The sequence below is a fragment of the Nuphar pumila genome, chromosome 3 (genome assembly GCF_984573655.1).
Source record: "Nuphar pumila chromosome 3, dmNupPumi1.hap1.1, whole genome shotgun sequence".
Lineage (NCBI taxonomy): Eukaryota > Viridiplantae > Streptophyta > Magnoliopsida > Nymphaeales > Nymphaeaceae > Nuphar > Nuphar pumila.
Window position 1 is genome coordinate 23,423,645 of NC_143251.1, and position 144,179 is coordinate 23,567,823.

Sequence of the window (144,179 nt, forward strand, 5' to 3'; positions counted from 1 at the left end):
ATGCTTTCATAATACAAGGCCATTCATTAACCCATTCAAATAGCTCATAATGCATATCACACTTGTGGGTAACTTTGAACTTGACCGCCTTGAGGCTTACGTGATTATTGTATGTTTACTATACTTTTTTTTTGCTTAGTGTTCAATGAGCACTTATGGGTTTCGTTGATCTAGGGCTCACTAATGAGTCATGCATATACAACATACCACATACTTGATGCATAATGTTATAAAATCACAACTTAGATAACAACACATAACAATGCATTTCATATGTAATTTCTACCTCGTTAGGCTCATTGTTCATGCTACACTTTTCAAGTCGTGCAAACCACATTAAATTATCATCAAGCATACCCTAATTTACATGCTCACATATTACACTCGCATATTGACATCATATATTATGTCATTCACTACCATGCTTAATCATCATGATCACATATGCTTCCATCATATTTTAATATCATGCTTAATGATACACAATGTAAATTCTCATACAACATGACACATGGTTTCTTAGTATATATAGTTCAACATGATAAACATTCACTACATGCATAAAACATCATAGAATAAGTTTTACCCATTAATGATCATGATTAACAAAATGGCAAATTGATTAAGAATTACCATAAGCATTTAGGAAAATTTAGATATTTGTTTACCTAATTTTGGAAAAATTACATAGAGTAGTTTTGACCCTCAAACTTTAATTGGAACTGCACTAACAAGTCATAAAAAAAAATCAAAATCTCAGCCCTAAATTCGTTATCAATAAATCTATGAAAATTTTGAAATAGACCCTTGTCTAGATAAATTACATGAGAGATTATGTAACTACAGAAAAATTTTCCAACTTGGGGAATTTCTTGGGATTTACTATGAATTCTTTTTACAAAATCTTATTCTATGTATTCGTTTTCACTCAAATTTTTCACAATTTGTTTTATGTCATTTTATATAAGTTTCTAGATTTTTCAAAATAACAGGTCGAAAAAGTCCAGCAAACAGGACAGAAAAATAGTGCTATGTTGCGACAGTCATTTTTTCCTCAATACTTTAACTGAGACCAAATAAGATTTTAAAATGAAGACCTTTATGTGTAAAATATCCTACTGTTTTTGTTTTTGTTTTTATTTATTAGATTTGTATTCTAACAGATAATTTTTTTTCTGAAACTGGTCGGATAAAAATGAGGACACCATAATAGTGTTGCAATATTCATGATCCATCTAATTATTAAGATCAATAAAGACATAAATACATGATCAATATTACATTCAGATGTTTAAACACATTTACAACAATTATTGGAGCTTTGTTATAAAATCAACAATTGAAATAACTATATTTAGCATTCTGAATTCACGTTTCTTTCATATTTTTATTCTAAAACATAAACTTATCTAATAAACTATTTAGAAATAAATCAATGCATAATTATCATAATTTTACAGCGATATTATCATGCTAATTGGCATAACTAATATGAACTTAATTTACTAACATGTTAATTATAATCTATTATAACTATAAAACATGAATCTCCAAATAGATTCTGCCTAAATCCCTCGATTAAACAATTTTGCTTGATTTAAACTTAGATCTAAGGCCAAATCAATTTTAGAACTTATAGATAATGCTTGCAACATATAAACCCATCATGCATACATTAAATATGCTGGAAATAATTAAGATCTAACACTCAAACATAGATCTAATCATCCCTAAACCAGTTTCTTTTTACGGCTTCAAATATTATTTTTTGTCAAACCGGTTTTCAAAAATCAAATATGGTGACATGGATTCACCAAAACCGATTTAAAAAACCAAAACCAAATGCATATTTTGTTGTTCAAAGGTTTGATTCACCCTTGGTTCAGATCTTGGAATAACCCCTATGCATAACTCATGTGTTTAGATCAACCCATGCCTACGTGTACGTGTTTGATGCACCTACCTTGTAAACTGTTTCGAACCAGTGAAATCCTTCATCTCCCTGCTTCAAAGTTGAGTAAGGTACTTCAAAGCTTTAACAATAATAGTTGTTGAACCAGCCCCTTGTTGGAGAAGGAAGGAGATAAGAAGGGATTTGAGATTGGAGAGAGAGAGAGAATGAAAATACCTTGTGGGATGCCCCTCTTGGGGATCCCTACTTAAGGCCAAGTGGGTCCAGCTAAGGCAAGGATAATGGCTTGCCTTGGCTAACCACACGTATAGAAAGAGGGTGGGTCGCCCTCCTCTTCTTGATCTTTCTTATATTTTTTTCCAAAAACACCACTCAAAACTTGCAATTTCTTTTTTTTCTTTCTTACTTCTTGTTTTCTTTTTTTATGTAACTTACCTATATTACTCAAGTAGGTAGGGACATCTCATGTGGGTCCGCTTACTTGCCTTGAATGCTAAATGGGTCCAACTTGGATTTAAGACTTCCTTACCAATGCCTTGTCTCCATTTTGGTAAGTTTAAAATTTTCTTTCTTTCTTTTCCTAATGGGATTTCAAATGAGTTCAAAGTTTTCGAAAGTAATTTTCAGCCAAGAGGTGTGGGCCCATATGTGGGCGTCCCACCCTCTTGGATTGTCTTACTCATTAAAATAATTTAATAAACTATATATAATTTAATAATTACCCAAAATGTCCAATTTAGATTTTAGATCCAATTTAAACCTAGTTGTGTATCCAACTCCACATATCATATCCAAATTCATACTAAATTTTATTTAAATTACAATTTGCATGAATTTAACCTTGAATTAAATTAGAATTTCAATATTACTCTAATTAAAAATCCAATTAACTGAGGATTCAATTTCAATTTATTATACACAATTAACTATACTCAAACACATTTTGAAATAAATTGAAATCCATGATTAAGACATAAAATTTTCTTTATTTATTTAAATACTCATCAAAAAATTACGAGTATTACAATCTCAGAATCTTTACCGTGAGATAATGCAACATATAATTGACCATGAGCAAAAACATACTCTAACAAAAGAAGTTTTACTAGCTCTATTGTTGTGCCAATATATGGTGTTGTCGTTAAAGCCTTTAATGGTGCACATTTGTAGCACTAGAAAAAGTTTTTTTTTTCAACACCAAGTTAGCGTTAGAAAAAAGTTCTTATTTGACACTAAAATAGAGCTAGAATAGGTGTTTTTTTCTGGTGCTAATTTAACTCTAGAGAAGGCCTTTTCTGATTTTTTCCAATGTGAGAAAAAGGCCTTTTTGTGTTATTTTAGTGCCAAAAAGGTGTTTATTTATTTAGTTTTTTCGCATGCAATTTGCACATACATCCATTCAATAATGAACCTGCTTAGATATTCATTCATTTGAAGTGAACCTGCACATTTATTTCATTCATTCTAAAATAAAGTTGTTCATACATATATTCATGTTTTGCATTCAATGTGAACAAGCTTTTACATCCATTAATTCGACACTAAATGGATATGCTTATACATACATTGAATAAAAAAAAGAGCATGCTCATACATACATTTATGTTTTATATTTAATATAAACCAACTCTTACAATCATTCATTCATATATACATTCATTAAAGAATGAACTTGCTCATACTTGCATTTATTCATTTATTAAAAAATGAACCTTCTTATACATGCATTCAATCATTAATTAAAAAATGAATAAGTTATATGCATATTCATTCATTTGTTAATCATATTTTGGAATTTATTTATTCAAAATGAACATGCTTATATATATATATATAAGAAAATTTGCATTCAATATAAACCAACTCTGACAATCATTCATTCATTTATCACCAAATAAACAAGCTTATACATTCATTCATTAAAAAATAAACCTGATAATACATATAATCATTCATTTATTAAAAAATAAAATAGTTCATACATTCATTCATGTCATTTGTTCTAAATCATACTTGTCATTCATTTCACTCGTTATAAACTATAATTCGCATTCATTTCATTCATTCAATAATAAACTTTCATAACTCTAACCTCCATAACTCCAACATTCACATTTGAAACCCTTTAAAAAACACAACATTTAAATTATATATACACATACAACTATAAATATTTCTTTATTTAACCCTCCACAACTCCAACCTTCATAATTGTAATGCCTTAAAATCTAAACCCAAAAATTTAGCAAAAAATTTGATTTTTTTTTAACTTTAATTAGCGAAAATGATATTTATCATACAAGGGTTTAAACAATTTTTGAGCTGGTTACAAGTGTGAATCAACATAAGATCAAAGTATTCATTTACAAAACTCATAACTATTCATATTATTTACAAAATTCTTTTCACAAAATGACAGATGAAAAGTTTAACAAGTGCTTAAGATCAAAATACACAAAATCCTAAGTTTGGCCTTGTATTCTCAAAAGTGTTGATCCTCAATGTTGTCACTACATCTTGCTATCCACTGTCCATTGTGTTAGTCACTTGAAATCTCTTTAAAGGGTCAGACTCATAAAAGCCTAATAGGTACATATGACTTTACGAGAATAATAACATTAAAACTATCATGATAGCATACCATTTTTCAAAAATAGTAAAACATGTTATATAGTTAATGCAACATATAGATATTTTGAAGTAATATTTACATCATATTCATTAATTATTTTAAATTAATAAGACATATCTTCAGTACCAAAACTATGAGAGTCAAGAGAGAATCCACCTAGGCACGTGGGGGGAAATCTGATGCAACAATCTATACTACTTTGGGACTATTTTATTCAGAAATTATATTTTTACTCGGGTGACTAACTGAAGTCGACCTAGAGCAACCGGTCAGTGATCGAGAAAAAAAATCTTACTAAGGCATATAGTAAAATATAGGATGCATCAATGACTAGCTGCAATAGTTGATGATCTATCACTTATGATACATTTGATAGCCCGAGTCTCCTAACCTATGAGTGACTGAAGACCAATGAGATGTCATTGCTCCCGAACAAGTAACAATAGAAGGTCACTCAAGATTGTACCATTTACCCTCTCTAAGGTAAGTAAAGCACTGAATGAGTTATCAGGTTTTGTTAAATTAAGGCTTGTTCATTCATTTATTGCATGGCATAACTAAGCATCCTAGGGCTCATTAACCCAAGTACCTCTTTGGGGTAGGAACAAGTCCCAAGTTTCTATAAATATTTGTTATGCTCAGGTTTAAACTAAACAAATATCTTACCTATGAAGGTGATCCTAGGATTAATTTAGTGTGTATATTTTCATTCCATAAATGAGAGTGCATTGTGCCTTCCACTGGGTTAACAACAACCCCTTACTCTGAAAGGTGATACTCGTACATGCATGTTAGTGCATGCCTTATAATACAAAAACACACACATTTCAATGAATAATTCATTGTTGATTCCTTGAACCATAGGCTCTAATATGAGCCATAAACATTTCATGCATATTATCTATCTTTTCAGCAAATAACATAATTCATTGTTTTATGCATGAAAAATTTACAAGTAAACCCACGTTTACGATCATACTGATACATTTCCCAATTACAGTTCCTCGAACTATTATGCATGCAAACTATCTCACGTAAAGACATCATAGACAAGAATGCATGCGAATTATTTTACGTAAAAACCTCATAGACAAGCACACATGCAAACTATTTATGTAAAAATATCTTGTACAAGCATGTAGGCAAACTTTCATATATAAATTATCCTTAAAAAGCATGCATGTGATCTTTTATACGTAAAATGACATTGATCAGTATGCATGTGAACTATCATATATAAAATATTATGAAAAAAATATATATGTGAACTTTTTACGTAAAATTTTATAAGAAAGTATGCATGCAAGCTATTATATGTTAAATTTTATGGAAAAGCCTACATGCAAACTATATTTCATGTGTTTTGATAAATATGTATATTATAACATGAAAATATACAAGAAGACAACTTCGACGAAAATGGCATGCATGCAAACTATATAAAGTGTGCATATGAAACTTTGATGAATTTGGCATGCATGGAAAAGCGCACATGCAAACTATATAAAGTGTGCATAAGAAACTCTGGCAAAAATGGTGGTGGGGCGAGTTGTGGGTTCGATCTAAAACCACCAACGAAGGAGACAACTCCTCTGACACTAGGTTGAGCCAAGCACAACTTGGTTGGGCTGAGTGAGGCTTGTCTGGGCCGAGCCTTGCTCAGTTCAGTTGAGGAGGAAGGAAGGTTGCCAGAGTGGCGATTGTGGTCGGCGACAAAAATCAAGAAGAGGAAGTGGTGGTTGGTGTTCGCGAGTGATGGTGTCGGTGGCAAGGTAGGTAACCGAGAAGAAAAAGGAAGAGCAGTAGTGGGGCTGCCTGCTCCTTTTGACCAGCCAAAAAACAAAAGACGAGTAGGAAGGTGGAATCACCCATGCTCGAGGTCATGTGAAGTGGTGCTATATAGGGACACTGAGGAGAGTGGAAGGCTTACAAGGTGGTGGCGCGACAGGTGTTGGTCTGTCTACCCGTCAGAAACAGCAGAGGGGAGAGGGAGGTGGGTGATGACCTTCCTCCCTTCGAATGGCTCTGTAGAAAATAGGAGTAGGGAGGTCGGGTCACCGACAAGCAGGAAGGTGGTGGTGGTCTTGGGTTGACAAAAAAAAGAGAGAGAGAGGTGGTGGCTGTCATGAACAACCACACAAGAGAGTGAGAGTTGTGGGGTGGCTGCTGTGAACCACCACACCATTGAGAAAGAGAGACTCATGAATTAAGAGAAAAAAAACAAGAGAGGGGGAGTTTGTAGGCTTAGAGGGGGTACTTTTTTTTTTTGGCGGGGAGGGGGGGAGCTTTTTTTTTTGGTTAGGGGGTGTTATTTATTTTGAATTTCATTTATTATGAAATTTTAAGGGGAGAATTCAAGTTTTTGAAATTCATTAGAATTTGAGAGGGAAAGTTGGGTTTTGGTTTTGGATTTGGTGAGACACATTTGGATATCATCAAATCAAATCCATTATATAATATTTAATTTAATATATTTATTGAATATAATACATTCAGATCCTGAATGAACCCAAATTATTTCTACTCTAGTGAGATCCATTTAGGTTTCAAATGGATCCAATTCTTTATTTTGTTTTAGTGAGATCCATTTGGGTTTTAAATGGATCCAAATCTCTTTTTAGTGTTAGTGAGATCCATTTGTATCTCAAATGGATTCAAATATCTATTTAGTGTTAGTAAGATCCATTTGGGTATCAAATGAATCCAAATATTCATTTAGTATCAGTGAGATGAGATCCATTTGGGTCTTAAATGGATCCAAAAATTATTTTTACTTAAGTGAGATCTTGAGTCTTTAAATGGATCCAAAATTCTATTTTCTTTAGGAAGATCCATTTGGGTATCTAATAGATCCAAATCCTTAGTAAGACCCATTGAGATCTCGGATGCATCCAGTATTCTTCTATATATGGTTTAAACCCCAATATGGGTCTAAATCTTACACAAACTCATTTGGGTCGTTATAAATCATTCAGAGATCCAAACTTGGACAACTCAAGTTCGAGTGGATCCAATGTGCTTATTCGAATAGTTTAAACTAGCTTTTGTATGGGTCAGTCATCCTGGATCTTTATTTCTAAATTAGTAATTAAAATACAAATTCCTTAAAATCTAAATCATACATGAGAAAAAATCAGATTTAGCATGCATTCATTAAATAAATTACAAAATTAACATTTAAAATGCAAAACCCTTAAAATATAATTCATACTTGAAAAAAAAATCAGGTTAAGCATGCATTAACCAAATAAAATTTTAAATTAGTAATTAAAATATAAAACCCCTAAAATCTAAAAAATAAATAAGATTTTTTTTTTATTTAGCATGCATTCACTAAATAAATTATAAAAGTAGCAATTAAAATACAAAACCCCTAAAATCTAAATCATACTTGAAAAAACATTGGATTAATCATGGATTCATTAAATAAAATTTTAAATTAGAAATTAAAATGCAAAAACCTTAAATTTTAAATCATACTTAAAAAAATTAGATTTAGCATAAATTCACTAAATAAATTACAAAATTAGTAATTAAAATACAAAACCCTTAAAATCTAAATCATACTTAGAAAAAAAATCAAATTAAGCATACATTCACTAAATTAATTCTTAAATTAGCAATTAAAATACAAAACCCATAAAATCTAAATCATACTTGAAAAAAATCTAATTTAACATGCATTCACTAAATAAATTATAAAAATCCCTAAAATCTAAATCATAATTTAAAAAAAATCATATTAAGCATGCATTCTCTAAATAAATTTCCAAATTAACAATTAAAACACAAAATCTCTAAAATTAAAAAATGAAAAATAAGTGTATTGTATGGGTAATTTGACATGATTTCCTAAAAACCCTATGTTTTTTTATATTTTTTCGATGTTCAAAATTGCAAATATCAGACATCGTTAGGATACTTTTACCATTCACAACTGCGAATTGAGGCCTTTTTGCGATAAAGTTGTATCACTCATCGAATATGTCTAACACCCCACTTAAATCCAGAATCACAAGTTTGTATGCAAATTTCAACCTCATGAACTCACATAATTTTTTTGTGAAATCTCGGTGAAACTGAAACAACCAAAACCACAAATATCCTAATTTTTTGCATATATTTCATAAAATCACAAAAATATATGAGTGAAACTCCACTTACCACTAAATTCAGAAATATCATACTTTTTCATATACTTTATGAAATCACATAAATTTATGTATTAAACTACACTTACCGCTTACACCAAATTCGCAAATATCTTACTTATTCACATATATAATGTGATATCACATAAATTTATAATGCTATTTCATTTTGCAAAACCCCACTAAATTCACAAATATCTTACTTATTCGCATATACTACATGTTCTCTTATAACATAATTTGTGAATCACTTAACAACATAAATATCATACTTAACTATTTGTGAAAGCTTGACACATACGTGATATATCTTATTTGTTGCAAAATATTTTCTAGAATCATATATAAACCCACTATGGTCCCCAATTTGATTATTTTCGCATAATCTACTATTTTTCTTTGTCTTTTGTCCATAACTAGTAGTCCTCAACCTACTTCCGTTCTAGCAACTATTTTCATCAAATATTTTCGGTAAATATTTTTTATAACTATTTATGACAACTATTCATCGGAGGCATTTCATCGCTATTGAACCATCGATGGTGTATTTTTTTTATTAGCACAATGTGCCCTTTTGTTTAACGGTTGAATCAAACACTGTTTCATTTTGTTTAACAGTTGAATCAAACATTGTTCTATTTTGTTTAACGACTGAATGAAATAATATTCACTTCTTTTTTTGAAATGCTTCTTAAAACACAAATATATTGTTTGTATTTTGCAATGCTTGTTCAATATTCCCTGTATTGTTATTATAGAAAAAATTGGATTTGTTTTGCTAATACAATATGCCCAATAAGAAAGTGACATCACCCACATATGCACAACAAAATCTAACGAAGGACTATGAATGAGGTTATCCTGGTAATTTGAAAGCACGACTTAGTGTGCATAAGTAGGTAGAGAGGGAGCCACATTCATTGCCAAAAATGTGTGTCCGATATTTTTCACAAAAAATGCACCATCAATAGTCACAGACAATTGCTTTTAAACAGTAAGCTGAATGGAAAACATGAATTGTCGTACATTGAACAACTACAAGTTTAGAAGCGGTTCGTATCTAAAGCAGAATGTATAAAAAAAGTTGAGCAATTTGTATGCACGATCTTTTCTCTCATCCTGGAAGCATGTAAGAAGGAGGAGGGTAACCCATTGGCTGACTATGAGGTTGTTGCTAACCTCAATACCCGGATAAATGAAGTTGGATATGCAGTCATCTATAGTGGCAGTAGTCAAAGGGCGGTGGAAGTACCTGACCAAGGGGATGAGGTTAATATAGACCCTTCTCAGGAAATAGATGTAATTGAGGGTTGGATGCGAACAACGCTCAAGAGTTTCGTACTACTCTCTATACTTATGAGTAATTGCATGATCCGACGAAGATGTCACAACAGAAAAGAAGGTCTGATGCTCATGGACAGGTAAAAATGTATTGCAATTGACTAATTTTATTGATTAAATTGATATATATATAGGAATGCAATTGATTAGTTTGTCATGTATGTGTGCAACATGTAGAAATTGATTGATTTTATTGATTAAATTGATATTGCTACTATACATGAATGCAATCGATTAGTTTTTCATGTATGTGTGCAATATATAAAAATTTATTGTAATTGACTAATTTCATTGATTAAATTGATATATATATATATATTGCTACTATACATGAATTCATTGAAATTAACTAATTTGAGTAAAATTAAGTTGGATTGTAGGATTCTCATCTAATTGATTTAAAGGAGCCAACATCTTGCATGCACCGGTTCTACTGCCAAGCATACCAAATGTTTTTAATACTAATGGAGAAAGTGAATGAGTTGTTGAATCAAATGCATTTTTGCAAATTCTTGGAGATCATACCATGAAACATTAGTCACCCCTTCTTAGGGGTCATTGTGGAGTTTTGAAATTCGGCAACTAACACATTCCAATTTAGAGATCTTGAGATGACCATCACGTTGGAGGACGTGACATGAATAACCAGACTAAAGTGCCATGGAGAGATAGTTAGACAATAGTGAAAACATTTTAAGCAGTTGTGTGATATTTATTAGCAAGCAGATGATGATGCATTCAAATCTATTAAGATTAAGTTTTCATGACTTATGAGCAATTATGATTCCTGTAAGATGAGGAGGAGGATAGTAGGGTGGTCAAGATGCTGAGAGCATTATTGTTATACTTCTTTGGCTCATGCTTATTCATCAACAATGGTAGGAAGTCGGTTTATGAACCGTACATCAAGCTATTGGAAGACCTAGATCGCATCAATCAACACACATGAAGAGCAACTACACTTGCACACTTGTACGCAAGTTTGAGTAGCACGAGGAGCAAAAGAAAAAACCATGTCAAGATGTTGGTGTTGTTGGAGGTATTTATTCCTTCATTATATCTAAACTTTTGATTTATAGTTATTCCTATACTTATATATTGTATTTTGATACATATTGTATATTAATCATTGTTAATCACTATTATGCAGGTTTGGAAATGAAAGTACATATTCATTGAAAGGCCCATATGCATGATGTTGCCTATGAATTTTCTTGTGCCATAATATGAAGTCAGTCATGCAATGAAGAGGGCTATAATCGAAGATTGGTGGGTTCTCGCATGTCACGTGCCAACTACACTGCATCATTTTGGAGGCTGACTAGGGCAAACATAAGCATTGTTGTTGATATTTCATATATTTTTTAAAAATAAATGCATATTTGTAGGCATAACCATAAAGGAAATATAGGTAAATTGGTTCTTCTGTGAAGGTGTGTTAGAGGAAGAGCAAAATGATGATATGGTTGTGGGGGCGAATGACATCGCTAGGAAGGATATTTGGATGCACAACATAAATGAAGTTGAGCGCCAAATGGGCAGCTGAAGCATCCGACAAATTGAGTTTGTTTAGCAACTAGCCAGTTGCCTTCGTGTAGTTAGTAAATTTCTATCGCATGCCACAAAGGATTACCTTGCAATATTCTTCTCTGAACTTCAAGACTAGCGTGAGGGCGACGAAGACATCGGCCCTTTGTTCATGAAACATGCCACCAATGACAATTTTGTAGCTGCTTAGCTTGTTGCATGTTCTTCAACAACAAAGAGGGCCTTTTAGGAGTGAAAAAAGTTAGAGAAAATCACATAAATACCGTAAGTGGATCGGAGGGAGAGTTGGCTCTTGCACTTAGCGATTTTTGTATGTTGAAGAATATGGTACGTACTTAAGAGGATATGATACATACTCAAGTTGACCTAGAAAATGCAAATAAAGTCATTAGGAATTACGAACACGACAATCATAGCATCCTCAAAGGTAGAAATTCATTTGACTTTTTTTTTACTTGTATATATTCAAATATCAACATTGTAACTCATTAATTACTCATTGATTTGTATATAATGTCATTTGAATGTTTATATGAATGAATTTTTATATAAAGTCGTATGTTTATCATTCATTTGTACATAATGTCATTGATTGAATGTTTAAATGATTTGAATGTAAAACTTAAACCATTATTGAATGTTTAAATGATTTGAATATAAAATTGAAACCACTATTGAATGCTTAAATGATTTGAATGTTCAAATTGAAAGCATTGTTGAATGATTTTTATATATGTAATTGTCTATATGTTTATATGTTTTTAAATAATTTAAATGTTTAAATGATTTGAATGTCTATTTGCTTACATTCGCTATTATTTGGGTTGTTATATGCGAAAACCCACAATGGGTTTATATATGATTTGAGAAATTTACAAAAAATAAGAATTGTCACATATTTTTCATAATTTCACAAAGATTTAATTACGATATTTGTGATATCTAAAGATTCACAAATAATTTCAACATTCAATATATGTGAAAAAGTAGGATATTTGTGAAATTAGTGGTAAGTGTTTCACAAATATATTTATGCAAAATATTAACGTATATGTGAAATAGTAGGATATTTAGAAATTTGGTGGTTTCAATTTCACAAAGATTTCATAAATAATTTTATGTGAGTTCATGAGGTCTAGATTTGCAAAAAAAAACTATGATTATGGATTTAAGTGGGTGCTGAACATATTCGACTGGAGGCATAATTTTATCGCAAAAAAGCCTAAATTTGCACTTGTAAAGGGTAAAAGTGTCCTAACAATATAAGATATTTGCAATTTTTGACATTGGCAGAATATAAAAAATTGTAGGAGTTTTAGAGAATTGGGTCAAATTACCCACACAATACAGTCCCTTTTTAACTAAAAATGCAAAAAAAGGAAAAACATACCTTGTCATGGTGGTAACAGACGGTAGGGCACTACATCGACAGTGGCAGGTGGTGGGAGAGAGAGGGAGAGAGCATTGGATGGTGAACACAAAGAGAAGGAGATAGTGAGGGAGAGAGAGGGAGTGGTCGGTGCTCACCGTGCCAATGGTGGCCGCGCTGGTGGTGGTGGCCAATTTCAGAGAGAGAGAGAGAGAGACCGGTGGTCGCCACACTGGCAGAGTTGGCTGACGGTCGCCGTACCGACTGTTGTGGTCAGTTTTCAAAGAAAGAGAGAGAGGGAAAGAAGCCCGTGATGTTTTTGGGTCAGATTTATTTTAACGTGTGTTTGTTTTTACACACTTTTTTTATGCATCAGGAAAAACTTCTTTTTACCGGTGCAACTCTTTGCTGTGCCAGGAAATGTTTGTTCTTCTGGCCATTTTTTTCCTAGCATCAGAAAAAATTAGTATACTGGCATAGAATAGTTGTCGCCAATATAAGTGCCATTTTCATTGGCGCTAGAGACAATAGCGCTAGTGAAACTTAATTATCTTTTACTGGCGCGTCATGGGGTGTGCACCAGTAAAGGTGTTTTTTCTTGTAGTGAGCTGACTCTATCGTGACCCTTTATGTATATACTTGTAAAGATATTTTACAACTTTCACACTACTTCAAACTTTAACATTAATTACTATGACAATTTAAGCATGGTAGAAGCTTTCAATTGTATAGAACAACCCAACAATTATCTAACTGTTTTCCATAAACTTTAACCGTCTCATCAGTATTTCAATATCAATAAGTTAGATATGAATCATGACCATCCAAAGTTTCTGCTGGATACCTATATTTGCATTTTCCATCTTCCATACATGGACATTTCTCATATCCCTCTCCACATGGTTCATACATCATATGCTTTACCACCCTATCATATAAATAAGGATACATATCCTTATCAGGCAGTTCTGCAGACACAACTTTATCAGAATCTTTAGTTCTTAATTTACAATCTGGATGCAAAGGCAACAAAAAGTGGGCATGAGGTGAATCCTATTTGTAAAACTCTATTAAGTATGCATAAGCAATAACCTTTCCCATCAAATGTTTTTTAAACAACAATCTCTTCAACTTCTCAAACTTAGATCTAAATAAACGTACACAAATGTCTGGTTGATTAGAAGGTTGTCCAAAATACATATATTCTACTATGTCAGCCCAATTATTACTGTAGGTCATTGTGATAGATGTCTGGTTTGCCAAAATGTTGAATGATTAGCAATAACATCATGATAACGAGCAGGCAGATCTCGTGGGCAACCAATAAATGTTGGAGGTAGAACTGTACGTTTTCCAATTAAACAAGCCAAATCTTCACCCCAGACCATATAATCACGTAACCCATTATACATCTCTGCTCTTATAGCTTCTTGGTTCCTTTCCACCCAACCCAAGTGATGTGACTCAATATTGATATATATATATATATATATATATATATATATATATATATATATATATATATATATATATATATATATATATACAACAACAACTACGCCTTCATCCCAAAACAATTGGAGTCGGCGATATGAACCAAAAAAGAAAATCATTCTGGGTCTTCCACATGAATCCTTCTCCTCCAATCATTTCTATCCAATGCCATGTCCTCGGTGAGGTTCAAAGTATTCATATCCTTTCCTATCACCTTCATCCATGTCTTCCTAGGCCTACCCCAACCTCTTTTTAACTAATATATTTTCCCATTTCTCCATCCTTCTAACTAGAGCATCATTAGGCCTTCATCGAATATGTCTGAACCACCGTAAACGATTCTCTCCCATCTTATTTTCAATGGGTGCAACGCCTACCTTCTTACGTATCTTCTCGTTCTGAATCTTATCTTTTATTGTATTTTCACACATCCATCTTAGTATACGCATCTCAGCTACACTCATTTTTTGAATATGATGTCTCTTGGCAGCCCAACATTTCGTACCATATAGTAAAGCAGGCCTAATCGTTATCCTATAAAACTTTCTCTTCAACTGCAATGGCATTCTACGATCACACAACACTCCAGTTGCACTCTTCCATTTCATCCACCCAACATTTATCCTATGATTTACATCTCCATACTTTTGAATGATAGATCCTAAATATTTGAAACAATCATCCACCGGTATTTCTTGCTCACCAAGCTTCACTACACTCCCATCACTACTTCGTTGATTACTAAACCGACATTCTATATATATATATATATATATATATATATATATATATATATATATATATATATATATATATATATATATATATATATATATAAATAAATAAAAAATCATTTTGCATGCAAGAGAACATTAAACCCTCTTACGAGTATTTGTATTTTGAAAGTATAATATTTTTTGTAAATTACTTCATTTTTCTTACCATGACCACCTCTACCCTGAGCAACTTTAACTATATTGGGATGCCAACCAACTTCACCTCATGGAAATGAAAGATGGCATTTCCACACATTGATGCATCTTGTAAGATTTCTTACAATTACTGTCTCCAGAACGTGTGTGCAATATAACATGCATCTCTTGCACATCTGAATGATCATAATCTTCAACTAGGGGTATCAACTGGTCCGTTTTTATTCAGACCGATCCATACCAAACCATATAGTGTCAGGGTTTGGTGATAAATAAGAATCTCTATTGGTCGCTTTGCTCCCTCATTCCTTCACTTGCTTTGCTCTTTCTTTCCTTGCGCTGCTTGATGCTCCAAACAAAAACAAATCTGTGGAGCTATGCCGGTACAACAGAATATGCGTTAGAAAGGTCAATCCTACCCGATTAGAATCCAGGTCTGACTCGAAGGGTCCTATTAATACATGAATTTATGTATGGTTTGTGAAATTTTATACCAGACCCAGGCCCGACCCGAGTTTCGATTAAGATATACAATTTTTTGATGTAAAAATGATAAAAAATATTATTTTACCAGGTATGGTTTGGGTCTGGTTCATGTCATTCTTATAGGATTCAGGTATGATTTCTCTTATGGTGGGTCCGATTAGACCCAGGTTTGAACCCAATTCCACAATCTCAACTCTGGTTTGAGTCTGGTTTCACTTGTGTCCGAACCAAACCAACCTTCAACCCATATCCCTTCAATTTGACCTTCTCAAGGGACATTATATACTTGGGGACATTATATACTTGTTGATCTTGTGTTTCTCTTGTTTGCGGTTACAATCCAATGTTCACATCTTCTGGTACTTCTTACATTGTAATAAAGACCTTTACAATTGGACTGTATCGATACCCAATCAAAAGGAGGATACACATACAAGTTCATTTCACAGTATCATTGAGCTATATGTGGATGCAGTTGAAAATGAAAGTTCTGTAGCACTAATGATGAATTAATAATAAAGATCATGGCACTTCATCTTAAAAGAAAACTAGGCATTACTAGATTCGACCTTATCATATTCTAGCATAATCAGGTTCAAACTTGGGTTGGGAGCAGAGTGGGAACAAAGTAATTGTAATGCCCCAAAATTTAACCCAAAATTGTAGAGTTTTTTTTTATAACAGCGGAAACAACCGTTTCATTGGGTTAAGCATTCAAGCGCATTACAGGAGTGTTCAAGCAACATCGTTTATTTTATTTCAAATAGATTTATGACATCAGAGTTCCAAATAACATGAATAATAATAAATTGAAATTTAATCTGAGATATCTCGAGAACACAATAAATCAATATCTTGATCAATGCCCTATCCCGCAGCAGCTCATGACATTATATTCTTCACTTGAAAAATGATAAGTTGATTGGAATTAGACTACAACTGTCTAAGTAGAAAATACTGTAAATTTTCTTACAGGTATATCATGTGTCAAGTATGTGATATGGGTGTCGTGTGTAATTTTCAACATATATAAGAATAAGTAAATGATCTACACCGTGACAACAACAATTTATAAAAACTAACTAACTGGTCAAAGCATTAGCAGAAATTAAACATCTCATAACCACATATTCCATTGTATGTTAAAAGTAAATGCTCACATGTCAAAAGTAATTATTTACATGTACAATTATAAATCTGTCACTACCTACTCAAATGTGATACCTAAGATGATTTAATTTAAATGTTTATCTTTAATTATTTTGTGGGTACACGTGGACCAAGGCAATCGTAACAGAAGAGAACATTCAAGGGTTTATTATTCATTGGTGTTTTATTAACCTGAATATTCTAACTGAAACTGTAAATCCTAAGGGAGCGGTCAGTGATCAAGAGAACCTCCCAAAGGCCTAAAACCAAAACATGATGCATCCCTAACTTATGCAGAATAACAAAGAGCTATCACCTATGACACATTTGGTAGTTCGGGTCCTCTAACTTCGAGAACTGGGGACCAATGAGTCATTGTCGCTCAAAGCAATAAACACATGTCCCTAGAGTTTTGTACCACTTACCCTCTCCAAGATAAGCCTGAAAACTAAGTGGGTTGATCTTTTCATTTATTTAAATTTCCTGATGTACAGAGGCATTTTCCCAAAATTTACTACCATAGTAGTAGATCCCCACCCTTTCTGATCTTACAAGGGTATACAAACCAAATTTGTTCTATTTGATTGCACAAACCCACTCAAAGTGCCCTGATACCTTTAAACTGTCAAGCACACAAGCCCCGGTACCTTCAAATCAGTCATACATGAATATTAAGTTTAAGTTTTCGTATTTGTATGAGGTCTACAAACTTGAGAGATCCACTCGAGATTCTTAAGCACCAAACTTGGTATTCTCATGCCAATGTTAACCCAAAACTTTAATCATTCAATTATGGAGACCCACCCAGGGTGTTCTGGTACCTTTAAACGAGTCAGGGCCACAAAAATTTAATACCTTTAAACCAGTCAAGCACGAGTGCCTCGGTACCTTTAAGCCAGTCAGCCCACAAAAAACTAATTTAAGTTTCTCACTTGTGTTATTGATATTTTGCACAAGTTTAACAACCCAAGTATCCGCATCGGGTATCCATTTAGTTATACAAACCCAAATGATTCATTTAAGGATCACGCCATGTAATCTCAAGGGTGTTATACCTGAATCGAGAAATTGTGATTTATTAACCTCAATTATTTAGGTGAAAAATCAGAAAGCATAAACATAACTCGAGCAGGGTCTGTACCGTGAAAAAATGCATTGAATGAAAACACTGGATTTAAGCATGCATCTACATTTATCACTCCATTAACAAAATGTCACAAAGCATATACATCTGCCATTATGTCATTTCTATGTTGCCATTAAAATTTAACCAACATCTGCCATTCTAGTATGATGCACATGTCGAGATTGTTTTACAAGTGTTCTATGCATAATTCACATCTTACCCACGAAAATGGATGCAACCATGTTCATGTGTGATGCATACAAACATTATCGGTATTAGACATTTGGTGTGTGCCGTGAACTATCAACTCTTACCAAGACAAGTGAAGTCTTAATTTGTTCATTTGGAGAGCACACAGTGCAGGCTCAGAGATTCAGGATTGCAACAATATATACACTTTTCTCCAACACATTAGCATTTAACAATTAAAAAAGTATGCAGCTTAATCGACACATATTAACATTGAATTAACCCACTGTATATGTAATATAAAAAAAAAAAATTGTTTGGGCCGGATCCGGATCCGACCCGGACCCGACCCGGGCCACCGCCCCTCGCTGTCATTAAAAGACAGCGAGGCAGGCGGGAGGAGGGTTACGAAACCCCCCTCACCGCCACTCGCTCTCTGTCTCTCCGTTTCCCTCTCTCGCTCGTCCACGGTCACCGACGCCGGCGACCCCCGACAACCGCCGCCACTGACATCGGCGACCCCCCTTCCTCCCGGCGAGCTCCTCTTCGGCGAGCTTCCTCCGAAAACCCCCTGGTACGCCATCGCTTCCTCTTTCTCCCTCTATTCCCTCTCCGTCTCTTCTCTCTCTCTCCCCCTCACTTCTCTGTGTGCCCACGGGAGGGGTCAAACCCCCTCCCTGAGCCCCCTCCTTGCTTCCGTTACGGTAGGGGAGGGGCTGAGCCCCTCCTCCCTGTTCTTTGCTATGGCAGGGGAGGGGCCGAGCCCCTCCTCCCTGTCCCTTTTAGTTGCGCCAGCAGGGGCCATTGGCCCCTGCCTTTCCGTGTGCCAGCAGGGGCCGATGGGCCCCTGCCTTCCTTTTTGCGAGTCAGCAGGGGCTTATGGCCCCTGCCTTTCTTGTTGCCAGCAGGGGCCATCGGCCCCTGCCTTGTTGCCAGCAGGGGCCGATGGGCCCCTGCCTCTCTTTTTGTCAGCCAGCAGGGGCTTATGGCCCCTGCTTTTTTGTTTGCCAGCAGGGGCCATCAGCCCCTGCCTTGTTGCCAGCAGGGGCCATCGACCCCTGTCTTCTTGCCAGCAGGGGCCGATGGGCCCCTGTTTTTCTTTTGCCAGCAGAGGCCATCGGCCCCTGCCTTTCTTTTGTTGCCAGCTGGGGCCGATGGGCCCCTGTCTTTCTTTTTTTTTGCCAACAGGGGCCGATGGCCTCCTGCCCTTTGTGCGCGAGCCTATACCCTTGGCCGACAGGCCCGAGAAATCTTTGGAAGCTACATCGTGATGGGGACAGATCATTACAATTGTTGGTCTCCAACGAGGAATTCCTAGTAGCGTGAGTCATCTGCTCGCATGGGCTACATCCCTCTTTTGGCAGCTAGAGTCTTTTGATCCTGCCCCATCTTCTTTTCGAGTCAATTGGGACGGTTGGCCCCAACCTTATGTATCGGCAAAGTCGAGTCTTTGCCTTGCTTTTGCTTTTGTCAGAGTTTGCTTGTTAATATCGCATAATTGCAGCTACGACGGATCCCACTCGCGCTCCGCGACCCGAGCCGTCAATCGTGTATGTCCGCAGACGTCAGCAAGCTCGTAACCCTCCAAGGTAGGGGAAAATTGCACAGAAGACTTGGATAATTTAATTAAGTTCAATTGAACTAAAAACGACCATTGAATGAATATATATATATATATACAAATATATATATATATATATATATTTATACGAGTATCCACTTCACTCAAGGATGCGGTTTCGCAATCCTTGCCCTTTACCTTGCCGTCGCGCTCTGCGCCTAGGCTCTTGCTTTTGCATATGTGTTGGTATTGCCTTGCTATTGCAGATGACGTGCAGGTTCTTGCTCTTTGCGGATGCCTTAAGGGAATCCTTGTGGAGGATGCAAGAAGCATTTACCACTCTCCCTCTTGCGACAAGAGTTTAGTCGGGAGCGAGCGAACTTCTTAGCGGGTGTTCTGTTGAGAAACCCGTATCCCGTCTATCGAGGCCGGTATCGAGTCATGAGAGACATGTGGATACCCCGATAGCAGATGTGATTCGAGATAATCACATGCATCATGTTGGCACAAGGTACTGCAGTTTCAAAAGATAGAGTAAAGTTGATAAACTTTACATCTTTGTGAAACACTCCTGTTGAGGCTTCTATTGAGGAGCTATACCCCCTTTTATCCTAGAGTACTTGTAGTCGTGCACGACACGTCTAGTACTGCAATGATCGGATGAGACGGTCGTGCGACCTCGAACAACGCTAAATGCAAACTATTGTAATCACATAAATGACCTCACATTCGCCTTCACAGGCAAGATGCTCGAGTGGTTTAAAGACCACAGCATAGAGTGGGTCGTTAGTTAAGCAACCCCTAACGCACCCGTTCGCTTCTGGTTGTCTGTCAAGAGAGAGGACAGATCGGTACAAAAACTCCAATGGACAGGTTGTTAACAACCACCCCACGGGCAAAGATTCGGCCTCCCCAGTCATTGGAGTTAGGGGAAAGGGGCTACAATAGTTAGCTCAACACTTCTGCAGAAGTTGGATGCATCCGTGGCACTGCTTTTCAGCCTCTGGGGAATCCTCTCTTGGCTAAAGCCGTCCCCTTTGGAGCGGACTCAACTAGCTATTCGGGTTATTGAAAATACATAGAATAATAGACGCTCGAACTAGTCTCAGTTGTTTCTATGTTTTGCTTGCGCGTACCCGTAGGCCAGTAATATCGGAACATAAAGTCTGTTCACCTTGGTTGCTGAGCCGTGAGACTCGCTTGCACCACCAGCTCGCTTGCACTACTGATTCGTTGCACTACTGATTCGCTGCACTACTGATTCGTTGCACTACTGATTCGCTGCACTACTGATTCGTTGCACTACTTACGCGTTTGCACTAGTTATCTGCATGCATTGCTTACCTGTTTAACTGCATATTTGCTTTGAACTGCATAATGTACTGAATTAAATTGCATAATTCAGTTCCTTGTAGTCTCTCTTGTGCACCTACTGGTTTTTCGTGAAACTAACCCATTATATGTGTACAGGTGATGATTAGGTACACCACAGGCGATGACGCGATGTCAAGATGGCTCCAAGACGTTCTTCTTCCTGCTCTTAGCTCGCGTCCTGTTGTTTGGGGTTTTGTAACGGATTTTCCTTGGAATATCCGAATTTTGTACTATTTGGAGAACTTCTTAAATGAAAGTGGCTTTTTCAAGTGTTTGCTAGTAACATGTGTTGTGCGTTTTGGTTCTTTTAGCTAACGCGCTCAAAGTTGTCAGCTTGCCTATTTGAAATTAATAAAAGTATAGTCTTCCGCTGATTTCGTAAACCATCTCTGAGATGAAGAGATTCCTTTTTAGTCTCTTGTCTGTTTTTTTTTTGAAAGGTTTGCAAGCTTGAAATTTTGGGGTGTTACAGTATATGCTTATACCTTGACATGTGCAAACCACAAAAACAAATTTTGTATATGCTATAACCTAAGTATGAACAATTCAGAACACGTGGTAATGTAACCATAGATTCATACCCCCAACCAGGTCATAACTTGAACATTCGAATACAAAAAATCCATTATAGTTTAACAAAGAAAAATTAATCAGAACATACTTAATGCTTTATATTCAGTCAATCTGAGTATCAAAATTCTGGAACATGCGAATGGGTTATCGGACAACTGTTCACATAAATTTTTTTCTAAATTTAACATGCTAAATGTCCATATTTTAAAACAAAGGAAAACACTGAGTCGTTAAGTATATATATATATACATGGGTAGTTACATTCCCCAAACTGAGTGTACGTTGTCCTACAATATTGTGTAAGCATATACATTGCTCGAATTGTACACATATACTTAAACCATTCAATCACATAGCCAAAATTGCACATGGGTGTGGCTACAAAATAGCACATTCATGTGGCTCAAAGCAACACAGATATGTGGGTAAAAACAACACAGTGGTGTCTCAAGAACAATATGTATATGTGGTTTAAAAATGTGGTTCGAAATAACATAGCTATGGGGTTTAAAAACAACACAATTGACAATTATGTGCCTAATGAAACATGGAATCCTTCAGATGCATACTGGTACAAATATTGGAATACCATTAGGCATGATCTTGGCACAATACACACTTAGTGATGCATGTAAACAATGAACCTTATGCTTGTACAGGTTCAGTGAAGTACAAATCTATGAGAACAATGAAAATATATATTCGGTACAACATAAAGGCATGCATCATAACAAAAAGAAGAAGAAGTTGTAATCACATATAATCATAAAATCCATGCTCATCATGACTTTAGTTTTTGTTCATTGCTCACAAAAGTCAGAAATATAAGTTTAGACAAAAAAAAATAGACATGCTTCGATCCACAATATTCCATGGACCTAGACTTCCAATTCATATTAACAACATTCACAAGTATCATCAATGCATCTACATGTATGTAATCACCTACTGCGTATTCAACTATATGCAACATTCAATATATATATATATATATATATATATATATATATATATATATATATATATATATGTATATATATATATGGTTTCAATAGTTTATCTTAGCCATGATTAATAATAATGCCCTACGAAAATCTCAGCAGATCCTATATTAGAATCGAAAATCCCCAAAAAAGATTTCGAGCAACAACACAAGGCATACTTGAAATCAATACATATGCAAAATCACATAAACCCTACTATCAGCGATCCGAAATCCCCAAATCTGTCGATTTGGGGTTTCCAGCACCTCAAACTCCCAAAATCCTTTTTTCATTAAGGATTTGCGGAAACCTCACACAACATGCTCAACATGCGATACACCTGAAGAATAAAAACAATAATTTTACCTCTTCCAGCGTGATGGTGGCTGCCGCTGCGAGAGGAGAGGTCCTAGGCTTCAGTTGCTCTACTGCCAAGCAAGAGATTTGAGAGGGAGAGCGAGAAGCCAAGAGATAAAAAGAGAGAGTGAGTTCGGCTAAAAGGGAAGGGAAGGAGGCGAGACATGGAAGGGAGCCATGAAAATTGGAAGGGTTTCGTTATCCTCCCCTTCACCCGGTGGCTGCGCATCCCCCTTCCTCAACCTCCTCACCTCTATGTTGTGTTAGGGTTTAGAAACGAACCCTATCACTCATTTTTATCAGTCTGCTTGTTTCTGGTTTTTCGTTTTTAACCTGGTTCGTTACACAGGGCGTGGTCTGGGTTTGAGACCTGCGAACCTGCCGTGATCTGGATCAGCAGATCCTTTACTCATTTGAGTTTGCGGTTTGGACCCATACGAGTCCAAATACAGATCCATATTATTCATCATATATATATATATATATCTATATATATATTTTTCATTATGTATATATGGTATTCTATACACAGACCCTTTTTGAATTGCTATGGATCCTGGATCCAAAAATTTTCTCTTTATTACATGATTAAAAAAAACTATGGATCCAAATGATGTAATTTGGATCCAAACCTTCAGTAGATGAATATGACTCCAAAATAAACTATTAAAGATTCTAATTAAGTTTTTTTCTTAAGACTCCTTTTAAAATTCGTGGATCCCTACCATTCATCCATGATCCAATATCAATCCTAACCCGGATATTGAAGACCCGAAATCAAAGGCCCAAACAAGAGATTGAAATTTACTGTTAGATATCCACATAATATATTTGTGATCCAATATCTACGATTCAAATAGAATATTGAAGATCTGAACAAGATACTAAGAATCAAACATTGAAGATCCAAATAGGATATTCGAGATTCAAGTACAAATAAACAATTAAAAAAATAAACTATCCTTGTAACAACCTAAGAACGTAAATTTTAAGTTTATTTATCTGATAAAATTCATAGGTATTACAGTAATATTGTATCCGAATCCGACTAATTAATTGGATACATTTTATACGTGCTGGTAGGTTCAAATAATCCATTTGTTTCGATTTGGATGCAAACCTGCATACTAAATGTGGATCCATCAGTAAGGAAGCAGACAATGCGACAAGTTGCATATGGTTCAGGTCGACCTCAACACAACAATGGGTACGGATTTTAAAGAGTGTGTCTGAACCTGGATGGATCTGACCGGATTTTATAGTAGAGTTATGGATCCGATATGATATGCGACCCTTTTGTACTGAATTCATTATAAGCGGGTAAAATACATTGATTTCAAAAAGCAAAGCAGGGGGTGGGTTGGTAGCAGTGGATGAGCCACATTGAGGTCAGGGTCGGCACGTGACCCCAAAACTCCCTAATAGAGGGTTCAGGTCAAGGGTGGAAAGTGCCCACCCTGACCCAATGAAACAAGGATCAGGGTGAGCTGCCACCCTGATCTTTTATGTGCTCCCCTCCCTCACCTGATGACTCCCTCTCTCTCTATATATATATCTCAACCCAACAATCCCCCAAATGGAGGGGTTTGCTAGGGCCGCTAAACAAGCCAAACTTGGCCTGCTCGAGCTTGGCACGTTAAGGCTACACTCTTGCTCTTTGTGAGCCATTGGCTCGTCTTCTAAAGAAATTGTTTTTTAAAGCTTAATAATATATAAATTATATGCATAATATATATAAATATATGTTTAATTCATATACAAAACATATATAATATGCATTTTATGTATATAATATATGTATAAATATATAATATGTAAAATGGCCTATACAAGTCAAGCCAATCGAGATTGCATTTACCTAAATGAGTTAGATGATAGCTTGGCTCGCTCAATTCAATTTCTGAGTCAAGCCCAGCCAAATGGCAAGCTGTTCATCCAGTTTCCCAGCGCTAGAGTTTGTGCCCACCCAAGTTCAAGTTCCTGGCTCCGCCATTGGGTGGTAGACTAGGTTCTAGTTCAGATCCATACACAACTGTTCGTCGTATGAAACTGGCTACAATTGGGAACCGAACTGATGGGTTCAATCTGTTCTGAATGTTATTTCGATCCCAATGTGTGCTATCTGGATAGGGATATCAATGAATCGGATTTTATCCGATGTCTGATGGAATTCAGTTCTGTTTAATAGTATTTGGTAAGCCAAAACGATATCTTATAATCACATGCGGATACGGTTTGATTTGTTACAACCGAATCTGACAAATATCTAAATTTGAACTTTTTACCATCTAAATCCAAATCTGAATTCAAATCCGTTTGGCCAAGAACCGACTAGTAGAATCTGGAATTAGCCACATCCAATCCCAATCCGATTTTCATATCTATATCTGGATTCAGCGTATAGGTCGGACTCGGGTCTATGCTCCCAACCCCTCCGTATCCCCATTCACAGATAAACCGAACTGGATCCAGTTCAATTTCGGTTCAAGTTCGGATCAGGAACTGTACTCCATTGATATATTCAGGAGACCCGACCCGAGGGAACCCACCGGGCACACTAACGTCTTCTTTACCATAAACATTTTGCCGGGAACCCCGAGCGCCGCTCTCTCTCTCTCTCTCTCTGAGCCAGCGCGAAGGAAGAGAGAAGGTGCAACAACCTCTGTCGCAGAATGGACGGTACAGGTGAGTCTCGAATTCACCGATATACCACGATCCATCGTCCTTCATGGTTCTCTTTTCGTGTTTTTTTCTCAATCTCTACGGTTAGGGTTTTGGGCACGGAGTTCCTACGCTTCAACATGCGTTATCTACCCGTGTTTCTGTTTGATTCCGCGGGCAATTAGTGCAAATTCGTCACAGAGTTTTGGTAGAATATGGGAACCGCGGCAAGGAATTTGAAGGGTTTTTAGTTAGATCGATGATCAACAAGCAATTACGCGATCATCTCGCGGATTATGCATGCGATTGTTGGAAATATGTCATTGGTGATGCTTGGATGCACCCATTTGTTCTACTTGGGATCCTTCCAGCGAGCGCTCCCGGAAGCGCGTGCTCTTTTCTAGACATTTTCCTCATTGCCGAATGTAAACTTGTCCCTAAAGTATGGTAAATGCGGGGATGGGTGTAGACCTATCGAATTCGACATCGCGGCCCTAAAGTATGGTTAATGCGGAGGAGAATGATATTTCTAGATTTGGCCGTGCCGCGCTTCATTTGTAGTGACAGATTAAATTGTTGATTCCTGTGCTTTTAATAACCACTTTGTTGTTTGCTGTTGTGTGGCTCGTCTGAAACGATTATCATGGCTTAGCAATGAAAAAATCTTATTATTGAGCAGAAAAGTTATGTTATGTACGTGAGAGTTATTCGCATATGATGATAATGATGATGGTTCATCAGAGTGTCAGCTCAATCTGCAAAATGTATAGGCATTTCATCTTCCTTATACATGGACCTGACCAAAAAGTTCTGGAGCATTATGCAACGGGTTTTAAGTGGTAACCGAGTGTAATATGATTCTTAGAAAGAATAATGCTCAAATGTTTGAAAAGATAAAAAATTCTACCGTAGTGTTTATATATATTAATATATTAATGTATATATCATGTTTCCTCTGTCCATCTTTTATCTGGAACTGTTATTAGTGGCTTAAACGGTGCCTGAGTAATGATAGGTTGTCTGAGGTGAGTCGTGTAGGGTGTTGGAGAGGAAGCTGCATGCCCATGTGATACAAATTTAAGTTGCTTTTATCATGACATGCATAGCAATTTATTTGCTGAGATGGTAAGATCTGTTTTGCTTTGTTTATTCGATGACTAGATTCATTCTGCTTTATATATAGCCTGCAATTACCACAGTTAGAAATAGAAGAGACAGGCAATGTGGGAGGTGGAACTATAAAACTTGATTGCATTTAGTAGTGGGAAGTGATTTGAGGAATCATCTTTGAAATGAGGTTTCATTTGGGGAAATTATTGCAAAATAGTGGGCGGATGAAAAACAAGCACTTTTCAACGAATGGAAAGCCAAATGAACACATCAGCATGAAAAGTACATTATACCTTCATAAGAACAAAAACTCCAAAATTACACTTCTCAACTACTAAACCCTTGCTTCTATTCTTGTGAAGCATGTTTCCAACTTGTTGAGATCCAACGGCTCGCAGATGAAGGGGATCATGCTACCAGTAGAAGCTGCCAGTTTGGCCCTGAAGGCCGAATATGTTGTTGAGAAGGCTATAACAATAATAATGAGGCCTTGAGAGAACTTATAAGTATTGTTGGTGGTGTGGGAAAACATGTTGCTAGCTTCTTTTAAAGCTAGCTTCCATTTTTCTTTCTAATTGACCAACATTGATAGGCTTGGTGATGGCATGAGATGCTCAGTTAACGTGCAGGACCATATTAGGCCTGCATAGGAGCTGGCTGTTAAGTAAAAGGCTAGGTCACAGGGATGCGCAATGCACAACCTGTCTCCCCATTATATACTGGGATCAATGGAGAACACCACAATGATTGCTGCATTCTGTACCCTAGAGCTATATCCATGTGACTTGGGGAAAAGGGTTAAGGTCTTTAGAATTTTATTATAATGACTTTGATGCTCAATGATGGCCTAACATTCATTCTATTTTGGATTAGCTATTCTTGACTATTATTGATCGTGGTTTGTGCTAGTGTGTTTGGTCTGCACCACATTTTCTTTTAGCTTTCAAATGTTAAGAGAGATTTAGCTTTATGTCTTTAAAATATTACCTATAAGATATTGAACTATACAGAGACTGATTATGTTCCTGTTTCAGGTTACTCTGGTGCCAGCACCGAGAATGTTGTTGTGCCTCCTATAGAAGGTGTAGCTGGTGGAGGGACCAGTTATGGATGGAGTGATGGTTTCCAGTGTCCAAAATTGGCCAGTAGAATAGTGGATCCTACAAGGGTTCCTTCTTCTGATTTATTGCATGTTTGGTGTATGCCAAGTACTGCAAATGTTGGACAGCAAGAAACGCCTAGGCCATTGGAACCTGTAAGTTCTATGAATTATTTATGGCTGCTGTAAGGTTCAATGTTGATCTTAACAAATTTTATGGAAAGTTATAGTGCCCAGGCCACTTTTTTGGCAAGACTTTTTTTTTCTTATGTTAGGTCACACATGATGTCTATATCAATGTATAGTGAACTGTGAAATATGATAAATCAATTGTTACATGCTGTTTCTAAATTCTAAAAGTGATTAGGAAACTAATATTAGTTAAAGATCCAAAAATTTAGAAGATTATGTGTGCTGGGGCATTAACAACCAAGAAGAATAGCAGATTGTGGACAAATTTCTTACTGAACATATCTATAAATTCAGACTGCAAACAAGAGCTATGCAAATAGATCTGAATTGGGCTGTACTATAGCCAAGTAAATCCTGAGGGTGCCACATGCCGGTAAAATATGCAAAATATCCAATTATTGATCATGATATGGAGCTTCAAGTCAGACTCTAGATACATGAAGAATCAACTGTGCATCTTTCTCTTGTATTTATGTTCTTTTGTCTTTTCTAAAAATCCTTGCTGTTCAGCATTCTGAGACCCTGGGATTGGCTTTAGGTATTATATTTAGAATTCAAAACAGCTTCTGGCTTCCTTTATGCCATAATGTTCTTACAGATCTACCATGAAGCCTCCAAACTTGCAGTACTAACTTGCATAGGCCATAATCTCTGGATGAAATATTTTATTACATACCACTAGACTTAAATCAAACCCGATTAATCATGTGAACCCATGTGCATGGAATAGTGCCAAGGTTCACAAGTGGTGCCAAAGACAAGACATGATCCATAAACACTCATGTGGGTTTGAGTTTGACCAAAACACTCACCTACAAAAAGTAGGGTCAGTGCATTACTGTTATCAGTTAACTAGCATGAAACATTGAGTCCAATATGAGCTCACAAAACCAAGTTGGGACCCAGATCATCAAGAAGTGAGTGCTTACAAGTTTAATTATAGTTTATTCTTTTGTGTCCTCCATTAGACCTTAAAGATTGATAACAGGGGCATTTTATCCGAGCAATTCCATTTTTGGAGCTCTTATCTTAACTAATAAATTGGTGTTTCTCTCAAGTACATTAGTATAATTAAGGATATGGATGAAGGAGTAGTAATCAATGTCCGCACTTGTGGAGGGGTGACAACCAATTTTCCTATAACGTTTGGGTTACATCAAGGATCTGCTTTAAGCCCTTTCCTATTTGCTATAGTGATGGATGAGCTTACGAGATCAATTCAAGAAAATGTGCCATGGTGTATGTTGTTTGCTGATGATATTGTTTTGATTGATGAGTCTAGAGTTGGGGTTAATGCTAAGTTAGAATTATGGAGACATACATTGGAAGCAAGAGGTTTTAAGTTGAGTAAGAGTAAGACAGAATATATGGAATGTCGGTTTAGTAAGCAACGAAGTAGTGATGGGAGTGTAGTGAAGCTTGGTGAGCAAGAAATACCAGTGGATGATTGTTTCAAATATTTGGGATCTATCATTCAAAAGTATGGAGAAATTGATGGAGATGTAAATCATAGGATAAAGGTTGGGTGGATGAAATGGAAAAGTGCAACTGGAGTGTTGTGCGATCGTAGAATGCTATTGTGGTTGAAGGGAAAGTTTTATAGGACGACTATTAGGCCCGCTTTACTATATGGTACAAAATGTTGGGCTGCCAAGAGACATCATATTCAAAAAATGAGTGTAGCTGAGATGCGTATGCTTAGATGGATGTGTGGAAATACAATAAAAGATAAGATTCAGAACGAGGAGATACGTAAGAAGGTAGGTGTTGCACCCATTGAAAATAAGATGAGAGAGAATCGTTTACGGTGGTTTGGACATATTCGGCGAAGGCCTAATGATGCTCCAGTTAAAAGGATGAAGAAATGGGAAAATATATTAGTTAAGAGAGGTCGGGTAGGCCTAGGAAGACTTGGATGGAGATGATAGGAAAGGATATGAATGCTTTGAACCTCACCGAGGACATGGCATTGGATAGAAATGATTGGAGGAGAAGGATTCATGTGGAAGACCCAGAATGATTTTCTTTGTTGGTTCATATCGCCGACCCCAATTGTTTTGGGATGAAGGCGTAGTTGTTGTTGTTGTATTCTGTGAAATGTTAGTATTTTCAATTTATATAGACAGTAACAGGAGCTTTCAGGGGCTATTCTGAAAAACCACAAGCTAAATAAAATGGCATAATTCAGGAGAAGTTATTTACTTAGGGTGCACTGTTAATGACTGAATTGATGTTGAAGCTGCTATCTTTCTGGTTATGGAGGTTGTGCCAACAAAGAATGTATCATTGCTGTTTCTGAAATGCATCATGAGGTGTAAGCTACTTTGTGTCACTTATTTTTTTTTTGACTATTTACAAGAAGCCACCTTTTTTTATAAGTTATATTTCAAAATTTCAATTATATGTTTGGTCCTAAAATCAGTCACTTGACTTTTGTTTAGCAAAAAAGGTGACTGAAATGTCCCCATTGTTATTTTGTTTAACAAAAAAGCTCATAAGATGATGTAGGATGGGATGTTTACTAAAAGAGGACAAAAATGCCATTTTTCATACCTGAGGCAATTATTTGAAATGCATTCAAATAAAGTAGGCAGTTAAATGTAATAACTCAAATGTTGAGTAACTTTTGTAAATAGTCGATAAGTTGGTGGCTTTTTGCTTTTTGCAGATTATTTATTTTTTCTTTTTTCTTTTTTTTTTCCATCGTGAAGATATTAGGACCAAAGTGCCACAGATCCCATTTTGACCCTATTTCATATGATGTGTCCTTCTTGGACATGCGATAGTCCTTGCTTCTTAAGGGAACAATCTTAAAGGATCATGATTATGAGAACAGAGATCACCTTTGCTCTTTGTCTGATATTTTCTTTGTACTTGATCTGAATAAGGATCCTGTATTTGCTGATAACTATGATGATATATTTTTGTCTGTCCTTGTGTTGTAAGATCTAACTTCTACTTACCTCAGTATATTCCTTTAGTCATCTTAACCCTGTGGTTGCCAGAAATGCTTTCTGTGAATGTCATGCCTCACTCGGAAGCTATTTCCAGAAATTTTCAGATTCATTGAGGCTTCACATAGGATGATACATTATGTAGCTAACTCTCTTCCATTTAAGAATTGCTCTTTATTATACATACTAATATGCAGTTGAGTTCAGGTGCACTTCTAGTTGCAGTTCTTATCTGGGTCTCAGTGACAGATGCAAGTGCAGCGTCTGGCTTGCTGAGGCTCAAAAAGTTGCACACGTGGATACAGCTATACACAAGAACATACATATGCAAAATGCTAAGATGCTTCAAATTTTAACCACATACAGGGAGGATGTTAAACTGGTAATTTAATGCGTAAGAGGCTAAAGATTAACATACTTTAATCCATAATTGATTGTTTTAGGTTTCACATATGACCATTAATGTATGATTTTGAAACTAAATTACTAAGATGCTTGAACTTTTAGAAAATGTTAACAAAATTAACCACAAAAAAATATATGCTTAACCCAAAAAAATGAAAAGAAAGCTTAACGTTAAAATTGCAAAATGTGTTTGCAGATGTCTGAGAATGTTGCCAATCTGTATGGAAGCCCAAAGGTTGTGGACATTCAAGCTGGCTATTAAATAGTTTCCAAGGATTGTTGGTGTTGCCAAAGTGTTAGGCATATGCTTTCTTGGCTGGTCGAAAAGTCTAACTAACTTAGGTTCTCATGCAGAATGATGGCTTATGAATTATACTGCATAGATTGCTTGTATATGTGTTCCTGCTAATGGCCATTGACTTCTGGAAATAAACTTGGCAACAACAACAACAACAACAACTACGCCTTCATCCCAAAACAATTGGGGTCAGCGATATGAACCAAAAAAGAAATTCATTTTGGGTCTTCCACATGAATCCTTTTCCTCCAATCATTTCTATCCAACGCCATGTCCTCAGTGAGGTTCAAAGCATTCATATCCTTTCCTATCATCTCCATCCAAGTCTTCCTAGGCCTACCCCGACCTCTAAAAATGAAATGTGCTCTGTTTTAATGCTGCATTCTAGATTTCTTTTCTCCAGAAAAGAATGGAAATTTTATTGATATAGAAACTTGATGAGCTGTCAACAAAGGGCAGACAAGAAATGATGCTATGTGATTCCAATCTTAGCTGATCCTATCCATGTTAGTTCTGAAATGAAATACAAGTGCCAAAGAAAACAATGTCACAAGGTGACTACATGAAGGCACAATCAAATAAGCACAATGCCTCTAATGGACAAGATACAATATGCCACAAAGGGCAAACACCAATCATACACAAGAGAGAAGAGAGAACTTAAAAAACAATAATGGAATCTATTATTGAAATGCTTGGGAAAGCATTACAAGAGGATGGGGCCAAGCACCCATATTTATACACAAGGGACCCAAGGGGGCTCCCATAGAGTCATTGGGAGCCCCCCAACAACTCTAATGAGGGCCCCATTACATGGTTTAAATAAAAATAAAAAACAAAAATAAGAAAAATAAAAAGAAACAAAAAAAGTAACCCTAATGTACATGCGTGTTTTACATAGAAAGAAAAAAACTAAACTGCCCCTAGTGGGCACTACAAAGGACAAAGGAATATATATATATTAACACCCCCCTCAAACTAACGGTGGAATCACCGAAAGTTTGCTTAGGAGAAAGGAGAACGTAGGGGATGATAAAACTTTGGTAAAGAAATCCGCAAGCTGGTACTTCGAAGTGACATATGGAAGTTCAATAGTACCCCATAAAAACTCATCTCGAACATAATGACAATCCATCTAAATGTGCTTTGTTCATTCATAAAATGTATGATTGCCAGCAATGTAGATGACACTTTTGTTGTCGCAATATAGTTTTGAAGGAATAAAGATGATAACTCCTATATCTTTGATAAGACTTAACCAAACAAGTTCAATTGTAGTAGTGACCATTACTCTATACTCGGTTTTTGTGGAAGATAGATGAACCTTATGTTGCTTTTTACATCTCCAAGAAATTAACGATTCTTCAAGAAAACACAATAACCTATGGTAAAAATATGATCATTGGGGTTTCCACCCCAATCAAAGTCAGTATAGGCAATTAAATTTGCAGACGAAGAAGATAAAAATAGCCCTTTTGTTATAGTTTTGTTCAGATATTTGATAATTCGCATGACAGCTGCCATGTGAATTGTATTAGGAGCATTCTGGAACTGACTTGCACTATGTTCAACATAAGCAATGTCTGGCCTGGTAATAGCAAAATATGTTAGAGATTCGATTAATTGACGATAAGAAGTCTGATCTTTTAAAGTAGGTCCATCATTGACTGTCATCTTAGCATTGATTACTTTTGGAGTCTCCACTTTCTTTTCATCAGTCAAGCCAGACTTAGCAATAATATCTTATGTACGCTTTATTTGAGACAAAACATATCCTCGAGGAGAATATGCAACTTCAATTCCTAAAAAATACCTTAGAAATCCAAGGTCAGATATATCAAAATTGTTTTTAAGAACATTTTTAATAAACTCAATGCCCTTTCTATCATTCCCGGTGATGATCATATCATCAATATACAACAACAACAACAACAACAACTACGCCTTCATCCCAAAACAATTGGGGTCAGCGATATGAACCAAAAAAGAAATTCATTTTGGGTCTTCCACATGAATCCTTTTCCTCCAATCATTTCTATCCAATGCCATGTCCTCGGTGAGGTTCAAAGCATTCATATCCTTTCCTATCATCTCCATCCAAGTCTTCCTAGGCCTACCCCGACCTCTTTTAACTAATATATTTTCCCATTTCTCCAACCTTCTAACTGGAGCATCATTGGGCCTTCGCCGAATATGTCCAAACCACCGTAAACGATTCTCTCGCATCTTATTCTCAATGGGTGCAACACCTACCTTCTTACGTATCTCCTCGTTCTGAATCTTATCTTTTATTGTATTTCCACACATCCATCTAAGCATCCGCATCTCAGCTACACTCATTTTTTGAATATGATGTCTCTTGGCAGCCCAACATTCCGTACCATATAGTAAAGCAGGTCTAATAGTCGTCCTATAAAACTTTCTCTTCAATCGCAATGGCATTCTACGATCGCACAACACTCCAGTTGCACTTTTCCATTTCATCCACCCAACCTTTATCCTATGATTTACATCTCCATCAATTTCTCCATACTTTTGAATGATGGATCCCAAATATTTGAAATAATCATTCACCGGTATTTCTTGCTCACCAAGCTTCACTACACTCCCATCACTACTTCGTTGCTTACTAAACCGACATTCCATATATTCAGTCTTACTCTTACTCAACTTAAAACCTCTAGCTTCCAATGTCTGTCTCCATAATTCTAACTTAGCATTAATCCCAGCTCTAGACTCATCAATCAAAACAATATCATCAGCAAACAACATACACCACGGTACATTTTCTTGAATTGATCTCGTAAGCTCATCCATCACTATCGCAAATAGGAAAGGGCTTAAAGCAGATCCTTGATGTAACCCAACCGTTATCGGAAAATTGGTTGTCACCCCTCCACAAGTGCGGACATTGGTTACTACTCCTTCATACATATCTTTAATTATACTAACATACTTGAGAGAAACACCTTTCTTCATCATTGTCCACCAGAGAACGTCCCTAGGTACTCTATCGTATGCCTTTTCTAAATCAATAAAAACCATATGCAAATCTTTGTTCCTCTCTCTATATCTTTCAATAAGTTGTCTAAGAAGATGTATAGCTTCCATAGTTGATCTTCCAGGCATAAAACCAAATTGATTCTCCGATATCGTGACAACCTTCCTCAACCTAGACTCAATCACCCTCTCCCAAAGTTTCATAGTATGACTCATGAGTTTTATACCACGATAGTTTGTGCAGTCTTGTATATCACCCTTATTCTTACATAAAGGCACCAAAGTACTCTTCCTCCACTCATTAGGCATCTTATTTGTTCGCCAAATCAAGTTAAAAAGATTTGTCAACCATTCTAAACCTTTCTCTCCCAAGCATTTCCAAGCCTCGATAGGTATACCATCTGGGCCAACTGCCCTTCTTGATTTCATTTTCTTCAAAGCCTCTGCAATTTCTTTCTTTTGAATCTTGCGCATGAAGTCACGATTTATCTCATGAAAAGGAATAGAGAAGTCTCCAAGATCTTGAGCATGACTATCATTAAATAGCTTATCAAAATAATCTTTCCATCTCTCCTTAATCTCCTCATCTTTGACTAAAACCCTTTGCGTTTCATCTTTGATACATCTAACCATACCCAAATCCTTCGATTTCCTATCTCTCATCTTTGCAAGCTTATAAATATCCTTCTCGCCTTCTTTGGTATCCAACTTGTCATAAACCTCCTTATATACCTTAGCCCTCGCGTTTCGAACAACTTTTTTAGCTTCCTTATTTGCTATCATATACTTCTCCAAATTCTCATTATCACGACTCTTACTTAGATTTCTATAACACTCTCTTTTAACCTTAATAGCTAATTTGACATCCTCGTTCCACCACGATGTATCCTTACCTAGTGGTGCACCGCCTTTAGACTCACCCAATACCTCCTTAGCCACTTTTCTCATGCCACCCGCTATCTTATTCCACATTGATTCTGAATCCTCCTCGAGACACCAATCAGCTTCCTTAACTACTTGCTCTACAAACATTCCTTGTTTAGCTCCTTTCAGTGCCCACCACTTAATTCTAGGATCTATCCTATGTCTATCCTTTTTGCGGCATTGTCTAATTCTAAGATCTAAAATTAAGACTCTATGTTGTGTAGCTACACTTTCTCCTGGTATAACCTTACAATCGATGCAACAACCCCTATCTCTCTTTCTAAGTAGGAAAAAATCTATCTGACTCGTATTAACCCCACTTTTAAATGTTACTAGGTGAGACTCCTTCTTCCTAAACCAAGTGTTTGCTAAGATCATATCATAGGACAAACAAAAATCTAAAATACTTTCTCCACTTTCATTTCTTTCTCCTATACCATAGCCTCCATGGATATTCTCAAATCCATCCCTACTAATGCCTACATGTCCATTAAGGTCACCGTCGATGAAAAACTTTTCTCCATAAGATATCCCTTGTACTACTCCATCTAAATCTTCCCAAAATTGATGCTTAATGGAATCATCTAAACCTACTTGAGGTGCATAAACACTAATAATATTGATAATATCCGTACCTAATACTAATTTAATAAGTAAAATTCTATCACCCTTCCTACGGACCTCAACTACATTATCTATAAACTGACGACTCATAACAATCCCTACTCCATTCCTATTCCTATTTATTCCTGTATACCAAATCTTATATCCCCAAGGTTCTATCACTTTTGCTTTCTCACCTACCCATTTGGTCTCTTGAAGACATAAAATATCAATCTTTCTCCTACACATAACATCTACTAACTCTACCAACTTACCAGTTAAAGACCCTATGTTCCAAGTGGCTAACCTAATTTTATGGTCTTTGACTAACTTCTTTACCCCCACCCGTCCAACAAAGTGAGGGAACCCTTGCCTATTTGACACCACACCCGGGCGCCGGTGTGACGCGTCGCTTCTGGGCGACGACCTAGCAACCCTTGCCCATTTATCACTGCCTCCGGGCCTAGAGAGTACAACACGTCGCTCAGTAGGGAACGCCCCAACGAAATTCTCATATTGGTTCATTTTCATAGGGTATGACAAACTTTTTATGCTGGCTGTCACAGGCCTACCGCAACCCTCCTCCTTTATCCGGGCTTGGGACCGGCGGTGTATAATTAAACAGTTATACACAGGCGGAGTTATCATATCATCAATATATAATAATAAAATAGTTATGTGATAATATGCATTCTTAACAAAAAAAATAGCATCAGTATAACAAGAAGTAAAACCACTATCAAGAACAACTTTACTAAAGCGATCATACCAAGATTTTAGAGCTTGTTTAACACTATAAAGAACTTTATTAAGTTTAAGAGTTTTTTCTTTCATAATCTCAAGACCCGACGAAGGATCCATGTAGACTTCTTCACAAAGGTCTCAACTTAAAATGACATTTTTGACGTCTAATTAGTAGATATGATATTGTTTAATAGATGCTAATGCTATTAAAGTTCTTACGTTAGTAGCAACTAGAGCAAAGGTTTCTTTATAATCAATTACATATTCTTGTGCATACCCTTTAGCAACTAACCTAATTTTTTATCTTTCTAATGACCCATCACACATAGTTTTGACTTTATAAACTAGAGTTGCCAGTCGAGGAAGCGGGAGCGGGAAGCGATACGGGAAGCGGAAGCGGAAAGCGAGGCATTTCTAAAATTTAGAAAGCGGGAAGCGCGGGACGTCTTAGGAGCGAACCGAGAAGCGTCTCGGAAGCGACTTAAGAAGCGAAGAAGGAAGCGACATAGGATTTGAATGAGAAACGAATAAGAATCGAAAGGGAAGAGAAAATGTAATTATATATTTTTATTTTATCAAAAAATAAGATTTATGTCATCATTGATAAAATAAAACATGTATCTAAGACAATAAATAATATAAATTGCAATTATCTAACAAATGCATCATTTACAACTTTCAAGCATTTAAAAAATAATACATCAAAAGAAGATCATAATTGTTGCAACCATTTAACAAATGCATGTAAGAACTAAATAATGTATTAAGAAAATTAATAAATTTGATTAAAAAACGTACCTTTTTCAATCAAAGAATTAAATGACTTGATTGTTGTAAATCTTGTGATCTCTGCAACATAGAAAATGAGAAATCAATAAACTCAAAGATTACATAAAGATATGGTTAAATTTTTAAGCTATAAAGCTCTAAATTGTAAATTATAAGCTATAAAGTTTTAAACTATAAACTTAAAATTAACATAATCCACTACTTTACTTCATCATGCAAGGTTCAAAATAAAAGTACATATCAAACCAACAAAATATTACAACATCATGACAAAAAAAAGTAACATAAAAGTTTCTAAGTTGTACTCCAACTACATCATCAAAAGAATAATTAAAAATTCAAGAGTTCATTAATCTATCATCTTTCTCTTCCCCTTCAAGTCATCAATAGATTGAGAACTTTCTGCATCGTCACGTGCTTCTTGTCCTCCACGACCATGCCTTCTGCTTCTTCCTTCATTTCCTATAATGAATATGTTAAAAAATAAAAATGTTCAAAAACCTTAATTTAAAATATAAAAAATACATATATAGAAAAAAGTAAAAATAAAAAACACAAGATCAACATACCTTGCCTATGTCTTCTGCTAAAGAAACGATCAATCCGACCTTGAGGAACTGATGGTCGCTCTTGTATATCTGCAGTTCTACTAGCTCTGTTGGATTGATTTGTATCATCTTCAACTTCATTTGTACGTATGATTATTGGAGGTAATGGAGCTCTTGGCTGTGCATCTTTGGGTTTGGATTTGGAAATAGTGCTTGATTGTTGTGCACTATCATCCAAATCTCTCCATCGCATATCCTCTAATATCAACGTATTTTCTTCTACAATAGGAAGTTCTAGATTGATATCCCTGTAATAAAGTCGATTGAATCCGATACACATGCAAGAACACACTTTCAATCAAGTAAAAATACTTGATTGAATCACGAAACCACCCACACAAGGGTCTACAAACTTGTTATTGCATAGAAGCACTCGAGAATGAGTTAGGAATACAAGGCCACAAGAGACCAATTTATAATACAATGGAGCCAATGGGGTGCAGCTCAATATGGCTGTTGGGTTTGCACTCAACAGTCATAAATATAGCTGTTGGGGCAGCTCCAACAGCTATATGGAGTTGTCCCATCAAATCTGAAAAAGACAAAAAGGTAAAAGAAGAAAAAGACAAAAATAAATACATGAAATAAAATGCAGAAATGTCAGCCTCTAATGGGCTGACACCTATTATGGAGAAAAGACCGAAATACCCCTAATGGGTATTTCAGTTAACAATAAACACATATATACATATACATGTATATATACATATATATACATTATATATACATGTATATGTATATCTTAACACCCCCTCAAACTCATGGTGCAACAACCGAGAGTTTGCCAAGTAGGAAGTGAAATCTGGGTGAAGGAAGTGCTTTGGTGAAGAAGTCTGCGAGTTGATACTCTGATGGAACATAAAGCAGTGTGATAGTCTTTCGCAGAAATTCTTTCCGAACATAGTGCCAATTCATTTCAATGTATTTTGTCCTCTCATGAAACGTATGATTGCTCGCGATATATAAAACACTCTTGTTGTCACAGCATAATCTGGAAGGTTCTGTGGTGTGAATTCCCAAATCCTCTAGTAGTTGTCGCAACCATACTAGCTCAGACATAGTCGTTGCCATGGCGCGATACTCAGCTTCGGTTGAGGAGAGAGACATCTTCTGTTGCTTCTTGCATCGCTAGGAGATTAGGGAGTCACCTACAAAAACACACAAACTAGTAGTTGAGCGTCTATCATTCACACCCCCTCCTCAGTCAGAATCTGAGTATGCAATGACTTCTAATGAGGAAGAAGATGTTAAAAACAATCCATGACTTATAGAATTCTTAATATATCTAATAATTCTCATTACAACACTCATATGTACTATAGTGGGAGCATGCTGAAATTGACTGGCAGAGTGAATAGCATGAGAGATATCAGGACGAGTAATAGAAAGGTAGGACAAAGCTCCAATCATTTGTTTGTATGGGGTTGGATCTTGCAGAGGTTCTCCATCATCCTTCTTCATTTTTGCATTTATGACCTCTGGAGTGTCAACCCGTTTTTCATCTGAGAGTCCTGATCTCTCTATGATCTCTGCGACATACTTAGTCTGTGACAAAAAATAACCACGAGGTGAGTAAGCTACTTCAATTCCAAGGAAATACCGTAAAAAGCCAAGATTTGTTATATCAAAGTTGTCTTTAAGCACATCTTTGATATGGTTTACTCCCTGCTTATCACCTCCTGTGATTATCATATCATCTACGTAAAGCAACAATATAACCATCCCTGCATTGGAAGACTTAACAAACAATACAGTGTCAGTAAAACAAGATTTAAAATGCAATTGAGTCATCAGATTACTAAATCTATCATACCAAGCTTTGAGAGCTTGTTTTAACCCATACAAGGCTTTTCGTAGACGAAGAGTTTTCTCATGTGCTAAATTCAAACCTGGTGGAGGATCCATGTAGACCTCCTCATCCAGATTACCATTTAAAAAAGCATTTTTCACATCCATTTGAAAAATTAGCCATTTTTGGATTGATGGTATAAAGATGAGAGTTTTGACAATCGTCATTCGAACAACTGGGGTAAAGGTCTCATCATAGTCAATTCCATATTCTTGACTGTATCCCTTAGCTACTAGTCTAGCTTTATATCTTTCTAATGTCTCATCCCATTTGGTTTTGATTTTGTAAACCCATCTACATCCTATAGTTTTCCTTCATTTAGGTAATGTTTGAATTTCTCAAGTTTTTGCCTTTTCTAATGATTTTAATCCATCGTTCATGGCTTTAATCCATTTTTGATGATTTTTAGCTTCATAGTAGGATGATGGTTCAAAATATGAGTATATGGCCATTAAGCATGCTCGGTATCTTGGTTCAAAGTAATCATAGGATACAAATCTACTAGGGGCTTTTGAAATTCTTACCGATTTTCTAATACTAGCAGAATCAATATCTTGATTTTGAGAATATCTTTCTAAAGCACATGGTGGGTGCCCTTCGGTCCGCCTAGTATATGTTTGTATGTTACCATGGGATGAGTCAATATTGTTAAGATTGCTGTCTATATTTTCACTTGCATCATGAGAGTTAGAGTCTTCATGTTCACTTTCATGCTCATTATGAAGATTTTCATACCCTTCATGTTCATTGATGAGATAAAAAAAGAAACGAATAATCATAGTTTTCTTGGGTTTTTTCCTTGCTAAAACTATCTTCATTTTCAAGAAATATAACATTTCGTGAACATATAATTTGTCCCTTTCCCTGTCATAACATCTATATCCCTTTTGATTTTCGGCATAGCCCAAAAAAACACAAGGGATTGCTTTTGGGGAAAGTTTGTTGTTTTTATGGGTAAGAACAAAACACTTACATCCAAAGACTCTCAATCTTTTATAATCGGGGGGGATTTTAAGCAATTTTTTAATAGGGGATATATTTTCAATAGCTTTTGAGGGCATTCTATTTATCAAATAGACTGCCGTAAGAGCAGCTTCGACCCAAAACATTTTTGGAACATTTTTTGATACAAGAAGTGTTCTAGTGGTCTCAACAATATGTCTGTGCTTTCTTTCAGCTAGTCCATTTTGTTGAGGAGTGTAAGGGCAAGATTTTTGATGAATGATGTCATTTGAATCAAGAAAATTTTTAAATTCTTTTGATACAAATTCCCCCCAGAATCGGATATAAAAATTTGAATATTGGTTTTGAATTGAGTCTTTACGTAATAGAAAAATCTTTTAAAACAATCAAAGTACTTCTGACTTTTGCTTAAGAAAAAAGATCCAAGAATGTCTACTATAATCATCTACAAATATAACATAGTAAGATACCCTGTCTTTAGATATAACTGGAGCCGGTTCCCATACATCCGAACGTACTAACTCAAATGGATTTTTGGATATAAATTGTCTTTGCCCAAAGGGTAAAACTTTCATTTTGCAAAGAATGCAATCTTCACAAACCAAATTCTTTTCTTTATAATAAGTAAGAAATGGAAACAAGTGTAATTTGGTCACACTAGGATGTCCTAGTCTTTTGTGCCAATTTTCTATATCTTTCTTTTCCACAAAATTACAAAAATATTGTTTTGATAACTCAAGATTGTCCATTACATAGAGATCTCCTCTTCTATGGCCTTGCTCAATCGGTTTCCCGGACTGAAGATCCTGTATTAAACAATCATTAGAAGAAAATAAAACTTTACAACCATGAACTGTAATTTGCGAAACCGATAAAAGTTTCAAATTTAATTTTGGCACAACCCTAATATTTGGTATGTGAAAGTTTGATTGTTTTTGAAAGATTCCAAGACTTTTGATTTTTAAGGATGTTCCGTCGGCGGTTGAAACATAAGAATCATTTGAGTTAGAATGACATTCAGATAATATTGACTCATTTGGAGTCATATGAAAAGAGGCACCGGAGTCCAAGATCCAAGAAGTCTTACCAGGGTCACCACTTGTGGATACGGCCGCCCCCGAAAAGGAAGAAGCTTGAGTTTTGAATATTAGTTGTAGCGCTTCCATTAATTGAGCTAAAGATATGGAGCCAATGCATTTGGAGTTGTCAACATCATTCCTTTCCACCGAAGCAACTCTCTTATCATCTCGGTGATCTTCTTTCTTTCTTTTTGGACAAAACGGCTTGATGTGTCCCGGTTCATAACAATGATAGCATATGATTTTGCCACCTTTTTTGTCATTCCTCTCATAGTTAGGATTTCTTCCATTCTCATTTTTCACAAAGTGAGGAGGTTTATAACTCCTAGTATGATTACTGGGCTTTGACATAGCAAACACGATTTCTTCATCCTTTGAAGTGGATGACTTCTTCAATCTATTTTCTTCCATAGTCAATTCTTCAAGAGTTTCGATTATGGATGGCACACCTCCTCTATGAAGGAGAGTCGATTTAGTTCCCTCAAATTTGGGCCTAAGCCTATTCACGAAACAAGCAGATCAACATTTAAACCAACACATCTAATTTAAACAAAATTAAAATCTCAGCAAAAGTCTTTAAAAGAAATTAAATCTTTTTATGTTCATCTAAAACCCAAATCAGAAAACTGATACCCGAATCAGCAAAGACAGTCAATGTTCCGCCCGCATCACAGGGGGTGTACCCACAACTATTCCTATACAAGGCGGAGATAGCGCTCACTGATTTCACTTTTTGACAGATTGCAAAAATATGAATGGGCGACATTCAGACAGACTTAAGAAAAAAGAGGAAGAGGACATCAGAACTGGTTTAAAGAAAGAAAAATTACCGTGTGTTCACCCACATCTGGAACAACCAAGAAAAGTTGGTCGTCGGACGTCAATGGATTTCAGAAACGCAGAGTCTCAGACTCGTCCGAACATTAGTGGATGAGAGAGGAGAGCGAATCGAAAGAGAGAGGTCGCCGGACCTCAGTGGATAAGAGAGAACATACTTGAACAGAGACATTGCCAACGTCGCTCGAGGAGGTCTTCGGTCGTCGGACGTCAACAAAGGAGGAGGTCGCCGATCGTCAGAGAGAGAGAGAGAGAGAGAGAGAGAGAGAGAGAGAGAGAGAGAGAGAGAGAGAGAGAGAGAGAGGAGTCTGGTGAAAAAAAACCCTAAGCCTTCGTTATTTGTTTTCACAATTTTTTTAAAAATGTCCGTTTTGCCCTTATTCAGAAAAATATTTTCTTTTAGTTTCTTGTTTTTCACATGTTAATTTCATTTTTAAAATGGGTAAAAAAAATATTTCGTAAATGCATACCCCTTTAAAGGGGGACGCGTCCCCCTTTAAAGGGGTACGCGTCTCCCTTTAAAGGGGGTCGCGTTTTCCTTTAAAGGGGGACGTGTTTCTTCTTTTTTACGTGCGCTTCCCCATGCGTTTCGAAAGCGCCGCATTTCGCACTTTCGAAGCGCGTCTCGGGGAAGCACTTCCCCTTATACATGTGCGTTTCTGGTAACTCTGTTATAAACCCATCTACATCTAATAGCCTTTTTTCCTAAAAGGAAACATACAATTGTCCAAGTGTTAGCTTTGTTGAGTGCTTCTAATTCAAGTTTCATAACATCAATTCGATGAGGATGTTGCTTGACTTCTTTAAAGTTGAAAGGCTCATGATAGGAGTGAATCATCATTAGACACGTTCTATAATTTGGGGAAAAAAATCATATGACACAAATTTTTGAGGAGGTCTACTACTAGAAGATCGCCTGGGTAGGGATTCTTCTATTTGGTCTTCTAAGAAAATGTTTTGAGAGTACATGTCAAAAGCATTTTGATGTTCATTTCCCTCTCACCGAGTATACACGTGAATATCATTAGGATTCTCATTAGGAGAATAATCATTTTGATAATGCATATCATCATTTTGATGAAAATTGTCATCATAAACATTATCACGAATAGTATCATTAGAATATTTAGACTCATTTTTAGGTAATAAGTCAAAGAGAAAAAAATAATAATCATCTTCCTTGGGTTTTGGAGATTCAAATCCATTTTGTTCTTCAAGAAAAGTTGCATTTCTTGAAATATAAAGTTTGTTATTTTTAACATCATAACACCTATATCATTTTTTTTCACCATAGTCAATAAAAGCACATTCAAGAGCTTTTGGTGAAAGTTTATCTTGTTCTTGAAAAATAACAAAGCATTTACAAAAAAAAATTCTTAATCTTTTGAAATTCGAAAATATTTTGAACATTTTTACAAAGGAAAAAACATTTTTTAAGGACGAGGATAACATCTTATTTATAAGATAAATTGCAGAAAGATCGTCTTTGACACAAATTTTTTGAAACATTTTTAGAAATAAGAATAGTTGTTGTTTCAATAAGATGCCTATGTTTTCTTTCGCCAAGGCCACTTCATTGTGGAGTTTTAGGACAAGATCTTTGATAAATAATGTTGTTTTGTTTAAGGTAGTTTTGAATTCATTTGATATGTATTCTCCTTCGAAATCGGGTCTAAAAATTGCTATATTGTTTTGAAATTGATTTTGAATAAGGATACAAAATTCTTTAAAAATAGAAAAACATCAGATTTGTTTTTAATAAAGTAAACCTAAGTGTATCTAGTGAAATAATCAATAAAAACAACATAATATAAATATCCTTCTTTAGATATAAGTGATGTCGGTCCCCATGCATCCGAATACACTAATTCAAATGATTTCTTAGAATTAAAGTTGCTAAGTAGATAAGGAAGAAAATGCATTTTTTTCAAGAATACAATAATTGCATATAAATTCTTTTTTATTATAAAATTTTTTCAAAAAAGAAAAAAATTACAACTTAGAGACACTAGGATGACAAAGCCTTTTGTGCCAAGTGACATCTTTAGATTGAACATGATTACAAAATGATTTTGGATGGCAATGACAAAAAGTCCATATAATATAGGTCTCCTCTTCTATGGCCTTACCCAATCCGGTTCCCGAACCTGAGATCCTTCACATAACAATTGGTAGGTGAAAAAAGACACTACATCCAAAATTGGTTATTTGAGAAACGAAAAAAAGATTTAAGTTAAGTTTTGAAATAATTCTAATTTTTGAAACATAATTTTTTTTCTTTGTTCAAAACTTTTTCAAGGTTTTTCATTCCTTTAACATCTAATGATGTTCCATTGGCCGTGAAAACAAATGATTTAAAAGAATTAAGGCTTGGTTTGGATAAAAAAAGATGCATTTGGAGTCATATGAAATGAGACACTCAAATCAAAGAGAACATATCGGGAATTGATGAGACCGCGGCACCAAAGGTGGAAGGTGTGGAGGAGTTGTTTCTCATGAATTGTTAGAGAGTTTCCGTATGTTGAATAATTGAGTCCTTTATGTCTTCATCTCTTAATGATTCTTCACTTAAATTGCTTGGACTGTCTCCAATGGAAGCCACCTTCTTTTTAAGCTTAGGACAATCAAGTCTAAAATGTTCCGGTTCATTACAATGGTGATAAACAATTTTTCTTCCTCCACCATTGTTATTTTTCCAAAAGTGAGGAGGTTTATATGCCTTCATATTATTTTTCGGTTTAGATACCACATGGACCTTATCAAAGTCTTTTTAAGAGCCAAGCGAGTTTCTTCTTGGCATAAGTCGGCAAGAATTTCACTAAGAGTATTAGAAACCCTACGAAGAAGAGATTCTCTTAGTTCAAATTCGAGACTATAATAGTCTCTAATACTAATATCCTCTTATTTGGTTCTTCTTACTTTTTCTTATAAAAAGAAATGCCTAGCAAGGTCTTTTTCACTATACATACCTTTTTTTGAAGAACTATGCTTTATTTGCCTTCTTAAATTTGACTAGATTAGCATAAATTTTGAGCTCCACGTTATTCATGAACCATGCCAATATTTTGGCATTCTCACTTTCTCAATTTTCAACTTTGGATTGGTATTCTTCAATAGCTTTAGCTTTTTATTCATTACTCAAAGCTTTTTCTTCATTCCCTTCCTTGGTGAGCTTTAATTGTTGTTTCGTAACGGTACCACATACATATCCCCAAAGTTTTTTGCTTTTGAGGTTGTTTTCCATAACGGCTGCCCACATTCTATAGTTGGTTCCATTCAATTTGAATGAGAGGTAAATCTTTGCATCTTTTTCGGCCATTGTGAAAGAGTTGAAAAAGAACAAGAGTCTGAAGCTTAATCACACTCAAATACAAAAAAAAGAAGTCCCAAGAGTGTTCAAACACCTAGGGGCTTTGATACCATAACATGAAATAGAACTGCCAAAGAAAACAATGTCACAAAGTGACAATAAGAAGGCACAATCACATATACACAATGCCTCTAATGGACAATATACAATATGCCACAAAGGGCAAACACCAAATATACACAAGAGAGATGAGAAAACTTAAAACATAATAATGAAATTCGTTATTGAAATGCTTGGGAAAGCATTACAAGAGGATGGGGGCCCAACACCCATATTTATACACAACAAGGGATCTAAGGGGGATCTCATAGAGTCATTGGGAGCCACCCAACGGCTCTAATGAGGACCCCATTACATGGTTTAAATGAAAATAAAAAACAAAAACTAAGAAAAATAAAAAGAAACAAAAAAAGTAACCTTAATGTGCATGCGTGTTTTACATAGAAAGAAAAAGACTAAATTGCCCCTAGTGGGCATTACAAAGGACACAAGGAATATATATATATATATATATATATATATATATATATATATATATATATATATATATATATATATATATTAACAAGTTCCTTCCCAGCCAAAGTTGATTTAGCAAAAGCATTTCCATACGCTGGTCTACAAACCATTGAGTAACCACGACTTCCAAACTCTTTTCTATTTATAGTATCTGCCAAGGGATGCCCAACCAATTAGGAAATCCGAAAAACATGATTCTGACCTGACTACAATAGTCAACCCTGCAGGATAGGCTAAACGGCTCTGGAAAAAAGAACTGAATCAGAAGTGTTGAGGGCCTGATTCCTCTTCACAGCCACACGTCATACATCGATTAGCATGCTGTAAATCCCTCTTAAGCTTTTCAAAAGTGCGTATGTTATCTTGCTAACCAACCATGCAAACACCCTTGCACGTGCTGTTGGTCTCCAGATTCAAATCACATAATTCGGGATTCGGAAAAAGATCCATATGTTTCTCCAGCCTTGCCAAATAGAAGAAGCAAAAGAAAACAACTTCTCGTAGTTAAACACAATATGTTCAATTGCCTTAATTTAATCTAGAATGCAGCAAAGGCAAAATGTTCAACTGCATTCTTTTGATCTAGAAATACCATGTACATTTCAGATCAAACTAATGCAATTGAACATTATTGTGTTTAATCTATAGAAGTTGTTTTCTTGGTTTCTTTGTTTGTGTCCATGCGATATCATCATAATGCCTGTCTCATCTATGAGGGGTTGGCCTTATAAGTTGATCCTATAAGGCTTATTTCTTTATTGCTTCCTATTTAAGCAAAAGCATGTCATGCCAGAGTCTTTTATGCCTCTGGTTATAGCTTCCTTCAAAATCTTTATTGTCTTACTCCTACCCCTTTTCTTAGTTCTTTAACATGTATAAGCACATACACTCTCTCTTGTAGTTTGTTGACTTGACACCATATAATAGAGTATGGCTTATTCCGATTTTGTGAAATGTCCTTTCAATCAGCTATATACATATTCATCACATATTACAAGACAGTTCCAAAGTATCTAAACTTATTATGTTGGGACTGCTAAATCTCATGCAGCTTCACAATTATCCTTACACAATCTACTATTTCTTAAATGTTTGTGCTCAAGTTACTCCATCAATATTTTAATTGTTTGTTTGCATCTTCTCTACTTTGACTATTAATTACACTGTCAACTGCAAACAACACATGCGGTGGGACCTCTTCTTGTATGGTGGATAGGGCTGTTAGAAAATAACATATATATGTATATGTGTAAGGATAATTGTGAAACTGGAGTGTTGTGCGATCGTAGAATGCCATTGCGGTTGAAGGGAAAGTTTTATAGGATGACTATTAGGCCCGCTTTACTATATGGTACAGAATGTTGGGCTGCCAAGAGACATCATATTCAAAAAATGAGTGTAGCTGAGATACGTCTGCTTAGATGGATGTGTGGAAATACAATAAAAGATAAGATTCAGAACGAGGAGATACGTAAGAAGGTAGGCGTTGTACCCATTGAAAATAAGATGAGAGAGAATCGTTTACAGTGGTTTGGACATATTCGACAAAGGCCTAATGATGCTCCAGTTAGAAGGATGGAGAAATAGGAAAATATATTAGTTAAAAGAGGTCAGGGTAGGCCTAGGAAGATATGGATGGAGATAAATGCTTTGAACCTCACCGAGGACATGGTATTGGATAGAAATGATTGGAGGAGAAGGATTCATGTGGAAGACCCAGAATGATTTTCTTTTTTGGTTCATATCGCCGACCCCAATTGTTTTGGGATGAAGGCGTAGTTGTTGTTGTATGTATATACTTGAATATATATATATATATATATATATACACACACACACTCTTCATGATACAAGAGTACGTATATGTATATATATATATGTATATAAATATATATTTAAAGTATATACATATATCTTTGTAATATTTATTTTTCTGTATTTTTGTTTTATTTATTTTTATTCCTTTTTTGTATTCTTTTTTGTCTTTTTCTTAATAGTCATAATGACTGTAAAGTCTGGCTGGCTGTCAATGTACAGTCAACGGTCAATATTTGACTGTTGACAAAGAGCTGTTGGGAACTATTCCCAATAGCTCTAATTAGAGCTGTTGGGAATAACCCAACAACTCTTAAAAGAGAACATGTAATCTATAAATAAGGCCATTTGTGCCCATTCTAATTCACTTTTTGTAGAGGGTTCTCCCTCTCAATTATATTCAGATTGAAGTGCTTTTTATGCACTCTTTTACATTTGTGTTGTGAAGCATTTATATGCTATTTTTGTTCTAGCGTATTCGATGAATGTATGTATTATCAAGTTATTTGAAAACTTGATTATTTGTAAGTCTTTTTTCATGGTATCAAAGCTTGGTTTATGATCAACCGTGCATTGGTGGGTTGCCTCGTAAAACGTGCTTGCTCTCGTTCGTGGTGGTGGCTCTCTTCTTTCTTTGTGATTCATCATGGGTGAATTTTTTCTACACAATACAAGCAACTCCAACTTTATTCCGCCATTCAAACTTGAAGGAAGCAACTATAACATTTGGGCGGGACACTTGGAGACATTTATAAAGGGTCAAGGTTTGTGGGGTTTCGTAAGGGGTATTATTCTTGAACCTACTCCCAAAATTACATTAGGTGAAAATGGTGTGGAGACTAATCTTGAAGAAAGATATAAAGCTATGGAAGAATACTACAAAAAATTGGATGAATGGGACATGAAAAATGCCAAAATTCTTTCATGGATGCTAAATGGAGTTGAGACAAAAATTGCCTCAAACCTTTTATGTTACAAAAAGGCTAATGAAGCATGGGAATATCTTAGAGGTGTGTTTACCGAAAAAGATATGGCTCACAAGTATTATCTCCAAGAAAAAGTTAGAAATATCAAACAAGGAGATAAGAATGTAAGATTATTTTATGGAGTTATCCTCCATTTGGATCCAACTTGCCCATTTTGAACCCAAATGGGAAGGGAAGTGTATAGAAATATGAAGAGTTCAAGTTGAAGAAGATAGACTCTTCGCTTTTCTATATGGTTTGAGACCCGAGCTTGAACAAACAAGAGCATCTTTGCTATCATCCTCATCACCTTCTCCTATTCATGAGATTCTCACTAAACTTAGTGGAGAAGAAACTAGGCTAAACATGAGTAAGAATGTTAGTGTACTTGCTACTTCTAGCAATAGACAACAAGAGGATTGCGTACTTGCCGCATCCAAACCAGGACATTATATCAAGCCATATAAACCTCCTCATTTTAGTAAGAATAGAGGAGAATAAAAAATCATTTGCCATAACTGTAATGAGCCCGGTCATATTAGGCCTCAATGTTCTAAATACAAATATAGGCCTCAAGAAAAACATGTTGCCGTTGCACCATAAACATAAGACGAGGATACTCTGAATCTCAAAGACCTCACCAAATCATTATCTCAACTGACGGAAGCATTGCAACCATTGCTTAAAGGATCTACCTCAGGAGCGGCCATTGCATCATCTTCTACTCCTGGTACGTGCTCTTGGCTTCTTGATTCAGGAGATTCATTTCATATGACCCCACACAGGTCTATTTTATCTGAATGTCAACCTAATTCAAATACATCATTTGTTTCCACTGCCAATGACACTGCCTTGGAAATAGAGGGTGTTGAAACTTTTGAAAATGATTTGTCAAAACACAACAAATTTCATATTCCAAAAATACGACTTATACCAAAACTTCATCTTAACCTACTTTCAGTTTCTCAAATCTCGGACTATAGATGTGATGCCATTTTCTCATCAAATAAATGTTGGGTGCAGGATCGCCAGTCTGGGAAATTGATTGGGGAAGGTTCTAGGCAAGGAGATCTCTATTACATGGATTTTCTTGGTATTCCAAAGGAATCATTTTGTAATACTGCCCAAACAAAAGATATACGGACTTGGCATCATAGACTTGGACACCCAAATATAAGGAAATTAAATTTTCTACCTATTATCAAGAATCTTTTTAAAGATAATTTTGAATGTTGGTAAAATGACAGCCTTGTCTTATGGTCAAAGAACTTTTTACTCTTCGATGCCTTTTGAATTAGTTCATTCGGATGTGTGGGGTCCAACTCCCATAGCCTCTAAAATAGGATTCTTCTATTATGTTGTGTTTATCGATGACTTCACTATATATTGTTGGATTCACTTTCTTAAGTTTAAATCTGATGTGTTTGCAACCTTTAAAATGTCCCATAACATGATTAAAAATCAATTTGAAAGTAAACTCAAAATTCTCAGAACTGACTCTGGAGGTGAATATTTGTTAAATGAGTTTAAACAATTTTTAGAAAATGAAGGAATTTTATATCAAAGATCGTGCCCTAGAACCCCACAACAAAACATAATTTCAGAAAGAAAACATAGACATATTATGGAAACTACAAGGACTCTCCTTATTGCTAAGATTGTTCCTAAAAACCTTTGGGTTGAAGCTGCGTTAACCTCAGTATATCTTATAAATAGGATGCCTTCAAAAACTTTGGACAATGAAATTCTTTTTGAAAAATTATTCAAATATCAACCTGACTATTAAAGATTGAGAATCTTTGGTTGCAAATGTTATGTTTTAAATGATAACGGAGATAAACTATCTTCTAAGGCTATCTCTTGTGCGTTCATTGGTTATTCTGAAACACTAAAAGGATTTAAATGTTATGATATACAGAATGATAAACTTCTCGTCTCAAGGAATGTTAACTTTGTTGAAAATGAAAGTGGATTTGAAGAAAATATGTCGCAAGACATAAATTCTGATTACTCTTTTTTATTTAAACTACTGTCTAATGATGAAAATATTTATGTGGAATCCCCTATTGAGAATAGAACAACTCTTCAACCAATAGTATACACTAGAAGAAATCAAAACGCACCCAATAAAAGTGTAAATCAAAGTAACCATGAAGCATTAGAAATTCCTTCAGAACAAACCACTATTCGTAGATCTGAACGAACCTCAAGAGTCCCAAATAAATTTGTGTCTTATGACTCATTCTCTCTTAAACATAGAGCATGTCTTATAGCTATTCATTCATATTTTGAGCCCTCATGTTACAATGAAGCAAAAAATTTACCTGAATGGATAAAAGCTATGCATATAAAATTTGACGCTCTTAAAGAAGCTAACACTTGGAAAATTCTAAATTTACCCATTGGAAAGAAGACCATAGGTTGTAAATGGGTTTTTAAGGTAAAAACCAAAAGTGATGGATCGTTAGAAAGGCATAAAGCCAAGCTAGTTGCCAAAGGATATTCTCAAGAATACAGAGTGGATTACGAAGAAACCTTTGCTCCTGTTGCCAGGATGACCAATGTTCGAATGCTTGTAGCTATTTCAGTTATTAAAAATTGGAATATATTTCAAATGGATGTTAAAAATGCCTTCTTGAATGAGAATCTTAATGAGGAAGTATACATGGATGTTCCACCTGGATTGATAATTCCTTCAGGTAAAGTGCTTAAATTAAAAAAGCATTGTATGGCCTCAAACAAGCACCTAAAGCTTGGTTTGATACTTTTAACAATGTTATTACAAGATATGATTTTAAACCATGCTATACTGATACAACTTTATTTATCAAGAATTCTTCTGCGGGTATTATAATTTTACTTTTATATGTTGATGATATGTTGATTACAGGTAGTGACAAAGAAGGAATCAAGAAAGTAAAACAGTTTTTGAAAAAATCTTTTGAAATGACAGATCTTGGGTTCCTAACATACTTTCTTGGTATAGAAGTATCATACTCTAACAGAGGGTACATATTGTCACAAACAAAGTTTGCTTCAGATATTGTTGACAGGTCAGGGCTATCAGATGATAAAGTTGTTGACACTCTAGAGACTGTTGGAATGAAGATGCGAGCCGATGATCGAGTTCCTTTGGACAATCCAACTCCATTCAGACAACTCGTGGGGTCTCTTATGTATTTAAGTATTACAAGACCGGACATAGCTCATGCTGTACATATAGCCAGTCAATTTCAACACGCTCCAACTTCAGCTCATATGAGTGCATTCATGAGAATTATCAAATACATTAGAAGCACAATAAATATGGGAGTTTTTCTATCCTCTTCTTCCTCCTTAGATCTTATTGCATACTCTGATGCTGATTGGGGAGGAGATCCAAATAATAGGAGATCAACCACTGGTTTTTGTGTGTTTCTAGGTGAATCCTTGATTTCATGGAGGTGCAAGAATCAACAAAAGGTGTCTTTATCATCTACAGAAGCTGAATATAGAGCAATCACGACTACTACCATGGAAATCATGTGGCTCAAGCAACTAATTTCAGATATGAGAATTCATATTCAAAATCCTAGAAGATTGTGTTGTGACAACAAGAGCTCTATATATATTGCTCGAAATCATACTTTTTATGAAAGAACTAAGCATTATAGAGATGGGCTGCCATTTCGTTCGTGAAGAATATTTAAAGAAGACTATTGATCTTTCCTATGTGACATCAGAATATCAATTTGCTGATTTCTTCACCAAGGCACTGTGCTCACCAAGATTTAACTTTTTACTTAACAAACTTTCAGTGATCTCACCATAAGTTTGAGGGAGGCTGTTAGAAAATAACATATATATATACTCTTCGTAATACAAGAGTACATATATGTATATGTATATGTATATATATGTATATAAATATATATTTAAAGTATATACGTATATCTTTGTAATATTTATTTTTTTGTATTTTTATTTTATTTATTTTTATTCCTTTTTTGTGTTCTTTTTTGTCTTTTTCTTAACAGTCATAATGACTGTCACTGTATAGTCTGGCTGATTGTCAATGTACAGTCAATATTTGACTGTTGACAAAGAGCTGTTGGGAACTATTCCCAACAACAAAGAGTTAGAGCTGTTGGGAATAGCCCAACAGCTCTTTCAAGAGAACATGTAATCTATAAATAAGGCCATTTGTGCCCATTGTAATTCACTTTTTGTAGAGGGTTCTCCCTCTCAATTATATTCAGATTGAAGTGCTTTTTATGCACTCTTTTACATTTGTGTTGTGAAGCATTTATATGCTATTTTTGTTCTAGCGTATTCGATGAATGTATGTATTATCAAGTTATTTGAAAACTTGATTATTTGTAAGTCTCTTTTCAAGGGCTAGGAAACAAGCCAAGCTGCTGGTCGCTTAGTTAGTAGGGGCTTGTTTCAACAAGTAAAATAGGCCCTGCTCAATACAAACATAAAAAAAGGTATTTTTCTTGGCTCAACTTGTATAAACTCATTAAGTAGTAATAAACATCTGTTAGATACATTTTACATCATCTCATATGCTAAAGAACAAATGATTGAAGCTTTTGGTTCGCAAGCAATAGGTTTCCAAATAAAATCTTAGGTAATTTACTGCAGGTAGGTGCCTAACATATGGCAAATGCACTTTTAGCTGTCTTTGGTTTCAAATATTTAAGATAGACGCTTAACCTTTTAAAAAATTGCTCAAATAACTGTCTTGAGTTGCTTTTTTACTTAGAAATGACAATTTTAACCTCTTTGTATAGTAGTTTGTGGGTACAAATGCCTGTTTTTTTTAAAAATAAATAATATATATATATATATATATATATATATATATATGAGAGAGAGAGAGAGAGAGAGAGAGAGAGAGAGAGAGAGAGAGAGAGAGACCGTATAGGTACAAATGACTTTTTTTCTTCTTCATTTTTTTGATTGTTTTTCATCAAACAAACCTTTCAGGTGTGATCTACATGTTTTTCTTAGTGGGAATCAGCTCTTACATCATCAAATTACAATATGTAGACCGGTTTTTATAAGGCTTCAATAATCAACGGCCTACAATGAGTGATCCTTTCCGGGTCATAAAATCGTGTTTTCTCGTCGAAAAAACGCAAAGCCGATCCCTACTGTTTTGGACATGCTGAATCCATCTATGAGGTCTGATTGGATCAAAACAACCTGCATTACATGATCCATAGGCATTTGTACCTACAAAAGTTTGTAGCAAACATTTTTACAACACATACAGTATAGGATATAAATTTGCTAGTCATTTTTACATTCATTCTAGTAGATAACACTAATTTTTTACATTTTGCCACTTTTTTGTATATCTAACCTTATAGATGTGATCTACATAGTTTTTCCTTTTTTTTGGTCAAAAACAGGTTTTGCTACATGTTTTGCAACATGTGTGCTGGTTTAGACTTAAAAAATCAACAGCCTGCAATGTACCAAAATTTCATGACTCAAAAAATCATATTTTTATATTGAAAAATGATGATCCCTAGTAAACATACCAGGATGAATACATTTATGAGGTCAGATTGAGTGGATACAACTTGTACCTATGATTTTCCAACTAGTTTGTAAATACAGTGGACACACGCGCACGCACACGCGAGAAATGAAAACCTACAAAATGGTCACAGTGCTAAATGAAACATGCTATTGGATTTCCAGTGTTTGTTCGAAATTCTGACTATACAGATGTGATCTATATGCTTGTTTTTACAGGAATCACTTCTTGGAGCATTTGATTCCAATGCATGGATAGGTTTTTATAAGGTTTTAAAAAATCAACGGCTTACAAATTTCATAAATTTTCTTGCCTCAAATACCATTTTTTCATCCAAAATGCATGATCCAAGTGTCAATTTCTAGTAAATCAATCATGCTGAACACATGTTTGGGGTTGAAATTTTGAAAAACGCACTTGAAATCCAATGACATGTTTCATTTAGCACTATATATATATATATATATATATATATATATATATATATATATATATAAGAGTACAAGCATTATAATATTGGATTCTATAGAAAATCACATTAAGAAAACAAAGAGCAAACCTCTACAAATCACAAATTACACATGCATCTTTTATGGCCCAAATTTCTTCGAGCACGATTATATTAGAGAGCTTTCCTGAGATTGTGCAGTGCTTTTTTTTTTATTTCTGAATGTTTCTAAGTACGTAAGCCTATGAGCAATTTGACAATATAGAACGAAGCTTACCTCCATTATCAGGGCCTATGATCAATCAACAGCCACGAAGAAGTGGCAGAAGCTTTAGTAAATCAAACATGGTGACTTTATCCATGTTTGAGGACTCACATCGCAGAGCTAACTTGGTAAGCAGAAACAATTAGGGCAGGAGAACCTGAAACTATGAACAAATACAGTGAGAATAAATAGCTTGCATTAGCAACCTGCGTGTCACGGAAGGAAAAGTATTTTATGGTATTAAACCAAAAAGGCCAAATAAAATATAGGAAAAAATGAGGCAAAGCATTTGTGCATGGAAATTGCTGATTTCCAGCCTTTCATCTGAGATTAGGACTTGGAAACTGTCTGGCCCATGTGTGAGTTAAAGTCCTGCATACGAAAATATTTTAATGATTAAGATAAAAAAACAAATGATACTGTGATCTCAAATTACATAAAACCATATAAAACTGAAAGCTGGTGGCACTCAACTTTCAATACCCCCATCCAGGAAAGTCTTGGAATGTGCACCAACATCATTAGGCAGTCACCAATAGATTGATAAAAAGACAAGAGAAGTATGATAGTTGAATAAAAAATATGCAGTAAATTTAAGATGTATGAGAAAAAATCCACTATAGTATCACAAAATGGTACACATCCCAATGCACTCCGGAATGTGTTCCACGAGCCAAGAACACAATGTAGTTAAACATACATTCACAATGGTTGTACCCATAGAACACAAGACTTAAAAACAAATAATTTCATTAAATATGAAATTCAAATAATACAAAAAATGAAAAATTCCAAAAGAGCCTCACTACAACACTCAAAACCTAAGAAATTACCCATCACTCTCTCACGTTACAATGCAACCCCCCCCCCCCCCCCCCCCCTATTTATAGGGAAGAAGAAGAGAAAAGGAGAAGGTTGGAATCCTTCTAGCTGTTGGAGAAGATCAGATGGTTAGAAATATAACCGATGGACCCTCTCCAACGGGTATATAAAGTCAACATTGGTTGACTTAGTCAACCCAAGTTGACTATTATATATTATATAAATAAATAAATAAATAATATATATATATATATATATAAGATTACATCCATCTTAACATATAGCAGGCTTAAAAGTAAACAAGAACGTGGAAAAATCAATGGTTTGACCACCTTTGATGGTATGAAGTAGTAAACCTGAGGAGATCATTGCGGTATGGTGTCAAGAACCATCAGGGATAGACATAAGAGTTGTAGAAGCAAGTTCAACAACTGAAAAATGAATATTTTCCAATGTTTCACAATCAGTTTCATATGTAACCAAATAAGGATTTTTACAAACATGTTATACTAACAAAAAAGAGAAAGGTGGTATGCTTAACTTTCAAAAGGGAGTGAGAAGGAAGGTGGAGGGACAGAAGATGCAGCTGTCTTATATATATATATATATATATATATATATATATATAGAGAGAGAGAGAGAGAGAGAGAGAGAGAGAGAGAGGCTGTCATTGGAAATGGAAAGAGTTGGTAAGCATTAAATGAGAGAGGAGGCAAGGAAGGTGGAAGGACAAAAGGAGTAGCCGTCTAGGAGAGAGAGTGTGTGTGTGTGTGTTGTCATTGAGAATGCATAGAGTTGGTGAACATTAAATGAGAGGGAAGAAAAGAGGGAAGGTGGAGGGACAAGGGAAAAAGAGAGAGAGAGAGAGAGAGAGAGAGAGAGAGAGAGAGAGAGAGAGAGAGAGAGAGAGAGAGAGAGAGAGATTTTAAATGGTGTAAAACGTAGAGAGCAATTTTAAATGGTGTAAATCGTCAATTTCCTATTGGTTCAAAAGTAGGGCTTCGGTTACTTAAAAGTGAGTGCGACTTTCCAAAGATTGGGAGTTATATATATGCATTTGTGTGTGTGTGTGAGAGAGAGAGAGAGAGAGAGAGAGAGAGAGAGAGAGAGAGAGAGAGAGAGAGAGAGAGAGAGAGAGAGCATTAGCCCTGTACATGGAAGAACTTTCCATGAAGCATTAGCCCTGTCCATGGAAGGAGAACTTTCCATGGCTTGGTTCCAGCCTTGCTGTGTCTAAAACCTAGGGATACCTTGGTCTTTTCTAATAAATGTCATTAACTGGAGTTAAGTAGGTTGCTTTTGACTGTCCATCATACCCTTGTGACTGACACCATTATGAGACTAGTGGGCCTGGCATGTCTAACAAGTTACATATGTGCACTTCATACATCTGGATCGGCATGAGTGCACACTTGCTGTCATTGCCATTAAGTTATACTTTCTTCAAATTGACTGTGTTTTGCCTATTTTGTGCTGGTATTTCTCTAGATAATGAACTCACACCAAAACCCTGTAGGAATTATGTCTGTTACATTAACCAGGTCTTCTTTATATGGCAGCTCCAGTGTTGTGGCTCTTGGAATTTATTTGACACTCATGCTTCGACTCCTTTACCTTCTAGATATTCAACTTACTGAGCTGAACTTATATTTTAGCTGTAAGGACATGTTCACAATTTACTTCAAATTTCTATGCATTTTATTAAATAGTTTTGCAGTTTTTTTTACTCTTGCCTGTGAAATATTTCATTATATTTTGTCTTCTTTTCTCCTTTGTTTTTCTAAACTCTGGATATGTGCTTTATAGATATCAATCTTGGTTGCAAGAAATGAGAGGGAGAGTGCACAAATCGCTTTGCGACCTAAAGTCTCTTGGGGTGGACCTGGTATTGCTGGTGTTGTACAAGTCCAGATTTCTGACTTGTGCTCCAGTTCGGGTGACAGGTTTGCTCAGAGATCTGAGGCTATGCTTCTTTAAGCTGATTGCTAAGATATCAGCTTCTTCTGTTTTATCCTTTCTTTTCTGTGAACTTACAACTGCAGCTTGGCATTGGCAGTTTAGTGGTCGGAGAATCACTGACGTTGCGTCATGTGGTGCCTGTCTTAGGTGTGCCTGATGCTCTTGTACCTCTTGACCTACCAGTGACTCTTATAAACGTATTTCCTGGGTACTGCACATTTAATTTGGAAAAAGAATAGCCTTGAATATGACTGTCCAGGTGACGCTGTCATATATTTTCCTCTTGATTAACTCTAACATTGTTAATTCTTTTTTACAGAGAAACAACAGCACTATGGCTTTCTGTAGATGTTGATGCTACACAACCACCTGGTCAATATGAAGGCGAGATTTTGATTACTGCTTTGAAGTCTGAGCCAGAGTAAAAATCCTGCTTTTTCATATTTTGGCATACTTTTTCAATAGGTGCTATCAATACTTTCTTAATGAGAAGGTTTATTTTGAAGTTCACAGCATTCATAGGGTTATATTGTTTTCTACACATGTACATCAGTACATGGGTTCTAATTAAGACTGGAATTCCAGCCACTCGATGAAAGGAATGTCTAAAGCTGAGACATGCCAAATCCAGGGAGACCTTCTTAGTTGTATTTCACTAATGGAACATTTGGAAGGAAAACCATTTGAAGAAGTGGTGGGTTGCAAATACATATGCAATATCAGACTTCATTCTCTTATTTTTCTTCTAATCTTTAACTCGCACTTTTCTTATTACATAGTTGTTTTTCCTTTGCAGTTAGAAAGAGTCAAAACCACATCTGTTACCTTGAAGAAGATTTTGCAAGTGCCAGTATTTTCTGACATTTCTCCAGATTGTGGGCCAGGGGACATGATGGATGAAGATACGTTGACAACTTTCTCCGTCTGCATTAAGTTGAATGTGGCAGTTTGGGACTTTGTTCTTCCAATAACGCCATCACTTCCTGCTGTGTTTGGGGTATCCTTTATTTTTCTTTTACAATTCAGTTCTGCATTTTATAAGTAGCTGCTCATAGGAAACCAAGTTTAAAGTCCCATCAATTCATTGAAGTTGTTTCAAAGTGTTGCTTGCTGCATCATAAAATAATCTTACCAATATTTAGTTGGTCAGTTTTTCAGTTTTAAACATGGCCTTCGCATTTCTTTTTGGATGGATAATAACCCCTACCTGTACAATAAATAAAGAGTATGGAGTTACAAAGAAAATCACAAAAGATTCCACAGCAAGATAATTGTCTGATAGTCTCTTGGTTATCACCTCAAAATTGTATTTTTCAATGTTTAGCCTAGGGGGATCTAGGACAATGTGTAACAACCCCAACTTATCCTCGTGAAAAGTTGATTTTTTTTTAAAAACAATTGCGGAAACCAAAACCCATGGATTCGGGGTCTCACAAACTTAACAACTACCAAACCACAAGTGATCTTACATTTAATTGATCAACGAATAACCAACTTTATTAATCAATAACTGAATGTTATAGAACATGAATAAGAAAAGAATGAAATCCAGAGCCACACTGTCAAGACATATCAGAAACTAGTTACGCGATCTCGTAGGCTCCATATGGCTGTGACCCCATCACTAAGCTCCAGGTCCTAAGAAAAACATCTGAAACATCGGGTAAGAACCAAAGATTTTTTGTACGAATTCCTCTAAAAATTCAAATAGAAAAGAAAAGAGCATAAATCAAATTCATGCAAATATTCCGAAGAATATAACAACAATAATCTCATAAACCATTTAATATTCAAGCATCTAAAAGTAAGTGACATGCAATAACAATTTCTCATATGGGACAAAATAAGTAAGAATGCATGAACTAATGCAGAACAATGAAGATGCATAAATAAGTTAAGTTATTATCCGAGTTCTCTTTTGCATGCATGTCCCTATTAAATGCACATAATTTTAGTTTTACTTTTCATTAAACCCACAAATACTCAAAACAGGCATAACAATTCCTAAAGTCTGGGATAGGTTCTCAGTTGTAGCTTAACACACAATTTGTATTTTATTAATGGGTTCCACGCTTGTTTTTCGACCGATATAAAAAAACAACACAATCCATCAAAATATTAGAAATCAACATCTAATGTCGGGATATTAGGAAAATCAGCATCTATTGATGCCACTTTCTTGGTATGCCAATAACAACAGTTGTGTCACAACACCACCCCCAGGCAAAGTGACTGAAATCTTCCTAAAACCGTGGTCAGGAGACAAACCACCATATTGGGTTTAGGGGTACAAACACACACAGAGTTTTAGTATCTTCATGGTTTTCTCAAAACCGCCATCTAGGATTTTCACACTGCGTAAGGGACATCCAGGAAGAATTACACTATTTATCTTTTTTATCTTTTTAACAAAATCAAGTTCTTTACACAAGAACCGTTTTGCAAATCAATATGCAAAACCCAACACGGGACCTGACCCGCTACAATTTAATAGTGCAACTAAATTAGAAAGCCAATAATTTTAATAATAAATTTTGCAATGCATAAAACAAATCTTGGAGCAATACATGCTCCTGGCCTACATGGCCTGTAGTGGTTGACATCTGACCACCAATGCATCTCATGTAAAATCCTTAGTGAACATGCAGACACATAGTTGTTCAAAACATACTCATGATGCACATTCAGTTACACACAACAAGAATGTACATATAAAACAATTTGCATATGCATATGAACAAATGTTTGTAACATACCTTTTCTTCCTGATCCATTTTATGCATAAACTCTCAAATATGCACATGATCATATTTTTGCATTTACTAAATTTTATGAGTTTCCATGTGTAAGGCATAAGCAATTGCAAGCATGATGATCCAATGCATATCATAACCAATAAATACTTTTGTCTTTCATACGCAATAAATCTGGGCATACTACATTGCTCGGGATGCCGAACATACCTACCGAGTCATAACTATGCTGCCACACATGAACATGACATCATTAGTATGATGTTGGCAGCATGTTTCTTATGCAGAAACATTCTACCAAAATTAGTGGACAACAGACAATGTTGACAATGTTGCACATAAATGTGCAACATTGTTTTGCCCTACAACTGCCTACTGAAAACACCAATAGAGCTTGTTTGGCAGCATTGAGAAACAATTAAAATTTAGCCAATTATGACAGCATGAAGGAATTATTTTAAACAGGGTGCTAACATGGATCAGAAGTTGATTTTTGTGGATTCAGTTTTGGAGAACCGATACACCAAAACAGTTCGGCCAGCACAAGAACAACCCACAAAATTTCAGCATAACAGGCATGTTTGGCAGTTGGTCAAACACCGTCATAACAACAGTCAAATGAAGCAAAACAGCATGCTGAAAAAAAATAAAGCTGATGCACAATCATACCAGCGGTCACACGAAGAAAAACAATATGCTTAACAAAATTATTCTGATGCACAGTCATACCAACAGTTACATGAAGAAAACATGCTGAAAAATATAAATCTGATCCATATTCATACCAGCAGTTACATGAAGAAAACAACATGCTAGAAAATATAAATCTGATGCATATTCATACCAGTAGTTACATGAAGAAAACAACATGCTGAAAAATATAAATCTGATGCATATTCATATCAGCACTCAAAAGAAGAAAACAGCATGCTGGAAAGATAAGGCTGATATACAGTCGTCCCAGCAATCAAAAGAAGAAAACATGCTGAAAAATCTGCGACAAGTCTGGTTTGGGTCAGATCATATCCAAACCAGACCTCACATTTTCCTTTTTCCTATGAAATATATATGCATAAATCAAGTTATACCTATTTCTTTCCCATTCGAACCTAGAGAGGAACCCGTACCTTGGATCGAAGACAAAAAAAGGACTAGAAAATCTTCGTCGGACGACTGGAACAAAAAGAACCCTCCTTTCCTTCTCTCTTTTTCTCTCTCTTTTTTTTTTTCTCTTTCTTTCTTTTCTTTTTTCCCCTTCTTCTTTCTCTCTCTCTCTCTAGAAAAAAAAATTAGAGAAAGAGACGAGTTAGACCCTTTCATAATTTTTTTGGGTCTTCTCGAGCGAGGGTAACGTCCCCTCTAGAGTCTTTCTATAGAGCTATGTCACAGGGACTCGGCTAGCAGGGTGCCGCACCCGCAACCGAGTGTGGTCAACCCGACCCTGGGTGCGTTGACCGCACCCAGGGTCATTTTGGTCCATTTTTTTGTTTTTTGTTTTTTTTTTTAAATTTTGCCCTATGAAATGGGGTGCGGTCAACCCGACCCTGGGTGCGTTGACCCGCGTCGGGGGGAACCCCCGGACCCCCTTATATATATATAATTTTTTTTTACATTTTTGCCCCTGCCGCACCCGAGTTTTTTGGAAGTGTCGAATCCCCGCACCCGCACCCGCACCCATGTGACATAGCTATAGAGGATAGAGTTCTATAAAATATAGAAGTCTATCTCTCTCTAATTACTTCTACTTATCTTCTTATTATCTCATATTTTATTTATTTTTATTAACTAATTTGGGATCTATCTAGGTAGAGTTCTACCATATCTAGATGATAATTCATTTAATCATCCCAACAACATTTAGGCCTTTTTAGAGGGTGACACCCCCTCTAGAATCTCTGCATAATAGGTAGAGTTCCACAAACGTAGAACTCTACCATATCCAAAAATAGAAATTTCAAAATTTATTAATAATTATTATTTTATTAATTATTATAATTTTATTAATTATTAAATAATAATTTTTAAGAATGTTCTAGAGGGTATCTCCCCCTTTGGGAGTTTTCTTAACATGGAATTTACTTAGTTTAACCTTTTTAATTGAATTTAAAACTTTAAATTGGTTAGACTTGGATTTTAGATTTGGATCAAGATCCAAATCCATATACAAAATCCATATGAATCTCAATCTGGACCAGATCCTAATTAATATGGGTCTTGGACTGGGTCCATATCCATATCAACTTGGATCAAACGGATCTAATCAGATCCGATCCAATCCAGAACTGGTCATATCGAAGTGGGTCATTTTTGAAAAAATGCGATTTTCGGGCCAACCGTAGCTCGAATTCAGAAAAACAAAATAGCAATGTTTTCAGAATTACAAAACGCATCTAATGATATAGTATCTGAATTTTGCCTGAATTTAACCCGAATTTCTCTCGATTTTCGTTGGATTTTAAAGGTTAAAAACAAAAAGTTTTACAAATCTTATTTGCCTCGTTTAGGTCTTGTCAATGGTTCCTGGGCCACGCCCAGACTCAGTTGACGCCACCTAAAATCGAAGATTTCTATCAACTTACAAAATACTTAGTCAATTTTTTAGAAATCTCAGAATCTACAATGAAAGAAAAATACACGATATTACAGAATTGGCTATGTTTGCGCTAACTCCTATGTGTATATGACAATTGGGAGCTGTTGATAACCAACATGAAGCTTGGAGACTTGATGGTAATAGGTATCTTGACCTTCCATGGCTACCCTAAGGGCATATTTGGAAGCAAGAAAAACTCTCATAGGATTTATTTTTTGCCTATGAGAAGTTTTGACATGATAATTTTTCTAAATGATTTTTTTTTCACTTGTTTGTGTAGCATGAGAAAAATGACCTCCCTTCTCTTCCCTCTATCTTTCTTCTCTCTCCCTCACGACGATCACCGCCGACATAGTTGTAGCCTCCCTCTGGCGATGACGAGTACAACCAAACCTCTCTTCTCTCCCTCTTTCCTTTCTCATTTTTCTCTCTCTCTCTCACGACAATTATCAGCTTTGGATGGAACAGAGAAAAGGGGAGGGAGAGTGTACGAGGATGCATAATGGCCGGATCAGAGGAGGCCAGGTGTCGGCTCAGGTGGGTGCCGCCAGATCATTCACAAGGGAGGGCAAGCTCAGTTGGGGGGTGTCGCCGGATGAGACAAAGAGGAGGAAGGAGGCTCGACTTAGGTGGATGCCATCAAATTCGACACGAGGGAGGGCAAGCTCAACAGGGGGGGTGCCACCAGATGAGACAAAGAGGAGGAAGGAGGCTCGACTCAGGTGGCTGCCATAAGATTAGACTCAAGGGAGGGCAAGCTCGGTTGGTGGGGGGGGGGAGGGGGGGTACTGCTGCTGCTGGATGAGATAAAGAGGAGGAAGGAGGTTTGCCTCAGGTGGGTGCCGTCAGTTGAGATGAAGAGGAGGGCGAGCTGCGGGTGCCACTAGATCAGACACAGGGGAGAGCAAGGACGGCTGGTGGGATGCCGAAGATGGTTTGGGTTGATGATGCCTCCAGATTGGAGGCAATGGGTCACCATGCTGTTGACTCTGCTGCTGGAGGTGGTGGATCATCATATCGTTGATGGTGCTCTTGGAGGCACTGACGGGGATGCTTAGGAAGGCCTCTATGATATCCCTGATCTTGTCGAGCACCATGGCGGAGGTCTCGGCAGAGATGGTGGGTGGTGGTGGTGAAACAAAGTTGTCAAATCCTGCCATGAACTTCGATGGGTGGTGGTGATGGTGAGATGGATGGTGGTGGTAATTGTGAGATGTGGTGAGATGGGTGGTGTGGAGTGTAAATCACCATTTTCTCTTGGTCGGAAACATTTTTCCACCCCCACCCTCCCTTTAGAGGAATGTTTCCTATCAAAAAGTATACTTTGTGGAAAAACTCTCTTAGAGAAAAAATCTCTTGTTTGGAAGGGTCAGAAAACCGAATGGTTTTCCAACATTGTATCACTTTTCTTATATGTTTCTCACTTCCAAACGTGCTCTAAGAGAGTATAGGAAATTCTGATTGGAATTCTCAAACAAAAGTGTTGGTGTAATGGTGAAATAGCTGTGAACATGGTCAGCCATCTGAATTTCATAAGATATGTCACATGGATACAGATTTTAATGAAAATTAGATAGCAAGGCCACATATTTTTCATATATATATATATAGATAGATAGATAGATAGATAGATAGATAGATAGATAGATAGATAGATAGATAGATAGAGAGAGAGAGAGAGAGAGAGAGAGAGAGAGAGAGAGAGAGAGAGAGAGAGAGAGAGAGAGAGAGAGAGAGGTCCGAATTGTCCATACTCCACACCAATTTGGACTGTTAGATGGCATTCAATCAGATGGTCCAAATTGGTTTGGACCTATGTCACAAAGACACGTGGACATGAGGATGCATGACACGGGTTTGACTTGCAAGTTCGATTTTTTTTTTGAAAATAGGACACGAAGACACAAATTTAATCAATAAAAACTATTTTTTTGATATTTTAATGTTAAAAATGCATTTTTATTGAAATAAAACTTTGAAACATTAAAAAATAATAAAATAATATTAAAATATTATATGTACATGTCCAAGCATGTCTGCTAGTGTCACCAGGGACACACCAACAAAATGGTGTCCTTGTGACAGGTTTGGGCAATTTGAATGGTTCCTCTTCTCTCTCTCTCTCTATATATATATATATATATACACACACACACACACACATGTATATATCCACTAGAATATGAGAAGTAGAATGTGAACCAAGTTTTTTGTTTTTATCTTTTTTCTTAAATTTGACCATACATATGTGATCTACATGCTTGGTTTCAAAGGGATGAGCTCTTGAATCGTCTGATTGCAGTGCATAAGCTGGATAAGCCGGAATTTTGAAGCCTTGGAAATCAACGACTCAGAATTTTCTTCTTTAAATATCCAAGCATCAAAGAATCTTTTTCTTTTGTCCAAAAAACATGATCAAATGGTCTATTCCTAGCAAATGAACCATGCTGAACAAATCTGCAGGGTCGAATTTGCAAAAAGAGCATCACAAATGCCTCGTTCACACTCTAGTTCTCATATTTTGGTGGTCTTATATATATGCAATTATCTGTTTTGTACATATATAAATTCTGTGTGTGTTTTTTTCCTTTTTTTATTTTTTGGTTGGTCTCAACTAGTCCTGCCTAGGCCCCCTTAGGCCTTTTCGGGTCTGCTGCCTAGGCACTAACAATACTTTTGATTACTTAGCTAAGGATTGAACTCAAAATTATCAAGAAATATATGAAAGATAATTATAAAAATAATCAAATAGAAAAAATATATAAAATGTACATATAGCATTGAACATATGTCATAAAAAATCAAGTGTCATGTCACGTTCTCTAGCACATGATTGTATTTAACGTGTCCCTGTGACCTAGTTCAGAAGTATAATCATCATAAAAAATTGCAATAGTACTGAACATAAAAAATAAAAAACCTTCTTGGTCATGAAGATTGCAAGTTATCTTGCTGCCAACAAGGTAGGAAACTGATTGATGATCGATTAAAACTGAAAGGGTGAATGGGGTGAGTATGGCAGGGACTTCATTTACCAAAGAGGTAACTAACCTCCTTCCAACATGTAATAAGAAAGATGTGTGAAGCAGTTTCAACATCAACTTTGCTTAGGATACATCTGTTGTGTTGTTGAGTTCCTAAGCATTGGAGTTGATCGATTGTGAAGAGCCCCTGTTGGCTGGCTAAGAAGTATGTCAAATTATTCATAGGATTGAAGAAGTAGGCTGACTTGCTAGAGAGTTGTTAAGCATGCAGATCCTGCCAAAATTTGTTATTTGGTGGAATAACCAAATGCTTGTGCCATCCTTTGTAGCAAGAGGCAAGCACCTGAGTAATGCATATAGAGCAGAAGCAGCATTGTATATTCTTGGAGCTAGCATTATAAATTCTTGGAGCTCACTACTGATCAATTATGGAAAAGTACTTCATGCACAGTTTTGGAGGATTTGACTAGCTTCACCATGTTTCTAAACCTATTTTAAGGGCTTTCTTGTTATCCTGTATTCTTTTTCTGAAACCATGCTAGTCATTTGCAACTTCAAGAACAAGACTCACTTGAAATGTTTTGAGTAAAATCTCTAAACTTTCTATTTTCTATTAAAAGCACCAATGGTGATTGCAGTGAGTCCGTGTCATTTTAATAGTAAATTCTAGAAACACCATTGCAATCCTTTTTTTGATCTACTGTATCTGATAATTACTCTTTCCCCTTGTTATCTTGAGTCTTATGAACTAGGATTTGATAGCCTGATTAGATATGTTAGCCATGTCTTTAACTTTTGTCTAGATATCTGAGACAGTTATCGAGGATCGTTTCGGCGTCGAACATGGTAGTGATGACTGGTACAACGCACTAGAGAGACACTTTAAGTGGCTTCTTCAGTACAGGATAAGCCCATTCTTTTGCAGATGGGGTGACAACATGCGTGTCCTAGCATACACATGTCCCTGGCCAGGTATCACACTAGCAGCAATAGTAGCGAACAGTAGCTTGATAAGATTTATTACCTACTGATAGGAGCCTCATTCTTTCTTCTATTTCCAGTGAATGTTTAAAAGGTTATCTTTTTAGCTTGATCCTGGAAACGTGAATCTGTAATCTCCTCCAAGAATGCATTCCTTTTTGTGAAGAGATATTGATGTTAAGTTTGCTGTTGTGCAGCTGATAATCCAAAATCTGAAGAATACTATTCGGATCCAAGATTAGCTGCATATGCTGTTCCTTATTTACCTATTCTTTCTTGGCAAGTCATTTTCAGTTCACATTGTTATATGATCTTGTTTATTGGTAGTCATATTACTAAGCAACCTCATTCCTGGTATGACAGTAGTGATGCAGCAAAAGATGCTCTGCAAAAAGAAATTGAAACTTTGAAGACAAAGCCACACTGGAAAAACTCTTATTTCTACTTGTGGGACGAGGCATGATCTCTTGTCAATCAACTTAAGTTTGTTTTAGATTTTTCTCGGCATATGGTTTACTTTTTCGTATGTTTTCTTAATCATTTCATGGATATTTTATAAATGCATTTGTTTTCTGTTTTAACTCTCCTGTATGTGATTCTGCTAACATTTTTAATACTGTATGTCAGCCTTTGAATCTGCAGCAGTATGAAGCCATTCGTAGCATGTCCACTGAGATACGGACATATGCACCTGATGCTCGTGTTCTTACTACATATTACTCTGGTGGGTGCTGTATTCTTCTTGTATGCAGACAAAATTTGCCTGTGATTTGGCTTACTTCCTACATTTCACTGTGTCTCCTTTATGTGCCATACATTCATTGGAAAAATTGTGGAAGTATGTGGCTTCATCCTTTTCTGTAATTTATTCTTCAACATTCTGTTCTCCAGAATTTCTGTTATAGTGCAATCGGTTATTATTCTAGGCGCAAGAAAGAGCATGTTTTAATTTTTTGATATAGCTTAAGTTTGTTTGTTCTATATTTTCTCATGAGTGATTTGATTTCAAATAACGGACTGGAGCCGAAAGTTTGGAAAATTGTTCAAAAGGACCCTCATACAAACCTGACCTAGTTAGGGATAGATGTGGCCTTCTGAATACAAAGGTCGAAGATCGTGGTATCATGATTGCAAATGCTTTAATTTGAAGGGTGAGATGCTTACATTTTTGAAGTGATCATGATTTTGGTTATGGATGCAATTTCTAGCATGATTTGTTGCATTTTATAGTGCTATTTTAGGTTTGGATATGGTTCTGTTTTCGTCTGTATGGTTTTGCTTTATCTTTGGATATGGTTTTAGGTTAGTTGTTCTGCTTATGGTTTTCTTCTGATGTTTAGTGGCACCTTTGCCATGAGGTGGCATCTTTTGACGTGATTTGGGTTATGGTGCAGGTCTGTCACCTTCCAAACCATATCCCTACTTAAGGATATCAGTCATCATCCAATACTCCTGTGTAAAAAATTGGGTGTGATATGGGAATGAAAAAGGATATGGATGTGGCTTGTTGAAAATCCTAATTAAAACATTAAAAGTACATATACTATAATACTAGAAAACATTAGATTTCAACTTTTAAATGACATGAAAACCCTTTGATGCTGTGCTGACCCATATTTAGCCTCGGCCCTCCTTCACAATTTTGTGTTGGAAACAAGATTTCCCGAGTCCCTCCACAATTTTGTGTTGAAAACAAGATTGATCCTCTCTCTCTCATGAAAAACCACTAAATGTTGTTCTCTATCGAACGAAAATTTCTGTTGTATCATGTATTTTGGAATAAGTTTCTGATGGCTGTAGGTTGAGAAATGGCTCTATGGAAAAAACATGTTTATATTTTCTTGGGAAGCCATTTAGTTATTTGTGTAACTTGACCACTTTCTTCATGCAGGACCAAGTGATGCTCCTCTTGCGCCTGGGTCATTTGAGGCATTTCTTAAAGTTCCAAGTTTTCTGCGTCCTCATACACAAATATTTTGTACAAGGTGTTTGGCAGTTCTGAAATTTAACGTACTTTAGACATTGATATTGGATTTATTCTTTCAAAATTGTTCATGTTTTTTAGATTACAAATCTCATAAATGGAAGGTGCAGTAATGCATTCATCTTTAGTTATTCCTGTTGATGTCTCCAATATTTCAAATGATTCATTGTAGCTGTAGTAAGGATTTATATGTTGGTGAAAATTATTTGTAGTTGTTTTGTTCAGTGAATATCTATATCTATAACTCTAGTCCACAAGGGCTCCACTCATCTGGTAGGGGCGACTTGTGAATGTCACCAAGTTGACGGGATATCACATGTTCGAAACCCACGGGTGGCATCCCTTGCCGGAAGGTCAAAGCTGGGTGTACTCCCCGGTGGGCAGGGGGGGACCTCAAGGGTTTTACCAACTGGAGGCTACCCAATGTGCGGTTGGTAATGGGGGTGGGGAGGGGGGTTCCCTTGGATTATCCAAAAAAAAAATCTGTAATTATGGTTTATGAACTCTGTGGTTGACTTTGCTCACATGGAGTTACAATATGGTAATATGCTTCTTAAGTATGTAAAGGGTGCTACATAAATTTTAGTGAGGTTGGATCAGCTCATTTATTGCTATTGTTTGGTTTAAATCTTGTGTGTTAAGAATATATTGACATCAGGGCCATGATACATAAAAGACTTGGTCTACCCTTCATTCACCATAAGAAGTAAATAATTAATTGGGTGATAAAGGGGTTTCACACAAAGCTGTTGTAATGATGAACACAATACAAACTCATTTTTTAATGATGCTAATCAGGTGTTCCTTTGTCCTGATCTGAGTCAAAATTTGTATGGGTAACAGTTTGTTTTAAGCAGGCTGAACATATCTTCTGGATGACAGTTCATGTTTTCTCTTGAAGATCCAGTTTCTGCAGAATTTTGGTTAAAGGATTAATAGTTATAATAGCACTGGTGACTAGATGTTCCTTGAGGAATTAACTGATGTTTAAATTGCTATTTCCTTGGTAGTTTGGTGTGCTATAAAATGAGTTGTTGTGATCATTGTCCTCCCACCATTTGCTCCTTCAGGAATTAAGTGATGTTTAAATTGTCATCACGTTGGTGATGTGATGTAAAGTGAGTAGTTGTGATCATTGTCCATGTCTTGAACTTGTATCCAAATACTTTGATGTGGAGTTGACCAAGTTGGTCACTGATCACCATCAGTATAGAAGTTTTCTACTGCTAACTTATCAATATCTGGATAGAAACTGATGTGGATCCGGCAAGGGGCCGATCCACGATCCACGATCCACGATCCAAATGAATCATAATGCACGGAAGCTAAACCGGATAACTTGAAGAACTGACAGTTTTCAATACAGGGGTGTTTGGACCCTTTTGTGCTCCAAATGAAAGGATAGCGCCAAAACAGATTCTATAGATAACAGATTCCTCTTTCGAACGAATCCAAAAACTCGCAGATCTGACCACTGATGTTCGAGATACGGACTAGACAACAGACCAATGGGTTGGTGTTCACAGGTGGGTCTGCTGTAACTGTCCAGTATGGACAGGTCAGAACAAGACTGTTCTCTATGCATTCAGTCAATGACCCAAAAACAAAAGTTATAGGAAATTTAGTTTTGAAACACTGAAATCACTCAAATTGAACAACGTATGACTCCGATACAACCTGAGCAAGTTGGCAGACTGATACAGTTATGTACAGTTACTTGTGAGACTGTTTCGTCCGTTTCAAGATACCTTTGACCATACAGACGATTGATTCATCAAATTTGTTTAACATGAAAGTTGTAGAGAAATTAATTATCGAACCAAAGCAACAAAAATCACTTAAATCGGAGTTCGGATGACTCCGCTACGAACCAAATAAGGGGTCAGACTGTTAGAGTCCTGACAGTCACCCGAATGAATGTTTTCTCTATTATAGACCAGTTTTGATAGCCAAAACGAATGAATCAGAAAATGGGCTAAACATATAAGTTGCAGCCACAAATGTTCTTTTCAATAAACTATCATACGCTAATTTTCATGGAGTAGATTAAGAGTTATGCATCGATTAGTGCAACTGTATATGATACACAGACAATCTCAGAATCGAACGGTGCTATACGATTCGACAACACATTTAGTTTAATCCAAATTTTAATATTAGGGGTTTATTGTTCAACCTGCGCACACAAACACTTCTAAATGTATATTCTCCAATGCTAAATCCCTTTCACCTTATCCCAACTCTGGTGAGACTAAGTAAGGATTATAAATAAGCCACGTATACCAAACAAACTAGTAGGAAAATTATATTCAAGATTCAATGCTTAGAAGGTAACCTCTTATATCAAACAAGATATTTAACTAGTTCAAACCGAGGCAAGTTTAACTAAACCCATTTTAAAAGTTATAAGATAAGGTTCCAGCAACAATATCAAGAGTCATTCAAACATGAACAATCACGATGCTACTTCCTTCCAATTCGGCAAGAACACCACGGTCAAGGAATTAGCAACAACAATTGGTACAAATTTTTTGATGGCAACTACGGACACACGATCCGTTTACACGCAGCTCTAGTTCACGCTCAGCTGGAATTATGGTTTGCACCACGGTCCGGCTGCAACAAGCTCCAAAAACGTCTGAAGGTAGGAGACGACTAGGAGAGATCCACCATGAATTTTCTTCAACAATTTTTTTTCAGCCAAAAGAGGAAAAGACCCCCTTAAACATTTTCTGGGCTCATTTAAGGGAGGAAGAAAGGTAGCATGGCCTCTCATTGGCCATGTTGGAGGCCACCTCCTTAGTGGCTAATGAGAATCAACAACAACAACAACAACAACAACAACAACTACGCCTTCATCCCAAAACAATTGGGGTCGGTGATATGAACTAAAAAAGAAAATCATTTTGGGTCTTCCACATGAATCCTTCTCCTCCAATCATTTCTATCCAATGCCATGTCCTCGGTGAGGTTCAAAGCATTCATATCCTTTCCTATCATCTCCATCCAAGTCTTCTTAGGCCTACCCCGACCTCTTTTAACTAATATATTTTTCCATTTCTCCATCCTTCTAACTGGAGCATCATTAGGCCTTCGCCGAATATGTCCAAACCACCGTAAACCTCCTTAGTGGCTAATGAGAATGCCAAATTTGAAATACTTTCTTTTAGATGGTTAAGAAGGAGGTATCCTCCTATTGGCCACCTTGGAGGTGACATGGGCTTAGAGGGACTTTAAGTCCACCTCGATTTGCACCAATAGAGACTCAAGCTACACTCCTCTTGACTTTGGTCAAACAAGTTCAAATGGGGTTCATATTGGTCCAGCCATGTGTGTGTGTGGGGGGGGGATATGGATCCATACAAAATTGATTCCAATATTCGCAAAAAATGGAATCACCACATAAGGTAATTTTTGAGAAGCTAAAAACAAATTTCTCAGAAGTTGAGATGTGCCAAAAAGGAGTTACCCTAGAGATCCATTTGGACCTGAATGGGTCTGAAGGGAATTGGATCTTCTAGGGTATCGTATCCGGGATCGGGTCTTGAGAGTTGGATTCACATCTAACTCGTCTTCAATGCTCTGATCATTTGGATTCTCTGCATCATCCCTCCTGGTTGAAAAGGTTTCGTCCATGGAGTCAGATCCTTGTCAAGCGTGACACCATGTTACCGCTCCAAATGCTTGACGTTAAACACATCATACGTCTTGAAATGTGATGACAACTTCACCTTGTAAGCATTGTCATTTATAACATTAGTAATTTTACAAGGACCAATGCGCTTAGGTGATAACTTACCATGCATATCAACCGACAATCTTTCTTTTGTTAAAGTAACCCACACATGATCTCCAGTTTTGAAAATTACCTATCGGCTCTTCTTATCATAGCTAGATTTGTACTTACCGATGCTTCTTGTAGCTTTTGTTATACCTGTTCATGAATATCTTGCAGAAAAAAAAATGATTTTGTACAGAATTTAAAACAGGTCAAATCACAAGAATATGAGCTAAATCTAAAGGAGAAAATGAGTTAGAACCATATAAAACAGAAAATGGACTAAAACCAGTTGATCGATTCACAGACTTATTAAATGCAAATTCAGCTTGCGCAAGGATGTGTGGCCAAGACTTAGGTTGGTCATTTATTAAAGCTTGCAATAAAATTTCTAATGATCTATTAACAACTTCAGTCTGACCATGTGTTTGAGGATGATGCACAATACTAAAATGCAAAGAAGTGCGTAACTTTTTCATAGTTCTCTAAAAATGACCTATGAATTTAACATCCCTATCTAATGTGATAATTTTAGCAATCCCATGCAACTTAGATATTTTCTTGAAAAACAAATCCGCTATATGAGATGCATCCATGGTTTTCCTACAGGGTATGAATTTAGCCATTTTTGAATATCTATCTACTACAACAAAAACAAAATCTAATCCATGCGAAATTTTAGGCAGATCTAAAACAAAATCCATGGTTATGTCCTGCCAGGGCTTTTCGGGAATAGGTAAAGGTAAATACAATCATGCGTTGGTAACATTACCTTTTGCTATATGACATGTATAACACTTCTCTACGAACCTATTTACATCTTTTTGCATATGGGGCAAAAAATAAGTTGAGGAAACTAATTTCATATTTTTATCTCTACCAAAATGTCCCTCATTATGTAATTTTGAAATTAATTTAAGCCTAAGGGAACAATCAGGAATACAAAGCAGATTTCCTTTAAATAAAAAATCATCAACTAAGGAGAATTCATCATGATTATTTTCATTTACCTCATTGATAATTTTCGAAAAATAGTTATCATTGGCATATAATGAAGTAAACTCTTCAAAACCCCAGATAGATAATTTCATGGTAGAAAGTAACATATTTTTTCTAATTAGTACATCAGCTACCATATTGTCCTTACCTGCCTTATGTTTTAATACAAAGGTGAATTCTTGTAAATATTCGACCCACTTGGCTCTACGTGCATTCAATTTATGTTGACCGTTGATATACTTTAATGCTTCATGGTCAATATGTAGGATAAACTCTTTATGCACTAGATAATGTCGCCAATGCATTAGCGCCCTAATTATAGCATAAAATTCTTTGTCATAGATGCTATGTTTGAGCTTGGCTTCATTCAACTTTTCGCTAAAGTAGGCAATAGGTTTGCCTTCTTGACTCAACACAACTCCTATGCCCATGCCAGACGCATCACACGATAACTCGAAAGTCCGTTCAAAACTCGGTAAAGTCAAGACATACGTTGAATAAAGATAGGATTTCAAAAGTTCAAAAGACTTTTTTGGGCTTCAGGGTTCCATTGAGAGGTTTTACCTTTTATGCAATTCGTCAACGGGGCAGCAATACTGCTAAAATGTGGGATAAACCTCTTATAGAAGGAAGCTAATTCATGGAAGCTCCTAACTACATAGATAGAGTTTGGCACAAGCCAATCTCTAATAGACTCAACCTTTGATCGGTCAACAGAAATCCCTGCAGTCGACACCACATATCCTAAAAATAAGACTTCAGTGCGAGGAACACACACTTATCCGCAGAGGCATAAAATTGTTCCTTCCTAAGCATGTCAAAGTCTAATCTCAAATGTTGTAGGTGCTCAGGTTTACTTTGACTATAGATAAGAATATCGTTAAAGTACAGCACCAAGAATTTTCCTATATAAGGTCTAAAAATTTGATTCATTATTCTCATAAAAGTGGATGGAGCATTTGATAACCCAAAGGGCATCACAAGCTACTCATAAAGACCATTACGAGTCTTAAAGACTGTTTTCCATTCATCCCCAGGTCTAACTCTAATTTGGTGCTTCTTAAATCTAACTTGGAGAATATCTTAAACCTTGTCAATTGGTCTAACAAATCATTTAATCTAGGAATTGGAAACCTATACTTGACAATGATCTTATTGATAGCTCGGCTATCAATACACATTCTCCAGGTACCATTTTTCTTAGGTACCAACAGGACAGGGACAACACACTGGCTAAGACTTTCTCACACATGTCCCTTCACTAAAGGTAAGACTGCTCCTGGGTGAAAGTCTATATGGTGTTGGGCATTCCTAAGTGGGGGTAGTCCCGCGGGAAGTTCTTCAGGAAAATATCCTGAAATTCCTCCAATAAAGGTGATACTCTGGGGTCAATGACAAGAGGGCTAGGCTCACTATGTGGTGCATCAACGAACAATAGAACATGACAGACACTGGTCTGTTCTAAGGCTTCTTGAAGTTCATGTCTCGCCATGAACGCGCTAGACGATTTAACCTTTGGTGCATGCTTCTTAGTAGAAGTAGGGTGGGATTTGGGGGTGGCAGATGAAACGACAGAGGTAAAAGTAGAAGGTGTAGAGGAAGATGAGGCTGAAGACAAGGGAGGCCTAGAGGGCAACAACTGGATCTTTTTTCTCTGAGGAGAAATAATACGTCTTAGCTCGACCATTATGAATAACCGATCTTACATATTGGCATGGTCTTCCTAAAATGAGATGGCTCGCATCCATGGGAAGCACATCACACCACACTTGGTCAAAGGAGGTGTTTCTTATAGAGAATTGGTCAACGCAGACATTTACGCTCTTTTGAAGCCACAACATTTGATAGGGTCTGGGATGAGTCCTAGTACCCAACTTTAATTTTAACACGGCCTCTATAGAGATAACATTTTTGCATCCTCTCGAGTCTATGATAAACCTACAAACCTTACCATCAATGGTACGTGCATACTCAAAGATGTGGGTCTTAAGCCATCTATCGCTCGCTTCCTGATGAGGGGCTAAACACACTCATCTCGATATGAGTGCTTCTCCTTTATCGGGTAGCAACAATCTTCTTTCTCTTCCTCTTCGACTCTTTCTTCAAACTCCTCATTTTCTGGATCATAAACAAGATCGAATTCTGGGTTTTCTTCCTCATGAATGCCTTCAGTGAATAAAGCTTTCCCACAACATTCTTGTGAGAAATGGTGGGTTCCTTGTCACATGCACAAGACTAAGTACATGATGAGGAGAGGATACGTAAGAGCTGCAGAATCCTTCATTGGAGGCTGCAGTATTGGCATTCCATTAAGTATATAGTGTTACAATTACTAGGGTACAAAGATACCCATTACACAACAATGTAATTTATAATATGCCATTAATATAATTAATGAACATGTGCTGAAATCTGAAATTAGATAAACTTGAATTGGGTTTGGATAAAGATCCAAACCCAGTTCGTGAATAATGTCTTCTTTTCATCCTCCCTCAAGTTGTACATGGTTTTGAACCATGAACAACTTGCCTTTCAACATCCAGAATCTGTCCTTGATAAGCCCTTTGGTAAACAAGTCAGCAACTTGATCAGTAGTCCGAACAAATTCTGATTCAATTTCCTTCTCTTTGACTTTCTGTCTTACAAAATGTTGATCAATTTCAATATGCTTGGCACGACTATGGTAGATAGGATTGAATGACATGTTGATGGCACTTTGATTGTCACATAAGAGAATACATTTAGATATCGATTCTCCTACTTCTGTCAATGGATGTCTGATCCATGTTACTTCAGCTGTAGCAGCTGCCATTGATCTATATTCCGCTTCGGTACTCGATCTCGCAATAGCCCTTTGTTTCTTACTGCTCCAAGAGACAAGATTTAGGCCAACGAAAACACAATATCCTGAGACTGACCTACGCTCATCTGGATCTCCTGCCCAGTCTGCATCTGTGTATACAAGAAGTTCATGCATGTGACGTTCATTCATACTCTTTCTATACACAAGACCATCACCAATAGTTCCCTTCAAATGGAGAATGTGTTTAATAACTTAAAAATGCCCAATGCGCGGTTCGTGCATGAACTGAGATACCTGATTAACCGAATAAACAATATTAGGGCGAGTAAAAGTGGGATATTGAAGCATTCCTACTATGTTGCGATATTCTGTAGGATTCTCATACAAATCTCTATCTTGGGAACTGAGTTTCTGATGAAGTACACTGGGCGTGCTTAGAGGCTTGCAATCTTTTATACCTGCCTTGTTGAGAACATCAATAGTGTACTTATGTTGGGTGAGTGTCATGCCTTCAATAGTTCTGTCAACTTCTACTCCAAGAAAATATTGCAGTTGACCAAGGTCCTTCATCTTAAACCTGTGATTCAAGAGTTCTTTGACCTGCTCAATATGTTCATTAGAGTTACCCGTAATGATTACGTCATCAACATATATCAATAACAAGGTAACTGTGTCTTTACATTTGAATATGAAAAGAGAATGATGAAGAAGAGTCTGACTAAAACCATATTTCTCTATTTCAAGAGAAAAACTGTCAAACCAAGATCGGGAGGCTTACTTCAAACCATATATAGCTCTCTTTAATCTACACATATTCTTTGGAGTTCCCTTCTGCATACCCCGTGGGTTGCTCCATGTACACTTCCTCCTTCAGAGTTTCATGTAGGAATGCATTTTTTACGTCCAGCTGGCTGATAATCCACTGGTGCTCAATAGCCAATGATAATATGATTCGAATAGTGCCCATTTTCACAACCGGACTAAAGGTCTCATTATAGTCTTGTCCTTGCTCCTGCGTGAATCCCTTGGCAACCGGTCTAGCCTTATATCGTTCAATAGTACCGTCCGGCTTTTATTTTATACACCCACTTGGACCCAACCACATTTTGATCATGTGGTCTGGGAACAATCAACCAAGTGCCACATTCATGAAGAGCCTCCATTTCTTCATTCATAGCTTCAATCCATCGCTTAGAATTTGCTGCTTGATAAAATGTTGTGGGTTGATCTTCCTTACCTAAAGAGGTTAAGAAGAGTTGGAAATTCATAGTGAAGTTCTCATAACTTACCCATCTGTCAATAGGATGTCAGGGTCGAGTGGATCTTCTGGGAACAAAGGAAAGAATTCATCTCCTGATCAGAATTGGAGAGGGTCCCCTTCTCACGTCGAGAGTAAACAATACCTTTATACCTTTTAGGAGGCAAGGATAGATCTGAGAGGACACTTTCCTGAGTCCTTTGGAGAGCATCAGACATGTTTCCCTCATCTCTTTGATTACATTCTGAAGGACAAACATCATCAACACTAGAAAAGAGATCAGATTGTAACCAGGGGTGATAAACTTCAATTTCAGGAAGAGTGTTAACATTGTGGTCAAAATTCAATTCATCAAATAGAACATTCTTGGATATTTTGATACGCTTGCTCACGGGATCATAACATCTGTACCCTTTATAATCATCAACATACCCCACAAATCTGCACTTCAAGGCTTTATCCTGAAACTTGTGTCACATTGAACTGTCAACATGAATATAACATACACACCCGAATACTCGCAAATCATGATAATTTAGATAAACACCATGTAAAGAAAAGAAGGGTGATTTGTTTTCCAGGATATTCATGGGCAATCGGTTTATAATATGAACGGCTGAATGAAAAGCCTCTGCCCATAAGGTAATTGGAAGGTTACTATCATGCATCATGCTCATTGCACTCTCGACAATATGGCGATGCTTGCTTTCAGCAATCCCATTCTGTTGAGGTGTATGAGGGCAAGACACTTGCCTATGTATTCCATTTGTCTTGAGAAAATTAATGAAGTCATTTGAGGATAATTCACCCCCTCCGTCACATTGGAAACAAAGAATATTATCAGAGAATTGATTTTGAACAAAGAAATGAAAGTTCTGAAATAACTTGAATGTTTCAGATTTACATTTCATAAAGAAAATCCATGCATACCGAGAATAACTATCAACAAAAATAAGATAATATTTGACGCCAGACATAGAGGGAACTGGAGCCGGACCCTAAACATCAGAACAAATGATTTCAAATGGTCTTGAAGCTCTTTTATTAATAGAATGAAATGGAAGAACATGACTCTTACATTGCAGACAACTTGAACATTTTTTATCATTGACATTTAAACTTAGACTTGACTTGGGAATAAGACTGCTTGAAACAAGCTTTTCAATGAAACGACTATTACAATGACCCAAACGACCATGCCAAAGATTCGGCTTATTACACTCAGAAAGACTAAAAACATTCTCAGGAAGGACTGAAGAAGATGATGATTTTCAATGAAACGACTATTACAATGACCCAGACGACCATGCCAAAGATTCGACTTATTACACTCAGAAAGACTAAAAACATTCTCAGGAAGGACTGAAGAAGATGATGATGTGAGCTTCAAGGTAGAAGGATTCTCTTGGAACACGTACATATTCCCTTAGCGTTTTCCCTCAGCGAACGTTTTCCTCATGTGAAGGTCCTTGACACGAACAGAAAAAGGAGTAAACTCAACTAGAGCATTAATGTCATCTACAAGCTTAGAGACAGAAACAATATTTTTCTTGATATTCGGAGCATAAATGACATTTGAAAGAGCAAGATAAGAAGTAGACATAGGAATGACATAGTTTCCAATGTGAAAAATATGATGGTGAGACCCATCTCCAGTGACTATACTATTTCTACCAGCATAAGGAACATGAGTTAGGAGCTTACCAGCATCACCAGTGACATGAGTGGCTGCACCAGAATCGACATACCAAGTGCTCTGATCATTTTATTTTAAATTCAATTCAGCTAGAGCGGATAGTAACAACTCCTTGACCTCGCTAGTGTTCTTCAATTTATCTGACCCCTTTCTTGTCTCTGGTTGTTTGCCTCTATTTTGAGGATTAAACCAGCTTGCCTCTATTTTGAGGATTAAACCAACAATTAGCTTTGATATGTTCCCTTTTATTGCATAGAAAACAGGTGGGTATAGATCTTTGCCTCTGCCCATTAGGAGGAATATTGGGTGTAGGTAATATTCCACAACTTCTTTGTCCATTTCTTTCTTGTTCCCCTCTTTCTCGAAAATCATACCTACCACGTCCTCGTCCATAGGCAACTCCTGTGGCAAGGACATCGTGTGCCCCAATTTGAGCATGAGTATCTTCAGAAAATCCCTTCAAGGTCATCTCATATTGTAAAAGCTTGGCACGAAGATCTTCAAATGTAGGTAAATCTGACAAACACAATAAAGAAGTAACCATCATATGATAATCCGATCCCAGCCAGCTCAAAGTTTGTTGCACCATATCTCTATCACTAATTGCGCATCCCACGATGGCCAACTGATTTGTAATGGTCTTTATTTTGTTCAAGTACTCCATGATGGTCATTGGGTCCTTCCTCAACATTTGAAACTCTTTCTTCAAAAATAATACTCTGGCCTGAGAAACTTGAGAATATGTTTGAACCAATCGGTGCCATAATTGCATTGCAGAACAATCATTTGGAATTGCCACAAGCACCTCCTGTGACAGGGTGAAAGTGATTGTAGGCAACCAAAGCTTGATCTCGCTTCATCCAGGATATATTCTGGATTTCTGACAAAAGTAATGGAAGTGTCACCCTCCCCAGTCTTGCCATCTTGTGATATGAACTCTGGAGGAATATAAACAGAGCCATCTAGATGTCTAGAAAGATCTTGACTTCTTATAAATGGGATGATTTGTCTTTTCCAGGTGAGACTCAGAAATAAAGGAAGTCAGAAACAATACTGGAGTAAAACAAAAGAAGTCAGAACTAAATTTCAGAACTCGGAACTCGGCCTCTTTTTATTTAGAACTGAAGTTATGTAGTAAACTGATCAGAGTAAAGATCAGTCAATGAAATGTAAAACAAAATCACGTTACTTGGCTGAAACGTATTTTCCTTTAAAAGAAAATACAAAGAGCTGAATATGATTTTTTTTGGAGGTAACGTTATTCAAAGTGTAAAGGAAAAGAATCTGATATTTTACTCAGATCTGACCTTACCTTTCTGAAGAAGATGAGGGACAACTTATGAAATCACACAAAGATTTGCTCATGTGTGACCAAATGAAATCACGTGAAACAGCGTGACCAAATGAAATCACGTGAAACAACATGAGAAGGAGAGAGATTAGAGATGCAAATAGAGGGGAGATGCAGATTTTTTTTTTTAGAATAAGATTAGTGGTAGCTGACGATTAGATGAGAAAGAGAGAGATTAGATGGAGACTTTTAGAAATAGGGATGCGGATTTCAGAAATACGTTGACCGGAGAGAATCAATAGATTTCAAGAAGGATAAGAAAAGGAATACCTTGGAAGAAGACGTTGGAGAGGGGATCAAGGCTCTGATACCATGTGAGAAATGGTGGGTTCCTTGTCACATGCACAAGACTAAGTACAAGATGAGGAGCGGATACGTAAGAGCTGCAGAATCCTTCATTGGAGGCTGCAATATTGGCATTCCATTAAGTATATAGTGTTATAATTACTAGGGTACGAAGATACCCATTACACAACAGTGTAATTTACAATATGCCATTAATAGAATTAATGAACATGTGCTGAAATCTGAAATTAGATAAACTTGAATTGGGTTTGGATAAAGATCAAAACCCAGTTCGTGAATAATGTCTTCTTTTCAATTCTGTGGGCTTATGATCAGGTTTCCCACAAGTATAGCTCATGATGGAGGCACTGGAGCTAGTCGGCCTAGAATGGGATGACACTGGCGCATTCTGGCTAGTCGTCCTAGGTTGGGTAGTGGCATTAGGGTGTTGGTAGGGTGGGGCAGTTCTACTGTTCTGGGCCACAAGCGTCCGAGTAGTCGTCTCAACTACCTGATTGCGGCACTTTAAAAAAACTTGGGTACGGTGGTGTGGGAGGGTATATATATATAATTTTTAACACCACCCCTTTACCCTTGCCCCATCCCTTTATCCCTTCTCGAGGATTCTTGAGCTTCGTTCCTCTTTACCCCTTCTTAATATACCTGATTCTAGAGCCCCGTCCCTCTTTACCCCTTCTCAAGATACCCCATTCTCGAGGTACCCCTTCTTTTTTTAATAGGGAGGCTCGATGTTGTAACGAAACATCAAGAGTTACACAAATGTCACTTGTGGACAAATACAAACACAACGGCAACTTATGGGTCAATCAAGAGAATACAAATCAGCCACTTATGGGCATCAAACACATAAAAAATATCAGTTTTGTATTGACAAAATGCCTTGAGAAAGCATTACATAGAGGAGGGGTTTCATCCCCTTTATATACAAGTAGAGAGCAATGTAACCGGGACACGATGAGTATTGGTACCTGGACACGGCATTTGCCATGTCCTACATATTTTAGATATATATTATATTTTCAGTATATATTTTAGATATATAATATATATTTTTTAGTATATATTTAGCCGTGTCCCCGTACCCACGTTTTTTGAAATTGCCGTGTCGTACCCCCGTCCCCGTACCCGCAACCACACCCGTACCAAGGTGACATAGGTAGAGAGAAGCATGTAGTCGTTGGGGAGATCCCAACGACTCTAGCCCAATTACAAAAAGGCCCAAGGCCTATTTCAAAAGTACATCAATAAAATGAGAAATAAAAAATAAAAGAAAAAGGAGAAATATATGTACAATGACCACTATACCCCTACACAAGTAAAAGACTAAAATATCCCTATACATAAATACATTGACAAATGTACCCTTCTTTTTTTTAAATGGGGATGGAGCTCGAGGTACCCCTTTTTTTAATGGGGTTGGGCAGGCTCGAGATACCCCTTTTTTTAATGGGGATGGGGTTCGAGGTACCTTTCTTTTTTTAATTGCGGGGGGAGGGGGGGAGGCTTGAGGTACCTTTTTTTAATGGGGATGGGGCTCAAGGTACCCCTTTTTTTTTAATGGGGGGAGGGGGGCTCGAGGTACCTCCATTTTTTAGCTTTGTCCCTTTTTATAATGGACCAAAATGGACTCGATCAAAGTTGACCAAGTCCATTTTAGACAAAGATGATTTTGGGTGCTGGTTGACCTCATCCAGGGTTTATTGACCGCACCGGGTGCCGCACCCGCGTCACATTGATGCAGGTGCGACGGCTTATTTGGAGAGTCCATGTGACATAGAATAAGGGTAGATGGAATATGATGCAATCATATGCAAAACAAGATTTCAAGTCACAAGTTTCATAAACCTTGTGTAAGCAAAGACAATCAAGATCACATCTATGTCACATGGGTGCAGGTGCGGGGGTGCGACACTTTAAAAAACCTTGGGTGCGGGGGTGCGGCAGGGGAAAAAATGTAATATATATATATATATATATATATATAATTTTGAAGTTTTAACCGTTAACATTTAACAGTTAACATTGTCATAATATTATTCACCTACATGTTATCTGGGCAGGTATGAGTGCATAGCAGGTCAGCCTAGTGGTAAGATTCTAGAATCTAGAATTCCTTGTTTCACCTTGTCAAACAAGGCACAGGATGCCCAACAAGTTATTCAACAATATCTTTTGTTTCTCCACACACCGCTGCGATAAATGGGGGTAGATCAGGTCATATTGTATAAACCAAAATCATCGCTTACATTCAATCCTCATCACACATCTCGCTTGAGAACCGCGCATTTAACGCTGGAACAGTGAGATCAGAGCCCACACACATCTCTATCAAATGAGATATCCGGTGGGGATTGATTATAAATTATCTAACCTCGCAAGAATTCAACCCAATGATGTTCAACACTTAACCTAACCAGGACAGAACATTGAAATGGGGAGTGGGCCATGACACCACAAACTTTTCAACAAGAACACCATGTCCTTAGGAAGGTTCCTCATAAAAATAAAATAAAAAAAGAAATAAAGAAAATTTATGAAAAGGGAAACTATGTTTAGCGTTTCGTTTGCTAACAAGGACTACTTTGGTGCAAGATTGCGATGGGAGTCCACATGCCTAGAACTTGCGTGCACCACCAAATGTAAAAATAAAACAATACTATTCTAATATATAATGGGACACAGATTGCCGAAAGCAGAGGGAGTAAGGGGGGCTCAGCCCCTCCCCTGCCGACCCAACAAGAGAGCGAGAGGGTGGGGTGGGGGGTCGACCCCTCCCCTGTCGAAATCAGAGGGAGCAGGGGGGGCTGGGCCCCTCCCCTGTCGATCCAACAAGAGAGCGAGAGGGCACAGGGGGGACTCGGCCCCTCCCCTGCCGACACAAGAAGAGAGCGAGAGGGAGCTAGAGGGTACATACCTGCGACGAGGGAGAGGAGGAGCTTAGGAGGTGGCGTCGGGGTGTCGGGACGAGAGGGCTCGAGCTGAGCTGCGCGGGAGAGGAGAGGAGAGGAGAGGAGAGGAGAGGAGAGATTAGGGCATTTTTTTTTGCCCTAATCCTCCTTTTCATCATTTTTTTTAACGTTTGAAACGTGGACAAAAATGACCCTGGGTGCGTTGACCACACCTAGGGTCGTGTTGACCGCACCCAATGTCGCACCCGCACGTGCACCCGCGTCGCGTCGACGCGGGTGCGGCACCTGCTTTGCCAAGTCCCTGTGACTTAGGATCACATCAATAGCAATGAGCATGACCAATATAAGAAAGCTATATAGAAAAATAACTCAATCTAGATTAAAAACCAAGAGCCATTATGAGACAACAATGGCATATGACATTAAAAAAAGGGCCAAAACACATAAAGATTCTCAAGGAATCATATAGAAAACCAAGAGTATACTTCAAGTTTACTAATCATATACTCACAAAGAGATCAAAATTCATGTATATGCAATAATCTAATATCTTTAAAGCCACATATCCTATGCAGAATTTATGAAGAAACACTTAAGATATGCATAGGAACATCATGATTTCACATAAGATACTAACATACCCAAAATATATTTTGACTTTCATGCTTATGCAAGAGCCAATAAAACAATAGCTTACTTAAAAAAAGATTTTAAGAGAAAACTCTAATTTCAATTTAATTTGAGAACACATCTAATTTTTCAACCCAAAATACCAAAAACAATTTTGAAATGGCACATAATCATTAATAGCACATAAAACATGCATAGACATATGTCCATGACACATAAATATGAAAATGATATGCCGATAGAGCAATCTCTGATAGCAAACAAAACATCCATGGCATGACTAGTAATTTAAAATCATGATGACTCAAGATATAAAACATACAAGAATTTTAAAAATTCTTAAGGAGCACATCTCAATGAAAGCACCACATAGAATTCAAAAACATGCTTTGACACGTGCATAAAGTCACCAATAATCATAATGGTGTTTAAGAAACCCAAAATAAATATATATATATTAAATGAATACATACACTAGATCACAAAATTATATATAATAATAACACAAAGAACTTACCATAAGGAGCTCAAGAATAGACTACTTATGAGTTAATGTCAAAAGAAACAAACACAAGAGCCATTAAAATAATATTTCATTAAAAGACATTTCACAAAACTCTAATTCCAGTTTATTTAAAAAAACACATTTTACATACCCAAGAAATAATCATAATATTTTAAATAAATTTTGAAAAATATATATATTATAAATACCTTTTAAAATTAAACAAGAGATGCATACCAAAATATGAGAGCCTCGAGTCCAAGCCATATATGTCAATCCAAAATTTTCTTTCGAAGCACGAACTCAAACAAGATACCAAGATCAAGAATCCCTCGCTCTGATACCATGTCTCGAGATATGCAAAAAAACAAAAAACAAGAGCCTCAAAGGGATTACAATAACATAAACACAACATGCACAAGTCCACCATGGGACAATACAAGGTGCCAACATATGCAATACAAACAACCACTAAGGGCAATACCATGCATTAAAACACAAAAACAAGAATAAAATAAATATTATTTTATTCATAATATACTCCCAAAGTGAGTTAGAATACTTTAGAAGTGCATTAAGGAATGAAAGGGTCAAAGCCCCTATTTATACACATACAAGAGAGAGAGACCAAATGGGAGCTCCCAATAGAGTCGTTGGGAGCTCCCAACAGTCATATTTATGACCGGTCATAGCCCAAACGACCCTATGGTCAAAAAACCCGTAGAACCCATGCTCTAAAAGGGAAAATACAAAAAGAAAAAACTGTTCTTAATGAACAATCCCTATTACATGAGTAAAATGACGAAAATACCCTTAGAGGGTATTGCCTATTACATCATTATAAATAAAATATATATACATATATATGAATATATATGTACAATATGAAACAAATCTATCTATCTATCTATCTATCTATCTATATCTATCTATCTATCTATCTATCTATCTATCTATCTATATATATATATATATATATATATATATATATATATATATATATATATATATATATATATATACAACTTAACAATGCATGCATGTTGGCCTAGCTAAGCACCTAACTCCTAAGTTTCCTATGCATTATCAAGTGTTTCTGGAATTATGGTACAGAAAAAGAAAGAAAAAATAATGCATTGGTCTAGTCATTTGCACAGGCCACCTGGTCTCTTGCCTAGGTCACTTAGGTCTACTATGCGCTCCCCTAATTTTTGTCAACTAAGAAAGGATTTCCTAATCTCTTGTGAGTTCATGGTCTCCCAGATTGACAAGACAATGCCTGGTTTTACTTAGTGACTGTGTTTTAAGATGGAAAGATTGCTAAATCCATTAGGATACTTCAAATAATTGGCAAATATTATTATGTTAGGATTTTGCTGGATATGTCCCAATATGGCATATTGTAATAATTTTTTGTTCACATTATTTTACTATGTTTGGATCAGAGTTACCGAAAGCTTCTTAGGTAGGTGGGAAGCTCGCTTCCCGGAAACTCGCTTCGGAAGCGCGATACTCCTCGCTTCCAAAACTTCATGGAAAGCTTGATTCCCCCACGCTTCTTCTATGCTTCTCAATGTTCTCATACACATAGTCTATGCATACTATATACTTTTCTCACATTTCTTTTCATCTTTTTCATGTATTTTCTCTCACGCTTTCACTCACTTTCCATGTACTTTCTTTAAATTGGTAACCATCATTGTTAGATTTTAACAAAATTTTTAACTCTTTTACAGAAAAATCATGAAATTTTGTTTGATTCCATATTGCTTCATTTTTTATTCATATTTTGCTTTTAAATTGAAACTTCGCTTCCCGCTTCGTATAAATTTTAAAATGCCTCGCTTCTCGCTTTTGCTTCCCATATCGTTTCCCGCTTCCACTTCCTAGTTTGGCAACCTTGGTTTGGATCCCAAAATAGTGCATTAGACTACAAGAATAACGGGATAATTTGAAAGGATACAATAATTGAAGTGGTACCTAAATATTTTCAGTTTGCAATATTATCTTGTCCCAAAATGTGGGATCACTGTTTCTATTCTCTTAAAATGAGGAAGCTGTCCATCCTTTCCCTTCAAAAGCTGAATCTCTCTCTCTCTCTCTCTATGTGTGTGTAGTGCTTCAAAATGAGGAGAGCATTTTCATGGCCTTTATCCTCCTCACTGTGGATATCAATCAATAAATGATACAATATGTTCATTTAAGAACCAACTATGTTACAATATTAAAATGTAGATATATTGTAATAAAATCATCTCAAGATACCCTTAGTTCAGTTATAATCTGGCACATAATTATAAATTGATGAACAAATCTACCTCATTTAATATCATAAATTAATTAATTTTTTACAGACAATATAGCTCATTTATAAGCACCACGACTTGAGCAATAAAGTACAAAGCTAGTTTGTACATTTAAATCTTAAGATCTATTTGCATGCCAGCCTCAAAACGCTTAATATCAAATGAGAGCAATTTAACCACAGAGGCATACTGAATCATGCAGAACAACTCAGCATATAAAAGCCAAAACTCTAGCGTTCAAACCTTGCTTGGAACCCTATAGGGTCTGATTTCAAACAATACTAAACTGGATAAAAGATATGGACTACTTAGAAGCATCTTGAACAACACAAAGAAAGCAGTGCAGCTACTTAAATAATGAATAATACATGGATGTATCAAAATGTTCAGAACTACTCACATCTTGAGGCAAAATCATGAAAACAGCATATCTACTTAAAATAATGAATAATACATAAAAGTATCAAAATGTTCAGAAAAAAGAAGAAAATATGTAACCAGTATATTCTTTTAAAAACATTTTGATTGCTTGTTACCACAAGGAGTGCCTAGTAGGTTCAGTCTCCTGCTACAGAAAAAATAGCCATTTCTCAGAGTAGTGGGCTTCATTGAGATAGTGGATTCTTGGTGGTTTCCAATGGATGAGAGATGGTTTTGCCATTTGGAGAGATTGAGGTTATGGGTGAATTGGAGCCTGATTCCTTCTTGTTTTCGAGAAAAAAGAATAAGCAAAGTGTTTGTAATGTATCAGGCTGTTTCTTTGAGTGCTTGGAAGGTTGTATGAGAAGGTAGGTTCTTGATAGATTCCCAGTCAAAGGGAGTTGGTTACTTCCAGTTAGAAATATTAGTCTTATGAGTGAAACTGGAGCATGGTACCTTGAGGTTTTAAAGGAATACACTAAACAAGTATTTTTTCCCATATATCAATGTTTCTTGATGTTTAGTATTCTTCTTGTTTTATTTTCTATTCCTTATTTTTTAACATTTTCCTTGCCCTTTTCTCTTTTTTTTTTGGTTGTATACTTTCTTTCCTCTGTTTTTTGCTGTTTCTACTTATCCAATTATATGGATTTGTTGTTTTTATTTTATTTTCAGTTTTCTTTACATTTTTCTCATTTACTTGCTGTCTTATTTTTAGTTTAACAGAATGTTTGACTTTGATCATATTGTAAAGTCTATCTATGTAGAATGATTAACTGTGCCATGTAAGCTATAGACTATGATGTATCTGGCTAAAGGATTTCTTTTAGGAAAAAGAATGAATTTAGATGTGTTCCTGACCAGGTCCTAGTTAATTTGAGTTATATGTTCAATCATTAATGTTTATTTTCTTGTCCTGCTCGCAGGGATGTAAACATTACATCTGTGGGTAGGATATCTGACAGATCCTTATCTGTTTGGTTGGGCTTGGTAAGCCATGCCAATTATGTAATTAGGTTGGATCGTTAAATGAGTTTATACTTATCCTGACAGGTCCTTCTAGATGCTGATTCAGGGTTATGCCAAGATGTTGTTAAACCGCTCTTGCATGACTCAAAAATTGTGGATGACAGTTTTTGAGTTTGAACATACAACATGAGGATCAAAAGTCAAGTCAAGCTAGTGGCAAGCCCATTTTGAGTGCTGTGATACAGCCTGTGTATAGGAATTAAATACATACATTAATTCATATTGCGTTCAGATTTGATTGGATACTAACAATGTTCATCTGCATCAATATAGTTAGGTTTTCAACTTTTATTTGTCTATTAGGGTTGGATGATGTTCAGTCCAAATCCATTTAGACATGGTTCTGATTAGGTAAGGTTTGGTAAACATCCACACCCACCTGAATCCAAGCCATTGCATCCGTATCTGCATGCAACTTCTTCATTTTAATTTTAAGATCTGTGGTCTGGCATGCTTTTTCTTAGATGGGCAGTTGCATTAATTCGCAGATACTTGCATACTAAATGCAGGCATTTTTTGTGTATGACTTCATTGAGATAGGTTTCTTTAGCATAACTCTTGGTGTTAGGTTCTTTGTTATCGTCTCAGCACAACTGCTTGAGCTCATACTAGTTTCTAAGATCATCTATGACAGTCTGCAATTTATTGTTCTGTTGCAGCGAATGGGTATTAGGTAACCGTGAAGATTTGGTCAAGGATATAACATCTGAGTTACAGCCAGAAAATGGTGAGGTAAGCTAGATTGTCTTTTCTTAGTCTTTGACTCTCATCTGGTATGGATTTTGTGGATACTTGTTTCTCTCAATAAGTATTCTTTAGTTTCATGCCACCTGATCCAGTTGCACATGACTTGCTTATATGTGATCTCCAGCAAACATACTTATATGGTTCATAGTGATCTGGGCATACATATGGGTGGGGTTTTGGAGAGAGAGAGAGAGAGAGAGAGAGAGAGAGAGAGAGAGAGAGTATGGTTACTGGCTTCTTTATTTGGGTCACAAACTACAACCCACATCCCAGAATATAACAGGATACTGGCTCATGGTTCAAATGTTCCTGCCTCAGTCCGCCATGGCATTTAGGCAACTGGAGGACCGGGGCATAAGCCTTGGAGGGACAAAATTAATTCTTTTTCATTATGGAATGGTAATTATATGTTACTAATCCCATAGGACAATGACCAAGAGAGCTTCACTAGAGAGAACGACATGGCAGTATGGCACCAACTTTAGGGTAAAGTGACAAATAATGGTATTGTTTTAAACTAGTGTGCTTCCACTGTACTGTTATTTGCTACAAAGATCTAGGCAACCTTATAAAGCATTATCTGGATACTGAAACAAACTTGATTATTCCATAATATAAAGAATATCAAACTGACATGATTCAATATTCACAGTTTCTTTTGTCTTTTCATCATTTTTTTGGTGCATATCTTAGTTTTACAATAAAAAGTAATACATATAAATAACTGAAAATCATAGAGAAGAATGTTTAGGCAATATCATATATGTTTGCTGTGCTTGTGCCTCTTCAAAAAGCATAGCCTAAGCAATAAGATTTTTTTATCATTCTATAATTTCTGAGTTGTTATAGCTGAAATTTAAATTTTGTTATTTTTCCTGGCACCCTTATAAGTCATCAAAATTTGAAGGTGGTCCCACAGTTGAATAATTTCATGGCAATACGGATATTAACTGTTTAATTCATATATAGACTATGACCTGACTTTTATTTCATACCTTATACTTGTCAAGTTAAGATTATGGTTTTAAAACCTCGACTCGTCCTTGAGTGACTCGTGACTTGGCCAGGTCAACTCTATGACTTGGCCTGGTCATGTTAACTTTATATTTTATATAAAATATATAAATATATGTATATACTATCTATAGTTTGTAGTATTTTACCAATATATTATATATAATATGCATTATATGATATTTTTTTATAATATATTTAATGTATAATTTTATTAATACATGTATAACCTTATTTTATATATAATATACATAATATTTATATTATATATGTATATATATATATATGCATGACTAGCCTATGATTCAGTTGACTTGCCCATGACTCGGCCGAGTTTTGTAAAAACTGAGTTCAACTAGTTTTTTGACCCAGTGACTGGGCAATCCGGGCCGAGTCAACCGAGTCACTGGGTTGACCTAATGAGTTTTTAAACTATGGTTAAGATAAAGATGTATGACTAGGCAAAACTTTGAATTTTAGAGTCATATTTTATTTAGCATAAATTTGTATTTCAACTTACACAGCGGAATATGTTGGTATATTTATCAATCAACATATAAAGAGGTAATGTTCTTGGTGATAACGTTTTTGTTTAATGCAGTGTTGTGAAAAGCGCTGAGACGTAGCGAGGCGCTCCACCAAAAACTGAGGAGAGGCATAAAGCGTAAGCCTCATTTTTTTTGAACTTTTTTAAAAAATTATAAAAAAATCTAAAAATACAAGTAAATAAAGAAATGCTTTATTGATGAAGTAACAACCAATAAGAAATATAAAATCTCAAATAAGTACTAAAAAATATGAGATTAACATGTAAAAGTAACTAAGAAACTGATTACATAACTGAAAAACTAATTATATAATTGAAAAATATGTCCTATAAAGCAACAACCAATAAGCAATAGAAAATCTCAAATAAGTACTAAAAATATGAGATTAACCTATAAAAGTTAAAAAAATATGAGATTAACATATAAAAAGTAACTAAGAAACTTAGAAAATCTCAAATAAGTATTGAAAATTATGAGATTAACCTATAAAAGTTAAAAAATATGAGATTAACATATAAAAAGTAATTAAGAAACTAATTAAATATATCTTCTTCTTCTTCTTCTTCTTCTTCTTCTTCTTTCTTCTTTCTTCACGCCTCATGCCTCGGGCTAGCGCCTTCAGGAGCAAAGGGCCTCGCCTCAAGACTAGGTGCACCTTTTGCACCTCAAGGCACATTTTTAATAACATTGATTTAATGCTTGTCAAAGTTTTGAACATGAAAAATATTTAACTTCTCTAAACAATGACATTAATAATGAGAAAGTATATAGTTAACTTGGATGCTTTTGATTTCTAGTGTTAACTACATGTTGGCTGGATCATAAATTGGAAAAGAACAGGTCAAGTCATGCCTGAGACTCAGTTAAGCCATACCCTAAGTACCCAAGTACTTGTGTATGTACGACATGGTTATAGGAGGCTGGTAGAAGTACCCCTGTTACAAAGTTCCAAATGCATCCTATCCAAAATGCACACGTGTTCGTGCAACTAAGTACCCCCTCAGCATGAATGTAACTTCTTTTGTTCAATTAAGGTGTCAAAGACGCTATGAGATAACTTGTGAATTTGAACTCAAGCCTGTGATGTGGATTAGCAAGAGTGGTACTTGGTATTGTTCTTTGTCTTGGCATATTCTTTTATAGTTGAGAGTCGTGAGACTCATGCACTATGTCACATAGGTTTTGTGTCTAAATTTGGAGGGACATGACCAACACCACCTTCCTGCCACTTCTTTGCATAATATTTGTTATTGAGAGAATGTGCCATGCAATACAAAGCAGTGTTTCTCTTATCCCTTCTTCTGATTAAAATTGAATGAATATGATTAAAAAATTCGGAATCATCCAATGTAGTATTTTTTCAATCATATTATCACACATTTCATAAACTTTGTGAAGTATGTGCTCATCCTTGTCAACTTCTCTCAATATTTTCCAAATAGGTCGCGTAAACTGAAGGAAGTATACGATTCTATCTCAAAACTCACCATCAATAATGCATTTTTTAATTTCTTGAGCCTTGACAACATCATCTGCACACTAGAATATCCAATTCTCATCTGTCACTATGTTAACCAAAGCATTCTTCACTTTCTTAATCCTTTTCACCATCATAATGATGGATACAAAACGTGTTTCAGCAACCTTCAACAATTTCAGATCAGAATGCCTATTAAATATAACATTAGCATTGATGGTGGTTGACAACAAAATTCCTAATGCTTTTGACATTTTTTTCTAATTCCTCAATGCATGAACATAGAGCATATGCTGGTGAATTTTCTTCTTCTTTGGGGTTGCAGATGCTCTTGAGGGTCGGATTCAAGCTTAGTGCTACACAGGGAGTTCAAAAAATATCTTTTACAAATTAGACTGTTGTCTGTGATGATTTTCACTACTTTCTGATCACCACTTCTTTTATTACTTCTATAAACAACCCCTTCAAATACTCAATATTTTTATATTGCCTAGATGCATCAACTGCTTTCAAGAATACTAGGCCACTAAGCTAAGAAGCAATGAAATTAATCAGTGGATGCCTTTGAATATCTCTGCACACATCAGAAACAATGAAAAATCCATTTTGTTTTCATGAAAATTTTTTAATCTTTAGCAATCTCTCAATATTTGCCCCCTCTTCTACAAGAATTTTCGTTCGTAGTTTTTCTGAGCTTGGAGTTTCATATCCACTCGAGTTACAATTTGTCAGTGAAGTAACTAAATCCTTTCAATAAAGATTTTTAGCTGCATTAAATAGAAGTGAACTAGAATAAAAATACCTCCGTACTTTTCTATCCATCTCCTCTATTTTATATGTATCGAATGATGCTTGTATTGTTCATCTTTCTCTACCTCCTACATCCATTTTTTTTAGCATCTTGGGTACATTAATTACACAAGAATCACTCATTGTCTTCCTCTTTTCATATTCATCTTGTATTTTCTTGTATTATCTTTGCATTGCCTCATCTATGTTCTGATATCTTCAACAAAACTCTTGTGTAAAATCCAACATAATCTCTTTTACAAAGCTTGCATCGAAATCTCTTATTTCCACCACCTCCTCCAACTTTTTCAAGCTTATACAGATGTACCCATAGTGGCCCCCATCATCACATGTTGCAACTAACAAACTTGAATCAATACTTTCACTACCACTACCAGCATAACTTACGTATGGGGATGAGGATGACGCAAGTCCTTTCTCTTTATTCATCATTTTTGTCCTTAAAACAAAAAATATTATATTAAAATAAAATTCATATAAGAAAACAAAAACAATAATCATTGATGAAAATGCATAACTTATAAATAACAAAATCAGGAAAATGAAAAACTTACGGAATATTCAAGAGAGAAAGAAATCACCATAGATTTTATAATTAACACATGAAAAGGAAAGCCCAAAAAGGGAGGAAATTCACACAAATGTTGGAAAAAAGGAAAAAATATTTGGGAAAGAAAACCCCTCTCAATCTACCAAGAATTTTGATTTTTCATGTTTGGCACTGTAAATTTCTGATTATAATTTTTCTGTAAATTTTGATCAATAACCCTGTAATATGAAAACAAAAACTCAAGGATTTCATCTTTCATGTTTGGCACTGTAAAGTTTCTGATTATAAATGGCCAAAAACATCTTAACAGAAAGACGATTCTCAATGAGTTTTATTTTCCTATTTAAGAGCCTGACCTCTCAAAAATAATAACTAGACTAGTTGGCACAACTGAATAACCTTAAAATGTAAATTTTTTGATCCATAAGAAACTAGGAAAAGATTCAATATCCAATACATTTTAATCAAAATTATCAAAAAGCAAAAGAAAACAAGAAAACAAACTAAATTTCATATAATTTAGGAGAAAAACAGAGAAAGATACAAACTCCAATACATTTGATCAAAACTCTGAAGAAGTTAGAAATCAAAAAGCAAAAAAAAAAAAAAAACAAGAAGTGATCTAAATTCCGAATCATCTTCGAAAAAAACAGAGAAACATTCGGGAATTCATGCACTCACGCAAATGCACACAAGCCATGCAGAGATTGGAACTCATGCACTCACCGTGAAGAAGAGGGGAAGTGGGGAAAGGAGAGATAAATGAGAAGTGCTAATTAAAGTTGTATGATTATTTTAATGTTCCAAATGAATATAAAATATAACGATTGATACTAAAGAGGGGTTTTGGAACCTTGGAAGTGAGAACCCTCGTGAACCATTGGAACTTATATATAAATATCAAATGAAACACACTCACACACACACACATATAGTTATATATGTATATATATTCTTACGTACATACGTAAGTTTAACTCCTAAACTGTCCTAAATGGCTTCAAAGGAGAAAAGTTTCAGATGTTTGATTAATCCAAATTTACAGATTTAATTTCTATAGGTTAGTGGAAAACATATATTAGATTAGATTTTTTTCATGTTTAGATGTGTTTTTTAAAATCAATGGTTCATATTGCATAAAAAACTTAATGAATCGTATGTCTGATTAATTAATTTTCTAAATTGTTTGGGTTTAGGTTCAAAAGTAGAAGAAATTTTGCGTCAATTTGTTGATGTTGAGGAGGTTGAGCGCAGGGTTCAGGAATATGCGCAGGGTTTTTCTTTTAACTTATCTGATGTTGGAGACGGGGGAGTGAGGGAGATTGAAGGAGGTTGGGGAGAGAGAGAGGTACGCAGAGAGCGAGGCGAGGTGGGGGTTTTAGCCGGAGAGAGAGAGAGAGAGAGAGAGAGAGAGAGAGAGAGAGAGAGAGACCTGGAGTCGCCGCGCCGGAGATGGGCTGGGTTGGAGACGGCTCAGAGGAGAAGAGGAGGCGTCGGGGTCGGGAAGGGGGGAGGAAATTTTTTTTGCTCTAATCCCCCACCCAGCCCCATTTCATCGTTTTTTTTAAGTCCGAAATTGGACTGTTATGACCCTGGGTGCGTTGACCGCACCGGGTGCTGCACCCACACCCGCAACCGAGTCGCGTGACATCGACGTGGGTGCGGCACCTGTTGGACAAATCCCTGTGACTTAGCTCCTGCATCATCATTCAGCCAAAAACACACACACATTTATACTGAGTGAGAGAGAGAGTCCTGGAACTCAAGCTTGCTTTATATATTTGTGAACGGTAAACAATGAGCTTATTTCTGAAAACCATAGTCACAGATATAGGTGATATTTTAAAATATCGTGTGATAATATCACTTTAAATTCATAAAATGATATTAAAGGAAAAATATCAGAAATTTATATATATCATGATATTATTGCAATAAAATCACAATATTATCAGCTATTTTACTTCTTTTCTATATCTTAACTATGTTTTTATTTTATATTTTGTACTTATTTCTTTTATTATATGTGTATTTTATTATCTAAACATGTTATTTTTTTACTTATTTGTGATATTTTTATGTTTTTTAGAAGTTTTAATTGCAGAGTTTTTCTTGAGATGTATCAACTAAACTTATATTATCACGAGAAATTGCTTTGCCGAGATATAGCTGAGACTGATATTTGTGACAATGCTAAAACTACTACCACCTGGCCTTTTGTGCAAGTCCCACATGAAGGGTGGAACAATCTTTGGCTTATTCAATCTTATTGCTTTTAAGTAAATAATAATCATTTGGAAAGATTGGAATTAGGCAATATAGTTGGTCATTCTTGTTATGAAGAGTTGTATGTCGGGGGTTTGTTTGATGGCACGAGGCAGCTCTTAGAGAGGGGATTTCAGGTCCTACTTCTATATGAAAGAAGTAAACAACCAAGACTAATTAATATTTTTTTGTTATCATGAATTCTAAATGAAAGAAACATCAAAACAAGGAACGATTTTCTGGTGCTTCTGTATGCATTACAAATAACAAAATTTGTGTGGTAAGCTCTGCTGAAGCCCATATACCCACAAGAGGTTTGGTGTTCTGGCCTCTAACCTTTCATATTAAGATTGATTTTTAGGCACATTTTTTGACAAATTATCTGAATTGTGACGAGATAGCAAACTCTAATGCGTAAAGGAGAGTTGCAACATTGTGTCATACATTCTAATTTGGAAGGGAACATATTTTGCTGTATTTTACAGCGAATGTTTGATTCACTGTCACGTGTACATGAAACATATTCCACCTCTCCCTCTGTGTGTGTGTGTGTGTGCGCGCGCGCGCGTGTGTGACACAAGGTGTATTTAACTGTTCTTGATGTCTCTTTTGCAGGAATGGTGGACATATGTGTGCATGGGACCTGCTGACCCTAACCCCAACTGGCACCTAGGCATGCGAGGCACACAGCATCGGGCGGTGATGTGGCGAGTATGGAAGGAGGGTGGCACTGGATTCCTCTATTGGGGTGCCAACTGCTATGAGAGGGCATTGGTTGCCAGTGCTGAGGTATGACTTGGTGACTTAGATTTCCATGTGATGAAGACTACTGACTCAAAAAATTTATATATTATATGCTCTGTAACTAAACACTTTGCTATTGTGTGTGGTGCGTTGGTGCGTAGATAAGGTTTCGTCGCGGCCTTCCACCAGGTGATGGGGTCTTATTTTATCCTGGTGAAGTTTTCTCTTCAAGTCAACCAGTTGCTTCTGCTCGACTAGAGCGTATCTTGAGTGGCTTGCAGGTATTGCATCAATATATTACCGACGGTTATGCATTGCCATTAGTATGTTTATTTGGAGCTTATATTATAGTTTTTTAGTTATATCTTATTTGCACACAAATAAAGTAAGCTGTTGTATTCTTCCTGTAAAAAGGGAAATTGATATATCCGTACCTCATTGCTACCCAAAATCTTATTGCTTGAAAAGATTTCACAGCTAGATATTTTTTTTTTTGAAAGGCAAGCTGAGGTTAGGCAGACCCCTACCAGTTATACAACTATACCATTGGGATTTGAACTTGCAATGTCCCAACACAAGGTGACGTGCACAGCTAGATATTTGGTTTTGACATTTCCAATTAGCCAAGGTTCTTTGTGCATATTTTCTTAGTTTGATAGGGCTATGTGGGTGATATCATTCATTCACACCTGTCTATCTTTTAGCTGCCATTTATGCAGTTGCGTGGCTTTAGTTTTTAAAATTTATATGGCAGAGTTGTTGCATCATCGAACATATGAATGTTAGAACATGTTCAACCATACAAGCTCAGGAATTTTCTTGGGCACACATGTTTGCGTGGTGGTCCTGTGTCAAAGGACACATGATGTCATGCAACTCGTAATGCACCACTTCTATCTCATGGTATGCCTTGAATTTCAGAACCAGCCAGTGAAGACTTTCATAACTTCTTGCTTTTCTGGATTGAGCTTAATGCACTTGACATTATATTTGTGGGAGTTGCTCATTTCTGATGTCTATGCAGGACATAGAGTACCTAAGGCTCTATTCCAGTCGATATGGTAGAGATGAAGCACTTGCACTCTTGGAGAAAACAGGCGTTTATCTGAACCCAGAAAGATACACACTTGATCACATGCCGATTGATGTACTGAGGGCAGAGGTCTTTCGTTCATGCAGGTCGTTATGTGGTAGTATTCCTGTTGATGTTCCGCTCTTGTAGCCATTTTGAACAGTGTTTTGATTTGGTAATTCTCCAACGTCAAAACAACACTAATTTTGGATTGAAATGCTTGTCATTGGTGTTGTTTCTACTCTCTGTGTGTGTGTGTGTGTGTGTGTGGAATTCTTGTACACAATGTTGTGAAAATCTCCTATCAAAAAGAAAAAATAAGGTGGAAAAAAGAATAGTGGAAACCATAAGAACATAATACAAACAAGTTGCAACAAATGTACTTTGTGAAGAAAACCATGGAAAACAATAGTGTCTCTTCTCACCCCAATCTCTCTATACCCTTTTCGTCTAAATCATGGGCTGATATTGTGGATGCGGACTCTATCTCTCATTTTGAATCGAATGAACCTCTTCATGTTATCAATGATGGAGGTGACACCAGCTTTTGGTCCCTGCCACCACTTACCAGGATATGGTGTTGCCGTTAGAATTTATGCTTCTAGCTAGCTAGGATTTCTGCCGGCTGATCTACTAACCGTCTGGAGTTTCCGTTTGCTTTTGACAAGCTGCGTTCTTTTTGGCTGTCTATCAAGGATGTACGTTTTTTCCTCCCTTCCCAATGGGCTCTTTCATCAGAGTCTCAAAGGAAGCAGACATGCATACTGTCATGCGTTGAGGCAGGCAATTGGAAAGTAGCGGGTTTCTTGCTGATAGTTGATCGCTGGTTTTCCGGTATGGATCTTAAACTCGATCTCTCATCTCGAGTTCCTCTTTAGATTTGCCTCCCTACCCTCCCTGCTGAATTTTGGAATATCAAATTCCATGAGGGTGTTGCTCGTTTCTTCAAGGGTTCTCTCCTTGATGTTGATCTACAAACTCTATGCTCGGATACTTATTGACGTCCCCCTCAATTTTTTGCTACCATCGTCTATTTCAGTTATTGAGAATGGTCGGACCTTTCGTGGGGAAGTTGAGTTTGAGGGTCGACTGAACCATTCAATCCACTTGTGTCCTCGTCGCACTTCTACATAGTCTTCTCATTGTCAGCCGGATAGTTGGTCTCAGTTTAAGGGTCTCCGAATCCTCCCGTTGTCAACAATCGATTTCACATGTTCACAAGATTCTGTTCAGCCATGCCCATCATCACCCTCTCCCTCCATACCTCCGTCAGCTCTTCTACGCTGATCATCTCCAACATCCTACAAGAGAACCAAACTGTTAATATTTATAAACAAAATGCTCATATGTGTTATAAAACAGTCAAAAAATTGCATATTAATTTAATCATGCTCATATGTGTTCTAAGGCAGTAAAAAAACTTTATATGTGATTCTATCATGCTCAAATGCCTTCTAAGACAGTAAAAAAACTTTATATGTGATTCTATCATGCTCATATGTGTTCTAAGGCAGTAAAAAAACTTTATATGTAATTCTATCATGCTCATATGTGTTCTAAGGCGGTAAAAAAACCTTATATGTGATTCTATCATGCTCATATGTGTTCTAAGGCAGTAAAAAAACCTTATATGTGATTCTATCATGCTCATATGTGTTCTAAAGTAGTAAAAAAACTTTATATGTGATTCTATTATGCTCATATGTGTTCTAAGGCAGTAAAGAAACTTTATATGTGATTCTATCATGCTCATATGTGTTCTAAGGCAGTAAAAAAACCTTATATGTGATTCTATCATGCTAATATGTGTTCTAAGGTAGTAAAAAAACCTTATATGTGATTCTATCATTTTTGTTCTCCGATTTACTTAATCGTGCACCAATAACTTATCTAGAGCTCAAAGCTATAAACTAAATATTGAATAGGATTCACAAGCAAACCAACATACTATATCAGGCCCTTGGTTCTTGCAATACTTTATCAAAACAACAACCAGTCAACCATTCAGTGAAAAATAATTTAAATATCACAAAATTTTGATGTTGTGTGAGGATACTTTCATAAGAATGTCGTTTGAACATCAGCATAACATTAAACAAGTCCGAACTTAGTAATACAAAAAATTAGTAGCATATTTTTAAGATATCTTTTTGGAAAATCTCTGTGAAAATACTACCATTAAACAAGATTGTTTCATATATGATTGAAGATGCAGTTCACAATTCATGGAAAAGGATGGACTATAATTGAGGACCAGGCCAATGTGTCCAAAGGTAACTATTTACAGTGGATTGTGAAACATCACATTAAACAGGGGAAAACAATAAAACTCTCAAAAACTGATCAAAGAATATCTTTGATCCAAGTTAAAATTTTCATTCCATATTGATGTACCATACAACTTCAAAGCTCGCCAAGCCTTGTCATATCTACAATTCACCACTTCACAACACATTAACATGCAATGGAAAAAATTTTGACAGGGATAGCCAGGCATGAAACAGTCTCCACAAAGTGACAACCACCACAAAGAAATGCAAATAAGCCAACAAAAAATCAACATGTAGCACTCAATTTATGGATCAGACATGGGAAACGTCTCGCAGAAAAGAGGCAAAAGAAAAAGAAAGAAAGAAAGCAGAAGAGACATAGAAGCACAAAACAATCAATATCTAGCAATTAATAAACATACGAGTAAATCAGGATAAGACAAGACTAAAAAGCCATGCACACCAATGAAAAATCACAAAACAGAGACGAGAAACCAAAACCTACGAGAAATTCCCATGTAAATAAATCACGATCAGGCTTCTTACCTTATGCAAATCCTCAGTAATTCCACCACCACAACCACCTATCAGCCTCAGACTTAGGAACGAACTATGCACCTCTCTTCCCAACACAACACCCTAACAAGCACCCAATACAGGAGTCAAAATAAAACCCAACCTTAAAACCAAAAAAAGGGAAAAAAAACTAAACAGAAGGTAGAGCCATGCTCCAGTTAGAAGGATGGAGAAATGGGAAAATATATTAGTTAAAAGAGGTCGGGGTAGGCCTAAGAAGACTTGGATGAAGATGATAGGAAAGGATATGAATGCTTTGAACCTCACCGAGGACATGGCCTTAAATAGAAATGATTGGAGGAGAAGGATTCATGTGAAAGACCCAAAATGATTTTCTTGTTTGGTTCATATCGCTGACCCCAATTGTTTTGGGATGAAGGCGTTGTTGTTGTTGTTGTAGAAGGCGGAGCCATCTTCTGCAACCGATCGTTGCCGCCATCGGTCTCGCCGGAGCCATCATCTGCAACCGAGAAGGCGGCAACTCTGTTTTTACATCAAAAAGGGTTTTCTTCCCTTTTGCTTCTGCCGGAACGTCGGTGGTGGCTAATGGCAGTCGTCGTCGCTATCAACCGATCGTCAGGGCCAACTGCCCAAGTTGGCGACTGGCAGCCATGATCGATCACCGATGGAGGGAGCAACCCTGACGAAAAAAAATGCTAACCCTTACCTTTGTTGGGGTTTCCGTCGTGGGTTGTCCTCCGGACAGGGGGTGACCTTGGTCGAGGGTCGCCGATTCATTGGCAGCCTAGCGTTTTGACGGAGAGAGGGAGGGGCGGTCGACGGAGAGCGGCGCGAGTGTGAGAGAGAGAGAGAGAGAGAGAGAGAGCAAAAAAAAAAATGAATTCGTGCCCTAGGGCATTTTACATCGACATTTAGTGACGGATGGACAATGGAATGTTTTCGTCGCAAACGCCGTCGCTGACTAGCGATGAAAAACAATTCATCGCTACATCCGTCGCTAAGTACGATGGGTTTTGCGACATAAAACTTTAGTTGCGAATCCATCGCTATTTAGCAATGGATTTGGCGATGGAATATTTTCTGTCGCTAATTTCATAAATGTTTAAGAAATTAGCGACAGATGGTTTGTTCTCGCTAATCCGTTACAATGTTGCAACGGAAAAAATCCATCGCAAAGTTCCGTCGCTAATTAGCATTTTTCTTGTAGTGCCTCTTCTATCTAAATATCCTACTTGCACGAGAGTATTGTTGGAACCATCGCAAGAAGCTATCATATCCTAGCAGAGGTGTTGTCGGATGAAGGAGAAAGAACTTAAAGCTAAAAAATTGACTTTCGAGTCCGAAAAAATAACTTTCTAGTTTAGTTCATTTATATTTTTTTATTTATTCAGTCATTATTAACTTAGAATAGATACTTAAACATATTCTTTGTTTTATTTGCATAACCCGGTCGTGCGATTCGTGCTACGAGTTCTAAAAATATGTTTTGGCTTTATCTTCCCTCTGAAGAAGGATGCGAGAGACTTGAAGGACATCCTCACATCTTTTAAAAGGAATTTTTAGTGATTAAAGGTAGGTCTCAAAATTTTTATCAACAAGGGTGAAGCCCTATTTATAGTTTTTCTAATGAATTCTACTGTAATTTTCATATATTCGAGATCCAAAAATCTGGATCTGTCTAAAGATGAGATGGCGGAATGTTGTTGGTTGTGGTTTAAAAGGGCTTATTTTGATTGGTTATGAGGTTTTCTAGCCTAATATCTAAGAAAGGAATAGGTTAGATAAGATTTAAAGACTTTAAAAATATGGTAGATTCATTCAATCACACCTCACAACTTTGTGAGATAGGGCTAAGTAATTGAAAAGTTTATCTTCAAATGGTGCGTGCTTCTGGACTAAATAAATTGCTAACGACACATGTTGCTAATGACAATCAAAATCTTCTTATGACAATCTATATGTCATTAGGCAAATGTTGATGACACATTATAGATTCAACTGGTTACTAACGACAATCCATATATTGTTAGTAAAATACTGACAACACATCATGGTTTAGGTCAGACATTGATGACAATTCAAGTATATTGGCTAATGACACCATGTGTTGTTAGGAGATATGAACTTGTTTTAGCTATAACTTTTGATTTTGGTGTCGGATCGACCTAATTTTTTGCTTGTTTGAAAGCAGAAATCTTTTAGTTTAATTCATCTTTTAGATGAAAACTTTTAAAAAGACATTTTGAAGGCCAAAAGTAAGATAGAAGTTAGTTTATTTTGAAATAAGCTAAAAGCATGTGATCTTTAGTATATGAAGTGATTCAATCAAAATTAAAGTGCCTATAGAAAGTAATGTATGTCTCTACTCAGTAAACTATAAACAATACATTTGTAACTTCAGATTAAGCAAAAAACTCTATCTACTATACTTTTTGAAACCATGAAAGAGTTAAAACTAGTTACTAGCTATATATATATATATATATATATATATATATATATATATATATATATATATATATATATATATAGTTTTTTTAAGCAAGTTAGATAACTTGGACTAAATGTTTGGGTTATGGCTCAAAACTACCTAAGTTTTTTTCTCATTTTTTCTTATATTTGCCTTTGTTGTGGGTGTTGTGTTCTATATAAAGTTTGATCCTATATTGAAAGTTATAGAAACTTTTCTTGTCCTTATAGAAGGGCGGTGCCTTAAAGGGCAAAGCCCTCAAGGGCATTAGATCTTGGACATGTGCATCTTTTTATTCTTGGATCTTGGATTTTGACCTTGACCCTTGACATTGGACTTGGATTCATATTCAAATTTAGATTTGGATTCAGCTTGGTTCGTTCCAGCTCGGTTCGGTCTACTCTGACTTGGCTTTGACTTTTTTTTTGTACTTGAGATGTTTTTATCTTCAAGTATTTTCTCAACCTTGAACCAGACTTGCAACTGGCTTTGACTTTGCAATTAATCATATTCAGATCTTACAGAATTTTATTCAAGTCCATTTAGACCTTACCCTAACAGTGTATTAAAGGACCAAATAGTCCACCTCCTCTTATCCTTGACTTGTTGACTCAGTCAAGGTCAGTCTTATGCCTATCAAGGTCAATTTCAACTTATTTTGCCATTTTTCTTCTCTGTTTGGTATCGTTCTTTTGGTCAACTGTTTGGGAATTGATGATTGGTTGTTTGGTCAGCCATGCCCATTTAGGCTTCTTAAAGGCCTTTTATGAAACTTTATGGTGGCATAGGGCTATGGCTTATATAAACCCCAACCCTCTCCCCTTTATCTTATCCTCGACTCTTTCTACTCCTTTCCTCTCCCATGAGCTTTGCTCTCTCTCTCTCTCTCTCTCTCTCTCTCTCTCTATATATATATATATATATATATATATATATATATATATATTTGTCTCTCTCTTTCCCCTCTTTCAAAGTTTCTATTTGGATCTAGATTCTATTGTAGTTCAAATCCATTATTAAGATCTATATCCGGTTGTAATTCAGATCTATTCTTGAGATCCATATCCAGTTACACACTACAAGAATTTTGTGGATTAGTGACGAACGCTATCCGACGCTAATCCATCGCAAGTCCATTGTTGAACTGTTTAGCAACGGATTGATGATGGTTTAGCGATAGGCAGCGTTCGTCATAATTCCTTGGTCGCTAATTAGCGACAGAACTGATCTGTCACTACTTTCATCGCTAATTCATGACAAATTAATGAATGTCATGATCCATCGCGAGTTCGTCGCTAAATAAGCACTGATTTGGTTTTGCGACAGATACATATCTGTCGCTAATCCATCACAAAAATTTAACGATGAATACGTATCCGTCTCTAAATTCCATCGCCAATTTAGCGATGGATTACATTCCGTCATAAAACATCGGCTGATTCAGTTTTTGAGACAGATAAATATTCATCCCTAATCCGTCGCTAAATTGGCGACTGATATTATTCATCACCAAATACCATCGCCATTTTGGGCCTGAATTTCTACAGAAAATCCATCGCTGAATATTAGTGATGGATAATATTTGTAGCTAATCCGTCGTAAAATTTTAAAAAAATAAAATAATTTTGTTTGAAATATAAATATCGAGAAAAAATTTCTCGTTATACAATTTATATAAGCTGTGTATAAAAGACAAAGTACACATAAAAAATACATATACAAAGTAGGTGAAACAAATTTAACACAAGTTATAAGTGAAACAAATTTAGCAACCCAGTATAATCCTCGCCAAGTTCTAATTAGTTATAAGTGAACATATATAAAGAGTTTTGTTTAAAACCACAAGTACGTGAAACAAATTCAATGCATGAAGCTACTCCTCGCCAAGATTTGGAGCATCATCCTCTTCATTGTCTCGATCTGCCTCTCCATCCTTGCCTCCACCAACTCCTCTACGTTGATCATCTCTAGCATCCTACAAGAGAACCAAATGTTAGTATTGATACACAAAATATAATGAAATAAATTATATGCAATGCACCTAATCTAAGGCAATCAAAGTAACATGGCTGAATGAAACTAATAAAATATTATAGTCACATACATATTGAAATTTACAGACATGAAACTTTATATATGTATTAGAATAAACGTTATACGTACCTGACGGGCACCAGAGCTCATGTTGAAGGCTCTCAAAAGTCCTAGAACCACTTGTATATAGATGGGCATCAAGCATCTTTGCTCAGTTTTGTGCAGCCTTTGCTGAGCAATTTCAAAATTCATGGCTCGCCTACTTGTCGTACACTGCATCACAATAATTTATCCTGATAATAGAAGGGTCATGGCCCTTCCACTGCAGTGGATCATCTATCTCACCAGCTACTTTTATTATTACAATCTTCATATTGTGAAGCATATCGACAAATCGACTGGCAGCCACCTTCTGCCACACTAGCCTCGCGTCATGCTCCTCTTTCGCAGTCGCGAGGCGATTCAAAGCCTACAAATAATTTTAGAAAGTTAGTACACATGACTATAACAAAAAATTAAATGTGAAACACATTAGCTATGATAAACGATTGTATACCATGAATGAGGACCATAATCTGTCTAACACCTCCTTCGGGTACTCTTTTTATTGAGCGACCGGTCCTGAAAGATGCTGAACTAGTAATTTCCTAATTTCTCGAATCACTTCTTATGGCTCAAACCTCATGCTGCATATAAATTGGTACACATTAACAATCGACTATCGATATACACTATTTATAAGATAATTATTGGACAAGTGACAATGAAATACTTACAGTCGACTATCGATATACACTATTTCAATGAGTCGTTATGTGTCAGACTAAGAAGACCCAACATCCGTACGACTCTCTTGGACTGTTGTATAAAAATAAGAAAATCTATGTACACATTCTATCTACATGTTGAGTAAATAACTTTAACCATTATGGAACTATACATACCAATCGGCGTTTACTCGTGATGTGTATGAGTAGCTGGTGTAGGTAGGTCATGTGCATGCGAAACATCATCTATAGAACAATGAGTTAGAAATTCACACAATGTATATTTAAACTAATCAAGTATATAATTATTTAAATGATATACCTATCGAAGCTGTACGTGCAAATGAAGGCTGAGACTGACGATCACTGAGCTGGGATCCTATAAAGACAATTAACAAGTAATAATTTTTATATCAACATATAAGCAAAAATATAATGAATGCCTATATTTAAATATAACACAAAGACATCTACCTAATGCTGTCCCACGGCCTCCACTTGGTCTTCGACCACTGCGACCTCCATGAACTATATTCTAACAAATAAAAATGTTATTTAGATCAGTTACATAACTCTTGATCTTAGAATGACATGCATAAACATGACATATGCATGAAATGTAAAGATTTAAAGGTCTTACATGAATCAGTTTTATAACTATGCATGAATTGTATGTACATGCAAAGTATGCATGGAATGTAACATGATATGCAAGATATAACGTTAAAATATATGGTGCATATGAGAAAGTGATGTGGTATGTATTACAAGATATATTTCACTATGTGTCCCATCAGACAATGAAGATGTGACATGCAGACCATGTGTGACATCGTGACCATGAGAGAAGTCATACATATCATCTGATTGATAGTAATCACATTCTTTAACAATCTCGTCTTCATGTAACTGATCATACTCGGAGTATAGTTTAGACTTCACCTTGCAAACTGCCCACCATTTATTTCTATTTGACTTTTTTGTATTCAGATATGAAGTATAGTAAACTTGTTGAGCTTGTGATGCTAATATGAATGGTTCATATGTTCCAAACCTTGATTATGATTCACCTCCACAATGCCTGAGGCTTTGTCGACTCTTGTTATTGTGGGATCAAACCAATGATACTTGAATAAAGTTATCATGTTATTTATGCCTAAGTAAGTCAACTCCATTATTTTTTCAATAACATCGTAGTAGTCAAGTTCATTTTTACCGTAACTGCTACCCTTGACACACACGCCACTATTTATCGTTGACTTGTTTACACCGTAGTCTTTTGTATGGAATCAATAACCATTTACGATGTACCCGTTGTAACATTGCACAACTTTGGTCAGACTATTTTGTAAATCACATATTCTTTTGGTCATTAACATCACCATGATGAACCTACAAGCATAAACAATTATTGTAAACACAACCAATTAAGTAACATATTGTTGTTTACATAGAAAGAATGCATGTCATCGTCCTTACCAACTCTTTCAACCATGCCCCAAACTTTTTTTCAAGTTCTTTTTGTACTTCTGAATCAGTGAGATATGAAAGTTTTCTTCGTCCTTGTGATATCATTTTGTCCTATGATGTTACAGATATTATCTTAACCAGTTAAAAAAGAATCATAATAATGCTATGATGAAGAAAATATCTAATTTATCATGCATTGATGGTGGATGTAATGATTTGATATATATATATATATATATATGATGTCATTCACCTCAAAATGATTTATGATGAGATCAAATACGTAATGTCTGCAACAGTCATAAGAACAAAATCATACCAATGCTCACAGAACAATAAAACTGTTCAAGCTTTACTAATTCATATAGAACTACAAGCACATGTAATTCCATTTGTGATAGCATCACTTTATAGATAAGGCTAACGTTATTTCAGATGAAGTATTCATAACAAATTTCATGTTCCAGTCATTTTTGGTATTGATGGCAGCAACCCAAAATTCTATATGAAATCCCTGCTCTTGTGGTTGATTGAATCTATTTCATACTCTCTGATAGAAAACTACAACGAACCCCTTTCATCTAGGTAGGGTGCTAGTGAGGCAGGGAGAGGGTTTGAAGATGTAGCAAACATCCGATTGAGAGAGGGGAGGTTGGGTCTGGAAACATGGTTATGGGTTGTTGCCATCCATTTGGTTTTAGAGTGGCCACTTTGATTCATCACGAGAAGTGTAGGTGGATGGTTGAGGCTAAAACAACCCAACCCCTGAAGCATCTCTTTGCTTATAAGAACTCCTCTGCTCTTGTTTGTTTGTGGTACTCTCTCTTGCCACTTACATACTCATGTATGATATCAAAATATATGCCACTTGCATAATTCAAATTTACATACTCATGCTTGATATCAAAAATCTATCCCACTTGCATAATTCAAATTTACATACTCATGCATGAATCAAAATATATGCTACTTGCATAATTCAAATTTACATACTCATGCATGATATCAAAAATCTATGCCACTTGCATAATTCAAATTCACATACCCATGCATGATATCAAAAATCGATGCCACTTGCATAATTCAAATTTAAATGCTCTCATATATATTCATAACAAATTTGTTTTCATTTTCATGCATGGCCCTATCATGTCATGATTTACTATACATGCTCACAAACATATTTAGAAAGATGAAATCAGATTCACAAACACGATACATTCATTTTAAGCATATTTTTATGATACAAATTTTCATGCTATAATTTCACATGGAATGCATAATCAAATAAAAAATAACTTCATGCAAGCATGGATAGTCATGCCAAACATTACAATACATTCAATCATTCATATCACAATAATGTCAAACATATATTTGCAACAAACACGCTCCAATATCCTGCTAACTACAACCATGACTAGCATGGTCTCCGAACTACAAAAATAAAAGCACTTCTATTCTCATACATTCAAATCATACTCAACATGATCTCCAAACTCCAGCAAAACAGTCCTCGATATCCACAACTAAGTGAGTGTGTGAGCATAAAAGTGTTGCATCCAAGAAAGTAAATAACTTGTGGTGCGCTTGCACCACTTACTTACTACGGGTATTTACTTGATTTGCATGCTTTTGCATTTACATTTTTTTTTCTCTTTCTTTTTGCATGACATTTTTTTAGCCACATGCGATGCTTAGCACTAAGCATCGCATAATTAGCTCAGCTACACACCTACAATGTATATTTATATAGGCAAAACAATACAATTCTAACATTTAGATTTCTATTATATACCATGAATAACATTCTAAAACTTTAGTTTAGGAATCCTACATTTTTTATGCGATGAAAAGTAAAATGAATCTTGAAGTCCTGAAAGTCCATTGCAAGTGCTACACGATGCAATCTACTCGTCCCACTCACAAGGAGAGAACGCTACCACTGCACACACAATGACCAACTTATCTAAATACGATCTCGCATATGAGCGATAAAAACAAAAACAAACTTCGGTGACCCAATTTGCAAAAACCTTGAAGCGACACTCTAACAAGTTCAAAATAAGTTTAGACAACACCTTAAGGTTGCACGTTGCCTGTGCATCAACCCAGTGATGGCACACACATCTAGGTACCTGATTCCAATGAAATGCATATATATACTCTTTAGAATCAAATCCAGACCAAGGGAACAAAAAAATAAGAATCGACAATACAAAAGGATACCCCTGCTATCCAACAGGGCAACCCTACATGATTCGCGCCCTAGTTGGCCGTTTTATATAAAAAAGTAGTGATGAAAACATTCTGTTTCAAATGCCATCGCAAATTAACGACGGAGTAGCGACCAAAAATTTCTGTCACTCATCCATCGCGAAGTTGCGACAAAGTTTGAGGGGAGCAGAGATAGGGGGTTATGCTCCCTACCTGCCAGGGCAACAGAGGCAGGAGCATAACCCCTGCCTGACACGATGTAGCAGAGGCAGGGAGCTTGTCGAGAACCATGCGGCAGGAGAAAACCCCTACCGATACGATGCCAAGGGGTGGCAAGGGTCTGCTCCTGCCTGACAAGCTCGACTCAGGAAGAAGGCAACCCTCGCAGGACAAGAAAAACAGTAGGGGTCAACCCCTACCAAGCCGACAAGGTGATGCAGAAGGCAACCTTGCCGTCTATCGGAAAGAGAAAGGAGAAACAAAGAAAGAAGAGAAAAAAGGGTTTTACCTGGGAACCACTAGCTTCAGGGTTCCGTCGAGGTTGTTTCGACAAAAACGATGAGAACGACTCTGGTTGGCAGGAGGATACAAGGAAGAATGAACAGAATGTCAACGATTGCTTTCGTCGGTCGCGCTAGTCGGTGGTGGTAGCAAAGAGGAAAGAAGGAGGGAAGAAGATCGGTGGGGTCGTGCCGATCAGGTCGCCAGGGAAAAGAGACCGTCGACTGAGAGAGGCTTGCTGAATCATGGCGAGCGAGAGGAGGTGCGAGGGACTGCTGGCGATGGTCGAAGGTCACCGACGGCTATGACATGGCGAAAGGGGGCGACGATGACAAAGAGGTCACCAATGCGGTTGCCGGTGGCTCTGGACGTTGGTGGCTGCAGAGAAAATGGGAGTCAGAGAGGAGGAGAGAGTGTGGCGATGTTGTCGTCGATAGTTGTGCTCGTTGGGAAAGGCGATGAAAGGGAGAGGGTTCGAGTGTCGCTCGCAGGGGGAGAATTTCATACCTTAGTTGGCCGTTTTATATCGAAAAGTAGCGACAAAAATATTTTGTCTCAAACGCCACTGCAAATTAGCGACGAAAAAATTTTGTCGCTCATCCGTCGCGAAGTTGCGACAGAGTTTGAGACGAAATGTTTTCGTTGCTAATCTGTCGCTAATTAGCAACATATTTTGAGACAAAATTTTTCTATCGCTAATTCCGTAACTAATTCTACTTTTAGGAACGACTAGTTTTCTCTAGATAATCCGTCGTAAATTTGTGATGAAAATAATCCATCACAAATTTCCGTCGCTAATTAACATTTTTCTTGTAGTGACAGTTTAAATCTATGTCTAAAATCCAGATCTAGTTATTATTTGAATCCATTCTACTGGTTGTTGTTTAGATCCATGATTCATATTTATATCTGAACTCAAGATTCATACCCAATTTAAGTTTTAGATCTTTCTATGCTAATAAAGAGTCAAGGTGTTTCATGTCAAGGTTATCAATCTCACCCAGTGCAACATGTTTATCGGGTTTTTTTTTGCAAGTAGTTGTGAGATACGCGTACCTCCGAACGAATATGCTTCAAGCACTTGCTTGACCCACTAAGTTAAAGCATAGTTTCTAATACCAAGTTGAAAATAATGGTCAAGGGACTAAATGAAATGCAAAAAATGAAAAAGCTGCACAGCTTAAACAAATGATCTTTCATTGACTCCCACAGCAGGCTCAAAGCAAGATCAATGCCCAACGATTAAATATTAATATTTTTTTTCTTCTTTTGAAGATTACCCCACAGATTTTTGCAGCCAAGTGTGCAAACATCTAAAGGTTTACCAGCTAAAATTCAGAAAGGCTGCCAATCGAAGAAGCTTTCAGTAGGCCATGAAATCTGAAGCACACTTTTCGCAGGAAACCAAAGGGTTAAAAATGTTTTTGAATTACAAGTTCTGCTTAGCTTATATGTTGGATCAAATTCATTTAAAATCTAGATTGGTCCAAGAACATGATTATACATGCAACGGAGATGAGCCAACGACAGCATTCAGTTGGTAAACATGATATATCGGTTGGGCAGTCTTAGTTCCTGAGATTTACTTGATCCGTTGTTAAGTAAACCAATTCTGGTTTTACATCTGGATCTAAACCAGGACCCATAATATATGTCAGACCCATGACTGGTCTGAACCTCAACGTTACGAGGTCTGGTCAACTTAGATGAACACCACTGATTTCAGACAACAACTTAAAATAGGTTGGTTTAAAGCCATTCCGACACGGATCCCAAATTATATCCATCTGAATCTCAGCGTACGTACCGGATCCTATCTGAATCTCATCAAGGACTACCCCAGTCCAATATTGTGCTTCGGAAACCCAACCCATTTGCACACCATCCCAAGACTCAAATGTAGCAGACCGACGTGGCGTTCTCTCTTTCTCAAGCACTCTTGAGAATCCTATCCTAAGAACTCCCTCCTCCCCCCTCCACAAACGAAATACGTACCAGAAATCTCTCTCTCTCTCTCTCTCTCTCTCTCTCTCTCTCTCTCTCTCTAACGGGGTTGTTCCCTAACGTGGTTCCCTGAAAGAAGAAGCGAGAAGATGAGAATGGTCCAATTCCAAATGCGAGGAGCAACAGCAATTGCAAGAACCAACTCAATGGCGTCTTGCTCTGGACCAATCTCAAAGACCCATCTGCCCATTAAGGTCGCACTCCATTATGAATTACTTCTTTTTAGGTTCTGGGCATAAGAATGGCAAAACCAAAACATGAAATTCTTGATGTCAGGGATCGGTGTCCTCTAGTACAAGTGTCTTTGTCAGAGGCGAACATGGGATGAAGCATATCGTTCATATCTCTTTTGGTGTTCAGAAGCTAAAGCGACGATCTGGTAAGCAATTTTTCGTTCAATCTTGTTTTGAACTGTGAAATCCTTTTTTTATTCTCTTTCTTCCCTTATACTTCCCTCCATTTTATGATGTTGGTATTGAATAAATAGATAATAGAAGTTCACGAAAGTATGTAAGCAAAAGTATATGTTGGTATTGGAAAAACAATTCATAGAAATTTAGAAAATCATGTAAGTAAAATCATATTGCATTATGTGATCTTTCATGATTTGGTGGCAGCCGAGTATGCAATTTCATGATTAGCATTGAGCTACAATCAAACCATGTGGTTTCACCATGGCGAACACATTGCACGATTTTGCGACTATGTTAAAATTGTTAATCTAGATAGGTTTGGTCGCTACCTGGTGGCGTTTATATTCCAAAGTTGTTTGCTAATTAGACCTTAGTACACTGATTCCTGCAGTAAACTAGCGAAAGCTTTGTTTCTGACGTTCTCATGACAAATTCAGAGTCCATATCTCATTTGGTTTCTGAAAGTTGATCACATTTATAGAATGCCGGCATGGTAAACTAGCGGAAGCTTTGTTTCCAACGTTCTCATGACAAATTCAGAGTCCATATATCGTTTGCTTCTGAGAGTTGATCACATTTATAGAATGCCGACATTCTATATACTTCTAGCTAGTGATAATAAGTTACCTTGGTTGCACATTGACGTTGTATTTCAGTGAAGATGATGGGCTGAATTTGACATTTGTTATGTTTTTTCTCTTGAAGGATTCGTAGTTCTGCCGAGATCTGTTTTTCCATTAACTGAAGAAAACGTTGAAATGGTTTTGGATGAAGTGCGTCCAAGCTTGATGGCTGATGGTGGTAATGTAGCCTTGCATGAAATAGATGGCCTTGTAGTTGTACTGAAGCTTCAGGGAGCATGCGGATCTTGTCCAAGCTCAACTATGACGCTGAAAATGGGGATTGAAACTCGTCTGAGGGACAGGATTCCTGAAATTCAGGAAGTTGAGCAAATTATGGATACTGAGACAGGGCTTGATCTCAATGAGGAAAATGTTGATAAGGTGAGTCCCCTTACTTCACATTAGAACAGTATTAGAGAGTCTCTTGGTGGTTTATGCAAATTGCCGAATTTGACACAGGCCAAAGTCCAGAGCAACTGGCTGTTTGTGATAAGAACCACTTCATGCGGTTCATCATGCTTAGAGTACAACTCCTCTGGAAATGCATTGCTTAGCCTCCTTGAGTCAGTCTATTGAGTGAGGCAATTGATAACTACATGATTTTTCTCTTGCAAATGAGTTGGTTTTCTTGTGTGATGAAAGCTTTCTCTGCACTCGATGATGAACTCTTTTTAACTTTGGGGATTTTAACCATTTCATATTTGGATGTTATACAGATAACATGTGTTGTCTCTTCTGATATTTGTAGAGATTGAAACCCCTTCTTACTTGTTTACTGTTTTTTTCTTTTTACTTATCTTGTCTGTTCTCATGTCACTTATAGTATAAATCAACTCTCTCTACATCCTCTCTCATTTGTGTCATCAACATATAATCTTTTGATTAGCCCAATCTAAGATCGAGTTTTTTCCATCAGGATGGATCTGGACTTGGGTTCATCTTGAAAAACGAATATCAAGAACAAGCAATGAACATTTATTTTTGATGGATGATGACTAATCGTTGGTGGACCTCACTATATCATATTAGGGTCAAACATGGGAAAATAATCATTTTTGTTATATTATTACAATATTTTCTTAATATGTATTTAGGTGTGGTCAATAATTAATCATGGTTACTGGTGTATGGTTACAGATTTCTTTTAGTGATAAAGTTTGGGCTCCATCAGATGTAGATTGGCATATGTATACCAAATGTGACCAATATTCTTGTCATAGAAATCTGTATGGAACTAACGAGTGGTGATATATTTCTGGCATAAAGGCAAATTTCTGCAACATATTTCAAGAAATGCCAAGGAATAACATAGAAGCATATAGAAATGAAGTGATGAAATATCAGAAAATGAGCAAGAGTGGCTATTCTTTTCCTTTTGTGTGCAAGCACATGCTTTATTTTCATGCTAGTGGTTCATATCCAATGCTTTCAATTCATTTGTTCTAGTTCAGCTATTTGCTGCAGTGAACATTTATTTCAACCTGCAATCTCAGCACGTTGAGGTTCCAACTAGCCCCACTACCTTGTTCAGGTTTTGATTGCCCTTGAAATATTGATGTTTTAATTTAGGTTCTGTACAGTGTGCACCATTTTTTCTCTTTTCCTGCATATGGTAATTATCTGGGGAAAATGCTGAGATTTTCTAGAGATGATGGTTACGTTTGGATAGTGATAACTAGGATTTTTCATGAGGATAAGCCTTTTATGGATCCTTGTCCAGCTAGACTTTTGAGTTTATAAATAGGGGTATGATCAGATCCTTTTGTCCATCAACCAATAAAGGTTTCTTTTTTTACCTCCTTTTGTTGTTTTTATTTATGGATTCAAGACTAGCTTCGAGGAGAAGTCATGATCTTCTTCCCCCACACGATTCCTTCTATGTCAGTAGGACATCCTTTTATGCCTATGGAAAAGCATTGTCGAACTGAAATAACTTTGACATATTACGACAACTTCTGGAGCCACTTGGGTTCAGATAGATCTATTTTGAAAACTTTGGGAGTCTCGGCCACTTCCATTTGGTGGATTGTTCGTACCCTTTAAATGTATTAGCCACTTTAGCAGAGTTCTCTAGGAAAATTTTACTATACTGTGGCATTTTGCCACTGGGGAATGTTCCTATTCATTCTGCCATCTAATTTTATGTATTCATTCATGGATCTAAGTGCCTTGGTGATCCTCTTACACTTTTAGGCATAACTGGTACCTTATATTTTGTAAGCTGCAATACCTTCTTACGCTATAATTGTCAAAGCAAGCAACAAAAACAAGTAATGGTTATTAGTAATTTGTAGTAATTGTACTTGCTTTGCTGGTCTGTAATTCAGATGCAATTTGATGGTTTCTTGCAGGTTCTTGATGAGATAAGGCCTTATCTCTCCGGCACTGGAGGTGGTGTCCTTGAACTAGTCCATATAGATGGATACACTGTCAATGTACGGCTGACTGGGCCTGCTGCAGGGGTGATGACTGTTCGTGTGGCCATAACACAGAAACTAAGGGAGAAGATACCTTATATTACAGCAGTCCAGCTAACGGATCAATGAGATGAGATAATTTTGCATTCATACAATGTAAAATACAAACTAAAGCCAGACAAATCCACGTATGCCCATGTAACTAAGGGCTAGCATTATTTTTTGTAAATCATTGATTGATCCTTTCTTCAAGTGTTGCTACTGTGAAGTCCTTGACAATGGAATTGGATCTGAATGGATTATTACTCTAGAAAGAAGAAGGTTAGAGGTTTTGAGACCAACTTGTCTTTTGACCTGTGAGAGATAAGCTGCCCCAGCCCATAAAAATCATCAACACTGAGTCTTTTCCCTTGGTGGGGGTGGTGGGATGAGAGGAGAATCATCAACACTAGTCAGCAATAGGCTTAGACAACTGATAAAGCAAGAAGGTCAGTATGGCTGAATTTGAGTAAAGTCATGAAACGGGCCATCTAATTTTACATGCATTATAGATTCCAATTATGTTATTTCCTTGAGCCCAAAAATGTTGTCAAATTGCATTCTACTGTTAATAGTGCATATTCTTTTCTGCATTGGTATGCAGTCACTTCTTGCACGGGGAAACAAGTAAATAAATAAAATGCAATCTGTCTTAGTTTTTGATATGCCAATATGCACATTAATTGATAATGGTGAATGGAGGCCAGTCACACATGGAAAAAGCATAAAAATAAGTAATATAAATTGAATCATGACTGACTAGGTTTCCAAGCACCTGGTCTTTTCAGCTGAATTCATTTCTTTCATGTATGTATAAGTGAAACCTTAATTCTAAAACTGTATACGAACCATCCTTGAAATGAACTGGGTCAAGTCTGAGTATAACCGTTCTCAGACGTTGATCTCTAATATGTTCATCATCTCATTGAGAACCAGCAATTAATCTCCGTCCCCTGCTTCCTGAAAATAACCTGCATTTTGCCAATGCTTCATGGAGACGGTTATAGGCGCTATCTATCCTATTCCCAGAACGCAGACTTTGTTACATGAGGCCAGCAACTTTACTGAATTAGATAATCACACAATTCAATATGTAAATTGCAATTACTCATTCTGATGGAAAACTTTCAGCAGCATAATGATGGTGTGCGCCTTTGGCTGAAATTCTTTCTGAACCATCCCTCGATATAGCTTATAGATTCTCGCCACCAAACCTCAAGACTTCAATCCTCCTCAACGGAGATTGTAACAAGAACATGCCCAACTCACTTCTCTTGCATTTCTTCTGTCAACCTTAATGCAGATTTCAGATTCCCCGCTCTAACATAACTTATCAGCAAATTATATGCTGCAACACCATGCTTCAAATACTAATGCACCATTCAATAAAAAAAATTGGGTGAGCTCAAATTGAATCATGAGCAATGCGGAAACCACAAACCAATGTGGTATAAGTCTCTAGTAGGAGGGTTTTTTCTCTGTTCTTTCTCTTTGATCAGTCTTAGCACATCATCAAAACATTTGTTACTGTGTTAAGACCCTTTTTCTGCCCCATCCAAGACCGGATCCGCTCAACTGAAGTCCTGCCCAGCTGGGATTGCGCAGAAGAGAGAGTCCCACTTCCTCCAGGACTCTCCCCAGAGTGGCATGCCCCCTGAAATCCCATCTAGGGTGGACTCTCACTCACCTCAGGATTCCTCCATAGAGTGGAACGCCCCTCCTACCCATCAAGGGATGGATTATAAATGAATAATTTATCTTAATCTCATTTTTTGTTCTATAAATAGGCATATATAGTTCTTATATTTTTCAATGAGATTTTTTGAGTTCAAGTTTCATTTTGGTTCTTCTGTGTGCAGGCTCCCGGAGGGAAAGATTATGTTCCCTTAATCACCCGTCCATCTCCATTCATCATTAGCTAGTCATAAACAAATTTTTTCCTTCCAACTGTGCCCACGCTTTTGCCTCGATCCTCGCACCTATCATGTAACACCTTAATTTTTTTACCTAAAAAAATCATGATTTTTTTTTGTTTAAAATCAGCGAAAAAAACTTTTTTGTTTAGGCTAAACATTCTGGGAGGGTTACAGAATAAACAATCATCATAATTGAATTAAAATTTGAATAACATTCACTATAAATATTTAATTCAATCTTAATAATTTAAAATTTATATCAGAGTATTTTCACTCTAAAATAACAATAAATATTTTTCAAAACTATTTTCGAAAAAAAAAATGACCGACTCTCGATGCTGCCCCAGCATCCTCCATCCGCTCCGCAACTATACATCATACATCACCTGAAAACCCATAAAAAGGTTAGACTCATGAAAACATGGTAGGAAATATTGACACAGGTAACTGAATCAATATACATGAACATGCTTTATTCGCTTTACAACCAATTATTTAGGCAAGCCTCATTTTACCCATGCTTTCAACACACATTGCATTTCATAAATTGATTCATAAATGAATACTAAATTGATGCATGATTACAATTGCGGAGCACAAATCAATTTATAGGCAAATACCAACTTTATGCATCAACAGATAAATAATGCATGCAATTACCATTATAGAACAAGAGATTTTTCATGCATGAGTGACTTTAATTACCTTTATTTAAGTTTTATTTTTACATAATACATGACATGGCTCTATAAATACACACACTTAGTATTTCACTTCTTAGCCTCGTGAGTACTACATAGGCTTAACCTGGATCAAGACCATGACTCATGAGAGGTATGTTCAAATAAGTTGTGGCTTAACCCTGACAGGACACCTTCACCAATCTTGGGTGAGGGATGACCTAGTGGAGAGAGAGAGAGAGAGTTTTCAACACCTTTATCCTAATGCATCAACCTTCACTCATAAGTTTCTTAACATGTCACCCCGCGGCTAATGTGGAGGCTTTCTCTATTTCCATGGTTGAGGAGGAGCAACATTCCGTGCTAAAAAACTTGATTTCACGGAGCCTAAAGTATCACTTACCTTCTCATTATAAACCTCAATAGAATTAATATTTATAACATAATCTTTCATTTACATTAACTCTATTGCTTTCATGCACATACATATAATGAATTTATCACTAAGATTCATGCATCCAATTTGGGCACATAGATGCATAATTCAATGCTAACAATACTTTTATGTCATGCATGATAATTGTAACACATTCACTTTCACTTATACATTCATTCATAGGCATTGAACATTATTAATAACGTGCATTCATACATAGTCATATGCACACTATAATGCATATGCATATGCAATTCAATAGTAGTGTTCATTCAATCATGAGCATATACTAATAATTTATCTGATGTTATGCTAATTAGAAATTTAAAACATGCATTTTCATAATATTACAGGTCACATTTGCATGTTAATTAAACATTTATATTTATGCATTAATGTAAAAAAATTATATTTTTCATAGCTTAATTGGCTCATAATCGGTTCGGGACCCGGTTAGGTAAAAATATGCATTGTTGCTACAACAATCATCATTCTGCACACAGATTGAGACTTATGCTCATTTTTCTATAAAACATGCATATTTTCATCAGCTTTCATACACCCCAAACAGTTCATAAAAACTCCTGGTAAGGAGGGAGTTATAATGATTATGTACCAACTCCATAGATAACCAAGACAATTAAATGCTCATACATAATTTTTTTTCTCGTTAGTCTTATGCAATCACCGTAACAGTGATATATATATACTCTATTGGGACTGCAACTGAGCTGTGGCAAGCCTGGGGCAGAGCTCACTGCAGTTTAGCCATGGTGCATCAGCAAGCTCTTACCTTGCTGGTCGCCCACGAACCAGTTTTTGATAAAAACGACAGGCATCTAAAAAGATAATATTAATGAATTAAAAAGTGCTAAATTGCTAAAGAAAAAGTAAAAACTTTGATTCATAAGCTCACAAATCCCACTACAAAAGGGTTCAGTAGGGGACTTCCCGTGCACCTGGCAACCCTGAGTCAAGATCATACAAATAACATACGGACTGCCCAAGCAGTGTTTGTCACTTCAGCAATACAACCACAAGAATTATACCTTTATTTTTGTCACACTAGAGAATGATAAATCTTGCATATACATCCCAGTGCATCTTTCTTTTTCACTGGCAGCCTAACCAAAAAATTTGGATCATTGCAGCCTGACCAAAAGTGTTGATACTTCTGAAGGCACAAAAATTTGGATCGTTCAAACAAGAAACTTAGGCATTTTATCTAAAAAACTGAATTGTAAAATGAAATCAGCAAAAAGTAGGTCAAATTGACTCATCTCTGGGTGACAAAATCAGCAGTCATTGGAGAGGACAACAACCTCTTATGGGGTACATAACTAATTCCAAGGCCTACACAGGCCAAGAAGAGCTAGCTTGGACAATTTAAACATGGATCCATAAAGATTGTACCAGGCTCAGCTAAACTAAAGCTAGCCTTTTATGAAAAACAAAAATGAATTATACAAAAAAGATTCTCAAATGTAAGCCACACATAGGGATGGCAGTGGATCGGGGCGGGAATGGGGGACAAGGTCTCAACCCCCGCCCCATCTCAAAATTATGCCCTCCATCCCCACCTCCATTCCTGCACGGGTTTTGATTTTAACCTCCATCCTTGTTTGATGTCCTCCATCCCCGGTCCAAACGGGGCGAGGTGGGGCCCCATTTCCCCTCGATCCATTGTCATCCCTAAAGAAGGATTGGGAACGGGGAGGGGCGGGACAAGGCGGGAATCAGGAAGGGGGCGGGGCGTAAGTCCTTCCCTGCACCGGTTTTGATTTTAATGTCCATCCCCATTTCATGTCTTCCATCCACAGTCCAAGCGGGGCGGGCCCCATTTCCCCCCGGTCCACTGTCATCCCTAGCCACACAGATTATCCAGTGTACCCCTTTTTCTTTCTGTTTGTATTGGGTATATAAAATGTATACATTCAGGTCTCAGATAACACTGAACGGGCATACCAAAGTCCTTTATAATTAAGTTGAAACTTAGGCTTGGGCTTAATTTGTTTAAGTATTTTTTTTTCTTGGAACTGAACAGACCCAGCCCACAAAAGGCTGGTCTGGTTCATTCCTAAGCATGTTCAGAACTTATTCTACTACTGGATCAGTTCTTTGATTCCTCTAAAAACCAAGTTCAAGAAACCAGCTATTTTTCATACCCGGTTCCTATACCCATAACGCCCCCATTTGAGATTGGTTATATTTTTTTTTTTAAATTCTACTGAGACCGATCAGTCCCAGCTTTGATCATGCGGCAAGGGACGCCACCTGTGGGTTTCAAACTTGTAATATTTCATCAATTTGGTGACATTCACAAGTCACCCCTACCAGATGAGTGAAGCCCTTGTGGGCTATGATAGTATTTGTTAGATGCACCAAACTTCTTGATGAATCGGGTGATGATGCAGGGCTTCGTAAGAATCTCTCTCTCTCTCTTTTGTTGGTTTTATTATTGATAGTTTGATATAGCTCTAACCCACATCACAAGGAAACAGCTAAAAGGACATGATATAGTTTATTTATAATTTTACTAAAAGGTTTACAAATGTTTATAGTAGAATTTATTACTATATAATCCTACTAAAGGATAACGTTTGATCTTTTCACATTTAATACCCAGTACCGTTTATACCTAACCCATTAACCAGTTGGGGACTACACTCTCCGTCGTACCCAAATGTAAACCTAAATCAAATTGATTTGGTTTGGGTATAAAATTTAGACCTCACAAAAAAATGGTTCTATGCACCTGCTTATAGTTGAACCCGTTAACCCATAAGGGGTCTACAAGTTCCATCATACACAGATTTAGACTTTAATCAAACTAGGCTGGGTTGGACTCTGATTTTTAGACTAAAAGAAAAAGATGGGTCACTCCAGATTTTGACCAGCATTGATACATGTGTGGATCAGTGCCTCTAAGCGGTTTTGCACGCGTCCGTAGCAACACATTCATACCTGATTAAACATACAAAAAGGTTAACTCGTTTTTTTAGACCAAGCTAAATCCTGGCTGAACTGGATTAGGTCCTATATCGATTTTGCCCAAATTGTTTTTAAGAAAAGCTTGTTTTCGCACCGATATCAAGGTTTTTCTCAAAACTGATTCTGGAGCTCAACAGATCTGAACCGTCTCAGCTATATATGGGTTCACCCCTATCTTGCAAACGCTGAAAAAGAAAACAGAACCGAAAACCACAAACACCGAACTACGTAGGCATGACTTAGAAAAGAATGAACAAAACTAGGGTTTGATTGAATAGTTTTGAGACAAAACCCTAACATAGAGTTGGTCCCTTTTCTCATTTTTTTTTTTCATACATCGATCAATGTTAGGTTTCAGATTGTTGCATTGATCATGGCAATGGGTATAATGGGAGAAATATGGTGAGAAGATTCACTGAAGGAAGAATTGAAGATGATGATTTGAATATTAACAGAAAACAACAGTACAATTTGTATTTTTTTTTTTTATAACAAAGCTGGGGAATAAGGGCCCCCTCCCTTGACAAAAAAACAATAGACCCAATTTGGTGGCCTCGGACGCCAAATTACACGGCCCATTGAAAATAAACATGGTAAAGAAAGAGGGAGAGAGACTACACAAGGATTACAACCAGTTACAGAGCAAACAGGATGTAAGGCAACAAGTCTAGGATAGCTGGAACTAATACGCCGGTGGCCTTCCACTAGATCACGTAGCCATGACCTCAATCTTAGGTTAATAGATATATTGCTTGGCTCGTAATCAAGGAGTTCTAAGGGCTTTTCAATTACCTGTTAGGGAAGAGGAAATCTAATATTCACCAACAGGGGCTCTCTGTGGTTAGTAAGAGCTGTCAGTGCTCGTCTCCTTGTGGTGGGACGTTGCAGGTTCAAACCCCAATGGTATGTTGAATAATAATTAGCGGGGGTCTGCCTAACCCCAAATTGCCTTTAAAAAGAAAATCTGATATTCCCCTGTGCACCAACCACAACAAAAGCCCCATTCAATTCCTAAATTGGAAGGGAATAGAAAACCCATTAGACTTGAAGTTTGGAGCTATTTGAATATTAATGTCTTTAATGCCTAATGGGGGGCATGGATCATAAAAGATCCCAAACCGTGTCCAAATCATAATCTGATTTAATTCAAAATTCGTCCACTTCAGCTTCTTAAAGTTATCACAACATTGAGACCAAAGGCTATATTTCATTTGGCTTCTAGCATAAGCACCCTAATCATGTTTAACTTGGTTTCTGAAAAAAGATATGCTAAATCACTAGGTGAAACACCTACTGTAACACCCCAAAATTGTAACCTAAAAATATACTTAAAATCTCTCAGTATTTTTTAAAACTCTTTAGAATACATCGGAAGTATTCACTTTTGTTAACGTTAGAATTTCAAATGGGTTACAGGTACTTTAACTCAACATCGGACTAGATTCATTCCCTTAACAGACTTAGGTCCAGGTCCAAATCGTGAATTCGAATCAGTTTCAATCAAGAATTCGAAATGAGACATTTCAATTTATGAACCAAATTAAACTATTCATCAAATAGATAAACTATTTTTTTAAACGTTGGACTTTAAGGCCCACAACATTGTCAATAAAAATAACAAGTCTTAATAATCATAGACTATTTTTCCAAAACAAATCCCATGACTAAAATAGTTGGTTCTCGATCCTACTTGTAGCATTCTGTATCGCTCCAACTCGTTTACTCACTACTTGAATGTTTATAATATAGGGGTTGGACTCACCTGATTCTCAGTAGAAATACAACAACATTGTATGCGTATACAGAACTAAGTATACAAACAATAATACATCATTTCGGAACATATACAATACAACATAACAATCATAATGCATTCAGGTGGACAACCATAGTAATTAAGTTCATGAAACATATTACAAAACAAGAACATAACCATGATTAAGCATTTGAATCATTAAGGGCATGTTTTCAACACAAGTTCATCAGAAAATGAATGCATTGTTCTCTTACTTACCATTCATGCAAGTACTCACAGGACAAGTCTCAAATCAGAGGAGACCATTGAGGGTTTATTATGCCATATATTTTAATAACCCAGGTGATTTACTAAAACAGATCTACTGAGAGCAGTTCATGACGGAGAGAAAACCCTCTAGTGACAGCTAACACAACCATGATGCATCCTAAAATTTTGCAGACGACATAGACATACCCTCTAGGACAACATTGATAGTCAGACCTCTAACTCCGAAGACTAGGAACCAAATGAACATTCTCAACAACAACAACAACAACAACAACTACGCCTTCATCCCAAAACAATTGGGGTCGACGATATGAACCAAAAAAAAATCATTCTGGGTCTTCCACATGAATCCTTCTCCTCCAATCATTTCTATCCAATGCCATGTCCTCGGTGAGGTTCAAAGCATTCATATCCTTTCCTATCATCTCCATCTAAGTTTTCCTAGGCCTACCCCGACCTCTTTTAAATAATATACTTTCCCATTTCTCCATCCTTCTAACCGAAGCATCATTAGGCCTTCACCAAATATGTCCAAACCATCGTAAACGATTCTCTCTCATCTTATCTTCAATGGGTGCAACACCTACCTTCTTATGTATCTCCTCGTTCTGAATCTTATCTTTTATTGTATTTCCACACATCCATCTAAGCATACGCATCTCAGCTACACTCATTTTTTGAATATGATGTCTCTTGGCATCCCAACATTCCATACCATATAGTAAAGCGGGCCTAATAGTTGTCCTATAAAACTTTCCCTTCAACCGCAATGGCATTCTATGATCGCACAATACTCCAGTTGCATTTTTCCATTTCATCCACCCAACCTTTATCCTATGATTTACATCTCCATCAATTTCTCCATACTTTTGAATGATAGATCCCAAATATTTGAAACAATCATCCACCGGTATTTCTTGCTCACCAAGCTTCACTACACTCCCATCACTACTGCGTTGCTTACTAAACCGACATTCCATATATTTTGTCTTACCCTTACTCAACTTAAAACATCTAGCTTCCAATGTATGTCTCCATAATTCTAACTTAGCATTAACCCCAGCTTTAGACTCATCAATCAAAACAATATCATCAGTAAACAACATACACTACGACACATTTTCTTGAATTGATCTCGTAAGCTCATCCATCACTATAGCAAATAAGAAAGGGCTTAAAGCAGATCCTTGATGTAACCCAACCGTTATAGAAAAATTGGTTGTCACCCCTCCACAAGTGCGGACATTGGTTACTACTCCTTCATTCATATCTTTAATTATACTAATTGGTTATAGGAACCAAATGAACATTCTCGCTCAAAAATAATTATAACGGTCCATCGGAGTGTGTACCACCTACCCTCTCTAAGTTAAATCTTAACTAAATGGGTTATTGGGATTTTATTAAAGGCAAGGTGTCATTGCATTTTATCACATCTACCATTTACCATGTGACCCTTCCTAGCCAAATAGTCTAAGTACCCTCGCCTTCTCTCTAGATAAGTTTCCACAATTGCTCTTCATGGCCAAGTACCCTTGCATCTACTCTAGGGTAAATTTTCATATAATCTCTCTTTATTGCCAATTACCCTCTCATCCGCTCTAGGATAACTTTTCACAATTGCTCTTTATGGCCAAGTACCCCCGCATCCAATCTAGGGTAACTTTTCACAACTGCACTTCATGACCAAGTACTCCTGCATCCGCTCCAGGTTAACTTTCCATAATTGCCTTTATGACAAGAGCATCATACTGCCCTCTAATGGTAGTTACACATTTTATTAGCATATTCATGATCATGATCCATTTGGTATACCCATTGATACCTTTAAACTAATTGAGCATTTATACCCCCACATCCGCTCCAGAGTAACTTTATATGTGCATATACATTTTTCATAACCTCATGTCTTATGACACTATATTGGTTCCTTTAAATCATTTGCCCATTCATGTTTTTATAAGCATTCATATATGCATGTATGTTTGTCACGACTTCTTACAATATAACACCACATGCCATACTTTTATTGGCATACCCTTCACATTATCAACACATGTCACATATCATAACATCATGTTGCACATTATAACATCATAACAAAATTTAAATTTATACATTTTAAAAGATTTTTCACAAAAGATTGCACAAGTACATTGCCTTAATAGGCCCATTATTGTTCATTAGTATGTTATATATTGATATGGTTCACTTCTTGAACTATCACATATCCATCTGGTTCACTTCTGAAACCATCTCATTATTCAAATAAAATAATCCCCAAACTCGATTTTAACTGAAGGTACTTACATACATTAAATATATACTCTAAAAAACTCATACCTTAACTCATTATAAAACAAAAAATAAAATTTATATAACTTAGACTGGTTTTTTTATCATAGAACAAACTTGTCCAATTATGTATCTTTAAAGAAAAAACAATTATAAATCATCCAGAAAAAATTAGATGCTGAGATTTTTACTATGAGTGACGTGATATGTCAGATTCTATCCCATAAAATTCAGGAATTTAATTTGATTCCATATGAGAGCTAAAAATCCTAAAACACATATAGTTTCAATTATTGATAGAACATGTTTCAAAAAATTATAAATTTTGGATTGTCTTCTGTGAATTTTTGTTTCTAAACCATGAGGACTAGACATCTCAAATTTTAATTGTGTTTTCTTTCATATCTAGACTAACACACTTAAAATTTTAACTACAGATCCTGAGTATTCTAAGAGATATGATTTTTACAAAATATTTTGTCTTTATAGACTTCAGGATAGAATTTTTGTGTCGACTTGTAGGATATATCTCTCATTCCACAACTCATTTGAGTTTGATATTTGATCTAGGACTCCTTCCATATATATGTAACACCCTCACAAATTTCTAATATTTATGGGTCTATGGTTTAGGAGAAACAAATTTATCATTTTAACTTATCAGATCAAAATACAAATAATATAATATAACAAGAATCAACCAAAAAAGTTCATGATTTCAAAAAGAACTTCAAGGAACCATCTAAATTTTTTTGAATCTATCAAGAACACATCAAATCTATTCATACGCATATATATCATGCTATATAAATAGAAATCCAATACATAACATGAATACAACCTAAAAAACAATTGTTTTTCAAGAAAGAACAAGTTTTCTCTATACTATGAATATAAATTGACTTTCATAAAAAAGGTTTTTGAGTTTAAAATCCTTCATACAGAAAACAATATCAGTTTTTACGTGAATCTAGATTGATATATATGTCAATACACATCTGAAGATCATCCCACGATATGCTCATGTATATTAGCATCATAGTTAAGGTGTACCTACCTCAAAATCGTTATATCTTACAAACAACTCTTCTTGAAATCATCTATGTTGGTCAGCTTCTTCCCATAGTTGCACACTCAATAAAGATGCAACTACACCCTAGGCATTTTTTATAGAGGGGCGTGAGAGAGAGTGAGAGAGAGAGAGAGAGGAAGGAGGGAGTGTGAGAGAGAAGGAAGGCCTCACCTTAAATAACCTTCCTCATGATATTCTCTAATTAAATACGAAAACCCCTTATGCATTCTTAGCTAATTAGGATTTTTAACAATTTATAAATCCTAGATAGTTATGATTCTTAATAAAATAAAAAAATAATTAAGCAATCTAGCTAATTAGGATTCCTAATTTATTAAGGAAACCATTTATGTTACTTAGCTAATTAGAACTCTTAATCAATTAAAAAATAATTAAGCAATATTAGCTAATTAGATAAGCTAAGTAGGAGAAAGGGAAGGTGGGGATGTCTCATCTTGGGTTCACTTGGCTTGAGTCCTTATCTTGGACTCCATGATCCAAGAGGGTCCACATCAAATGGGTATCCCACCCCTGAGTCCTATTTACTATATTTGAGATACACATTTGGATCCAGATACTATAATTGTATTTATCCTAATCCAAGTTTAAATTCAAATTATTAAAAATCCCAAGTGTGACATCCTTCCTCTATAAAAAAAATTATTCTCAAAATTCACTACACTACTCGAACAAACTAGGGTATTTCTCTTTCATGCTAGCCTCAGGCTCTCATGTACATTCATCAATACTATGATGTAATCAACGCACCTTGACAAGCAAAATGATCTTGAATCTTAACACTTATTCTTTTTTCGTCAATAATCACCATTGATTTCTCCTGTATTGTCAAGTCTTCCTGAATATCCACAACCTCATTTTGAATAACATAAGATAGATCAGTATTTTCTCAACATAGATATATGAAAGACATTGTGAATTTATATGTATTGAGGAGGTGATGTCACACGGTATGCTATTTCGCCAATTCATTCTAGGATTTCAAAGGGACCGACAAATCTAATACTCTTTTTTTTTTCTTAAATTGAAACACACTATTGGTAGGAGCTACCTTGACAAAGACAAAATGTCTCACATTAAAAGTGAGTTTTGTTCATCATTTGTCTGCATAGCCATTTTGTCAATTCTGAGCCGTAAGTAGTCTATATTGTATCATTTGTACCTACTTAGTATAGTGTTGCAGTATAATTGGTGTATCCACAGTTCGCACACCAACTTCATCCCAATACATAGGAAATCGACAGTGCCTTTCGTATAAAGCTTTAGAAGAAGACATCCTAGTACTGGCGTGATAACTATTATTTTAGGCAAATTATGCAAGTACCATATGCATGTCTCAATCGCCCTTTCAATCTAAAACATAGGCTCATAGCATATCTTATAGGGTTTGTATAGTTCTTTTCGACTGACCACCAATTTGAGGATAAAAAGTCATACTAAACTTTAATTTTGTACCCAAGGCTTGTTATAACTATCTCCAAAATCAAGAGGTAAAATGAAGATCACAATCAGATATAATCGAGACTGATACTCTGTGCAGTTGAACTATCTCCTTGATATATAGGTTGGTCAGACTCTCGAGGGATTGACCAATTCGAATAGGCAGTAAATATGCTAATTTGGCAAGTCTGTCGACTATTACCCAAATAGCATCATGTTGTCGACAGATTCTAGGTAAACTCACTACAAAATTCAAGATAACATCCTCTCATAATATATATTTGTTGCATAATTCTATTAGGTCTCTAACATACTTCGTGAGTTCACACTTCATGTCGTTCCAATAATACCTTCGCTGCAAATCCTTAAATATCCTTGTACTTCTCAAGTAAATAGTGTACTTAATTTTGTGTACCTCATCTAGCAGTTCTTCCCTCAACTTAGGGTCATTGGGTACCCAAAGTCACTCCTTCATCTAAATGCTTTCATCTTCTTTAAATCATAAAGAGGTATTTTCATGTTGAGTGAGGGCCTTTAACTTCTCGTACTTAGGGTCCTTTTTCTGTCCAACAATTATCCTTGTGATGATTTCATGTTGGATAACCAAATTGGATAACCTAATAACGCCATGATCATCAGTGAAATGCTTCCAACCAATGAAATCCTTCAATAATTTCTATCATTTTCTCACTAGACTAGCCAAGGAGCCACTAACCTTGCTGTTAAGAGCGTCTGTTATAACATGTACCTTTTACGAATGGTAGAAAATAATGAATTCATAGTTTGTAATGAATCATAATCATTGTTTTTGTCTCATATTCAACTCCTTCTATGAGAGCATGTATTTAAGGCTTTTGTGATCAGTAAACACTTCAAATTGCTCTCCATATAAGTAGTATCAATATATTTTTAAAGCAAACACCATTTCAACCAAGTTCAGCTCATGGGTAGGATAATTTCGCTCATTGATCTTCAATTGTCGAGATGCATAGGTAATAAACTTATCATGTTGTATCAAGACACAACTCAAGTATGTACATGAGGCATCAGTATATACCAGAAAACCACCTCAACCGAATGGCAGGGTCAATACAGTAGCAGTTGTGAGCTTCTCCTTAGCTTTTGGAAGTTTTTCTCTCACTTATCATTTCACTTAAATTTTACTCCCTTCCTTAGGAGCTTAGCTATAGGTAGGACAATTAGTGAAAAATTATGAACAAATCGCCCATAATATCTTATCAAACCAAGAAAAGTCCTTATATTACCAACATTCTTCGGTTGTTTGCAATTCAGCACAGCTTCCACCTTAGCAGGGTCTACGGACACCCCATCCTTTAAGATCACATGTTCTAAGAACATGACTTTCTCAAGCCAAAATTTGCATTTTGAAAACATAACAAATAGTTGATATTTTCTAAGGGCCCCAATATAGTTCTCAAGTGCTCCGGATATTGCTCTTCACTTTCTGAATACACCAATATGTCATTAATCAAAATAATCATGAATGAGTCTAGGTATGGCCTGAATATCCAGTTCATCAGATTCATTGATGTTGATGATGCATTAGTGACTCTCAAAGGCATCACCATGAACTCATACTGCCCATATCTTGTTTGAAATATTGTTTTTGGAATGTTCGCATCTTTTATCTAGAGTTAATGGTACCTAGATCTAACGTCAATCTTTGAAAACACCTTAGCCTTTTACAACTTATCAAATAGATTTGTGATACAGTGCAAGGGCAACTTGTTCTTAATATTGACTTGGTTGAGCATCTTGTAGTCAATGCACAACCTCATCAAACTATCTTTTTTCTTCACAAATAGTATCAATGCTCACTATGGTGATATAATTGGTTAAATAAATCATCGTTACAACAGCTCATGCAATTGGTTTTTCAGTTCCTTGAGTTTTGTTGGTGCCATACGATAGGGTGCCTTAAAAATTAAAAAAGTTTCAAGCATTTGTTTAATATGAAACTCCATTTCACAATGAGGAGGGAGTCCCAACAGCTCCTCTAAAAACTCACAGACTATCTCCAACTCGTCTATCGGCTTGGTCATAGGTAATACCAGGGTTATACTGTCCAAGAAAGCAATGTTTCTTTTTTTTAGATATTTTTGAGCCTTTAACGCAGAAATGACTCGATCCTTCAAAACAATTCTAGACAATCTAAATTCAATCTTTGAAAGACCTGGTCGAGATAAAATAATTTTTTCTTCTTGATATAAGACACTAGCATAATGTTTAAATAATCAGTCTATACCCAATATGACATCATACTCAATTATATCAAGTAGGTCGAAATTTGCAGGTAGACTCTACTCATCTAATTTTATGTTTATGTTCAGCACATAAGTTACACACATGGAGTTATAACCAATAGGTTATATATATCTAACGTATGATTCAAAGGCTTAATGTTCAACCTTACTTGTTTGAAAACATTCTCAGATATAAATAAATGAGTTGCACCATAGTCAGAATAAAAGCAGCTTGACTAACACAATACCTTGTACCAACTTTCCCATGCCATCTATCCGAACAAAATTATTATAAGTTTCTAACTCTTACAGGAATGTATGTTGAGTGATATCTCTATCAATTTTTTAGTAAGTTTTGATTGCACACATAAATTTGTATCAAATAATATAACAACACACATATCAAACAATTATGTTGGAACTTACTTACTGAGCGATGCTGAATTGCTGGACGGGCCATGAACCAAGAAATGTATCCTAGGCTCTAACTAAGATTTGATACCAAAGCTATAATGCCTCAAAATTATAACTTGACTCATGGACGATAAATATTGTGCATTATAGCATCATGTTGCACATTATAACATGTGCATATATACACCACTTGACTCATGGACCAAGGACTATGAATATGTAAATATTTTTCCTTTATGAACTTAGCCCAGAATAGAGGAAACAAGAAAAGCAAGAATAGCCTTGTTGATATCCTAAAGAAGACGAAGACCCAGTTCCCCCTCTAGTTTAGGCAAACAAAGCAACTCCCACCATATAAGATGAAGACGGTGTCTCATATCACTGTCATCCCAAAGAAAGATACAAAATATCCTCTCTACATCATGAAGAACAAAAGTGAAAATCTTTAAGGCCTACAACCAATGAAGAGGTAAACTGGTGAGAACATGTCTAATGAGACATATGTGACTTGCCTAAGACAATACTCGAGACTTCCAACCAGCAAGCTTCTGGCCAACCCTTTCAATAATTTGTTGACAGTGGTCCTTGGTGAGTTGGCCTTGGAACAATGGCAAACCTAAATAGCAGATAGGCAAATTACCTCTGCTCTAGCCCAACTGACCATTTAGATGATCACTTGTCCTTGGGAAATGTGTATAGGAATGAACTGAGTCTTCAATTGACTTTCATTCATGCAACCTTTTCAACCTCAGAGAAAATGTCTGGGAGAGTCAATATTGACTTATCATGTGCTTTGCATACAAATAAGGCATCATCAGCAAAAAAGAGGGAGGCTATATGAAGAGAGCAATGTGGAAATTTTGGGATAATAATATCACTGTTATCGACAACGATGATATGCCTCTGAAGGAGTTCCATCACCACTACAAAGAGATTAGGTGAAAGAAGATCACCTTGTTGCAAACCGCGGGAAGAATGAAACTAGTCACCATGGGACCCATTCAACATAACAGAAAATGAAGTTGAGGTAATATTCAACGTTATGAGGTCCACCCAGAAAGGATGAAATCCCATTAATATCAAGTCGTTCTTCAAAAACTCTCGGTCCACAAGCTTTTGAGAGATCTAATTTTAAACACACTGCGGGATATGAAGAGACCAAAGAATCAACAAATTCATGTGCTAAGAGAATACTCTCTTGAATGGTTCTCCAATGTAGAAAGGCCCCTTGGTTATGAGACAATGCAAGATAAAATGTCTCGCATACGGATAACCATAATTTTGGATATGATTTTATATAAAAAATTACACTGAAAAATGTGTAAAATCGAAAAAAGATGCACCTGAGGATTTTGGAATAAGAACCAAGTGTGTACCATTAACACGATGAATAATTTTCTCCATAAAAAAGTCTTGAATAGCATGGGTGATGGAGTATCCCACAATATCCCAATAAAACTGGTAGAAGCAACCAGGAAAACCATCCGGCCTAGGAGCTTTATCTCCATTAGATGAGAAAACAATAAATTTAACCTCTTCGGCAGATACTCATTTTCATCATGCGAGACCACCATGCTTGGAGCAAGCCAACTAAACATCCAATCACCCTGATTCTCCTTGGACAAAAAGCTAGAAAAGTAAGCTTTTGTTGCAGCTTGTATAGTAGATATAAATCTGACAATACAGTACCCTCATAGTCAATGGTGAAAATACTATTCCCATATCTGTGTTCTTTCACTGATGCATGGAAGAAAGAAGTGTTCATATCTCCCTCTTGGAGCCATGTAATACGATATTTCTACTGCCAAAAAGCTTCTTCATTCTTGGAAGAAAGTGTTTGATCATCTTCTCATCTTTAATGGCTTGGAGATCATCGACATCCAAGCGAGTTGCAACTGCAAGTCATGAGCCTTGCGATCGATGTTCCCCACTGAATGTCGATTCCAAACCCTTCGACACTTCCGAACCTCAATCAATTTATGTAATACACATTCTATGTAGCACCCTTTAGAACGCGCACTCCAGCAACTCTGAACAATGTGTGCCTACAATCCTCATAAATCATACCTTTAAAATCGAAAAGGTTTATAACCTGACTGACATGAAGGAGCCAAACTGAATACAAGTGTTGTGGTCTAAAGCTGATCGAGGCAAAATTCGAAGAGAATACTTGTTGCCAAAAGTAGAAAAGATTCGGTAAGTAAACACCAATCAAGTTTGCTCTGTACATTCAGATTTCCAGTCTGAGGGTTGGTCCAGGTAAACCGATGACTTCCATCACACACCTCCATTAAATTAGCATCATGAATGAAGTCTCTGAAGTCTCGACAAGCCGCCGACACCCATTCTTGTTTGAAGGACCCCTCTCTGCATTAAAATCACCAATAAGGATAGAAGGCTCATGTTGATCCAACAGGGAGTGAACAATATGAATATATGCATCCCTCCACTTACGCAAATCGTTGTGTAAATAAACACCATAAGCACAAAATCGTTTTCCATCAGAAATGTGAAGAAAATGAGCTTGCAACCAAAAAGCATGGGCTTCACATGATAACAATTGGACATGTTATTCATCCCATAAACAGAAAATTTGATTTTATAAATGTGAGACAAGGGCACTCCAACAGAAATGAAAAGCTTGGAACCTTCTTTGGAGCCTCACTAGATTTGGTGGAGAAAGTTGTCCATCAATGAGAAAAGCTACGGCAGGTTTTTGCATTTGTAAGAACCTTCAAAGTTAGCTTTGAAAAGCAGGAGATCCCAACTCCCTATGTTCCATGAAAAGATTTTCATAGTACAAAACCAAAAAGGATTTGAAAAGGAGCCAAAACCCAGAGAAGTCTACCAAAAAAACATTGAGAGGCTGAATTTAAAAGCCCCTTAAGGGTATGTTTGATGGTTTGATAAGGAGTGGATGAAATGAACAAAAAAGACAACATATCACTAGTTCGGTTCGGTCGTTTCATAATAACTGTACCAAGTCCAATGTTTGTTTGGGCCATACTCAGATGACGTGTTCCAAAGTCCAATGTTTGTTTTACGCTGTGTGCGGACAACATGGACACACGTGGATAATAGGTCGGATAACTTTGTTTTAGATCCACTCAATTCACCCGACTATATTAGTGTTTTAACATGTTTATTATAGATTTTAACCTCAGATATGGATCTTGGATTGGATTTAAAAACTATTTTTTTTTTTACAATTTGAGTCATTTGAGAAAAAATAAGAATTGATAATTTTTATATATAAATGATTTAATCAATGTCATAACACATTTAATTATGAAAGTTTATTATAAAAATATTAAACCCTAAAAGAAAATTTACTATAAAAGATCAAATCATCAAATTAAATGTAATAAAATAAATCATAAATAAACCAAAAACCGCTAAGAAAAACTATAAAATTAAATAAATAATCCTTAATTCAAACCCTAACCAAAGAAAATAAAAAAGTCCCAAATCAAATACAAGAAAAGCCTTAATCAAATTATAAAACCTTAACATACAAAATCAAAGAAAAAAACTCAAATCAAATAAAAGAAAACCCTAATCAAATTAACTATAAATAAGAATTTAGAGTTTTTTATATACAAACCGAAAACTATAAATAAATCATAAAACCCTAAAATGCAAGAAAATAAATCATAAATAAAACAAAAAACCTTAAACTAAAGATATTTGATTCAAAGCTCTAATCAATGAAAAACCAAAAAAAAAACCCTAATCAATAAAAATAAAAGAAAAAACTAATGAAAGAAAAAACCCTAATCAATGAAATATCAAAGAAAAGTCTTAATTAAAGAAAAAAAACCCTAATCAAGAAGAAAATAAAAAAAAATGAAGAAAGAAGATGCAGAGAAGAGGATGAAGAAGGCATCAGGGGGAGGAGAAGAGGTTGGGCAGCCTCGCCCCCGGCCCCTTCTTTCTTCTTCTTCTTCGCCTCCCCCCTCTGCCAACCCCTTCTTTGTTCACCCCGCCCCCCTCTCCTCCGTCGGCCGTTGGGCTCGCCTCTCACCCTCCGCTGGCCTTGCCTCCTCTCCTCCGTCGGCCGTTGGGCTCGCCTCTCACCCTCCGCTGGCCAGCCTTCGTCAACCGCCGCTGAGAGAGACACACACATCGTCGGGCATGCCTTTCAATGCATTTTTTAAATTTGTTTCTCACATCCTGTTATTTTCGTAACAAGGGTGGAACAAAAATAACACTGTTTTATGAACGTGGTGGATGGCATTCCGCGCGTCCGCCGCATCAAGTGTTTTTTTGTGATTTTCATCCCACGGGATGCTCTATCAAACATGCCTAACTGGTACCAATGGATTGGACGCACCATCAAAGTTGCAAGAAATTATATTAATGGGACCTAACTGGTACAAAAAAATACATATCGAACCTAACTGGTACCAATGGATTGGACTGGTTGTTGCAACTTGGGATCCGCATCCTTATTGTAACATCCTTCATCAGAGACATGCACCCCCATGCAAAACAAGCAGTTGAGGCAACGAAAGGGTTGGAACCAGGGTAAAGAGGGGTTCAGCTCATTCAGAAGGGACAAGTCACATCCTCGAACCTTTGTGACTGTCTTTTAGTGTCACGCAAGTCTGATCCCATTTATTGTGAAAGAGCATGTCTCTCGAGCAACAACACATTTATTACTTTGCCTTGGTGACTTTGCTGCAGATGGTGAAGGGTGAACACGTGTATGTTGAGATGGTGTCGAGTTGAGAACTCTAAATTCAAAACCAAGAGGTTGTTACACTCACATAGGAGAAGAAGAATCCAGCATTGTTCCACTAGGTCGGTAGAGGGGAGGAAGCCGTAATCGAGAAAATGAAGAGGATGATGCCCAAGATCTTAACGATGATTAGTGTCATGTATTTAATTTGTTTGTCGTACTTGTAATTAATTATAACTTGGCAAAGACGGTATTTTATTGTTTAACTTAGAACCTGTGTTAATTTTGTTTCACTTGTATATGTATTTTATTTTTTTTAAGCAGGTTATATGAATTGTATTACAAGAATTTTTTCTAGAGTTTCATAATTTAAATTTTTTTTTTAAATTAGTGACGGATTGTATCCGTCGCCAATTTCTATCAGGCGATGGTTTGCAATGGACTTTAACCCGTAGCTAACCTGCCGACCAAAAGTTAACGACAGATTATATCCGGATATACTCTGTCACCAGTCCGTCGCTAATTAGTGACGGCTTAGCGATGAAGTGAAGTCATCGTTAATCTGTCGCTAAATAACAACGAATTAGCGACAGATAAATTTCATCACAATTTAGTGACTAAGATTATGCGACGGACTCCAGCTATTGCGAATCCGTCGATAAACATGTTAGCGATGGAATTTGCGATGGTTTAGCGGCGAATAGCGTCCGTCGCTGATACGCTTTTTTCTTATAGTGAGGGATGACGATGCTCACATACGTTCTCTATCATGTCAATGCTCTGACGTCTAAAGTTCGGATCCCCAAACCTTAAGGGTGAGCCCCTATTTTTAGCTTTTTGAACAAGTTTTGGGTCATGGGATCTTTTGATTCAGATCCGACCACAAACGGATCCATGTCTATCCTCGAATGGGGGATGAAACTGATCCAAAAGAGCCCTCTTTCTCAAAAATTCAAAAAAGGGGCAAAGAAGGAGCAAAAAAGATATGGATAAATCATTTGGCTTATCCAAACCTTCGGATTATGGGACAACTAAAAGGGTTTGGCCGTCTTAGGTGGGACGATCATCTTGTTTTAACCGTCCAGGGTGGGACGACTTAATTTTGGCCATCCAAGGGGGGACGATCTATCTATTTTTCTTTTCTGTATGTAATTTTGAGAAAAAATTGGGTATTCACATCTGCCTCTCTTTGTCATTAATTGTTAATTGATGTAATTCAATTTATGACAAAGAAATAGAAACACCCAAATTGGTAGCCGAGCTAAGCATGAAGGGAGCTTTGCTTTGCTCATGTCATTTTGAAAATGGGAGTAATTCTCATCCGAGAATCCTGATCGAAGGAATGAGTCTCAGGATTGTTACACGTGGTGAACTACGTTCGCCCAGCAAGGGGTTACAGCCGTTAGGTATGATTAAAAAATTAAAAAATAAACTTTTAAAAAATAGAAGAAGGTCCTCTCTCTCCATCACCCCAGCAGGTCCTCTCTCAAAAATACCATTACTATGCTACTGTTTGCTGGCTCTGCAACTCCTGTTATAAGCCCACCATTACCCCTCTCTCTCTCTCCCTTTCTCTCTCTCTCTAGCCCTTAACCTCTGCAACTAAAAAGAACAGAGTAGCCCAACTATGAGAGGTTCCAGAAAGGTTGTGCATCTGAGGGTAGCCAGTACAAGGTAGGGGAGAAGCTCGCCCTACCATCGAACGTTCCAAGGGGTTTAGGCCTCCATCGGCTTCCCACCACCAACTCCCATTTTCTTCTTCCTTTGAATATTATGGGTGTAACGGGTTGCCCTTTTCGATTTTGTTGTGGATTTCTTTGCTATGATATTTTTTGCTGTCGTTTTTTCCCTTCAGTATTGTTTACATTTGGTGGTTGCTTTCGTATTATATGAATATGTGACAATTGATCAAAAGAATTAAATAACTAGCTAGAAGAAAGATAAAGTACTTAATATATGCTGAGGCATTCTCTTGTGTGATATATATATTTTTTCTTTTTCTTTTTCATAATAGCCAAGATGACCCATAGTAGCATTTGAACACGAGATCCCTTAGTTAAGACTCGACCCAATTCATTTATCTTAATTGGCCCTCAAGATACAAGACCTTATTTCATTTGGGTCTGTGGCATTCAAAGCCCACCATTATCCTTTTGCTTATTTTTCATTTTTACTCTAAATCATGTCTATGTTTTGGGTTTTGTTTTGGTTGAGTTTAATTAACAAGGCCTTTGAATAGACAAAGGTATGATATATAAGCATGGTTTGTTTTTTACCCAAGAGATTCATTTATTAAAATTATGTACTTGTGATCCTTTTTCTTTATTTCATAGTTTGCATTAACGTAGAAATGGTTGTGCTTAGAACTTCCTTGCAAAGTGAGTGATTTCCTGCAATGTCACCTTTAATAAACCACTTCACTTTGAAAGAAAGTATTTTTTTTCTTATGCCAAAAAAATCTAGCATCTTACCAACTTCCTTGCTCAATTTATCCCTTGTGAAAAAAACTTGTATTCATCTTTCAAATATATTCTTTAGTGTATTACATTTGTATGTTTGTGGTGAAGCCATAGCAAATTTTGTTCTTCTTAATGCCTTGATTTTATTGTTTTCTTAATCTACCAGTAGCTTATTAACATCTTATGGTTGTTGCCTTGCAAGGTGCACTTCATTAGTAGGCGATATTTCTATGGAAGATACCACCGAGGTGGTATCCCATGCAGTAAGCGGGGTCCTGTGCCAAGCTGAAGGTGCAGGTTAGAGATATCTCTTAGGGGTCTGTTTAAAATATATATACATATTTCTATGAAAGATCGTCTATACGGATCTAGTAGTGTTTTTAGTGACATTTAAAATTGACAATCCAATCAACTACTTGCTATAGAAATGATGTCATGTACTCAAATATATGTTAGATTAATGTTCTTGCTTTTAACAAAAACTATTGAAACTTTTGTTGATATTGACAATGCACATTCAAATTGTACAAATGGCAACAAGGTGTCGCTTTCTGGCGGGTTTTTGAAAAATGCAAAGTAAAATAAAATCAAATAAAATGAGGTTTTTCACTTAAAATATGTTTTTAAAATGAATATGGATTTTGAGAGAGTGTAGCGATCATTCTTCAAGGTAAAAAGTCTTTCTTCCTCTGACGAGAAGGAATTAGTCGAATCAGGAATCCCTGATATTTATTTTGAGGCAACGATGTTGGAGAGTTTTGTATCTTCATGGTTATGGCCTAAAAGAAAATCGAGTTCAGAGGCGAGAGCCACTGAAACTCATAAAAAACACAAAAAGATAGCAAATATGACAACATTAGACGAATCTAAACTTTAAAAATAAATAAATAAAATAAATTATGAAAAAAATGGGAACCAAGTCACACCTCATGCTTAAGTAGCCCTTTCTACGACGTTGACGGATGCAAAGGATCACAGACAACACCTCGGTTGGGCCAAACTTCAAAGAAAATGAGACTAAGCTGATCTGGCTAGGTCGATTGGGTTGAGAGGGCTAAGTTGATTATGCAAGGCTTTGCAAAAAGGTTCACCAGAGCGTATGTGCAAATTCTTAAATTTTCAGATCCTCTAAATAGGCGAGAATATGTCACTATTTATAGGTTTTTAGGTGGATTTAGGTACATTTTCTTCATATTCGGGGTCCATCTAAATTGACGGTTGTTAGATGAGTTATTTTGAATAGACGATTGAGATTAGGATAGGGTTTTATTTTCTTTAATGAATTTTCAGTTTAAGACAATTTTTTTGAATGAATGGCTTTTTATTTTGGTTTTGAAAGACCTATCCATCCCAAGGGTGCGCAAAATGATGGTCGAGAACGAGTTAACATCGGATATGTTGATGACAAGTTGCATTGATGACAACTTTAGAGCTAACGACAAGTTACTCTAACGATAATTCATGATAAAAAAAGATCTATCGATACCTTAGAAGGATTTAACGACAACATGGGTTGTTGTCAGCGCTCTTGAGAAAAAACACTAATGACAAGTTACTCTAATGATAATTCATGATTAAGAAAAGATCTAACAATACCTTAGAGGGATTTAACGGCAACATAAGTTGCCGTTGGCGCTAACGCTAATGACTTGTCATTAGTGAAATCGGATAAAATAAACCCAATAGGCTAATTTATTTTGGCCATAGGTTAGTTTTATTGAGTTTGAAAGCTAACATTCTTAACTTTAATTTATATTTTAAATGCAAAACCCAATTCCATAGTTTTGTTAGTTAAAATTGTGCTCAAAGTCAGCCCTACCTGAAAAAGAGGTTTTTGTATTAAACAAGTCACCTTGTTTTCGATTGACCCAATTTTTGTTTCATTGAAAAGCTGAAATCATCTAGTTTTTTTTTTTAAAAAGAACCTTAAAGACGCAGTTTTGAAATTAAAAAATAAAGTTGAAGTCAAAAGAACTTTACAATAGGTCATAAACACTAGATTTTGGTTTGAGACTATGACATGAAATGACTCCGTCAAAATTTATATGTGTAATATTTTCATATGAATTTTTTTATTAAGGACTATGTGATTGTGAGTTCTGATAATCATTTCGTAAAAGGACATCCATAATTACTGTAAATCCTGTATTTTAACATAAACATCAAATGATGTCAAGTCAGGGTTTACGTTGAAACTACTCAGAGGAACTGGACCAGAAGAATTGGCCAAAGATGCGGAAGAGGTCGAAGCAGCACATCACAACTTTCGAGATGCAGTTCAAATGATATGGGGGCAATTGGTTAAAACATGCCATTTGTTAGTCTATAATATCACGCGCTTAATGTCATGAATAAAGGGAATAAAATTACAAGGACAACAGCCCCTTGCAGAATTTGGGGCTTGCATGTACATGATATTTAGATCTACTATAAAGGAGAAAGATTGTCGTTTGATAATTGCCGAATACAATATGTTCTAATGAATTTCTATTGATGTTACTTTACGTTGGTGATTTAATCTGAATAATTGCATAGGTTCAGTAGTCACAAGCCATCGATCTTGAACACCTGTGTTGAAATTGTTTATTTTCTTCATTGTAATAATAGTTTTAAAAGAAAGACCAATCACCAATTCAATCTACTTCATCTCAAGTCATAGGAAATTTTTGTTTTGGTGCCTAAGATTATTCAGTATTCAAGGACTTGATTAAAGCATATCAGCCTATTGATTTCCTGTTTAAGCACCCAACAACTTAGCAACTCAACTTTGTGTAGTTATCACCACCATTATCAAAGCATTATCTCAACTACATGGGGTCAGCTGCTTGACTTTTATTTAATATTTCCCCTTACTTTTATCTAAATCAAGTGGACAGGCATTTGGTTACTTTGAGAGTTCCTGAAATTTCTTGAATTCATTAAGCCCCTGTTTGGGATCGGTAGCTGGGATGGGTGTTTATGGAGTTTATGCATTTGAGGAATTGGCAGCTGCTTTAACAGCTACCACCTCTAGGAGGTGGTAGCTACCAAATCCATCCTTTAGTGTACACACAAAGGAGAAAGGGCATCACTTTCCATCCCAAATGCATAAACGTTCATCCTTGCGCGGCGATTTCAATCGGGACCATCATGGGTGTTTGACCAAGATTTTGCTTCGGGAACACCAAATGCATAAATGCTCATCCCAGCGCCGAGATTCCAAACAGGCCCTAATTTGAAAATTAATGGTGATCGATCCCTAAAAAGGCTCGGACATTCCAGAAAATTTTCAAAGTTTCAAGTCCTAGTTGAATATACTTTTGTTAAAAAAAATTCCTGAGAAGCATCCATCCTAAAACCCTTTCACCAATGCTTACTTTCTCCTTAGTCCATGTCCACTTGAATAGGAAAGGTCTTTTCACATTGCCTTCTACTTCCCGTGAGGTTTTAGAAGGTTATTTAATAATAATTTTTGGAGACAGATGGTAAAGTCATATCCCTTTCAATTTTGGATGATCATCAGCAGGTAAATTGGTAGGGAAGTGACAGATGGTAAAGTCACAAATCACGTTCTTTAGAAATCTTGGTGATGAAACACCTCACGATATTTTCAAAAACTTAGTTTTTGTTTGGATAATCTCAGAAATACCAATATGAGATATATATGTGTTTGCATTATATGCAGGGGCGCTGACAGCCACCCATCTTGGCATTTCTCGAGATTCAAGTGACTTTAAGGAAAGAAATGACTTTTGTACAGGTAGGAATACAACAGAATGGATATTTTTTTCGGAAATTTTGTGATCATCTTCCAAACATGACAAGAGAGCTATCTAGAAGTGGAAACTGTTTCCTCCTATTGGGGTGGGTCATTCTGGTCTGTTCTTGAATCCTTCTAGAAAATAATGCTAGGAATTATGTTCACAAGATTAGTCCTACATGTGGCACCATAGCCTCTATGCCGATGATGTCCTGTTTTTCACGCAGGTTAAAAAAAAAAAAACTCAGCTAAAGATTTCTTAAGCTTGTAGGAGGAGTTTGGTAGGATTTCGGGGTAAACAAAACGAAGGGAGTTGGATTTTCTCATAATGATAATCGTATTTCTCTCTTACCAGTCCAAATGACATGTATACGTTTTTATATACGTGTACTCTTGTTTTTTTACATTTTGTGATGACAGTAAAATAACAAATAACAAAGTGTAACAACATTTTTATCTAATATCATTGGAGACGTTACTGATTTCAC

General features: G+C 36.3%; 2 protein-coding genes across 3 annotated transcripts; both read left to right on the top strand.

Moving 5' to 3' along the window:
- Positions 1-25,734: 25,734 nt before the first annotated feature.
- Positions 25,735-99,894, top strand: LOC149842291 (alpha-1,6-mannosyl-glycoprotein 2-beta-N-acetylglucosaminyltransferase). 2 transcript variants are annotated; one of them, XM_089999047.1, is made up of 16 exons: positions 25,735-25,863; positions 27,984-28,204; positions 58,834-58,970; positions 59,084-59,194; positions 59,306-59,407; positions 59,572-59,680; positions 59,783-59,983; positions 68,120-68,288; positions 68,495-68,576; positions 68,661-68,754; positions 68,925-69,021; positions 70,189-70,282; positions 90,931-91,003; positions 98,298-98,471; positions 98,588-98,707; positions 99,451-99,894. In XM_089999047.1, the coding sequence occupies exons 1-16, from the start codon at positions 25,851-25,853 to the stop codon at positions 99,646-99,648; spliced, it is 1,995 nt and encodes a 664-aa protein (XP_089855173.1). In that variant the 5' UTR covers positions 25,735-25,850; the 3' UTR covers positions 99,649-99,894. The 2 variants fall into 2 exon arrangements, with proteins under 2 accessions (XP_089855173.1, XP_089855174.1); XM_089999048.1 differs by having other exon boundaries at positions 68,664-68,754.
- Positions 99,895-113,689: 13,795 nt separating this feature from the next.
- On the top strand, positions 113,690-117,562 carry LOC149842292 (nifU-like protein 3, chloroplastic). The gene is made up of 4 exons (XM_090001359.1): positions 113,690-113,962; positions 114,045-114,147; positions 114,887-115,185; positions 117,156-117,562. Exons 1-4 carry the CDS (start codon positions 113,858-113,860, stop codon positions 117,348-117,350), a joined length of 702 nt encoding a protein of 233 aa, XP_089857485.1. The 5' UTR covers positions 113,690-113,857; the 3' UTR covers positions 117,351-117,562.
- Positions 117,563-144,179: the final 26,617 nt, after the last annotated feature.

What these genes read in the sequence shown, in the direction of transcription:
- LOC149842291 (XM_089999047.1), top strand. An exon ending in GAAAACCATTTGAAGAAGTG is followed by an intron (nt 59,681 to 59,782) that starts GTGGGTTGCAAA and finishes TTTCCTTTGCAG; the next exon opens with TTAGAAAGAGTCAAAACCAC. An exon ending in CACTTCCTGCTGTGTTTGGG is followed by an intron (nt 59,984 to 68,119) that starts GTATCCTTTATT and finishes ACTTTTGTCTAG; the next exon opens with ATATCTGAGACAGTTATCGA.
- LOC149842292 (XM_090001359.1), top strand. Translation starts at nt 113,858, where the DNA reads ATGAGAATGGTCCAATTCCAAATGCGAGGAGCAACAGCAATTGCAAGA. An exon ending in AGACCCATCTGCCCATTAAG is followed by an intron (nt 113,963 to 114,044) that starts GTCGCACTCCAT and finishes TCTTGATGTCAG; the next exon opens with GGATCGGTGTCCTCTAGTAC. An exon ending in ATGAGGAAAATGTTGATAAG is followed by an intron (nt 115,186 to 117,155) that starts GTGAGTCCCCTT and finishes GGTTTCTTGCAG; the next exon opens with GTTCTTGATGAGATAAGGCC.